This window comes from Sceloporus undulatus, chromosome 5 (genome assembly GCF_019175285.1).
Source record: "Sceloporus undulatus isolate JIND9_A2432 ecotype Alabama chromosome 5, SceUnd_v1.1, whole genome shotgun sequence".
In the NCBI taxonomy this organism is placed as follows: Eukaryota; Metazoa; Chordata; class Lepidosauria; order Squamata; family Phrynosomatidae; genus Sceloporus; species Sceloporus undulatus.
The window spans coordinates 69,208,833-69,353,011 of record NC_056526.1 but is presented as its reverse complement, the minus strand read 5'-3'; the positions used below and the strand labels follow the sequence as shown (position 1 = coordinate 69,353,011).

Here is a 144,179-nt window from a genome sequence, read left to right as displayed (position 1 = left end):
TTCTGCTGTTTTGGTAAGAGGTAGTTAAAACTGCTTTCACACCCAGCCACCCACTCCTGGTGTATTGTATCTACCGGCAAAACATAACACACATCAGTTACATTTCTAAGAGGCTAGTTGGCTTGTTATCTCATCAAGAGTCCTGATAAGAAAACTGCAAAGAGATGTTTCCACCTAACAAATACTGTAGGCTGAAGAAATCGCTCCCTCTGGGCACAGTTGTCTCAACAAAAATGTACGTGTTGAAGCGATCACTTCTCTGCAACCCTCCCAGGGCTTTCTTTGCCAGCGTTGTGGTGAGATATGGGTTGTGCTGCTATTGCTGCTGTTCAGGCTGACTCAGGTTGTGGGGTGGCCAAACTTCTTTGCAAAGCAAGCCCTGTTGCACAGCTTCCAGCTACTCCAATTCTTCCTCCTGAGCCCCCTCCACTCAGTCCTGTGAGAGGGAGTCACTCCTGAATCATCCAGGAGCTCATTTCAATCATCTCTTACAAAGGGGATTTGCACTGCTTTATAATTGCCTCCTTCCCATGAGATCAGCAGCATTTCTCCCTCTGGAAAGTGTAGATGTGCATCGATCCGAATGACTCCCCTTGTTGAGTCCAAACCAATAAGGAATCAAAGCAGCACCATCAAACCTTACATTAAGATTGCAGACATTAAGATCGCAAACCTGGAGCAGCACAGCAGACCCTACATTAAGATTGCAAACCTCAAACAAAAGCCTATGATTTTTTTCCCTTGCTTTGGAAGAAACAGGTGGTAGATCCCAAAACTGCGTGGGAGCTTTGTTTCCAGATGCGTTTGGACCAGGATTACAGGTAATAAGTAAACTGCACTCTTTATACTCTCAGAGGCACTCTCCTTTACTACTAAGCCACGTTTTAGGTAAAGTACAATAACATCCAAAATTCACAAAACAGGATCCCCCCTCTTGTATTATTCTATACTATACCTTTGTCTGAGAAGAAACCAATGGCGTTTCAAAGGATTGAGACATATATATTTTATACCTTTTGCTTGACCCCATAAAGGTTATATTGTGTTGTGGATTTTGGGTGTTGTTGTACTTTACTACATGGCCAACACAGCTACCCCTGGACTTTAGGTAAAAGTCTAAGCCAGCATGCCATAGTGTTGGACCATGACTCTTGAAACCTGGGTTTGATTCCCAGTTCAGCCATGTCAACCCACTTGTCAAATCCACACTCTCTCAGCCTCAGGGGAAGTCAATGGCAAACCTCCTCTGAGCAAATCTTGCCAAGAAAGCCCCATGAGAGGTCGACGTAAGTTGGAAACGACTCTAAGGCACACCACCACAACAACTAAACACCTTGATACAGCCTTTCCCAAACCTGACAAAAACTCCTCTTCTCACGGAGAGCAAATAGTTTCGAAACTTTGTAGTGTGTATGTGTGTGTTTCACTTTTTTCTTCCTAGAAAAGGAAGTTGCAGCAGGAGTCTCTCGTGGTTAATTTTTGACCAGAAGCTATCCTGTGGCTTGCAAACCTCACCTGTGAATCCCACAGAGCTGGGGTGCCCTGGGTGGGCAGGGAAGCACTCTGCACATGCTCAGAAATCCCTTCCCTTTTGGGATCGCCCTTCCCATGCCCAGGAATGGGTTCCCTGGTATGCAAAGCAGGTTCCACAAGGCTGGGTGGACCCTGCTGAGTCCAGGCAGATCTCCAAATATTGGTGGCGGCGGCAGCTGCCAAATTCCTGGCAGTCATTTCCTCTACGCTTTACTCCTACTAAAAGATCAACAACAATCATGGTCAGTTCAGTTCCCAGCTTGGCTATGAAACCCTTGGGCGAGTCACACTCTCTCAGCCTCAGTGAAGGCAAGGGCAAACCTCGGAACACACCTTGCCAAGAAAACCTCCTAATAGGGATGCCTCAGGGGTCTCCATGAATCAGAAATGACTTGAAGGCACACAACAACATCTCCACCCTAAAAGTAAAATCTACACACACACACACATATACACAACCCCAAATGGTAGCAATGCCTCACTGCTTAATTACTAAGGCATCACGCTCTATAATCACGTACCTGGATGTTCGCCTGATTACATTCACCTCTGATTGAAACACGTTCAGAAAGGAGAATGAGGAGCCTCCATCCGCCTTCAGCAAATAGAAGAATGAAGCCCTCTCTGTCTCATCATTCCTTGCTGCAAGGGAAGGGAATCAGCACATGCTCAGAGGCTACCATTACATCACACACACAACCCTAAAGTCTGAAGGAAGAGGGGCTGAGACTTAAACCCTGCCCAGTGTGTTTGGAATTAACTCTTGGTTAAGAAGAAGGAAGCCCACTGGATGGCCTTGGGAGAGCCACACTCTCTCAGCCTCAAGGGAAAGCAATGGCAAACCAAACTCTGAATGAATCTTGCCAGGAAAACCCCCAGGATATAGGTTCTCCACATGTGCGAAACGACCACAACACACACACACACACACACACACACAACCACAACAACCACCAAACACTAGAAACCCACTGAGAGGTGGTTTTTGGGCAAGAAGTCACACTCTCTCAGCCTCAAGGGAAAGCAATAGCAAACCTCCCTTGGACAAACATTGCCAAAGAAACCCCTTGGGAGAGTCGCACTCTCTCAGCCTCAGAAGGCAATGGCATGCCTCCTCCTCTGAACTTACCAAGAAAACCCTATCAAGGCACACAGAATCAGACACAAGGGAGGGTCACACTCTCTCAGCCTCAAACGAGAAGCTGGCAAAACCAAGCCACAAGAAGAAAAAGAAAAACCCTCAATGGGAAAGAAAGAAAGAAAGAAAGAAAGAAAGAAGGAAGGAAGGAAGGAAGGAAGGAAGGCTGAGCCCAACCGCGCCCTGCCTGCCTTGTGCCTTCCTATCCTATCCTTAACCCCGGACTACTGGGCACAAAGCTTCCCTGGAAGCAGTGGCTGGTGGTGCAGCATTGCAGCGAAGGTTATGTCTCTCTTTTCCCTCTAGTCGCCTTTGCAAGACAAGGCAGTAGCAGTAGTAGCAATAGTAGTACCTCTGTTGCTGGAGGCGAGGAGGAGGCAGCCCAGCCGCCCGCCGCATCGGGGTGCCTTCGCTTCGCCTTCCGCGCCGCCTTGGAAGGAGCCACCTGGAGGAGGAGGAGGGAAGGAAGGAAGGCAGCCCAGGCAGGGAGGAGAAGGCGCTGCTGCTGCTGCTGCTGCTGCTGGTGGCGGCGTCTCCCAGCGGCAAAGTCCGCCCTTCCCTTGCCTTCCTTCCCGCCCTGACCTGCTGCTGCTGCTGCTGCTGCTGCTGCCTGTGACTCAACACCACCATCAGCCACCAATGGAGGAGGGAAAGCTAACCCCAGCTTTTACTATTAAGAGCCCCCTTGCGGGCTCTTCCCAGCAGGGCCACAGGCACCCGACGCCATTTTGTCACCTCCATATAGGATCTTGGAAGAGACCCCCAAGGGACATCCAGTCCAACCCCCTGCCATGCAGGAACTCTCAATCAAAACACCCCCCCCCCAACACCCAGCCTCAGTTTCAAGGCTTGCCCAAGAAAGAGAGTCCATTGCATTCTGTTGAGGGAGTGTCTGTCTTCCACTGTCTAACAGCCCTCACTGTCAGCTCCCTAAGCCTCTCCTAGTCATAAGGCATGGTTTCTAGATCCTTCACCATTTTGGTTGCCCTCCTTTGGACACACACTCGTTTCTCAACATCCTTTTTGAATTGTGGTATTCCAGGAGGGGCCTGACTAAGGCAGAATAGAGTGGCACTGTTACATCCCTTGATCTAGACACTGTACTTCTGTTGATGTAGCCTAGAATCGCATTGGCCTTTTTAGCTGCAGCATCGCACTCTGGACGCAGGTGGAAGTGGGACCCACCATGACCAAATAAAAGCTCAGAACACTCATAGACATGTTAAATCCAGGCTCCGCTGTCATGCTCCAAGTGGAGGGCATTTTTTGAAACCCCTCGTAGAAGTGCTTCTAATAGGATCATCGAGTTGAAAGAGACCGTATCCTCCTGGACCGGAGGTGGAAATAGATAACGTGTCCTGGAAAAGGAGGGCGTCTGGTTGCCCTGCAGCTGCATACCAAGCCCCAAGCCTACCATTGTATTTTGGCTGCACAGGGTGACCAAATATCCTGGCTGTAAAGGAGGACAAGGCAAGGCATCGCAAGCAAAATGGAAGACATGACCAAATAAAAGCTCAAAACACTCATAGAAATAGAAATTTCAAGTTTTTTAGTCATGTTCCAAATGGGTGATATTTTGGAATTCCTCCTGGACAGGAGGTGGAAATGTAGGATGTGTCCAGGAAAAGGAGGACACCTGGTCACTCTGTCCACAAGCGGAGCGGCTCTGGGGAAAGCTGGCCTGGAAGGGCACCAGAGACAAGAGGAAAGGCTGCCCTCAGCCATTGTTGGCTCTGCCTTTTCCTTTTCCTCAGAGAGGCAGGTGGCAGTGTTGTTGTCATTAAGCAGGATGAGAATGCCACTCATTAGTGACTAAATAAAGACACCAGTCTTTCCTTGTGAGGAGGAAACAAACTACTGGGAGTTGCCAGTGACTGTTGGGCCGAGGAGAAACCCGTGAGAAAGAGACATCATCCACAGTGGAGCAATACCTCCATTGTTGGTTGTTTTTCCAGCTTATGGCACATGGTGATTTCTTGGCAAGTTTCTTCACAGGGAATTTGCAATTGCCATCCTCTGAGGCTGAGAGAGTGTGACTTGCCCAAGGCCTTACAGTGGGCTTCCGTGGCCGCGCCAGGATTCGAACCCTGGTCTCCAAAGTCATAGTCCAACGCTCAAACCATGTTGGTTTTCAGTACCTTCATTGGGTCCCAATATTTCAGAGGAAAGAACTGCCTGGCAAAAAAACACCTCTGAGTATTCCTTGCCTAAGAAAACCCTATTAAATTCATGGAGTCGCCACGAGTTGACAGGCAACTTGAAAGCACATACACACACAAAATGTTGCGACAGAGTCAGAACTGCCCAACTGGGCTTTTAGTTCTTTCTTCTGGCCCAAAATAGTTCTCTCTTTTTCCCTCCTTCAAACTGGGGTGGCAGTGGAGAGATAGGACTGGCAATACCCTTTAAGCTGCCTGCCATTGTTTTTTCCTAGCAGAGTTTCTACAGTTTAAAATGCTGAAGGACAGACAAGAATAGAACAGCTGCAGGTTTCCCCAGCATATAAAATACTGCGATGGGGGAAAGCTGCACCTGTTCAAGGAAGGTGTTTTTTCCCTGTTGCAAAAGAAGAACAAAGAGTGTGGTGATATCTTAAAGGCTGATAGGTTTATGGCGGCACGAACTTTCATGGTCTAAACTTCAGTCACTAAAACCATAATGGAAGGCTTTCAGAACGTTTTGGCCTAAATTTTATTATTTGTCCCAACTGCAGTAGATCTTTTGATTCTGTTAGATTTACCTACATGTTATATAGCGTTCAGCAATTGATTGAATGGATCTTCCCCAGCTGGGATTTATCAATAAGACTGTAGTCTACATGCCATGATAAATTTGTTAGTCTTCCAACGTTAGTGGTTTGAGCACTGGACTACAACTCTGGAGACCAGGGTTTGCATCCCCACTTGGCCATTGAAACCCACTAGGTGACCTTGGGCAAGTCACACTTTCTCAGCCTCAGAGGATGGCAATGGCAACCCCCCTCTGAAGAAACTTGCCAAGAAAACCCTGTGGTAGGGTCGTCATAAGTCAGTAAAGACTTGAAGGCACATTACAACAAAAGGTGTTGCAAGGTAACACCTTGGTATGTGACTGCAGGTCATATTTCGAAAAACAGCCTGCCATTTACACAGTCAGAAATACACAGCTATGGAGCTACCATTATTTCCAGGCTGTAGACTGAAAGTATGGGAGCTTCTGCATTTTGAGCAGGTTCTGTGCAATGGGAACATTGAATACAATGCAATGGAGCTACCCCCTATGCCATGGGTTTATTCATATACACCTCCAGAACTATCATGAACAAAGTGCCATTTTTAGGTTGAAGGAAGCCAGGGCTAAGGAAAGCCTCAGCCGGTAGACAACATATGTTATGGGGGGTGCAGGGACAATTGATGTTCACAGTTTCTAATAAACATAGCTATATTTAATAGCTATTATTGTTTCTCTTCAGGAATGTGCAAACAACATTGCACATCAATGAGTGTGTGTATATGTGCCTTCAAGTTGCCTGTTGACCTTGGTGACTATGAATTTCATTGAGTTTTCTTAGGGAAAGAATATTCAGAGGTGGTTTTGCCAGTTCCTCCTTCTGAATTGGCGGTCTCCCACCCAAGTACTAGCCAAAGCTGTCTGTGCTTAGCTTCCTAGGCCCTACATCAGCTGCAAACAAAAGCATGTAGCTGATTGCCAGAGCCATCTATGAACTCAAGAGCTGAATTTAATTTGCTTGTATGCTGCAGTATTTTTGTTGCAGCCTTTAAGATACTTAGACCTTAAGCAGTAGCCCTGCTGTTTTCAGAGAGATCTTTTTCCTAACCGCATTTCCCTAAGATATTTTTTCTTTCTCAGCTGCTGTCATTATACAAAACAAACATAGGGTCAAAACGTGTCAACTTTGGTGGCAGACAATGTAAACAGTTTTTGGGTCCAGATTTTCAGTGAATTGTATATGCTGGTATCCTTTGCTAGTTCTTCATGCATCTACAGTATATAGAACAATAAACATTAAAGAGTCAAAATGCAAAATTAAGCAACCTCATTAATTCTTTTGTTGCAAGCAGCTTATTTGAGAATTTGTAAAAACAAACAAAACCACTGTTGATAATATGAATTTTCTGGTTCAAATGTTAACATACATGTAAAGCCATGATCTTTCATTTAAATTTTTGTGTGTAACCTTTGCCTTCCTCCTCCATACCATCTCACTGAGATAATACAATAGATGTAAGAAAATTTAATCTGTATCCTCTCTGCTGAGACTGTCAAAGGTGAACACCAATCCCTAGAGACTCAGACTTAAATCACATCATAAACATCATCAAATGGCCATCTATTTGTGGGTATATGACTCCCAAGAGGAAAGAGTACTTAGGTATTAAACACGCAAAGTGTTCTCCTTGCAACACTCTGTAAGTTATGTATTGTCCTGAGATACTGCCTATCAAATTGAGCACTCCAATGGAAGTGGGGGGAGAAACCCATAGGATTTGCAATTACAGCAATTTGAAGATTGCATCCTTGCCAAAACATGAGTGAGCTAATAGGCTGACAAAATATTTTGTGGGCTAGTTTTATTGCTTACACTTGTCTAGTATGCTACACTTCCATTGAGAGAAGTATGAGGGTGCACAGAATGTCACAAACTAGAATCCATCCAAGCTTATTCCAAACCTGCCATCATCCCCAGATATTTTCAGCTTTCTAATCTTCAGGAGTGCTTTTTTTTTTACAGAGAGAATAAAAATGGGCTAATCATATTATGTGTCAGTGTTCAAACTGTTGACAGAAACATGAGTAAGAAAAGCATATCTAATTATATTTAATAATCTACAAAGAGGTTTAACCCTATTGCTTCCTCAACAGTATGATGTTGCAGAGGTTGAACACTTACTTGGGTTGGGCTTTCTTTATAGGGAGAAGATTGTTTAAGGCTGAAGGCATTTTGTAATACTTGGATTTATAAATATTATGCAAGTAGGGCATAGGTGGGGGAAAGTAGCCTATATCCTTGAGCCAGGCAACAGATCTGCTGTCCTGTATCAGATCTCCAGAGGGAAGTACCCTGAAGTTTCAAGATACTTTGAGGCTTCTGCTCACAAATCTTTTCCTTCTCTGTATCTAAACTTGTTTGTTTCCACACATACAACCTACTTGTCCTCCCTGCTTCTTAGCTGAAGGGGGAAGGAGGTGTACCATCTTGCCCAACGTCTAAAAACTTTCCCACTCAAAGCATTCCAGAGTCCTCTTTAATAAGAAACCATATTAGAACAATTAGCTCTGCCAAGGAAACACCCCTCTCAGCCATCAAGAAGTCTTAACATTCCTTTCTCTGACTTTGTGAGCAGATTTTGGTTTAAGGCAAGGGTATTTTTGGGACCCAAGGATTGCATGTGATACTTTGTGTGTGAGCACTTAACAGTAGCAATCCCCTTTTCTTTTCAGGAAGTAATGGAAGGCCATTTCCACAATATTGTATGTGTATGTAGTATGTCTTCAAGTCATTACTGACTTACACCCTAAGGTGAACCTATCATGGGGTTTTCTTGGAAAGATTTGTTCAGAGGATGTTTGCCATTGCCTTTTCCTGAGGCTGAGAGCATGAGACTTGTCCGAGGTCACCCAGTGGGTTTCATGCCTAGCAGGAATTGAACTCTGGTCTCCAGATTCATAGTCCTCATAGTCCAGAGCTGTCACATAGTCCAGAGCTGTCACAAAGACAGTGAAAAGAACTGATAGGAAGATAATACACTTTATGGAGGACATTTCTATGGGAACTATGGGCTACCAAAAGTCTGAGAACAAATCAAGCCTGAACTCTCATTGTGCTGTGTGCCTTCAAGTCATGTCCAACTTATGGTGACCCTAAGGTGAACCTATCACAGGATTTTCTTGACAGGATTTGTTCAGAGGGGGTTTGTCTTTGCCTTCCTCTGAAGCCAAGAGAGTGTAACTTGCCCAAGGTCACCCAGTGGTTTCCAAGGCTGAGCAAGGTTTTGAACCCTGGTCTGCATAGTCATGGTCTAACTTAGTCTCTAGAAGCCATGAATGATAAAACTGAGGCTATTGTACTTTGAACATATAGTAAGACAACATGACTTATTTAAAAAAGCAGTAATTATTGGTAAGATGAAAAACAGTAGGAAGAGGGGGAAAGTACATTACTGGTGGATATATTGAAACAAAAATGCCACAGCCATGAGTTTGCAAGACCTTAGCAAGGCTGTTAATAACAGGGTGTCTTGGAGGTCTCTCTTTCATAGGGTCACCATAAATCAAAGCTGACTTGCCAGTGATTAACAACAACAAGGACAAAGGAGCAGCACTATAAAGTGATCTCTAAGAAGCTGAGCATGGAGAATCTACACAAATTCAACCTAGACAATGAGGAAATAGAAATAGTAAAAGAATTCTCATACTGGGGATCAAACATTGACAGGAAAAGGGACTGCAGCCAGGAAACCAGAAAAAGATTAAGAATGGGAAGGGCGGCTATGAAAGAACTCAAAAAGATCCCAAAATGCCAAGATATACAATGGAACACAAAAATTAGAATCGTACAAGCCATTGTATTCCCTCTTGCCATGTACGGATGTGAGAGCTGGACAGTTAAGAAAGAAGATAACAAGAAAATCAATTAATTTGAGATGGGGTGCTGGAGAAGAGACTGAGGATCCCGTGAACAGCCAAAAAGACAAATAAATGTATACTAAAGCAATTCCAGCCAGAATCTCCCTGGAAGCCAAGATGATAAAATTGAGGCTGTCGTATTGGACATATCATGAGAAGCAAAGACTCATTAGAAAAGACAATAATGCTAGGAAAGTTGGAGGGAAGTAGAAAGAGAGAAAGACCACATGCTACATCTATTAAGGAGTTCATGGGTATGTATGTGCAGGACCTAAGCAGAGTAGTGAAGAACTGGGGGGCTTGGAGAGGTGTCATCCATGGGGTTACCGTGTTGAGATGGATTCAAGGGCAGTTAACAGCAAAGAAGCTGGGGTGGGGGGCACTCATGGCACTTAAAGTCTTAGGCTGCAGTCATGCATTCCTCCTTTAAGCAAAAACAGGGATAGCCCCTGTTTATGTTTTCTCCCATCAATTCCAATATCCAGGCTGATTTTACAAATAAAACCTTCATAGTATTTGAGCAACAGCAGAGAAAGTACAGTTCCCAGATGACATTGGACTGCAATTCCCATTGCATCCAGCCACCATAACAACTAGTGAAGAATGCTAGTAGGTGCCATACAACGAAGGAAGACACCATTTTCCTTACACTCACTTTAAGGTTTTTAGAAATGCTGAAGAAGGTAATTTAAGAATGCCGTTTGTTGTTAACCACCATTGAGTTGATCTTGACTCATGGCGACCCTGTGGATGAGACATCTCTAAGACTTCCTGCCCTCCACTATTCTCTATGTTCTTGCAGATTCATACCTATGACCTCCTTAATTGAATCCACCATAAAGCATGTGGTCTTCCTTTGTTTCTACTTCTGTCCACCTTTGCAATGTGGTCCCTGGTTCCTGTTCCTCTCCTGAACCCTGCTTCAACCTCTGGGATATCTCTCTCCATGTATGGTTGGAGTCTATGCTGAAGAATTTTGAGCATGATTTTGCTTGCATGGGAGATTAGTGCTATGGTCCTATAGTTGCTGCAGTCTTTTGTGTCTCCTTGCTTGTGGATAGGGATGTAAATTGATAGTTTCCAATCTGTTGGCCACCATTTTGTTTTCCATATCTGTTGACATATGTTGGTTAGTGAGAGAAATGAATTTGAATTAAACACATAGAATTTAGCAAAATAGTTAGAAACACATGACTGGAGTAGAAAGGATTATATAATCATATGCTATAATTAGATTACATATATAGATCGTATAGAACCACATATATACATATATACTACTATAATCAATATATCTAATGGGATTAAATAAAGGTCTGCTAAGGCCCTTTTACTGAAAGGGAATTTTATAAAAATATAAGTTAGTAACAGAAATAGTTTTTAGATAAGCTTTTTATATTATGCTCACCGGTAAGAAGACTCCAGACTAGGTCCACTGTTCAGATGATTTTTAAATGTGTGCACTAACACAGAGGAACAAAAGCAGGGAATAGTCCTAGCATTCCAGCAAACAGGAGATAAACACTGAGTTTGGCACTCCAACAACCATACTTTCCCTATCAGTCTGTTATTAAGGCTCCTTTGTTTTTTCGAGGAGTTGAGACCTTGACTCCCGTCTGCATTCCATCATCTAAAAGGCCTCCTTCTACCAAACATTAATGCCAAAGCTTGCTTACTATTGTTATTGTTATTGTATGAACTGTGCCTTACTGTTTAGACAGTACATTTCCTTGACCCTCACATTATATTAAGACTGTTAAAATGTCTAGTATACTGTTTATTATCATTAATTGACAAGGATATTTTTTATAATAGGGTGACTTAAAGGTCACAAAAATTTCTAACTGAGCATGCGTAATGGGGGGGGTGATGAATATTAGAACACACCTATGAATCTATAATGACTAATTTAAATGGTCATGAGATGTATGATATGGGTGGTGATGTTACATACATATAAAGGAGGTCTTAAGATTAATCACGTATTTTGATCTGGCCAATGAAAAATATGATGATACAAAATGAGGAGATAAAGAACTGTATAAATAAGACGTGAAATCTTTGTAAACTCGTGCTCTCTCTCACTTTGCTTATTTTTGCTGATTGATTGATTGCACCCTATTCTGCAGAATTGATGATTTTATTCAAATAAATGTGGCTTATTGTGCTTTCACCTGGTTATTTGTTTGATTGTTTTTTTAGTCCTTCTTGTCTTAGGCTCAATAAATTTGAAACTAGATTTCCATATCTCACAGTTAGGACCAGAGTTGATTCTGTCAGTGTGGATTGTAGTAGTTTGATTGGAATGTCATCTGTTCCTGGAGATTTGTTTTCTCCCATTTCTCTTATTGCAACTTCTACTTCACTTTTTAGAATTTGGGTTTCCTGAAGCGTTATAATACCAACATAGGAATCAGAACCTAATGAAACTTCCCTGTTCCCAGCACATCTGTCAATGCTTGCTGTAAAAGGGTGATGGGGGTATTTTTTTGGTGTATGGAATGCAAATTTCAGGAACTACAAGTACAGAAGCAGTGTGTGGTAATAGTTACTCTATATTAAAAATTAACCTGACCCTTACAAATTTTGTCAGTGTATCAAGAATTCCTTGTTGCATGAATGTTATTGCACTAGTTTAGTTGCACATCGATAGTCCTGCAATTGTTCTCTGCTCATAGTTCCTTCATCAGAAGGAAAGAGGAAGATTCAATACCTCCTATATGAAAAATTTGTTCAGGAAAGGAGAAAGAATAGGGTGTGTTCAGAGATCTTTTCCCTTCTATGCAAGATCTTGAACGAGGCTGCTTACTTATGAAAATATTTAAGAATGCCATAATCAACAGTTATAATGCCAACATAATTACAACATAGGACTCATATAAAAATGCTGTTCTTTCTAGGCTGTGCCATGGCTTTCCTCACAACACTTTGGTAATTCTATTGCTCCTTTTTGAAAACTGAGGCCAAGAGAGTGTGATCTGCTGAAACCTGGACCAGGACTCTGGTCTCCCGAGCCATCATCCACTGCTAAAAAATGGTACCTATAGAAAGTTTATTCTCTTTACTTACAGTAAAACATTTCAGCTCATATAATGAATTCTCACTGTATAGTGTTAATTCCATCTACAAATGGGGAACTTAAGGTTAGCAAACATGACCTGACCATGGTCAGGTAGTGATTCTATGAAAGAAAATACTTCAGGACATCTGGACAATCAAAAAGTATGAAAAGGCATAATAAAATGTTAAAGCAGAAGAGTCAATAGAAATAACTGAAATATTCACACATAGCTAGAGCTTGCAGATAACTAGTTACAAGGAGCAAATAATTAGTTAATTAGCAGCCAGCTATTTACTAACCATTAGTTGGGTGACAATTAATTATTTTTCAGTAACAAAGGACTAACTACATTCCATGTGTAATTTAATGAAAGATAATGCCACTTTTTTGTGTGGTGTAAATTGCAACTTTTGAACTTACCTTTAGAGTAGTTTGGGTGCCACTTCACTGAATGGTGGAGGTGGAATATCATTTGTGCTTCCTCAGGCAGTGCTTTGTGCTATAGCTTAAACTAAGTGGATTTTAAAAGTAACTTTCCAAGCTATGGGAAACATGTTATAAATTTGAGACTGCGGTAGAAACCCTTGGTGGAAAGCTGGTTTTAACAAGAAATGCGGAGAGGACAGAGAAGATATTTAGAAGCAGAAGTTCTCCAGATGAGCACAACTCTGTTAATATTTTGAAGTTTCTTGGGTGCACACTAAACCTTGGGAGTATATGTACCAGGGGTTCCTACAAAGAATGATGGAGTTGATAGACTTCAGTATGTGCAGAATAGTTATTCCATACCTTTTATGGCTCAGTGTATGGATTTTCTTGCAGTATTTATGAACAAAACTCTGCCACTTTAGGTTTTATTTTTAAAAACCAACACCCTAAAAGCTCCAGAAGGAAGATGCCAATGCATGGGGAAATATGAAAAGCTTTGCACCAAGAAGTAAGAAATAAAAATTCAGTCAAATGTGACAGAAGCATTGGTGCAGAAACTTTAAAGCTGCCAGCTTTTCCTCTTGACCAATGGTTTTTGATAGGCAAATCTAGATTTAGATTTAGATGACAGAGTAAAATAAAGAGATATTTGCCTGAATTTATTTTGTTTAATTTTAAAACACATATCTTCCAAAATCTACTTTATCATTTAACTTGTAGAAATATGCAGCTTAGTAAGGACCAGAAAGAGTTCATGGATTTTGAAAAAATGAATGTCCTACACCTGAGTGTAGTTTTAATTTTGACTGTTAGGACATCTGCCACCTAGTTACTGAAGGTGGTACTGTAGGCTCTGGACAGATTTTAATTAACAAAACTTAATCAATTGCTAGAGCCAAAATAACCCTCACATGCATAACTAGAGTTTGGTCTTAATATTCAGGCCAAGTTTCAAGTGTCTAGCTGTCATGGTCTTGGAGCTATGGAGGATGAGAACACACACACACAGCTATCATTAAAGATCAAAATGTATCTACTTCATTGCATGAGAATGCAAGCCCCTGCTGAGCTCAAACTATATATGTGTGCCTGTGCGTACGTGCATGAAAATTTCCAATTTAAGAAATTTTCCACTTTATAAAGCACAAATTTTCACTTTCTAAAGTACAAAGAGAGTATGAAGCAGGGAAATGTTCACATGACACTCCAACCCCCATACACACATAGAGTCTGAAATGGTTTAACCCAGCAACAGGCACATGATGAAGTATCATTGTTTTTACAAACTCACTAAGCCTGCAATTCAAAGTACATTTAGGCTGCAGTCCTATGTTCAGGTGCTACTGAACTCAATGGAGCATATTTCAGAATATACTTGCATTGTCAAATAGGGGCAGCCCTTCAGCTCCCAACTCCCCTTTTCCAGCCACTGGGGCAGGTAATATAATTTAACTTGTAGAAATATACGCAAATCTATATATAAGTTTTTGTATGGCTTCAAATGCCAAGTAAAAGCTTTTTGGTTTGTTCAAGCATTTGTTAAATTCCTGTGTTTGGTTAGGGCAGGAGTACTGCTTTTCACTGTTCTCAGGCTTTCTTTAAACAGTTGTATAAATGTTATTTTTCTATTCTATTCAAATATTGGAATGTTGTTAAACATTTGCAAAACAATTGTTTAGCTGGAATATATAGGTGTACAGTCAGCCCTCTATATCCATGGAATCTGCATCCACAGATTCAACCATCCACAACACACACACACACACACACACACTTCCAAAAAACCAAAGTTTAATTTTCCAATTTTATATAAGGGACACCATTTTACTATGCCATTTTATATAACAGGACTTAAGCATCTATGCATTTTAGCATCCATAGGGTCTTGAACTAAACCTCAACAGATACCAAGGGCTCGTTGTACTTAGATCTATCAAGTGAGAAGTCTACTTACTAGTAGACCAGATGTTGTTAGTTTCACTGTTGATGACTCCTAGGATTTGTCCATGATAAACTCACCCTCTGTACCATCAGGCCCACTGTGTATCAGCCACCAAGCTACAATATTTATATTTATCCAGAGGCTGAGAATGTTACTGTTTGTATGGCAACTCCCAGAATTCGCCAGTCATGTTTTGCTGGGGATTCTATGACCTGTAGTCCCCAAAGCAACTTTTGCAAGCTCTACATTCACTTACTAGTATGTAACCCCTTAAGTTCAAATGAGAGGTAAATATGAATTTACCTGTATAGCATTGCACTATTGCTAGGAGTATGCTTCACTGGAAGTATGTATTCTTGGTATTACCCTCCATATAAAATATCTAAGTATTTTGTTAAAGCAACTTACACTGGTGCCAGAGAAGAAAGAATTTATCCCACACACTCCATCAGATGGAATACAAAGTAATAAATGTGATGGAAAAGTGAATTTCTTACAGGCCATGTCTTTTGTTGTACACATGCAGAGATTTGAACTAGAAAACTTGTTCAAAATGAATCCCCAGCAAAACTATCCCTGCTGGACATTATAAGTGCCTTTGCAATATGTTTATCTTTCCTTGGTTCCTGCCACTCTAGAGACATCTAACCTTCTTGGAAGATACGATACTAATGTAATCATATGAATAACTAAATCAGCATTTATGTTCAACATATTTGTTTAGTTTGGAGCGTCTGTGAAGAAATACTCACAATCTACTAGTTCTTCCAACAATAATTGAAGAACCGAAAAGCAAAAACAAAGAAAATTGTGGTACAGTTAATATATTGAAAAGTGCTGTTGTGACATAAACTTGGATTTGCAACATGGAATTTCATAAGGATATAGATAATGAAAGGATATTGTTAAAGAAAATATATTTCTTATGTTTTAAAATGTTTCTTTTTTTATACATTTGTTTTGCAAATGTATAATAACATTCCAATATTTGAATAAAATAGAAAAATAACATTTATACAAATGTTTAAAGAAAATCTGAGAACAGTGAGAAGCAGTAACCCTACCCTAACCAAGTACAGGAATAGAACAAATGCTTGAAGAAACCAAATAGCGTTGACTTGCCATTTGAAGCCATGCAAATAAGTATATATAGGCTGAGCATTCCTAATCCAAAAATCTGAAATGCTCCAAAATCTGAAATCTTTTGAGCGCTCACTTGATGCCACAAATGGAAAATTCCTCACCTGACCTCATGTGATGGGTTATGGATGCTGAGATCTTTATCTATAAAATGGCAAAGGGCAGCAGCAGAGATTGTGATAAACCCTGGCTGCCAGATGCACATTTTTCAGGCTTTCTTTCCTCTGAGAAGCCTGCCAGCCAATGGTGTCCCTACATCAGGTGTCACTTGATGTGTGGGGGGTAAGGCTTCTGGGGCTGGGGTTTCCAGGGCTCCCTCCCCCTGGGCCACAACATCCTTTTCCTGATGAGAAAAAGGATGGGAGGGTGTGTGAATTGGGAGCGCGTGCGCGGGGGAGCATGGGGATGGTGTGGGGTGGGAGCGCATGTGGGGGGAGTGCAGAGGGAGGGCCCAATCAGGTGTCACCTCCCATCTGGGGAGTGAACCAGTGTGGGCTGCATCACCATGCTCCCCTAGTGACGCCACTGCTGCCAGCCACCTGTGATTCTGCCTTCAATGTGCTGGCTACAGTGCTGGCTAATTCATTTGCAAGGCAGAAACAAGCAGCTGGTGGGTTTGCTAGATATGCAAATATTCAAAAATATATTAAAATAGTCCAAAATCTGGAAGAATCTGAAATACTTCTTGTCCCAAGCGTTTCAGATAAGGGATTCTCAACCTATTTTGCCTTGAGAGTCTCTTCTCCCAATACATTTTCTTTGAGAGCCTTCTTAGATGTGGTGCTGCAACCTTGGAAGAATATCCTCATAAAGATGCAACTGATATTAACAACTCTTCCACTTTTCCAGTGTCATCTCAAAATATTTATATATGCCAAAGCATCTTAACCGATAGTTTCGTTCTGTTGTACTGATTTTGCTGCTTCTGTGTATCAATGGCACATTTTTCTTTGGTTATATTTTGTTGTTTTAACTATATTTTTTATGCAGGTGTGGTATCCATAACAGAAATTCAAAAATTAACAAATACATTAACCCAGCTCCCAATTTGTCAAATAATCCATGGCTCCCAAATTGTGGAGCTCCTCATCTCTGTTGTCCTCTTACAGATACCCCCCCACACACACACACACATTTTCTTTTTTAAAAGTTAAGTGAGATTTTGGCCCTTGACTGGATGATATGAAAGGGGCTTTCAGACAGTGGATTATGTTTTCTGAAATGTGTTTTTTAGATTGATTTTAAATCAGTTGTGTTTTAATATAGCTTTTTATAGCATTAAATATTTACATTATATTAAGGTACTATATTATAAGACACACAGTGATTCAGTGTTTAAGATGCTGACTCTAATGATTGCAAGGTCTGGGTGCTGCGTGATGGAGTGAGCTCCAGTCACTAGTCCCAGCTTCTGCCAACCTATCAGTTCAAAAGCATGTAAAAGTGCAAGTAGATAAATAGGTGCCACTTTGGTGGGAAGATAACAGCATTCTAAGTCACCTCAAGTCTTAGTTTTGGGGAAAAAATAAGATAAAAATTAAATTAATCAGATACACAAATATCCTAATTCATTTCTATTTATAGTAAAATGTTCACCTTCTTCATTAAAGTGAATGGGGCAGTCCTTGAAATATGGGAGGGCTAATCATATGTGAGATTTAGTGGTCTAAGAAAACAAAACACCAGGGACATATAGCTAACTATGAGATTCCTTTGCACCTATGGCTCAATTAATTTCTTCCCATAGTATAAATATATCCATATGGAGAATACATGTACTTTTTTGTTTATTTTATGGGAGCACCTTGATGAAGATTCAACAGTGGCCTACCATTCCTTTAATAAATCCTTACCACCACATTGGTGGTACCACATTGGGATGGGAGTGCTAAAAGGTTCAAATAATATTTACATTGCTGTTCTATACATACTGTATATAATCAACTATAAGTTGACTTCATGTATAAGTTGAGGGCAGGTTTTGGGACCAAAGTTATAGATTTTGATATGACCCATGGATAAGTTGGGGTAAAGGTTAGGGGCATCTAACAGAGGATGTAAAGGATGAAGCAAAGGAAAACAATGCCAAAGAACTGTTTGTGTTCATATTAAAGATTGGATGGATGAGAGAGTAGAGGGGGTTCAGTGATTCCAGAGCAATTGACACACTTGCCTTTCACCAGGGGATGGTTCCTTTTTTTTAAATGAGAGTTAAAGTACAGTACCTACGTTGAGCCATGTATAAGTCTATTTAGTTTTTTTGGATCATTTTTGACCTACATTTCTAGACTTATACATGAGTATATACAGTATATACTCTGAAGTAAGTCCCAATTAGATCAGTGGAACTTACTTTAAGGTAAGTGGTATAGGAATGCAGCCTTGATCAGTCACAGTATCAACCCTTACATTGGTCTTCCTTTCACCACCTGCTTTAAATAAAGCACTTATATTATAATAGAGAAAATTAACATTATAAAATTGTAAAAATATACAGGGTGATTAATCATATTAGTAAGACAGCAACAAGGGGACAAGTGCAGCAAGAGTAGCAGGGACGTAGCCAAGGGGGGGAATCTTGGAGTCCGGACCCCCCCTTCCATTAGAAAAATGAATGGTGTGTGCCGCTGCACCGAAGCCCCATTATAATGGTGGCACTTAGTCTGGACACCCCCCCCCCTTCCTAAAATCCTGGCTACGTCCCTGAGAGTAGTAATTAAGGCTCAGATAGGGAAAAAATTATCTAGGATTATGCCAGAGCAGCTATTACAGCTATTAAATTAACCACCAGTTTTTAAATAAGTTAATGTAAGGTTGATTTATTCATATGTTCTTGTTACTCATTTTTAGAACCATCTTTGTTTTGTCCTTCCCAAGCAATTAATTTTTTGAGTTAAGTCCATGCAGAGTGAAAGCACTGGAAACCTGTATAATGGATTCAAAATCATGAGAAATTATACACATCCATAGACAATGTAGACAGTACTTGTGTGGAAATAGCATCAACCAACCAACCTTCCTATCACTGAAAACAACAAACAAAGTCCCCAATGGCTGGTCTTTGCTTAACAAGTGTCCACATCTATTCCTTAGTTCACAGGTTGTTTGCCACTGTGGTTTCACCACTCCAAGAGATGTGTGGGGATGGAGATGTGTCTCAGAGGTAGCATAGTGATTACGTACATGTTTTCTCCCTAGTTCCATTTGGCATAATATTCTGGTTGCTTTAGTTTTTCTCACCTCTGTAACTGCTACGAATACCATGAAAAGGATTTATTTGATTTGAGCTGCAGGCACCATAGAAGGCACACCTGCGTCTGTCACTCTGTTTGTTCTTCCTGAGTTAAAAAAAGGAAAGAGCATAAGGTTATCTCATCAGACCTTTAGACTTTCAGAATTCCACAAGTTTACTTCTCTCCACCTCCACGGTTGCCCTATGGGGATATATATTAGCTAAGGCTGAATTTCTACTTATACTTGAAAATTAACATCAACTAAAGCTTGGGATTGCTTACAATTCGTATCTTTAAGAAAATGAGGGTACTGTATCCATTTCGGGTTGAGAGCTGTATTCAGCTAGACATTGAAGAGTGCCCAAGCATCATGTATCAAATATCTGAAATGGTAGGACCAGTGATCAAAAATTGAGTAGAAGAGGTAAAAATGTTTAATCACTAATAAGCTAAAAAAATTCAATCATCTGTGCTAGAAACGGGGAAAATGTAACCACCATGTTTATGTATAGCAAGTCGTTCCCTATGCTGTAAACTAAAATACTTACCAGAACAAGGCTGAAAAAAGTCTTGAGTTTGGGAGAGAAGGAAATGCTGTTGTTGTTGTGTGCCTTCAAGTTGTTTCCAACTTATGGTGACCCTAAGGTGGTTCTTCTGAGAGAGTCTTCATCTGTCCCAGGAAATAGAATTTTGAAGGTCTTATCCTGGGGGTCTATCACAGGGATTTCTTGGCAAATTTCTTCAGAGGGGGTTTGCAGTTGCCATCCTTTGCGGTTGAGAGAGTGTGACTTGCCCAGGGTCACCCAGGGATTTTATGGTCGTGTGGGGATTCAAACCCTGTTCTCCAGAGTCATAATCCAATGCTCAAACAATTAAACTACACACTGGCTCTCAGAGAAGGAAATAGCTGTACAGTATTAAATTTTGAGAACGCCATTTCTCATTCCCCCCCCCCCACCAAAAACTCTTTTCTTGCCTTCCCTCTCTCCTTCTTTTATAATCTCATCTTCATAACCTCCCTGTTTCTGTCATTTTCTGAACCACAGGTCTGTCCCAGCAAAGGTCTCAGATGGCCTTCAAAATTCAATTTCCTGGGATGAAGACTCTCTCAGAAGAACCACTGGGATGCAAACCTGACCATCCCCCTCAAAGCTGCCTTTGCTACTTCCTTGCTTAAAATCTTTTAATTTTGGAACTAACTAAATAAGCATACCCTAATAATGAACAAAAATAAGTTTCCTATAGCTATTTGCATTGATAAAGAACCAGTGGGGAAATGCATTTTTTCTGGCTCTCATAGTCTCTAATTTAATTAATGACTTAATTAGTAACTTAATTATGAGAGTAAGTTAATGCTGAAAACCCAATTTAAGTAAATCAGTTAATTAAAAAATAAATTAATTGAAGTTACCCCTTTTTGTTAGAAAATGTCTGACAATTTATAATTTAATTGATCTTCGTTTCTACGACTGGCTAAGACCTGCCCATTGTGATATCCAAACCTATGTACATGTACACTGAAGGAACCACCATTTTGTTAATTTCCTCTGCTGAGTCTTTTGAATACAAGGAAATCCCTTCTGAGTCTTAATTAGTGGGTCTTTGAGGACCATTAGAGCAACTGGAACAGAAATGTTTACATGGCATTTCTGCTTTGATGTATTGGTCAGACAGCAATATTTTTGTTTGCTTTGCTGTTTACACAGTTTGGCAGCACAAAAAAAAATATTGATCAGCCTAAAAATAGCCAGCAGTTCTCTCCCAAACTTTGGTACAATATCCCCTGTGAGTCAATTAGTTTTGTGAAGTTTCATGCATTGGATAGGGAGCACCAACACATTTAAAGAATCACTGGAGGGTATGAAACAGACAGGCCAAAATAAAGCTGCTTCGGGTCACTTTGGAGCTATGCGTTACACATCTAAGAGGCCAGAAGCTGCGCCAAAGCTGCGCTTTAGTCCATAGGAGTGGAGTGTGGCATTGGCGCAGCTCCGGCCTCTTAGGATGCATGCAGCATTTAAACAGCATACTTCAAAGTGACCCAAAGTAGCTTTATTTTGGCCTTTCTGTTCAGGCCCAGAGCTAATAAGGGTATATGGTAGGCCCAGGCAATAATATGGCTTTAAAGTAGGTTAGGGCAGGGTAGAGCAGTTGAGATTTTGAATTTGGCCTCAGAGTTAGAAATCTGATAGCTTTTATTTTCTTTTTTATTAGTATTGGCTTAATCTGAAGCTTCCTTGGAACATTTTTTGTTTTATTTTAAATACATCTATCCCGAGTCAGTGTTGTATAGAGGTCTGAGTGTTGGATTAATTCTGGGAGACCAAGGTTCAAATCCCACTCAGCCATGGGAGTTAACTAGTGCACTGGATAGTCCCACTCTCTCAGCTTTAGAGGAAGGCAATAGCAAACTTTCTCTGAATCAATCTTGCCAAGAAAAGATAGGGTTACCAGTAACTCGGGATGTTTTCACATGGGAGGAATGTCTCCCAATTTCAAAAGAAAAGAAAGTAGGCCAATTCAAAATGAACGCTATTATGCAAATGGTTATCAAATGCTCAGAAAAACAGTGTGTATCCCAAGCCGAAGTAGTGTGAATGCAAAAGAAATTCTCATATGAGTACATATCCTTCATAATCTAGAATTCAAATTAGCATCCCTGCACATGTGCAGTGAGGGCAGAATCGGATCGTGACCTTTTTACACTTCCAGCAGGGCTTGGCTCTGTTCCTTCGTGGTTTTGCCTTGTTTCATGTTATTTGTTCATTCATTACCCTTTATTTCACGTTATGTAGGCAATTCACTTTATTTGTGCATTCATTACCCCTTATTTACACTCATTTAGGCAATTCACCAATTCAAAATCAGTCCGAAGCAATTTGTACTTGGTTGAGCATTGGATTACGACTCAGAAGGCAGGGATCGAATCCCACTGGTGACCTGGTGAAAGTCACATTCTCCCAGCCTACTCAGAAAATGGCTATGGAAAACCCATCTGAATAAACCTGCCAAGAAAACCCAAAAAGCGGGGTGGGGGTCTCCAGATGGTTTGTGTGGTGTCTGTGTCTGTGCCTTTAAGTATCCAGCTATGGGGGGGGGGGGAGAAAAGGAGCCACTTCAAATTGGGAGAGCTTTGCTGCATCCAGATTGTGGGGGGCGGGGGCGGGGCCTCTCTGGTTCTAACATGGTCCATTGGGAGTCCCATTGAAGGCAATGGGCTGCCTCCTCACCATGAATCAGAGGAGGGGGAAAGGGGAGGGGAAGCTGTGCCAGAACCAGAGTTGGCGACTAAGAGGGTGTTCCCACTAGGGGAAACCCCGTTTCTGAATCGAATCCTTTAGGTAGCGTTCCCATTAGATCCGGTTTAAATCTAGAACGGTTCTAGAGCACCCGGAATCGTTCCCACTAGAAATCGAATCCTGAAACGGGATAAAAATTAAATCCGTGTTTTCCTCATTTAACACGTGTTAAAAAACACTAGGGTCGACCTACGTTTTTTCCATGATTCGAGTTAGGAACCGGAGTATTTAGATGAACGATATCATTTGAATCGGGCTAGAAGGATGGGAGGAGCTGACTGCGATGGGGGCTGTCATTGGGGGAGTTGCCCTTTCTGTCCCCTTCCGTCGTGGCTGTCGCCATTTTTGCTTCCCTCACCCCTTTGTTCGCTGTGGTCTTTCAATAAGAGATAAGGATTATTTTTATTTTTTATTTTAATGGTTTACAGGCGCTTAATCTCTTCAGCTCTTTAAGCGCCTGAAGTCTCGCTGCTCAAGCGCCTGCATCTGCAAAGGACTACAAGGCTTTTCCCGGTGGATTGCAACCTCCCCTCTGTGTGGGGAGAGCCCATTTCTAATGGAGAGAGGCAGGAAGAAGCTCCTCCAAAGAGGCATTCCCTGCCCACTTGGGCTCTGATCTCACCCAGGCAGGGAAGGGAAGGCTCCTCGCGAGGAGGCATCTGATCTCGCCCAGACAGGGAAGGGCTCTGATCAATGGGGGGGGGGATAGAGCCTTCTCCCTCCCTTTCTCAAACGGAATCTGCCTTCTCCTCCAACCCTGGAAAGAGAATCTTTGGGAAGAGTGCTCCCTCCCTGCTTTGCCAGAAGCTTCCCCCATTCATCTGTGGGCTCTGTCAAGGGATTCTCCCTGGCTGTCTTGGGAGACACGAAGAAAACCTATCCCATAGTTCCTCTGGCAAGAGCTTGGGTTTCTACTAATAATTCGCTTTGCCAGAAGCTCCCCCATTCATCTGTGGGCTCTGTCAAGGGATTCTCCGGCTGTCTTGGGAAACATGAAGAAAACCTATCCCATAGTTCCTCTGGAAAGAGCTTGGGGTTCCTACTAAATTCGGAGGGAAAATGTATATAAGCTGACAACGCTTATGACGTTTGATCGTTTAAGCGCCTTGATTGGTTCATTTAAAAAAAAACCCGCCAAAAATACATCATCTCACAAACGGTCAATGAAAGGAAACGATGTCGATAGATAAATCGCTTCCAAATATCCGGGTTAACGTTACGTCATTCTGACGTACTATTGATTGACAACTCCAAATAAGGTATGGAGGAGAAGAGTCGCTTTTATTTAACACCGATTTCATGCCAAGTGAGAACGCTTAATGAACGCTTGCAAGTAAAAAATTCGATTTAAATAAGCAGATGGAACGATGAATAAAGCGATTCTGAAGCGGGATAACAACAGTGTTATTTTAATTCGATTTTATTAAAAACGTTTTATTTTAATTCGTATCAAATCCTAAGTGGGAACACCCCCTAAAGCTACATCTACACTGGAGAATAACCCAATTTGGCACCACTCTGTTTGTGGCTCAAGGCTATGGAATTCTGGGAGTTGAGGTTTGTTGTGAACCCAGAGCGATGACACTGAGGGGACTACCCCACTCCATCCTCTCCCAAAGGAGAAGGAATGAGGGAAGAAGAACTCTTTGGGGCTAATCAAATGGGGGGGGGGGAGTCCCCTGGCCCTGGAGGAAGGAAGGATGGCAAAAAGGTCCCTTAGGGGGCACAAGGGGCCAGGACAGGGCAAGCCCCAAGTCCCACTGTTTCGGGCAGAGAGAGCATTTGCAGGATGCCTAATGGAGAGCCTCCCTCCCCCACCGCTCTTTTCTGTCAAAAACACTGCTTTTCCTCCTGGCTGCCAGGGAAGACCTAAGAGCCCTGAAGCCAAAATAAAACGGAGGATCATGGGAATGATGTGGGGGGAATACCAAGGCCAAAACAGACATGCATATCACACCAACAGCATCAAATTGAATGTGAAGTAGCCTGGGATAGGATTTGTGAATTCGTAGTTCACCGAATTTACTTAATTTTGATTGCTGTAGAATTGGTTCGAGTGCATTCAGAATGCCAGTGAATGTGTGTGATAACTTATCACGCAATAACATGAATATCCATGATTGCGCTTGGGATGACAATGGATTATACTTCCAATTTCAATCGTGTGATAACGACCTCAGAGTCTGCTTGCAGACTCTCTAAAGCTGTCACAAATCAAGGGAGATTTGAAGACTCATCAATGGCATCACTAGGGTTAGTGTCAGCATGCTAACTCATACGTCACCCCAGGCTTGGCCTCCAAGCCAATGGTCCCTCAGGAATACACAGGCTGTTATGGAAGAGAAAGGCTCTGGTCACTTGTTGACTGAAAGTTGGTGGACCAGAGCACCCGAAGGGGCTGTCAGTGTCCCAGGTTGTTCTGGTCTACCTACTTTGTTTGCAAGTCCTGAAGAAGTCCAGGTGTCATTTGACAATGGGAGAGACCTCCAGAAGCTCACTGTGGTGTGCCAACAGCATCCTGGCTGGCCTCCTTGCTCCTTCTAGATGAGTGGGCTAGGTCCCTTCCAGGACTTTCAGTCTGCAGGAGTCCTGGTCTACCAGCAGAGGAGATGTGGCAGTACACTCCACACTGGAAAGCAGACATCTTCCTCTGAGGTCTCACCCAGTGTATCCACACCCTGCTAGTGACACCCAAGGCTCATAACAGCACAGTCCTGATGACAAGTTCTGGAGAATTTAAAAGTTGCACACAATCTTGGTTTGTCCTAATAAGCTAATTCACAACTGTGGATTTTGGCTCCCACCCTTGTAGGGCCAGCAAGGCTTCCTTTTGTGTTTTTATTTGCTGCTGCTGCTGCTGCTGCTACTGCTACTGTTTTAATGTACTTCAGGCACACTTGCACTTTTGTGGAATCTGATGATGTACTAGCAGTTTCGTTGCCTGCTTTAGCTTGCTTTCACAGCCTCTGTTTGTGTATCTCCGAATAAAGAGATATTACAAAACATGGCCAGAGAGGTTCCAAGGTAAGCAAAGCTAACCCACTTGGTGGCTTTGAATTACTGGTTAAGTCTATAAACAGAACTGCATTGTTCTCTGTGACTTTGCTTTCTGTTTTAACAGATATAGTTACTGAAGAGGGTGAATAACTTCTAAATATCATTCTAGGTGTGAGGATCTTAATAATAATAATAATAATAATAATAATAATAAATAATAATAATTTGTTTTATTTATATACCGCTATTCCAAAGATCATAGTGTGAACAGCAAGTAAGCTAATTTTGCCCCCAACAGTCTGGGTATTCATTTTAGTGACCTCGGAAGGATGCAAGCCTGAGTCCAGCTTGGGCCCTTTTGCTGGTCTTGAACTCACAACCTTGTGGTTTTGAGTGAATGGCTGCAGTATAGGCATTTAACCACTGCGCCACCAGGGCTCCTGGTGGGCTCTTCAAGGGAATCCCTACATTGTCCCCAGGAAAAATGACAAGGTCACCTTTGGTGTTTGTAGAATTGCAGTGGAGCTTGAAATATTATTTTTAAGATGAATTAATACAGAGATATGCTGAAAGATCCATAACTGACCAATTGGATCAGCACTGGTAGAGGATACTGAACAATGCCAGCATTGCTGATAATCTGTCTGTTTCTCTTAAATATTTCTGACTGAAAATAACAGGATTATTCTTATTGTTTGCTTTAAAGAAGCTTATCGATTATGTACGTAAGATTCTGATTTTTATAGTGGGGCACTGGTGATGGGGCCTAAATATTCCAAAGGCACCTGTCTGATGTTGGAAGCTAAGTAGGGTCAGCCCTGATTAGTACTTGGATGGGAGACCAGCAATGAAAACCAGGTGCTGTAGGCTATATTTCAGAAGAAAGAACTGGCAAAAACACCTCTGAGTATTCTTTGCTGTTGATAAAGGTTGGGTGGGTCTAGCTTTTACTTCATATTTATAGGTAAAGTTTTTTTTTGTTTCCTGTATCCTTGCTGTGTGTATTTCTTTCTAACCTCACCCATTCCCTTTCTGTGGCTGAGTGAGAGGGGTTGAGGGGTCAGGACTGATGAGACATCAGGTTTTCCAAAATTCGTGCAGCTATTTCCTTCTCTTCCAAGCTCAAAACAGGGACTGGGGAAGGGGATTTAAATTTCCGATTGACTCTTTTGCTTTCACAGTGGCAAACTTTTAGTACAGTAATGTAACATCAATTCAAATGACAGGCCAAAGGAAATAACTTACTCTAGTTTTTATTATGTTTGTCCAAATAACACTAGTATTCTTGTCTCATCCTTAATTTCTCTCTGATTACAAGGCTGTGGTTTTTCTTCTTGCAAAGGAATTTCTGCATATTTCTACTCCATTTTTAAAATTACACATTTGTCTAAAAATGTGGTTCATTGTAGTCGTTACTGCTGATTGCTATGACTGCAAACTTCTATCTGAAAGACAATGCATCCGTTATTGTCAAAAATGATAATAGCAGGAAGAAGACTTAGATTTGGAGGAGGAAGATAGAAAATGATAAAAGACATTTCATTTATTTCAGTAGGTCCCTCTTGTAGGGATTAAATTGAATTTAACACTATGTCTCTAAAGCCCCTAAGGGAATAGCCACACTACAGAAATAAAGTGGTTTGACACCACTTTAACTACCATTAGCTAATGCTATGTAATTCTGAAATCTGTAGCTTTGTGAGATATTTAGCTTTTCCTATTGAGAGGTCTGGTGCCCGGCCAAGCTACAAATCCCAGAATTCCATAGCACTGAGCCATGGAAGTTAAAGTGGTGTCAAATTGCTTTATTTCTGCAGTGAGGCAGCAGCCTATGTTGAGAGTAGGAATCATGCTGCTCTCCAGAGGTTGTTGGACTGCAGCTCCCAGAATTCCTCACCATTGTCTGTGTTGGCTAGAGCTGCTGGGAGATGCAATCCAATAAGATCCAGAAGGCTAAGCAATTCCTACTCCTGGTCTAAGCATAATACAGCTACTGAAAAAGAACTGCCTTGCAAACCATGCTGTCAGTGTCTGTTTATTTTCCCAGGATATTTAAATTCCCATCTGGATAGTCGCTTGTGCCAAAGCTCTTAGGAATCCAAGCCCTTCTCAGTGTAACTGACAGAAGTTCACATCCCTACTTTATAAACTGCACAAGAGTGACTTTGGGCATCTGGAGGGAAGGAAGACAAGAAATAAAAGGAAGAATCTTCCTGAAATGCAACACTGGAAAATGACTACCTGTCCATCTGAATGGTCTGCATTAATCATGAATGTGGAGTGTGGGCAAAAAGGGATGGAAAATATTGTTGTGTTCAAGATTCTTGAAGAAGTATGTTCATTTTTTATCCAATCCAAGGAGAAGAATTTCAGTCAGTCAGTCTGGGCAGGCAACCAGAACAGCATGCTTCAGAGGAATTGAGTGCTGGTCAGAGTCTGGAAAAGTTGCTTTCTGTCTGCAGGATTCTGGGCATTATCAATCAATAGTCAATTTTCCAATTTTCCAAGCTTTGGTTTTAGCACAGGTAGAGTAGCCTGGTGATGTTTTGTAGTTGTTGTATGCCTTCATGCCATTTTTGACCTATGGCATCCCAAAGGTGACCTTATTATGGGGTTTGTATGGCTTGCCCAAGGTCACCCCAGTGGCTTTCCATGGCCAAGCAGGGAATTTAACCTAGTAGCCCTGGTGGCACAGTGGTTAAATGCTGGTACTGAACACACAGCGTTGTAAGTTCAGTCCTAGAGGGGGACTCCAAAGTCCACTCACCCTTCCATCCTTTTGTAGGTCAGTAAATTGAGTACCCAACTCATTGGGGGCAATTGGCTTACACACTGTAAGCCACTTAGGGAGTGTTAGTTCACTGATAAGCGGTATAGAAATGCACTTGTTATTGCTATCGCTATTGCTATCTCCAGAGTTGTAGTCCAACACTGACTCAAACCATTACCCAATGTCCATACTGGCAAGAGTGTTTAGAACACAAAAATGTGGCAGCACCTTTAAGACTAACTCCTTTTTATTTTTGCATGAGTTTTCATGGATATATATCCACTTCTTCAAATGTAGTTCTCGGTACTTTTTATGGGTGTAGGTGTGCTTTACAGTTGGCCATCAACATCTGCAGGGAATCTGTTTTGGTTCCCCCTGCAGATACCAAAATCTGTGGATGCTCAAGTCCCACTGTGGTCAATGGTGGTGTGCTGTGCCACCTTTAGGGACAATGGGACTTTGCCATCCCAGCCGCCCGACCTCCCTCCTCTACTGGCACCCCCATGTGGGTTTGCCATCTGCAAATGCTGGGATCCGCAGATGGCAAGTCCGCAGATACTGAGAGTGGACTGTATTTTAACATGTGTATACTTTTGAATTATTTTATACTGTGTATAACCTATTGTTTTAATGTGATGATTCTTAACTGTGTTTAAAAGTTTATTGTTTACGATTTAACTTATTATTTTTGTGTGCTGCCTTGGGTCCCAATCTGAGAGAAAGGTAGCATATGAATGAAATTATAAATGAAACATACAGACAAACAAACAAAGTGGGTTACCTGAAGGGTTCCCCTCCTGTCTTGACCAGACCTTGGAAATAACTGGTTAAATCTAAGTGGTTATGTGTAAATTAATTATCCCCAAAGAGCCACAATAATGTAATTAACAGGCACCATCAGCCCTTTTGCACTATGCACAGTAGCGTCACTGTGTGTGTGTGTCCTGCACTGGATGAGACCCTAGAGGGGGGTGACACCCAGTCGCCCCTCCTCTCCTCCTTGCAATGGCCCAGTTTTCCTCACAGGAGAGTGGGCCGTGGCAAGGAGCTAGGCTGGGTGCATGCATACCCCCCACACGTCCTTGCCATGGCCTGGTTCTCCTATAGTTCTGCTGTGGACCAGTTCTCCATGGCCTGATTCTCCTCTGGCAAGGACGGGCAGGGGGTGCATGTGCGCGCTTGACCTGATTCCTTGCCATGGCCTGATTCTCCGAGGAGGAGGACTGAGCTGCAGCAAGGAGGGATGGGGGGCACACATGCTTGGCAAGGCTGAGCGTGGCCCCCTCACCTCTTTGTGGAAGCCCACCCCTTCCACTTTGGAAGCCCTGCATCAGGTGACACCAGAAAAAGGGATGCCACTCACTATGCAGATATAGCACTGTGATTCCACTTTAACTGCCATGGCTCATACTATGGAATCCTGGTATTAGCAATGTAGGGGAGGGTCTTTAGCATTTTTAGCCAGAGAGCTGTAGTGCTTCATGAAACTACAAGCATCAGGAATCCACAGTCGTTGCCAGAAGTGTTAATATGGGTTGATAATGCTATAATTCTGCAGTGAGAAAGGGCTCCAGGAGACTTTGGAAATCACTAGTTAAATCCTCTAGCAAGGCTTAACAAATACATTTCCTGTTTAACAGCACACAGTACTCCTGTAGTGCAGTGAATCAAAGATTTTGCCTTCTCATTCACTGCTGGGGATAGTCTCAAGAGGAGGAGGGGGATGGCAAGCAGAGAAATTGTTAGAAACAGGAGATGGCAGAGATTGAACTTGAAACCCTAGTCCCTATACACAAACATGTGCTGTAGCATTGATTTTTGTAGACCAACCTCTTGATTCTGAGCGAGCAGGGAGGTAGAAGATGCACTTATTCTAATGTGAAGGAAAAGGCTCTGCATTTGTTCAGTGACACTAAAAATATTTCTGAATAAGAATTGCTGATCCTCAATTCATCAACTGATTGTTGTAGCCACTTATTGCTGCACTTCAGTTTTGCAATGGATAAGTGTCCTCTCTAGCTGAAATTGAACACATTTGAAGAGGCCAGCGGATGAGTAAACAATATAGATTTTGATCGGGAAAGAAAGAAGAGATTTAGATCATAGAATAATTGGAAGAAACCTCAAGGGTCATCAAGTCCAACCCCATGCCATGGAGGAACACAGAATCAAAGTACCCCCGACAGATGGCCATCCAGCCTCTGTTTAAAAACCTCCAAAGGAGACTCCACCATACTCCAGGTGGTGTGTTCCACTGTCAAACAGTTCTTACTGTCAGGAAGTTCTTCCTAATGTTAAGGTGGAACCTCTTTCCTATAGTTTGAATCCATTGCTCCTGGTCCTATTCTCTGGAGCAGCAGAAAACAAACTTGCTCCATTTTCAGTATGACATCCATTCAAATATTTAAACAGGGCTATCATATCACCTCTTAAGCTTCTCTTCTCCAGGCTAAACATACCCAGCTCCCTATGTTGATCCTCATTGGGCATAGTTTCCAGACCTTTCAGACCTTCTACACCAGGGGTAGGCAACCTGCGGCCCGCGGGCCGAATGCGGCCCGGCGAGGCCTTGGGACCAGCCCCAGCCTGGTCCTGCCGCCGATTGCCGCCGGGGCCTTTGGCGTCTCGCGCGAGGGGCATGGTGGGGCAATTGTCTATAGAAGCCTCAGAAGCATGCATTTATCTTAACTTTTTTTAAAAAAATCAGCAATTTTTTTCGCGTGTCCTCCATTTTTTATTTAAAAAGTTCCCTCTATTTGAAAATTTTGTCCTACATTTGTCCCGGTTTATTTATTTATTTAATTTTATAAAAATTATTTAATTATTTATTTTTTGGCTTCGGCCCCCCAGTTGTCTGAGGGTCAGCAACCCGGCCCCCGGCTCAAAAGGGTTGCCTGCCCCTGTTCTACACCCTTCATCAGATATGAAACTGAATTTAACATGTGAGATCCCACACTTCAGGACAGCTTTCTCCAGCCTGGCAGTTTCCAGATGCACTGTGCTACAAAACTCATCATCCTTTGCCAATTGCTGATGCCTCACAAATCTACAGATCCCATGATTCTGTAGGGTGGAGCCATAACCGTTAAAGTGGTGTCAAAATGCATTATTTCTACAGTGTAGATGCACCCTCAGAAAGCCATGTCCAGTTTTGTTTTTTTGTTTTAAATCTTTGGAAGAGCCCTAGTACAGATCTAAGAAAAATAATTATGAATGGCTACCAGAACTAACAGAATGAGTAGATTACAGAGGCAACAACCATTAGCAAAACTGAGCAAAACCCAAGGAACTATATCCCAGGAGCTTAAAATTCATTAGGCCAATCTGGAAGATTCCTATGTACTATTAGGAGTAAGAACAGCAAACATTGTTCATCTGTCAGCGCTGAGTTTTCTAGGCTTTGGCATCCTCTCCCCTGTGCAGAGGATGAGTGAGGAAATAATCTGTCATGAAAACATCCTGAAGTTCCATCATTGTAACACTCATTATGATAAGGTAAGAAAACAGTGTCAGAAAAGCTATGTTTTTTGAGAGTATGCTTTCTGGGAGAGGCTTCCTCTTATCACAAAGCTATATTTCAGGTCTCATGCAGAGTTATGATTATGGTGACGATTAGATAAACACAGGGCCCTTTACAGCATGTCCTAAGCAAAATGGACAGGCTTCTTATCTCTATTTATTTATAATAGCTGTAATCCCTCAAACAGCCTGGGTACTTACCTTTGTGTGCAAGACTGCAGCTAACACATGGCAACAGAAAGGGAGAGGCAATGTAATGGGCATTTTTTATTTTCTGTCAATGACAAGCTAACTACTTTTATGAAAGAGAGGGATCATTATCAACAACATTATCCTCATTACTGTCACTGCCATCAAAATCATGATGGGTTTTGAGAGAAATGGTTGAAATTTGGATTCAACACACAAATAAATATATAATCGTATATAGATGTATATATGTATGTATGAATGAGTGTATGTATATATGTGTATGTATGCATATGTGTCTGTGTGTCTGTGTGTATGAAGCTAGTAGAAATAGAATCAAGAGTTTAGCCTTTAAAATATGGTTTTTAACACATACATACAGACACACACTTTCTGTAAAAGAGTTTTCAGACTCCAGGCCGCAGATGATGGACACAGTTATCTTTTTTCCAAAGTAGTTAGAAATTTTTGATGCCAAGATTTTTTTTTTTTAAAATTTAGGACAAAGGAATAGTTATTGAACTGCCTATAACAATTTTGTTGGGCTGTAAGCAGGGAGGAGATAGAAAAGAAGCTAAAAGATAGATAATACCAACACAAAAGGGAGGATGAAGAGTTAATAAAGAGACTTTGAGTTAATTGCATAGGTTTCACTGTTATTGAAAATCATGCCAAAGATATACCCTAAAAAAGGAAGTTTGTAAATATGGTGAAGGGATTTTGAATTTGAGTAGATGGGAGATGTAAACAGGGGCAGCGCCGGAGGTAATGCATTTATTTTAGGCATTCGTAATTTGTTGTATATTTTGATGACTTCAGCCAATAATGTCACAGGGGTGGGAAAATGCTGTCAGGGAAAGGGGTTAAAAACTTGCTGTGTCAAGTTTGGGGTGTGCCTACTTGCCTGAGACACTCCTTCTTGCAAGATTGTAATTAATAAATTGGATATTTCCGCTTCACTTGTTTTGTCCTGATTAATTTGATTTGGTACTTTGGTACTTAGAAAACTATGGGTTTAACTTGCAGGTCACAGGTTTCTTCAAATAACCAGGTCAACCTTTGTAAAGTGGCTTATATGCATTTTCTGTACTCCTTTATCAACTATTTGATAAAGCTACTTCAGAATTTTAATCTCTATACACAGATCACACAAACAATGAGTGGGTGGGGGGATGCCTCCCCACAAACCGCAAGTAAACCCTTGGCAACATACCATGGAAAGCAATGTTTAATCTGAGGTTTATACTGGGGGGAAAATCTTAGCAAATTGTGTTTCCTTTCATCTTCAGATTGTACAGAAATAACATATCGCAGCTCACAGAGACAAATGCTCTTTCACTACCACCACCACTAATTTTAAAAGTGGAATTTTTTGTTTCTTGCCTCTTGCAAAATGTTTGCATCAAATATTTTAACATCCCTGCTTCCAACAAACCTGAAATCATTCAAACTGACTGAGCACTGAAACTGAATACAAAGCAGATTTTCCAGATTTCATTGTTTATTTTCATATTTCTGTCTGTTGTGTCACTATAGGAAAGAAAGTTCTTCCAATGGTTCCTAGTTTTATACAGGATGTCCCATATTCGGGGGCTGAAAGCCATGTCCCATATAGGGGCATTACAAGATGCCCCAAATCTCTTATTCCTTGATTTGAGTGTAGAAAATGGCTGTCAGCCATGCTGACAACAGACTGGCTCCCAACCATTTGCTATGTAGCCAACTGGCTTGTTACCAAATGCTGGGGGTCTATCTGCTGAGATTGGGACTGGTATGGTGCTCTCTTTTCCTTCTTTCTGGAAAGGCTGACAAGTAAGGTAAACTTCTCTTCTAGCAATAGCTACTGATGAGCCATTGTAGGATTTGCTCTCATTATGGGGTTCTTCAGTGGAGCCCAGAAATCTTATAAAAGGCCTTACTCTTGCAAGACTTGAAATGGGCCTTATACAGCCCAGCCTCATGTATTCTCAGCCCATCTTGAGCAGGCAACTGGCTGTCCTATACTGCCATCTTAAAAACTTGATTGCCTCCAGACAATTTTTTTATTGTGAAATTGCCTTGCCTGAGATATTAAATTCTACAGGGACCTGGAGGGACAACATGTCCCACTTATAACAATCCCATGTGTACTCAATGTTCCTTCTATCTATTAAGGAGGGAAAAAACCCAGAAATTTTGTTAACATTGATATTCTGCCTTTCAAATAGTGAACTCAAGGAAGCATACATAACTGTCTTCCTGTCCACATTACCCTCACAATCCTGTAAAGTGGGCCAGGATGAGAAATGTGCCTGTTCCAAGGAAACCAAGACCCCATTCTCACTTAGAATTAAAACAGTTTGTGATTCGCCTTTACTGTGTGTTGGTGAATCGATTCCAAAAGGTCTGTTGTTCCCACTATGAAATCAGATCCTTTTAATTATCCCCTTGTCATTGCTTCTTTTTTGGCACAATTGTCCTCCCCACTAGTTTGCACCATTTCAAAATGCACGTCATCGGTGACATAAACGCCAGCCCGGATTGGGAACTATATTTTTAAAAAATTGATAGAAGATTCAATTCATTGGTTTTGCAACTACTTTCCTCACTGAGCTGCTGATTGCCCAGCTTGCCACCTAAGTAATTGCAAGTAGTTGCAAAATCAATGAATCAAATAATCTATCAATTAAAAAAATACACCCATAAATCACACCACAAGCACAAAGGCAGCACTGGGGGGGAGGAATGGTGGATCTACCAAAAACTGAGAAGGGATGATAAACATCCCTCTGCCATTAGTCCCTCCCCTACAGAATGATGTGATTCAGATCCGTCATTCCCACTTGTTGAACACACTTTGGAATCTATTTTTTTCTTCAAATGAACCACCAAAGAACTAGTATCAAGAAAGAGGGTTTTTTGTTTTTTTTTTGTATTTGCCTCGCTTCATCATGATTGAAACTGATCACAGTAGGATCAGAACAGGTTTCAAATGGGAAGGATGGTCATATAACCTGATCATCAATTCGCTTTAAATGATAGTGGGAACACAGCCCTAGTGAGTTTTACGGCTTGGTGTAGACTCATCCTCTCTCTCTTAAATCTTGTACTGTACCAGCAGTCTAACAACTATACAGTACAACACTGGCTCTCAGAAGAGGTGCACAGTGCCTTTTGACAGACAGAACTAGATAGAAGCAGTCCAGGGGGAAGTAATCAAAATCAAAATGGCTACTCCAGAAGATATTTCACAATCCTGGAATTCAACAAGTTCTGGAGTGTCAGTGGTTTCCCAGCAATGACATATGGAAGATCTGACATGCCATGTTTTTATCAGATCCTCTGAGTGCATATCCTTCTATAGCTCCTGTTTAATGAATATAAAGGGGAAAGTGAAGGAGTGCCTTTCTGAAAGACCCCTTAGCATCTTCTGAAATTGGCCCCAAGACAACAAGAAAAAACAGTAATATACTAACAAGGAACTATATTGCTGTGTTTTAAAAAGAAAACATACAAGGTAACTAGGGAGCTACATAAAGGTACAGGAATCCTGAAAACTTCCTCAGGCATTCAACAAAACTAATCCCTGTGGAAAGGATAATGCAATAACATTTTTCTTGGCAAGATAACAAGTTTACTGTGTTTCAAATTAGGCATGCAATCGTACTGTGAGTGCTGCCACCTGGTGGGTAGCGAAGATAAAGTTATCAATGATAAAGTTATCAAGTTGGAAACAACTTGAAGGTGCACAACAACAACAAAGTGCAAAAATTCCTTCCAAAAACTGAGTCCCTTCTGTTATGCAAGCGTTTAGAGTCCCTGGTTTTCCCATTCATAATCCGGTGTGACACCACTAATTGCTTTGGCTCAGTGCTATGGAATTCTGGGAATTGTAGCTTTGTGAGACATTTAGCTGTCTCTGTCAGAGAACTTTGATGCCACAACAAACTACAGCTCCCGGAATTCCATAGCACAGATCTAAAGCAGTTAAAGTGGTGTCAAACTGGATTATTTCTGCAGTATGGATGCAGCCTAAATCCAGGTCAAGCCTATTGGGCATTAACAGAAGGTCTTAGGTAAGCCAAAACACAACCTTTCAGTTCCATTTAGAAATTCAAACAACTTTGCAAAGAAATCTTACCAGTTAGAATACTAACTGGTGAGGCAGGAACTCCATCAAATTGAAAGTATCTAGCTTCTGTTCGATTATTCTAATTTAAACTCAGCCTTATTTTCTGACTTCCTCCATATTAAGCTGCCATAAACAATTGCAAAACTTGAAAGCGTTGTTATCACCTCATTTAGTTGTCCAATAAAGTTTGAGATTTCTATTATCCTGATTTTCCTCTCTTCCCCACCTCTTTTCCCATTTCTGTTGTGTCTTTTTAGATTATAAAACTGTAAACAGTAATTATCTTATACAGATTGTATGAAAGCTGCTCTGGGGGCCTTTTTGGCTGAGGAACAGGATAAGAATACTTCAAATAAAAAGGTTAAAAAAAACTTTGGCATCAGATTACATAAGCACTCCTGCTTTGAAAAGCCTCCCAAATTTGCACTCTCCTGCACAGGAGCAAGTAATCTCAACACACAGACAAACGGACAAAAAGACAGACAGACAGATGTACATCGCCCTAAATATTGGCTATTGCTTTTCCCACATGCAAGATGTAATAATAAATTTGCTTTTAACTAAACTAAATTAAAACTAAGGTTAACACCAATATAAAAATGTGGGTTTCACACAGAGAGATTTGTGCCACATGTAAGCCAGAAATAAAATCCTATATTTAAGCAAACCAACCCCCCCCCCCAAAAAAAACCCTATATGATTTCAAGCGCAGATATAATCTAACCACTGAGAATTCATCCATTTTTTTAAAGCCTGTGTAGGTCAGAAATGTCTAAATAAATAATGGCAAGATATATGTCATTATAACATCAAATGGGATAATAGACTGTGGTGTTCCCATCATTGGCATGAGTTCCATTGTAATTTATATTAAGGCTAGACAATGATTCATGCTGTTCCGCTTGGCCCAGCATGCTACAAAATGCTCCTTCAGATAATTAACAATTAAAATTAAAGTACTTAAATTTCACACCATCATCAAACACTGCATTGCCTGTAATCCCATCTGCGGCCGTGATTTATTTGCCTATATGATTTGCTCCACTCATCCATTGCAACAGCAAGTCATATTTGTATTTTAGTAGCTTTTGGAATGGCTCATTCTTTGAACTTCTTTCTGCAGTGAATCTAAACGGTAACTTATTCTTTTGTTTGGGGTTTATACATTACTCATGTTCACGTGTGTGAGTGTGCAATTGCATGTGTGTTTAAAGTAGCATTGTAATGGCTCTCAGACTGCCTTGTGTCAATCAGTCTCAAAAATTATTCAGGCCGTGGTTTTGGGCATTGAACCCTTATTTACTTTACTTCAGAAGTCAACAGCTTGACATTAGCTGAACCGTGTGAGACAGACTGAGTCTGATCTTTACTTCTCTCAGTGCAAAGGGGGCTCATTTCAATGACTGGTGTTGCCTACGTTGTGTGTCTTCACATCTGGAATATTGCTGTATTTATTTAAAGCAAAAGAAAGGAAAGCATGTTGCAAGTGGCCTTCAAAGATTTATTTGCAGCTTCTGGGTTCCTCCTGTACCCTCCTTCACAAAAAGGACCCCGATCCCCCACCACCACCACCATGTGGACAAAGAGTCTTCACCTACCTCAAAGAAACAGGCAGAGCTCTTTCATCTCCTGGTTTCAGTTTTTATTTTCATCTACATTTTCTGCCCCAGTTCAGACAACAGTAGATTTTGGAGGCCAGCTTTGACCACTGGAACGGTTGAAATTGCCCATCCTTGAATTAAACAATTTGTTGTTGCAGTTATGTTCCTTCATGTTGAGTCTGACGTACGATGACTTATGATTTATTCAGAAGAGGCTTGCCATTGTCTCCCTCTGATGTGGAAAGAGTGTAACTTGCCTAAAGCTGACCATTCGATTTCTGCTGATCTATCATGAGGTTTTCTTGGCAAGATTTGTTCAGAAGGGCTTTGCCTTTGCCTTCCTCTGAGGCTGAGAGAGTGTGACTTGTCCAAGATCACTCAGTGGGTTTCCATGGTTGAGTAGAGATGCTCAATTGGGCTAACAATTGGCTAACGGTGTAGGTAGTAAGCCCATCTCTGCCCTTGCGTTTACAATCTAATTGGTCATAGAGTTATAGAGTCATGGAATCCATAGAATCACAGAGCTGGAAGGGGCCTCCTGGACCATATAGTCCAAGCCTCTGTTCAATGCAGGATCTCCAGCTAAAGCACCCCAACAGGTAACTGTCTAGCATCTTTCTGAAGACTTCCAGAGAAGGAGACCCCACCACCTCTGTAGGCAATTGGTTCCATTGCTGAACCAGTCCTCTTGTCAAGATGTTCTTTCTAATGTTCAGTCAAAATCTACTGTAAAGTAACTTTAAATCATTAGACCTGCCGGGATACAGTCGCTTACGGGATTGCAATCACACTAAAAATGCCGCTGATGCGCTGGGCGACTGCATCCTGGCTTCCAGCCGTGCTCAACCAGCCAATTTGCAAACGCGGGAAGCGTGGCTGGGAACTGGGATGCAGTTGCCTGGAGGCATTGGCGACATTTTTAGTGCGATAACTCCCAACTGACTCTATTCCGACAGGGATGAATAGATTTATTTTTGCATGTGATAATCTCCCTGGTTTTACACTTCGGGGCAACAGAAAACAGACTTAGCTCCTTCTCTCTGTGACTGCCCTTGTAGTTTTTAAAGTGTGCAACCCTCTCAGTCTTCTCTTTACAAAGCTGAATGTGCCCAGCTACTTCAACCTTTCGTCAAATGTTTTGTTTTCCATACCTTTTAGCATCCTCATTGCCCTTCTTTGAACCTCCTCCAACTTGGCTCTATCCTTCATAAAACCAGGTCCCCAGAGCTGGATGTAGTAACGAAGCCTGATCAGTGCAAAATATAGTGGGACTATTAGTTCTCTCAACTTGGAAATTATGCATCTATTAATGCAAGCTAAATTGGCATTCGCCTTCTTTGCTGCAGTATCACACTGCAGCTGTGATTTATTTGCCCATGATCAATGTATGATCAACAATAATCCCAAGGTACTTTTTGCATGTAGTACTGCTGAGCCATGTGTTCCCCCATCCTATGCTTGTGCATTTGTTGTTTGTGGTTTCATGTAGCATTTTTGTTGACTGTATTTCATTTGTTAATTTCTGTCAAATTTTCTAGTTTATTTATGTTCTTTTGATGCCTGTTCCTATTTTTCTACATGTTAGCCACCCCATTCACTAGTTTTGTATCATCTGCGAACTTGATAAAAATTATCCCTACCCCATCATCTAAGTTACTGGAGGGAAAAAGAAGAACAGTGTCCCATGCTGCATGATGGGGTGAGCGCCTGTCACTAGTCCCAGCTTCTGCCAACCCAGCAGTTTGAAAGCATGCAAATGCAAATAGATAGATAAGTACCACTTCTCAATGGGAAGGTGACAATGTTTAGTGCAGTCATGCTGGCCACATGACCACCAGAGCAGTCCTCAGACAATGCTGGCTCTTTGGCTTAGAAATGGAGAGGAACACCGCCCTCTACAGTAAGTTATGGCCTATAGTTATGACTAGACATTCATGTCAATGGACTACCTTTACCTTTACCTTTTAATGGGCCTAGGACAAAACCCTGAGGTGCCCTGCTGGAGACCTCTTTCCACTTTGAAGTGGAGCCACTGATGATAACAGTTTGATCAAGGTATCCCAACCAGTTAGGAATCCATTTGGCAGTGTTCCCATCTATTCCACATTTAATCAATTTGCTGATCCAAATGTTATGGGGACCTTATCAAACACTCTGCTGAAATCCAGATAAATGACATTTACAGCATTCCTACCATTTATTAAACTAATTACCTGACTGAAAAAAGATATAAGAGTAGTTTGGCATAATTTGTTTTTGAGGTCAGGCTGGCTAGTTTGTTGTTTCCTGGATGATGATGATGATGATGACGACAACGACGACTACATGGTCTTTACTGCTGTTTTGAATTCAGGTAGCATATCCAGCAACGTCATTCCACAATCTGGCAATGACCAAAAGAAAATAGAGCTGGCTTCTGATGCATTATGGGTGGCAGCCTCCTTCTTTGGACGTGATGGATGTGCACATGCAATGGGAAGCCAAGATTGCCCATAATCATAGTGCTAAAACTGTGTAGTAGTATGAAAGGGCCTTTTCTTGCCATCACTGCCATCAGTTTCTTGCCCCTTTCTTGCCATCACTGTTTTTCTACTTGTACAAGAAGGTACTGCATGCCTCTCTGTATCCGTTATGCAAGTGTTTGATACCATACAGTGATGGCAAACGTTTTAGAGACCGAGTGCTCAAACTGCAACCCAAAACCCACTTATTTATCACAAAAGTGCGACATCCCTCTGGCTTTCTGTTAACAAACTCTGGCAAACTCTGTGCTGGGGCAACAGCATGTGTGCCCACAGAAAAGGCTCTGAGTGCCACCTCTGGCACTTGTGCCATAGGTTCGCCACCACTGCTGGTAGGATCTTAGCTCCTAATGGCAACTTTTCCAAATTCTGTTGAAAGTTAAGGAAAAGATATTCAAGGTCAAGCTACACACTGGAACAATGTTTTTTTCCTTTCTTTTAAAAACTTCATGCGTGGGAACAGTTGAATTTTAAAATAAAATTCATATTTATTTATATATTTTATTTTATTTTATTTTTCTATTAGTATGCCACCTTTCTCCCAGAAAGGGAGGTCCCAGAGAGAGTCGATTAAAAACTTTCATGATAAAAATTTTAAAACAATTAAATCATCACATAAAACAGTCTAAAGTCATACATATGCCAAAAGTGTTTAAACCTGTCTTAATCCAGGCATGGTGAATCCCACTGAATTCCAGGGGATGTATTTGTGAGTAAATATGAAAAGTATTATGTTGCCATTAAATATTTACTGTATTTGTAGGAAAGAGAGAGATGGGCGGCAGTGGGGGGGACGAGAGAAAAACCCTCTTAAAAACGTTTTCCCCACATTCTCACATTCCATGCAGTCTTTCTGTACACACACACAAACACCAAGTTTCACAGTAACTAAGCTTGCAGTTCAGTTGTTAAATTATAGGTTCCCTTTTTTATCCTCTCTATCTCTGACTGGCTTTATAGAATAGATTATTGAAACAGCACAGCTGGCTATCCCTAGGAACTTCACATCTATAACACAAACCCACAAACACATAGCCTTTCCTAGCTGATGAACAGGCAAGAAACCCCCTCCCAATAGGGTTTTTTTTTGGCAGAACAATAGAATGAGATGTATTCCTTGGTGGGGGGTGACAGTCCAAAAGGCTGAAGCACAAGTAATTTGGTGGAGAGTCAGTGGCAAGCCTTGTGTTTTGCAGCTTAGGTTTTAAAGCTCAAGATTAACAGTTTCCCCCACAGTGTTATTTTCCAGGTTTTGAGTTTCAAGGGATGGTGGAAGGGAGGGAAGGAGGGCTTCTTGTCATTGCGATGATCTTTAGATTACAAAGCAAGACAAATGGATATGCTGCAAGGGAGACAAAAATGGCTTGCGCTCGGAGGCAAACATTATAAGTCTATTCGGGGATAAATGATTTCCAGATGAGGTCCTAATTATACCTGTCCTCTCCAGTCTCCTAACTGGAGTCTTGCTAGTTGCAATGAATCTTCCTCACTCTTTTTTCTACAGACAGGTGTGGCACAGGCTGGAGAAGCAAGGGCACCTCTAAAAGGCTCTGCCAGCATACTTCATCCATGACATGAAGGCAGCATTTGTTAAGGCCATAGCTTCTGTTCGGTTCCCATGCCCACACAGCCCATGGTCACTCAGCAGATATCCTCTACAAAAGCTCCATTGTGGTGGCATGATTTGGCTCCATAGTTACCACACACACACACAAAAAGGGTGAGTGATGTTCCCAGGGAGGGACCCTCCAAATTTCTTGCCAATTATATCTCTAGGGGTTTCAAACGTGCTGGTTTCTAATTTTGTTGAAGCCATGTGTTCTAATTGGGGGCAGTGAGCATCAAATTTATTCCCCGTGATGACCCAAAGTTTTCCATTCAACAACAAAGGAACCTAGGATGGTTCAGCCACACTTCCTTGTTGATTGTGCAAAGGTCATGATGTTTGGGATTGTGAGTTCCACTCCCTAGCGCTAACCTTATTTTATGCAGTCATTTATTCGAGGGTAAAAGATTTTCAGATTCTCAAACCTCAGTCCATGCCAGCTTCTATTGTCACCCTTGCTATGTTAACAGTTCCAAGGCTAAAGTGAATTCAAGAGTTGAATATGGCAGAGAATTTGTTGGTACAGAGAAAGCTAAGATAGAAACAGGTCCTGTCATTAGGCAAAGTGAAGTCACAGCCCTTCTCCCCCATCACCCCTATCTTCTGGAGGACAGAGTTATATATGCCACAGAGCTTGTCATGCACTCTGTAAATGAAACATATTCAGGTTGCTGTGTTGACCATATAGCAGAGTACAATAACATCCACAATCCACAAAACAGTGATTCCTTTACTTGGTCAACCAAAAATGCACAAAACACTTGATGCAAGCTTTTGAAGCCCCACTGGCTTCTTCATCAGGTAAAGATGTTAAAAATCATACTGGATTTTTTGAAAAAAATGACAATGTTAGTCACAGGCCTGTATTTTGTCAAGTTGTTGTTGAAGTATTGTTCTGTGTTGAGACATGGATATATAGCTATGCAGGCAGGCGTCTCCTCCTTCTGGCCATGTGGCACTAAGAACAAAGCATTCCAAAGTCCATTTGAATTCCATTAGCAATACAAAACATTGTAAGTAAGATTCAACTCATAGTTCACTTACCTCGTGTATGTGGTATGGTATGGAGGAAGATGCCATCTTGGGTCCCTTCACACTACACAGTTATAGCACTTATGATTCCACTTTAACTGTCAGGTCTGCATCCTATGAAGTGCTGGGATATGTAGTTTCATGAGATACTGAAGCTTTCTGGCTAAGAATTCTAAAGCCCTCCTCAACTACAAATCCCAAAATGGAAACATAGCAGTTAAACTGGAGTCATAGTGCTATAACTGTGAAGTGTGAAAGGTTCCCTTATCTTATGCTTTGCCTTAAGCAGCAAAATGTTTTGGGTGTAAGAAAGGGAAGTGACCAGTGACATGAACTACAGAGCTCATGGAGAAACATCAGTGATACGTGGAGTATTTATGATGGGTGTAAGGCTGCATCTACACTGCAGAATTAATGCAGCTTGATACCAATTTAAATACCATGGTTTAATGTTGTGGAATTCAGGGATTTGTAGTTCTGTGAGATATTTAGCCTTCTCTGTTAGAGAGCTCTGGTGCCACAACAAACTACAAATCCCAGGATTCCATAGAATGGAGCCGTGACAGTTAAAGTGGTGTGTCAAACTGCATTAATTTTGCAGTGTGGCAGCAGCCTGTGTGACAACTAGTGTTGTGATGAATGCACAGAGATACATAGCGATGACTGATTGTGAGAGACTCTGCCTTCAAACCAGTGCTGAACCAGATTGCCTCTAGGTTCACTCCTAGTAGTATGATTTATTATACAATAAGTACTGTATTGAGTGAATCAACTGCTAGCAGCTGATCTCTGTGAGGTTATTTGAGAGAGAGTAAATAAGTACTTCCAACTCTAGGCAGAACTGCTGGATTTCTAGACTGACTTTATCTATTCTTCCAGTATTTGACTTTCTAAGAGAATTACACACACACACACACACACACACACACACACACACACACACACGAATTCACAATTATGCAAGCCTTGCCTTTTTCCTCAAGCATCTACATGTCTCTGAATCATTAAACTAATAAATTGGGATAGTGTCTATGATAAACAGACTTAAGGACTAGTAAACATGAATTGCAATGTATGTTAGAATGTCAGGTCTGTACAAGTTGGTAGAGTTTTGTGAAAACTTTAGATTCTAAAGGAATAGAAGCAATGGAAGATATTTTTATGTTAGGGTAAAGTTCTGTTGCCAAGAAATTCTAATAATAATAAAACTAGTTGTTCCCTTCTTCCATGTGGAAAAGGACAAAGGAATAGGAAATTATGTATAATGTAGTATTATTAGAGTTTAGACTAAATATTTATTGGATATTTTTTGTTAAAATGAAGAGAGCAAGAAAAAAATCTGCTTTGAACTGTAGATCATCTCTCCTTGGAAGCAATAAGGTCTTCTGGAGAACTCTTTGTAATCTGCAATCCTGTGGTCTCAGGGGCAATAGGATATTTAGGCTCCCCTCTTCCTGATTTGGAACCACAGAATGAATCCATATCCTTCCCATTCTCATAACACATCCCCATAATTGTACTCCACCCTTGAAGCTCACAGCCACAATTCTTTCTCACTTTAACAACCACTGCAACATCCTATGGAGTCCTGGGATTTGCAGTCCAAAACAATATAATGGAAAATGGATTACATCCAAAAATATCATTCTTGTGGACACCTCATATTATTCTCACCTTTCTATTGCCAGTTTCATCATGCCTTGACTTAGTCTTTCCCCCATATTGTTATTTTCCAGATTAGTTGGAATGCATCTCTCATTTTCTATATCCAGTGCAGGGATGATGGAAATTGTTGTCCCAGAGACCTGTAGGACTCCTGGAGGGAAAAAAGGCTTCCCCACATGGCTTCCTGTTCTGGATTTCTTCATTTCTGTGGGAACTTTGTACATCCAGATAATAGGGACTCTACATTCACATGCAGCAAGAACAGTTATAAGCCAATGGAAGTAAATAGCCTTTCCTTTCCCTCCTTTGATTCCTGGAATGAGACAAGACATGAACAAAGCCTACACTAAGAACCTTGCCTAGTGATAGTTTTGAATGAAAGGAAAAATAATATTTTTGAAACCAAAGCCCATAATTATTATTTATTCCATGAGCAATTTGCTTTATTATGGTGCACAGCATTTGCTACCATGGGAACGGGGTCCTGAGAAGGCCCTGTTCAAATGAAAGTAAGTCAGGCAAGACCTAAAGTCAATATCAATAAGAGAAATTAAAACTAAAAGGCTAGTGAGCCAGCAGTCTAGCCTAACTTTATCTTTCTTTAATCACAGGCAGATGCTAACAGAGGGCAGCCAGGCAATGCGGGCCAAGGAAAGAAACCAAAGAAGCAAGGACAATAAGGGTAAACAAAGGCCTCTCTTGTCTGCCACTGGCTTTCTAGGATTGGGTTAAGCAGTTGTGGAGAAGAGGGTTTGGAGAGGTAGGTTTTAAAATCTTAATGTCAATGGCCATATACAACCAATTCAAGCATTTCCTGGAAGCCTGTATGCTCTGGGAATTAAGAAATGGTGCAAACTAGCAAGGCTGGGGCAGCAAATGCTTATATGGTCCGTGTGTCTGCACCATTCACATTTACATATACTCTAACTTTCCCGATTTGGGACAGTCCGACTTCTTCAGCCGTTTTTAAAATGCTCCAGTATCTCTTCCTCCTCCTTTGTCCTCATGTTAATTCAGTTGTTGCAAACTGAGGGGCTCTACAGACTGCCCCTTTTCGCACCGGCTTGAGGCCGTGGCAACTTCACACCATGGCCCCAATATAGTCTTTCAAGGGTGCAAAAAGCAGCTGCACCCTCGAAAGGGCACCATAGCCGCAGTGGCATGGCTGTGTCATCTGGACGCAGCGCTGGAGGTGTGCCATGATGCCACATGCCATCTGGAGCAGCGAGTGGTGTCAGGGTGCCCGGGGGGGGGCAGAGTCAGACATGCGTCATCAGGATGCTGCACCCCAACTCTGCCCCCAGGCTGGCCTTTCAGGTCAGTCTGTAAAGGGCCCCAGTTCACAAAAAAGACATAGTCTACACTCAGTTAATACAGCAGGAGGAGAGAAGAGAAATCTTACCCTTCCCTGTAGAATCAGGCAAAAGCAAATTGCTGCAGCCTCTTCTAGCTTGTGTGATTTTCCTCATTACTAACTTTTGCCATCCTGACCACACACCAATGTTGCTTGGCCACACATATCATCCACGGTCTCCAATGGCTTTCTTTCCTGAGAGAGGGATCAAACTCTGACTTCCAGAGTCATAGACCAACGTTCAAACCACTATACCATCATGGCATTATTAACATATAAAATTCCCCTACTCATGGTTACCAAATAAAAGGTCTTCCACATTCATACTTAATGAATTATTATGATATTTATATCTCGATATAAGCAAGCCTTAAATGTACTTAAATTGATTACAATAGTGACTAAGGTATGGATTATTGTGTTGATCAATGGGATATTCAATGTCATCTTGAATTACATTCATTTTCCCATTGACAATAGTGCAATTAGAAGTTTGTGCCAAATTTTTATGGTAAGCTGTAAATGTTGGTGTGTGTGTGTTTTACATACTGGGAAGCATTGGGTACATCAGGGAGGATTCACAATAGGTCTTGGGGCAGCAGGCAACCTATGGTCTGCTCTTTGCATATTTATTTATGTCATGATAGTTAGGGCAGATTTTAAGGACACAGTCCTCAAAAGGTAGATTATATATATATAATAATGTAACATCATTTTTTAAAAAGAGAACATCAAAGCAATCTTAAAAACAGCAGCACAAAAACAAGACAGTGCGTCCTTCCTTGGTATCTGTTGGGATTTGAGTTCAGGTGGATACCAAAATCTGTGGATGCTCAAGTCCCATTAAATACAATGGCATAGTAAAATAGTGTCTCTATATGAAATAGCTCAATTAAGGTTTGCTTTTTGGAATGTATATATATATTTTTAATATTTTCAAACCGTGGATACTTGAATCTGTGGGTAAAGCATCCATAGATACGGAGGGCCAACTGTACTTAAAAAGAGTAGCATAAAACCAATACACAAGCCAGAAAACATTAGTAGTATGTCCTATAAACAATTTCAACCTAACAGCCCCCAATCATGTATGCCATCAGTAAGTTTGTAAGAGTGAAAACTGGAAGGCTCCTTTATCTTTAATAGTTGTGAATTGGAGGAATTTTCAGTAGGTTTTGCTTTTTACCTAGTTGCATGACAACCTACACCTGCTGAAATTCTTTCATGCAACCATTAAAAGTACAGGAGCCCACTCCAGTTTTCAGCCTGACAACTCTAAATCAGGGACCAATAATTTTGCTTACCATCTGCTGCTTTTAGCACTTTGCTCCTAGCCTGATTCCATGGCAGGAGAAGCTATTCATGTCATGGAAACTGATGTCATGTTCTCCAAACCTGGCAGTTATGTTAACTTCAACCATTCAAACAAACCTCAGTTAAACAATGCTCCACTGACTGGGAAATTTTTCAACGTAAAGATGGTGCCCTGTGCCTTGGCCTTCTTTCTAAAGTGATCAGCAGCTGCTCAAACTGTCAGGCAGCAAAGAGTGGAAGAATGGAAGAATTTATTAGGATGCTGCTATTTGTGCCTTAGGTAATGTCCATCCTCTTGCAAACTGGCTTAGAAAGTCCAGGACTGAAACAATAAATCTCACATTGATGAGTAATTATTCTTCACTGATTCAGTGGCCTCTGGAAAAGGCTCATGTCCTGAATTTGTTCTGTATAAATAAATGGCCACTTTGAGAAAGAAAAGAAACTAAGTACAACCTGTTAGTTCTGATCATTATTGCTTTGATGAAAAAAAAATTGTTAGTTGAACTCATAGTTTGATATCAGCATGGAGGGACGTATTTCCATGAAGCTGATTAAAAAGTATTGCTAATTTGTTTTAACTGTCCCCGTGTATTGTGAGGGGTGCTAATGCAGTTACTTGATAATACGTTTTTGGGACTTTTTGTTCCTAAGTGTAGATGCAATCTTAAAAAGGCCATTTGAATTCATGTGTGCATACTAAAATTAAATAATGCAATCCTATATTTGTCTACTTGAAAACAAACCCCATTCTGCTCAGTATTGTTACTTACTCATATGTGTGTTTAAGATTGCAAGCAAAATAAAATTGAGCTTATTCAGTCCTATCCATCATGCATATCTTTAAAGAAAATACAGAGGTCCCTCCACATTCGCTGGGGATAGGGGTGAAGGATCCCTGTGAATGTGGAAAAACCACAAATAATAAAAAACAAACATTATTATTTTTTTATCTAAGAGAACACTTCTTTGGAAATCTCCAGGCTCTCCAGTGCAACTCTATGGTCCACATCTGCTAGAAATTGATCATAGAATCATGCTAGAGGACCTAAAATGCCTAGGGAAGTGTTTCCTCTAGGAACTAGTAGGTTCTCCAGCATTACACTATGGTCAACTTCTGGCAATATTGCACTGGAGGACCTAGAGATTCCTAGAGAGAACATCTTAATCAAAACTGCTAATAATCAAATCTACAAAAATCAAAGTTGCCAATTTGGAGAGCCAATAGTACTGTACTCTGATTTGGTCAGTTGAACCAGTTTGGTACTGAATCAGGCTGGTAATGAAATAATGGTTGATATTGGGGAAAATATTACCAATTGGTTATCACCCGTTTAATCACTGCTTATTTTTGATTAGAGCAGTGTTTTAACTTTAGTCTTGCAGTGGTTGTTGTTGTATGTGCATTCAAATAATAATTCAAATAATAATTTTTGACTTACATTGACCTGAAGTCAAACCTATTATGGGTTTTTCTTGGCAAGATTTCTTCAGAATCCTCTTCAGATTTGCCATTGCCTTCTTCTGAGGATGAGGGTGGCTTGCCCAATGGGTTTCCATGCATGGCTGAGTAGGGATTTGAATCCTGGTCTCCATAGTCCAAGTCCGACACTCAAACTACTACACCATACTGGCTCTCATTTGCAGTGGAATTATTTATTTACTTTATTTAACATGTTTATACCCTGACTTATATCAAAGATCTTAGGGCAACTTAAAAAAAGAGCATTAAAACAAGTTACACAATTTAAAACAATAAAATAATTAAATAAATTAGGCTTAAATAGAGTGACTTGGCCAAGAGACAACTCAGGGAACTTAGCAATTTAATTTTTTATGTCCAAAGCCACCCTCCTGGCTCATCCTGTAATGTCAGTAGTCCATAGGATTCCCAGATCTCAGGATCTGGCCCTATGTCTCAAGCCCTGAACCTTCAGCGGCAGTCCTCGGGGTCAGAGGGAAGAATATCAAATTGAGAGGAAGGAATCTCAGGGTGAGAGGGCTGCCTTGTAAAATAGGTGTGATATATTTTGTTTGAATAGTATGCCCTGTGTAAATGTGATCAGCACTTATTTTTGTGTGTGTTTAATGACATCACTAGAGGCTGCCATTTGTAACATAATCCAGCAGGTCCCTCCCTTGGCATCAGTACAAGAGGTCATCCCTAGGTCTCAGGTTTTGGTGCTGAAATCCCAAGGGCTGGGATACTCCTGACCTAGTTATTCAAATCACAGTGGTCGAATATATATGAATATACTCCATAATGTTAGTGCTGAAAGGAATCACAAGGTTTAATTAGTCCAACCTCTTGCCATGGTAGAATTCACAACTAAAGCACTCCTGAAATATGCCCATCCATTTACTTCATGGTAGATGTGCATACTATGTAACATAGTGCTGTATGTACCAACGTGATGTAGTGGTTTGAGTGTTGGACTACGACTCTGGTCAACAGATTTCAAATCCTCACTCAGCCATGGAAACCCAGTGGGTGACCTTTGGCAAATCATATTCTCTCAGCCTCTTAGAGGCAAACTCCATCCAGACAAATGTTGCCAAAAATACCCCTGTGAACAGGTTCACCTTAGAGTCATTAAAAGTGAGAAATGAGTTGAAGGCACACAACAGGAGTTCATAGTAAATGTTAGTGGATTGGATTATACTGTTCAGAGCCTAAAGATGGGAAAATCTGTACATTTTGTAACACATTCAAGATTTGAAGCATCAAGTTCTTTTCATCTTGAATATGAAATTTGTATAGCTTTCAAAAACAATCTGAAACAAAATTTCCCACCATGTTGTCCTGCCAAATTCAGTAAGTATAACTTTCAGGATGGAGTGGGCCATTTTGCACTGACCAGCTGTATACTACAGATGCTAAAGATGAGGAGCCTCTGAGAGAGAAAAAAGACATCTTAATACAATCCTAACATGGATCAATACCCAGGGAGTTCAACCCACACTTTTAACAGACAAATAGTCAAAGTTTGGGCCTGAATGGGTGGATCGGTCCATTCTAGCTACTCTCACATTTAGATTTTTTTAAAAAATACAACTTCTGTCCATCCCAAATACATGGACAGAAGGGAACAGAAAAGTCAAATGTTAACATGTAAAGGACAAAAAGAGATACATTCATAATTATACAAACCTGGAAGTGTTTATCTTGCATAGCAGGATGGGAATCATGTGACTTTCCAAATGTTGTTGTATTACATGTCCCATCAGCCATAGCTAGCACACCCAATGATGAAGAAAGCTGGGAGCTACAGTTCAGCAACAGCTGTAGGCCTGCATTGTTCCTCTTCCTACTATACATGATAACAATACGGGAGTCACATTATTTTTTGTTACTGTTTTATGCTCTCTAGTCATTTCTGGCTTATGGCAACCCTAAGGCAAACCTCCAGTGAGGTTGTCTTGTCCAGATTTGTACAGCACCAGCCTAGACTGAGACCAGCACACATGGGCTGAAACAGATTTAAAAATCCACCCTTGACCCCCCCATCCCCTCTCTGATATTCATTTTTTTTAAAAGGAGAGACCCTCCATTGGTGTCACTGAATGTGCAAATCCATACATACTTACCTAGTCCTACTGAATTCAAGGGCTTTTTTTTTTTTTTTGAGCAGGCATGCATATGGTAGGTTCCACACCCACTGGAGGATGTTAAGAGATCTTATTACAGTGCAAATTGAGAGAAGAAAACTGGGTTAGTATTTTTAAAAAATCTGCATCACCAAAAAGTGTGATCATCATCAAGGGATTTCAACACAGTTTGCAATGAGAATCTAAGAGGCAAGGCAGAGTGACCTTGAACAAGATGCCCTTTTTGTCACAGGTTTAGCTGAGCTACCATTTCTTTAGCAGTCAAGATCTACCCCCCTCTGACATTTGTGTACACCTATTCCCTTCTTTGCCTTTCTTAACATCATGTTCGTCTTTGACTTCTCTGGCTCACCTATTGTTTCCTTCTGCTCTGGATGAGCAAGTCCATTGTGATGCCCACACAATGATGCCCACACAAACATTAGAACCAATAGCTTTTTGTGGGTTTTTTCGGGCTATGTAGCCATGTTCTAGAAGACTTTATTCCTGACGTTTCACCAGCATCTGTGGCTGGCATTTTCTTACAAACAGCAGGGTACAAATAAGTATAATATCTAATCCTCTCCCTCTTCCTCCACCTGTCTCTGTCCCCAGCCCCACAGACAGACAGACAAACTGACAGACCATTTTATATAACACCGTGTTTGTGATTTATGCAAGTTTACACAGACCTAAATGTCTGTTTTACCAACTCACGATTTGCTTACAGAAAGTCAAAACACATCTTGTCTTTGAAAGGGGGAAAATGTGTAAGGAAGAGCATGGCTGTTCCACCTTGCTGGCTCAGATTGTATAAACAGCTGACCCTTGGGGTTGTTGAAAGAAAGCACACCACAGCAAAGCTATCAAGACCAAATAAACATTTCACACAATGTAAGAATGCTTGTCATCAAATGGGTGTTGGAATTTTCTCACTCTTTTATTTAACTTCCATCCTCATGAGGAATACCTCCGTATTGCTCCACTCCAGTGCTGTTTCTGAATAATTATTAGAAAAAGAGTACTAAGTCAACCTGAGCATTGCATTTTTGGTGATAAGGCAGGCAGATTCCAAATTATCTGGTTATGTTTACTTTTGTATTCATCCAGAGCTTGAAAAAGTTACTTTTTCAACACAGCTTTTAAAATCCCCTATCCAACATGTCCATGTGCAATTCTGGGAACTGTAATCTCCTCAGGAACATTTCCAAGCTCCAGTTTTGTCAGTGATCATATGTGCCCTAACAACAAGAGGATAAGATGATATGATGGCATGTTCATTACATCAACATTTGTTACATTACAACGTTTCTTCTCTTTCTTTTTTTTAAATGTTTGTCAAGAGATTAATTCCCCTTTCTGCCATTTTCCCATGTTTTGATTTATTTAATTAATAGTTTCCATCTAAGCTTTTTTTTAAAAGCCCCAACAACAAAAAGAAGAAAACATGGAGAGAAGAGAACTTGACAAATTTTGGGCAAATTTTGACAGAAAAAGCAAGAATGAAGAATTATGGCAACCTCATGGATTTTGGTGGGCTTTCTTCAGCAAGGCATACTCAGAAGTAGTTTGTCAGTTCTTTCCTTTGAAATATAGCCTACAGCCCCTAATATTCCTTGGTGACTCCTGTCTAATATTAACCAGAGCTGACCCTGCTTAGCTTCCAAGATCAGATAGGATCTGGTGCTTCAAGGTATTTAGCCATATAGGAGACCTAAGTCCACAAAATATGGTGGGTAACCAACCCAAGATCAGGGGAATATACCCGTTACTGTCTCCCATAAAGCCCAGCTCTAAGAGTGGTGTTCATGTAACTCATACTTCCAAATCCATGTATGGAGTGTTAAATTATCAAGCCTGAATCCTATGAAATCGTAGAATTTGTAATTTAATGAGATAGTCACTGTGAGCAAAGAAGCAGCCAGGTGGGGAGAGGCACAAATCCTAGGAATGCATAGAATTTGTAGAAACCATAAATCCTAGAGACCCATAGCAGTTAAAGTGGAATCAAAGCCCTACAACTGAGTAGTCTGAAAGGGTTCAGATAGCAGATATCAGCTGAAGAATCCAGAAGTGTTTGAAATGCAGTGTGGTGTGTATGTATATGGAAGAGATTCTGAAGATTCTTCTTTCACTTGCATATGCTGTACACAGAGCCCAGGACATGTAGCTGGCATGCATGTTGAGGGACAGGAGAAAGCATTGCCCACGTTATTCTCCCACTGCTGTGGTTGTCACTTTGTAGTTATGGCAAACCTAAGGCAACTTTGTCATGGGGTTTTCCTGGCAAGATTTATTCAGAAAGTATTTGTTATTGCCATCTTCTACAGGTGAGAGAGTGTGATGTGACTGAAGTAACCTAGTAGGTGTCCATGGCTGAGCAGGAATTTGAGGTGAAGCCTGGGAGGTTAGCACCTCATCTGCTTACTTTTCCCGATCAGTCTTTGCTGAAGTCACTGTGGGCAACAAAGCAGTTAGGTGGGGAGAGGCAGCAAGCTTTTGAGCCTTGCAATTTGAGCAGTCACATCCCATATATTCCATATAGCTATTATAGAAAAGAAGAGAAAGAACTACAGTGATGGAGACAGTTGTCCATAGTTGTCTGTTGTAATTTATGTGCAATGTTTGTCTTCTTACTAGAAAACCTCACTATCTACACCTGCAGCAAGTGCAAATTGTTAGCTCTTTTGGAAGAGAAGGTCAGTGCACTACAGCTGCATGTTGAATCTTTCAGTGCCTCAGAGAACATGAGGACTTCCTGGATAGAACACATGAAGAATGGATCCTACAGATCCAACACAAAGAAGCTGCCAGGGAAAATTAAGAGGCCTATAACAGTGAGGAAACATGCTGAAGGAAAGCAGACCTCTCTAAGTAATCATTTCCTATGTCTTCACAGGGATAGCAGCAATGAAGACACTCAAACAGCAAACCAACAAGGGATACTGCATGCCAAGGATGCACTCAATGTAACTACCAACATGGTGTCCACATTGCCTGCCACTGCCACTGTTGCTGTTACCACCACTAGAGCTGCTGTGCTCTTTCTCCTCTGACTCATTCACCCTTGTTGTCATTTGTCCTACTCCACATGTCCTCCTGCCATGGCAAAAAAGGTGACTGAGCCTGGCCATCCATGCTTAACTGATCTTGCCATGGCAAGGGGGCATGAGCAATGGTGGTGGTGCTTCTGCTCTGCCTGCTAGATGCACCTGCATTGCTGTGACAGAGAGGAGGAGGAAGACCAGCAAGCCTACAGCAGAGCTGACAGAGATGTGAGCGTGTGGACAAGGAAAAATGGTCACAGGATCAGTGTCTCCCACCTTCACCCTGGATGGCCCCCTTGGAGTATACTTCCTTGCCAGCAGGTGTGGAAGGAACATAGCTGGTGAGCCTTTGCTCTGAGGAGGAGGAGGTGGCAGCACCATGGGAGCTTGCCCCTCTGCTCCTTTCCACCCCAGCTGTGTACAAGCTTCCATGGTGCAGTGTCATTCATATGGTGGTGGTGGTCATGGTGTCACCCCATTTTGCGTAACCACTGGTGCAGTCTGCATCCCCTTAATGATGCCACTGCCTGGCAGCAATGTTTCACACCTGGGGATTGGCGTGATTGGGATGTCATTGGTAGGATTCCCCCATCAATGAAAAGGGATATCCTAACTGCTCTTTGGTGACACAGCAGCTATGGGGCTTGAGATGTCATTATGCAATAAATATCGCCAAAGCTGCTTATTTCTGGCTTTAATTGTGATTTAAAAGCCATGCATGGTAATCTACCTAGTTAAATGCTGAAACCACTATGCCATTCTGCCCCCCCATTAGTGCATGAACAGTATTCATTGGAAGTCTCATAATATTTATAGCAAAACCATCAAAAAATATACTGTTACCCAGTCTTTGATTCCTATAAAACATTAATACAGGTAGCCTTTTAAAGAAATTTTCCAACCTCAGCCTTTCCGTTCCTTTGTACTCTTTTAAACTGATCTAAATTAGAAACACTTCTTGGTTCAATTAAACTAATGATCCCCTGCAGGTAGGCTCACCTGCATGTTTAAAGATATTCAACAAGAAAATTTGGAAACAATTCATAATTGCGTTGAATACTCGGGAGCGTATTATGTGGCAATTCTTGGAAATCAGAGGGAAATGAGCATGGCTCGCATAACAATATGCCCAGCTTTAAAAGAATTTACCTCAAAGAAATTCTCCTTTGAGCAAAAGAAAACGCTGATGAAATACTTATGAGTTCACATGCTGGCAAGATAAGCATGAAGCCAAACACTCAGGTAGCCCATTCTCTGAAGGAAAAGGCGAGGGGGGGGGGATCTTCCTGGAAGAGACTTTTCTCATCATCTCAGCAAAGGAGATGAGGTACAAAGAGCTCACGGGTATTTAATGCATACATTTTTTTGAACAGCCTTTATAAGATTGGGGGATTTTTTTTATTTGTCCCACCCTTTTGGATAACATCTCTTTCATTTTATTTTCTTTCACTTTGATTTGATTCCTGGCGCACTGTGGCATTGATGTGATACAGCAACAGGCTCGGCTAAGCAGAAAATTTCAGTTTCCATTGTATTTCTTATTAGCTTGCTTCATCTGAGCACCTCCTTTAGATGCCATATCATTTTCTCTGCTTTTTAAATGGCCTTTTAGATTAATTGGATTGTCAAATCCTGAATTCTCAGATATGGAATATAGAAGTTGCAACTTTATGAAATTAATTGTTAATATACCAAAGTGACAAAGAATCTTAACAGTAGCTCAAACTGTTAATCCCTGGTTATCAGTGGCCTCCACACTGGTGAGGTGAATCCACTCTGGGTATTAGTCCAAACTTGAAAGGTGCTAGCCACTGTGTTAAACCATACCCCAATATAGCTGCAGCATATTGGACAGCTCCATTAAAATTCCAGCCATTACCATCTGACTGACATGGAAGCTGCCAGCCACAACTACAGACATAACTTAATTTTTATTCTTTCTATCAGAGAGAGTTTTGGACTAGGATTCCAGGAGCTCAGGGTCAAAATCCTTGTGGTTCTGGACACCATGGTTCCCAGATATCAGCAAGGTGTTGAAGGATAGAAGGTTGATCAAGGTGATCAAAGTTCTGGAAACCAAGCCTTATGAGAAATTACTTAGGGAGCTGGGTAAATATAGTTTGTCATCTTCCGGCATGAGAGGGAGTGATCAAGCAGACCCAGCTCCACCAGGGACAGCCTGAAGGAAGAGGCTCCTCCCTCCTTAACTGTCATCTTCCGGCCTGAGAGGGAGTGATCAGGCAGGCCCAGCTCCACCAGGGATAGCCTGAAGGAAGAGGCTCCTCCCACCTTAACTGTCATCTTCTGGCCTCCTATTCCCCTCCAGCTATGCTCTGACTGTGTGGGGGAGAGGCTTGTGTACCCTAATGATGTTGTGAGCTATGCTGGCGGTGGTATAATAGCCACCAGTAGGGTCTCCCATGCCAGACAGATCACAACCGAAGGGTCTGACCAAGAGCGCCAAAGGGCAGGATGGGCTCTCTAGCCTTATGGCAACCATCCTAGGAGAAGGAAAACTCTAATCCCAAACCCAGGCAGATGGTGCTCGTCTAACCCTGTAAAGTCAACCATCTAAGAGAAAGAAACTTTAATCAAACCTACGACCCAAGGACCTCGCTGTCACAGTCCATGCTTGTCAAGGCCTCAGCAGTCAAACCTCTGGTTTAAAGGGTGAGGCCAGTTCTGTGCATGCTGCGCTCCACCAGAAAAATCCATTGCACAGGCTCGAAGGATACATCCAACGTCATCAACGCACTTCTAGAAAACACGGATGAGTCCTTCCTGAATCTTCATTTGCGAAGTAAAGCCAAGAAGATAAGAGAAGACTGAGAGGTGTCATGATAGCTATCTTTCAGTATTTGGATGCCATATAGAGGACACAGCAAGCTTGTTATCTGTTGCTCCAGAGACCAGAACACAAACCATTGGATTCAAATTATAAAATAGGGATCCCACCTAAACATTAGGAGGAACGTTCTTACTATAAGAGCTGTTTGACAGTGAAAGAGATTGCCTTGGTGGGTGGTAGACTCTCCATCTTTGGAGATCTTTAAACAGAGATGGGTATCTTTCAGCACAGCTTTAGTTGTGTATTCCTGCATGGCACGGGTTTGGACAAAATGACCCTTGTTGTCTCTTTCAACCCTATGATTCTTTTATCTCTGTTCAGCCATGGAAATTCACTGGGTGACTTTGCGCACATCATATCTTGGGCAATGGCAGAGGAATTGCAAACCCCTTTTGAACAAATCCTGCCACAAAACCCCACAGTAGCTTTGCTTTAGGGTCACCACAAGGCAGAAACAACTTGAAGGTACACAAAAACAAATCAAATCAGAGATGGGCAAAAGGTGGCCTGTGAGATAGGCCCTTTTTGTACCTTTTGTGTATTCCCATCTCCCTCTAATTTTGGGATAAAAATTGGCTAGTCATGCCCCCAGAAGCTAGTAGGAGGTGTATTTTCCCAGGTGATGCTGTTTCTACCCCTGGACAGTTTTAGCCAAGGAGGGTTTTTCCCCCAAACTGGAATTGAACAGGAAGAAATCCTTCTTTGGGGGTCTTGGTCTTGTGGGGAGAGATCTTGGGTGAAGGTATAGAGGGTTGAGACAACTGAAGGCTGTCTTTCCTGGTCTACAAACATTCATTCCTGCCCAAACTCAGTGGTGATTCTTCAACCTCAATCCATTTGGAATCAACACAACCACCTACAGACAAGGCAGTTGCTTTTACATACTAGGACAGGACTATTCAGATATGCAGAAAAATATCTGGGATGGATAGGAATGCTTATCAAGTTTGAAGATGGCACAAAACTGGGGGAGTGATGCATTGGAAGACAGAGACAGAATTCAAAAATACCCAGATAAACTAGAAAATTGGGCAGAAATTAATAAAATAAAATTTAGTAGCGACAAATGCGAAACTCTCCATTCAGGAATGGAATCAATTGCATTGTCCATTATCATATGAGAGAAACGTACCCCCATCCCGAAGGAAAGGGAAAGTAGACCCAAATCGAAAGTAAGCCAATTCACGTGATTAATGATCACACGTGAAGAGCGAAATTGTGGTCATTCCAAAGGCAAAGCGGAGTGGATGCAAAATAAATGATCAGAACAGTGATATATGTATATGCCCACCCATGTTGGGGGAGGGGATATGTGTGCATGCATGAATATGTATGTGTACATCCAAGCTGTCACCCGAGAGCCGCGGCCTATGCTTCCCTGAGGGAACTCTGGGATGCATAGGCCACAGCTCCCTTCTATTCGTTTGTCTTCCCTTCAGGAAGAAACCAAAGGGAAGACAAGTGAAGGGAAGGTTGTCTGTCACCCATTTGGGAGAGTGAGGCCGATAGGGCCCCTTCCAACTCTATGATTTTATGTTTCAAAGATTTCCCTTGTTGGAATTTAACTGAATAAAAATAAACTTTTCCTTAGCTCTGTTTCAACACATTTGCAACCACTTCTTTTAAGAACACAGGGAAGTTACAATCCAACCAATGTCTTCCAAGCCCTGCTCTGAACAGAAAAAAGAGACTTTTTGCAGCTTTGTTTTTCTTTCAAACACATGGCTAAGAGTTCTTAAAGAAAAAGTTTTCCAATGAAACTTTTACGTATATAGAGAAACAACTTTTCCTAAACTCTGCTTTTAATGGGTTCTTCTCATTAACTAATGTCTCTTATCAGCCACATTTCTGTTTCTATTTTAATGGTCAGGTTGTGGAATCCTCCCTCATTGCACCAATTACAATCCCCACAATCATAATCCTACTAATAATCATGAATATTTTTGCAGAGGGGGAGATAATGATGACAAGAATAATTTTAATGATGATGATAATGAACAGCAGGGCAATAGAGACAGAGCAATTCTATGTAATTTTAAATGTTTAGAAAAGGCATTCAGAAGCAACCCAGCTTAACTGCCAAATCCTCATTCGAATAGAAAGTTTTTTGCTTACTGGTGGATTTCCAAAGTGTATACACTGAATATACCAAATGTGTAAGCCCACATTCAGTTAGCCACAGTAACAGTAAAGCTATTACTTTAATAGAAACTTGGCAAGTTTCCCTTATGTAAATTATATTGATGCAGAACTTGCAATTGGAATTAGGCTGTATACCTGGGACTGGAAACTGGTGTGGTCTCTCCAGATGTCATTGGACTATAGTTCCCAGCATTCTTCTCCCATTGGCAATGCTTACTTGGGGCTGCTGGGTCTTGTAATCAAACTACACCTGGAGGCTGCATGGTTCTCAGTCTTGCTAGATGTTTGTATTACATACTCAATTTCTAAAAATGTCTTTGCAAGTCGGACATGGGTCTTAAAGATAGCTGGGTATATTTTAAATTGTCTTTCTCAGAATAATATGGCAAAAAATAAAGAGGATAAAAAGCTTGAAATAGTTCAGAACGTCTCTGCTCTTGTTATCCTTATTTTTCACTGTTTATTTTTAAAACTGTTAGCTTGCACCACTGGCAAATTCACGTAGGGTCACCACAATGTACTCATATTTACCATTATAAGCAATGCACTCAATAACCTAGACTGTAGTTTTATTTATTGGGATGGGGCCGTCATATCCTCCAACATTTCAGAAATGAAAAACTGGGATATATGTGGCATCCGTCAACATCAGAGTGTGGTCAAGTTATTAATGAGGAAGAACAACATAATTCTGGGAGGCTGCAGCAGTTTCCATTTGCCTGAGCCTACTGGGAAGGGTAAGATTCTGCTGCCTCCTCTACTTTGCCCCTGCTAAGCTAACCGGTTGCAGTTTGCTTCTGCACTTTGAAATCAGTTTGCACCAAATCAAGTAAGCTGAGAACAAAGGGAGAAAGTGGGAGGAGAAAAAAGAAACGGGCATTTTTAAAGCAGCTGAACAGAGGGATTACAGTGGATTAATTAGGATTGTCCTGCCAAATCAAAAATGGAGGTTGAATGATAGGCTTCTTCTTGCCACTTGAATGGATAGGGTACTTCCTCTTCCTTCTCTTTTAGGATGGACAAACCAACTGGCAGCTACTTACCCAAAGGATCATTAACATCACATTCTGTCCATCCTTCCAGAACATCCTGAAAACTTGCAAGGAAAGAAAGGAAGGATTCTGGAGCTGGGAAACTAACCATTGGGTACAAGCAATTAATTCCCCATAAGTTAAGTCTAAAGCTTAAATCAAAGTTATGTTTTCTGACCTGGGCATTGTGCTTCTTCACCTTGGATATATAGAGGGAAGCCATAGCAACACATTTTATAGAAATTTGTGGCCAATGCCTCGTATTTCCGTTAATACACTAAGACAATAATGCCTTCCCTAGCATTGTGGCCACTGAATTTTTCCCATAGGCAAAACTGTCCATGCGCTATATTAGCCAATATGTCTCAAATCCAATAACACTGATTTCCCTGAGCAATAAATGACCAGGCTAGTACATTAACAGTGGATTTATGTTGAAAGCTAAGATATTCCTCTCCCTCTGACATAGGTTTTAGCTTAATTATCTCATTACTTTTTGTAGTCCACCACAGAAGCTATTGACCTTAGCACTAAATCCAGTTCAATAAGCAAGGCTTTAAATCCGTGAGGCAGAAATACGGTGCTACCTTGCCCACATTTGGATGGTGGCACTTTATGGTTGGGTGTGCATGTTAAAACAAAGCTTGAAATTCCAGGCAAAGGGAACCAAGATGAATTCAGAATCCTAATTTATTTGTATATTTATTATTTTTATGTTTCAATATTATTAGTTGCATGTTTAAATTCTGATTTCAATATTGTTAGCTGCCTTGAGTGTTGTTCTTGTTAAAAATGAATCCAGCAAGTCGGTGAATGATGAAATGATTATGATGTTTCAAAGTGTAGTGAAATGCAATGCAATGCTTGGTCAAGACCAGGGCTTGGAAAAGATACATGTTTGGATCACAGCTCTCAGAACCCCCCAACCGACTTAATGGGGGAGTTTGGGATTTGTAGTCCTAAAGGTAACTTCCCCATGCTTTGTTCTAGACATAGGCTATTGTGCTTCCCATATGTTGCCTGATCATTTTTTTTAAAGGAGAGCACTGTGTAAGAGAAAAATAGGATGGAGAAGGAATTTGGGGGATAATTAAGCTTTTTTCCCCTACCTTCCACATCTTCTTCCACTTCTTTCCTACCGACTTGTCTCACTCATTCACATATACCAAGCAGTACTTTCCTCTCCATGGGCTTTCAAAGTCATGTCCTCCCAAACTATTGTTGATTTAAGCAACTACTACCTCAGCTATGGCCCAAACTAGATATGACATTAAATGTTTGTATTTAAATATATGTGTTTTAAAGCAGCCTTAGGGCAGCAATGGGATGGTTAGTTGTGCAGATCACAGCAGGCATAGTGGGTGGGAATAGTCCTCCTTCCATGGTGAGGTCCTGATAGAAAACACTCCCCTGAAGCAGCTGTTTACCTAGAACAGGGAAGAGAAGGGTTAAATGACCCCACATGCTGGTTTTTTATAATTATCTGCCCTCCTCTCCTTTGATGCTTGAATTATTTGTTTATCTGCAGATCAAATCCCAAAGATACATATATGTATTTTTTGTCCCTATGTAACAATTGTTACAAGAATTCAAAGCAGTGCACATTCACATTGCAAATTCAGGCCTGTGGGTTCCTTTATTGAGTTTATCCATCTGTGGTACAATCTTCCTTTATTCTACCTTACCAAGTCATGTCTTCTCATATGTCTAAAGTATGACAGTCTTCAGTTATTGATTTATGCACTGATGGCTTAAGACAATTTGCTGGGTGAAGCAAAGGACAAAATGGTTACCCATTCAATTCCAAAAAAGAAGCAGACTAGCCTGGCAGTTCATTCTTATTCAATACTAGAAACATTTTAGAATCTTCTAATCATGCCCAAAGGCACTTGGTTAATTTAGAGGCTGCAGGGCAGGTTTTATACTACACAGGGTCCTGATCTCCAAGAGATGCAAATGGTCAGAGTTCAGGAGGAAAGGCAGGGTGAGGGCTGTATCTGTCCCCACTCACCATTAGGCCTCACTCTGACTATGGAAGAAAAAGACCTAGTTGTTTGATAATTGTTATTAATTGCCATCATGTTGTCTTTGACATATAGCAGTACTTTGAATGAGAGACCTCTGAGTCTCCCTGTTATCAACAGCCCTGCTCAGGTCTTGCAAATTCAGGCCTGTGGGTTCCTTTATTGAGTTTATCTATCTGTGATATGATCTTCCTTTATTCTACCTTACCAAGTCATGTCTTCTCATATGTCTAAAATATGACAGTCTTCAGTTGTTATCTTTGATAATACAAGCATCTAACCATCTACCCATTAGTTCTCACTCTGCCTAACAGTAAAAACATACACTTCATAGATGAAAATAATTTGTCCAAGTGTGGTCAAGATGGGGAAAGTTATTAATAAGGAAGAATACGTAATCGGGGAGAGTCTGTAGCAGTTGGCTTTTGTCTGAATCTACAAGGAGCAGCAAGACTCTCCTCCTACTTAGTTAAAAGTGTGCAAACTATTTTTGCATTTTGAACTCAGATTGCAGCAATTCAAATAAACAAAGGATGAAAGGAGAAAATGGGAGCAGGAAAGAGAAACTAGCAGAGGAAACAGTGGGACTACAGAGTCTTAACTGGGACTTTAATTTGCAAAACGGTGACAGTTGGAGGGTCCAGTGGAACAAGCCCTGGTTGTTCGACAATAAAAAGGTAAAGGTAAAGATATTCCCCTTTGACAAGGTTGTCAAGTTGTATCCAATTGTAGGGTGGTGGTGCTCATCTGTTACTAAGCAGAAGAGCAAGTGTTGTCAAAGACTACTCCGTGGGTCATGTGGCCAGCATGACTGCACAGAACACTGTTTTCCTTCCCACCAAAATAGTTATCTATTTATCTACTGACATTTGCATACTTTCAAACTGCTAGGTTGACAGAAGCTGGGACTGGTGATGGGAGCTCACCCCGTCACACAGCGCTTGGGCTTTGAACTGCCAACCTGCTGATCTTGCCATTGATAGTGTCAGTGTTTGACAATATGACCATCTAAGCCAGAGGTGGGAATTGTGGACTCCAAGGCTCAGTATCCTCACCACTGGTAACTCTGACAAGGGCTGATGGGTGTTACAGTTTGACAGCATATGGAAAGCTGCACTGTTTCCACCACTTCAGATAAACAGATATGAAAGAATCCATATTGTATGGTTCCTTGCTTTCTCCTTTTATAGATCTCAAGCACTCTGTTCTCTCTACTGATTCTAATGAAGTTAAATGGAGACAAAACTGGGAAAGCACAACAGTGAACAAAACCCCTCAAGTGTTACAGCTTTATCATGCAGGCTGAGAATCCCAAAGGGTGATTTATCCATTGCAGACATTTTATTTTATTTTATTAAACTTGGCCTGCTGCCCAGCCCTGTGGCATTTAAAATGTAAACTGAGGCTGGAATATATGGCCTTATGTTGAACATTTGTAACCTTCTATTGATCGACTCAAGTGGGAGTACAGAATTAAAGGTCTTTATTATTGATGTGCAAAAGATGACATCCCTACTGTTTTCAGTATGAGGATATCCATTACTTATCTTATTGCACCTACTTGTAATTTTTCTCTTCCTGGGGCTAGAGAGTATACACTTATCAATAGTATTTTTGTATCACTTAATTAGACTCCAGATACAGTAAATCCTTTTAAAATTTCACATAATTGAACATAACAGTTTTGCTCTAGTGGTGGCATGATGGAAAGCTTATAATCATTTTGGAAGCATTTGGTCAGAGCAATGCTTAGAAAGAATGAGTTACAAGGATTGGGTTACTTGGGATTACAGTTGGCCCTCCTTATTCACAGATTTTTTTTATCCACGGATTCAAGCATAGACGGCTTGAAAATATTCAAAAAAAGTATAAATTCCAAATAGCAAGCCTTGATTTTCTATTTTATATAAGGGACATCATTTGGCCTGCCATTATATTTAATGGAACTTGAGCATCCACGGATTTTGTTATCCATGGGGGATCCTCGAACCAAACCCCAGCAGATAACAAGGCCTCACTGTAGTTTATTTTTGCAGTCATTAAGGTATACCTACTGGGATACAATGGCTTAGTGGTTAAGACGCCAATTCTGATGATTGGAAGATTGGAAGGTTGGCAGTTTGACACACAGAGATTCAGTGTTTAAGATGCTGACTCTAATGATTGCAAGGTCTGAGTGCTGCATGATGGGTTGAGCTCCTGTCACTAGTCCCAGCTTCTGCCAACCTAGCAGTTCAAAAGCATGTAAATGCAAGTAGATAGATAGGTACCACTTAAGTGGGAAGGTAACAGCATTCAGTGCAGTCATGCTGGCCACATGACCACCAGAGCAGTCCCTGGACAATGCTGGCTCTTTGGCTTAGAAACGGAGATGAGCACTGCCCCCTACAATCAGTTATGACTAGACATTCATGTCAAGGGACTATCTTTATGTTTTTATGGAAACTCTTTAACTATTTCAATTTTTTCATTTTCTAGAATGAGTTTTATAGATCTTTCTTGGCCATTATTTTTGTTTTTTTGATGTTCAACATTAAGCCAATCTTCATGCCAAGGCACTACCTTTACCTTTACTTTTTTAAAGGTATAACTAGGTTTATTATAACAGTAACCTGAGATGGATAACCATACCTTTAAGGGTGGCATAATTATTTTACTTACTTATTAAAGTGGTGTGTGTGTGTATTCCTTGCATATGTTTTAAACCCTAATCCAGTAGCCTTTAGTGAAGTTGCCAGCCTGTGTCACCTAGTGCAGGGGGGCATGGCTGCCAGGGGTCATGTCCAAAAGGCTATGCTCACTCCTTCTTTGCTGATTTGGTGATGGCCTCTTCACAAGGTGACTGCCACTGCCATGGGGAAACTGGACCAGGAGCCCTTGGCCTTGCCCTTTACCATGGTGGCAGCACCTCGCAAGGAACTACCGCTGCTGCGGGGAAGCAGGGCCAGGAGTGCCTGCCCCCCCCCCCCAATGTTGGAGGCCTGTCCGACTGGGGCACGCCCCTTTTCTAGGGTGTCACCTGGTACAGGCCGTACCATTGCACGCCTTAGCAATGGCATTGCTTTAACTTTCAGTTTGCTTCTGTTCCTTTCTGACCTGGAAATACCCCAATGCCCCCGTTACCTGAGGCCCTCCATTGCGATGCAGAACAGCTCTTCACAAACTTGTCCTGCTCAGTGGTCTCATGCAGCCACTGCCACTGCAAACAGTTCACTCTAAGATTTGAATAAGGTGTCCAGTATCAACCACATTTTGGAGGCCTTGTTCTAACCTCACAGCAAGTGACTTCCATAGTGGCAGCCATGACAAATAGCACAGTGGGATGCGCATGCAAACAATTGTTCGAAGCAAACAGTGAATCTTTAAAATATATTTTAAGGGTGTTGTACCCCAGGTTCGGTGCTGAACTGATCAGACGTTGAAGGAAATTTTCAAATGATTCAGAGGGGATAGCAGCAGCAGAGCAGTATTTCAGTTATCAGACATTAGGATTTTTTTTTTCCTGGAAGGGTTAAAGAAACTTGAGAAAAGATTTGCCAAGTGCATCAAACATTGAGGTAAATATGTGGAATAGCATGTAGGTTTCATGGCTCTAGGTCATTCCCTTCTTGGTCAGGCTGAGAACTTTTCAGCACCTATTGTAAAACTACTAAATAAAGAATATTTAAAAACCCATCAGAAATAAGAAAACTGAGCTGCATGTGGCAGAATTCCCATTTACATTTTTTCAACTGAGGTGGGGAACTTCCAGATGCTGTCAGACAACTCCCATCCTTTCCCACCTTTGCCTATGCCATTGGTTCTCAACCTCCAGATATCTTGTCCTGGACTTCAGCTCCCAGAATTCCTGAGAACTGGCAATATTGGCTGTGACTTCTAAGAAATGAAGTCCACAACATATGGAGGACCAAAGGTTGAGAATCACTGGTTTATGCTGCCAGAGCTGGAGTCCAACAACACCAGGAATTCTCCAGCTTCTCCAGCTCTGACATAAGATAATGTTGTAGAAAACACATAGGGCTGCTCTAAATAAGTACAGAACCAAGAGGATGTCTGAGTGCATGTTTTTGTTGTAAAACTGATCTTGATTCATGGCAACCCTGTGGATGAGAAATCTCCAAGACTCCCTATCCTCCACTGCTCTGCAAACTCATATCCATGACCTCCTTAATAGAGTCCATCTATCTAGCATGAGGCCTTCCTCTCTTTCTACATCCCTCTCCCTTCCATAGCGTCATTGTCTTTTCCAGTGAGTTGCTCCTTCTCATGATGTGGTCAAAGTACAACTTCAATTTATCATCTTGGCTTCCAGGGAGATTTCAGGCCCCTGTTCTGTTCTAGGCCCCCTTTGCTGGGCCACGTAAAATGGTCTCACCTAGCCTGAACAGCAAGCTATACAAATGCGACAACTGGGGCCATTTCTTCAGGGCTTTAATTCAGAGAAAAAAGTGGGGATTTATCAGATTTTCAGTGCAATATCTAAATATTCATGTGTGCATGTCTCAGTGTGAGGCTGGAGGGAGGAGTTCAGAAATACATATGCTCACACACATAGGGAGAGGAGGGAGAGGAACCCCCCCCCCCCAAAGCAGCCATGGCAACACATACTATGGTTTATTGGACTGGGGAGAGTTCCAAAGGGAGAACTGTGTGGATTGTCCGTTGTCACTATAAACTGGGATAACTAAGAGGTAAGCTGGATTTCAGTGTAAATGTCGTCTCAACGTAACTTACATTTCATTTATTGTGTTTTGCTAAGATGGCTTACTCTGCAATGCAAGTTTTGATTTTAATTTGATGGCGTTTTGTCATTAGTAAACACTGTAATTGTTTGGGAAAAACATAGCAGTTTTAAAATCATTCCAAAAGGCCTGACCCTATGTGATCAGCAGAATGGAATACGTACAGTAAGTGCATGCATGCTACAGCTTTCATGTATATACAAAGGTTTAATAATATACTTCAAACACTCCTTTAATCATCCTCAAACCTTAAACCTCACAACAAAAATCTCTGGTTTCCCGAGTTCTTCTTATTCTCTTTCAGATAGTTTCAAGTTTTGTCATGGTGTCCCACAATGCAGAGACGATAAAAGATTACAACAGTCTAACAGAAAAAAAATTCATATTTGGACAAATGGAAATATCCCTCCTAATACAGAAAGCATTTGATCTGGAAAATCCATCCAGTATTTATCACCACTTCCTGGCTCTTCCTCCTGTGCAGAGCAGAGGTCAATGCACAGGTGCTCTTCCAATGGCCTTGATGTGAAATCAACAGAGTAAAACTGTGCTTCCAGGGTTATACGGCTATTCTAAAGAACAGCTGGAGGAGAAGAGCTGGATTTAGACACACTTATTTCAAGATCTCCAGATTTCACATTAATGGTTTGCTTGTGATATCCAAAACCCAGGCTCCTTGTGCCTGATTGAGCAAAATAAGCAACAATTTTCAAACATGGGCTATACTTTGCATTTCCTCCCCCCAAATTGTAATCCCACCAGTCTTTGTAGCTTTTAGCAAAACAGTTTATGATGCTGAATGACATTTCCAGGATTTTCCAGAGTCTGTCTAGCTCTGTCACGTTTTATATCTCAACAACAGCCATGAAAGCTCTCATTTATTATGTCAGTAGAATTCAAAGAGATAACCGTGCTAGTCTGGATCTGGCTGCAAAGGGATATTGTATCACATTTGAGACTAAATAAGAGAAAGACGTTTGTAGCACGAGCTTTCGTAGACAGGCAACAAATATCCGCATGGTTTGCATCTAATGAAGTAGACTCCGTCTGCAAAAGTTTATGCTACAAACTTCTTTCTCTGTTAGTTTCAAAGGTGCTACAATATCCTATTGCATTATGTCAGTGTTTTCAGTATTTTTTGCTGATTTCTCTTGTGTCATCAAACTCCAGGCAGTTGGGCCACATTGCACTCCAAACAAGAGTTGGTTTACTTATATAGTTTTCAGATCTTTTGTAAAATTGGAATTCAAAGGTAATTAGAAGCTGAAGTTGGTCATAGATTAATGGGTGCCTCTTGATTGTTTGTTCCTTCTGCTCATTTCTGCAGACAGCCAGTAGATGGCATTATCTGCATTGATATTATAAAGAGTTTCACAAGGAGATGTAACCTGGTTCAATACAAACAAAATCCAGAATCCACAAAAGAGCGATACCTTTATTGGCCAACCAAAACGCAAAAAATATAACATGCAAGCTTTTGAAGCTTCACAGCTCACTTTGAATATGCAATCTGATTTGTGAAAGGTTATTTCACAGATTTAGGTTAGTAGCTGGGCAGGTGTCCAAAGCTGGACAAATGAGGGACATTGGAAAAGTATTGTGAAGTTCCTAGTATTTCTTGGAATCCATCACTAAATTTCACGAAGAGGAAGAAGAAGAGACCCATCTAGGAGGCCTTCATTGTGCCTGTTTCCAGTTCCACCTCCAGATACAAGCTGGTTCTGCCATGGCCACCAGAGGGAGAAGGCACAGCAGCCTTTCCATTGTGGTTAAATCTAGACCCTGGAGACATTACTTTTGGGTCTAGAAAGCCCACAACCCCACAGGCAGTCATAGTTATGGGATATTTGTGGTTGTAGTAGTTCCCCAAAGTAACTTCACCAAGTTCTGCTTAAATCCAGCTCTGTGTCCAGTGGTGCCATTCAAAATACAGTTGGGTCATGTTGATTAGCATGTAAGCCTTTAAGTAGTGATACTTACAACTCATTTATTGTTGTTAACTGCCTTTGGGTTGAACTAGACCCATGGTGACACTATAGATGAGACATCTCCAGCCCCATCCTCTACTGCTCTGCTCAGCTCCTGCAAACTCATATTCATGGTCTCTTTATTAAAGTCCATCCATCTAGCGTGTAACCTTCCTTTCTTTCTACTTCCCTCCACCTTTCCTAACATTATTGTGTTTTCCAATGATTCATTCCTTCTCATTATGTATCCAAAACATGACAGTCTAAGTCTTGTCATCTTGGCTTCTAGGAAGATTTCTGGCTTGCTCTACTCTAGGGCCCTTTTGTTTGTCCTTTTGGCTGTCCATGGAATCCTCAGCACCTTTCTCCAGCACCACATCTTAAATGAGTTGATTTTCCTCCTATCTTTGCCAGCCAGTATGGCCAATGGGACATTGTAGTCCCTCCACCTCTCATTCTCTTTCTCTCTCTACCTCTTAAGTTTGAACAGGCTTTCCACACCACCCTTCCCTGCTACTGAAGCGCTTTAGTATTTAATAAAATATTTTGCAGATGAGTCAGTATGAGGATTCTGCCTTTGAAAAGAAATAAGCTGACACGTCTTTAAACGTACAAATCTATCCCTCCCTGCCCTTTCTCCCCAAATTGCATATGCAGCCTTCTGGGCAGCACATGGCACTTTTGGATACTGCCCAGAACTGCTGCCATGTTCCTCAGGGCCTATGTGCAGTGCCAGGTGATTGAATCTACCTCCATTTTACATTTTCCCCAATGCTCCTGATCTTACTCCAAGCCACTGTGAGGAATCAAAAGGTTGGTTAATTCTAGATCAGCTTTACCAGAGCTGCCAACTAGAGATGATGAAAATTTTGCTTCTTGATAGGAATTGACAATGTTTGAAATTTTTTCATCTTTGGGATGAAAACAAGTAAAAAGTGTTTTTTTTTTTTAATATGAGAAAAACTATAACAGATCACCCCAGGCCTGAGGTGCTTAACATTTTGATGTATTTAGTTAGTACTGATGAATTAGAGTTGCCACCTCTGGTTTTGGAAAGGCTTCTCTCCTTTTAACATATATACAGCAAGTAGGTATATGTTCCTGGAAAAAGCTATTCCAGTTTGGTTTAAGCCAGGGGTCGGCAACCCCTGCGGCCCGCGGAGGCCTTTGAGCCGGCCCCTGACTCCTCCTGCTGCTGCCGCCGCCGCCGGTTGCGGCTTTTCCCTGCTCTGGGCACCGCTATTTTTTCCCCAAAATGGTGGCGCCCAGGGCTCTGACGGCGGCAGCGGGCCTCTGGGAGGCCCATTGCTGTCGCTGGGGCCCTCTAGGAGGGCTCCGACGGCGGCAGCGGGCTGCTGGGAGGCCCGTTGCCGTCGCTGGGGCCCTCCAGGAGGGCTCCTGCGGCAGCAGCAGGTCCCTGGGAGGCCAGTTGCTGTCGCTGGGGCCCTCTAGGAGGGCTCCTGCGGCGGCAGTGGGCCCCTGGGAGGCCAGTTGCCGTTGCTGGGGCCCTCCAGGAGGGTTCTGGCGGCGGCAGCGGGCCTCTGGCGTCAGAGGCTGGCAAAGACGGGGAGGCCTCCAGTGCTGGCGGTCCCCGCCGGCTCTTTCCCGGCCTCTGACAGGGCCTGGGGCCCCGTCAGGGGCTGGCAAAGAGGAGGTGGCCTGGCCCCTGGGGGTGGAAGCTCCGCCTCCAGGGGTGGGAGCTCCACCCCTGGGGTGGAAGCTCCGCCCCCAAATGGTGGAGGCTCCACCCCCAAATGGTGGAGGCTCCGTCCCCGGCACACGGCCCCGCCCCCGGGGGTGGAAGCTCCACCCCCGGCTTCGGCCCCCCAGTTGTCTGAGGGACAGCAACCCGGCCTCCGGCTCAAAAAGGTTGCCTACCCCTGGTTTAAGCAATTTGGTTTAAGCAAATTGGGGGATTTTCTCTGCTTTTGAAGAAATTACCAAAGTCTGCAAATCTCTTCATATTCATGGTGGGAAAGACTTGCTAAAACAATTTAATGCAAAAGAAAGGTTTCCAGTGTAGGAAGCCTCTAACTCACCCAACTCTTTCTCTAGACCTAATTATTATCAATGTACCACATGTCAGCAGAAAGAAGATTTCTGTTCTGTGTATTTGAAGTAAGGGCCAAATATCCTAAATGCACCATATCCTTTCTGATCTTGGAAGCTATATTGGGTCAGCTCTGGTTAGTACTTGGATGGGAGACCACCAACAAATACCAAGTGTCATAGGATACATTTCAGAGGAAGGAATTGGCAAAAACACCTCTGAATATTCCTTGCCTAAGAAAACCCTATGGAATTCATGAGGTTGCCATACACACACATTTGAAGTAGTAATCTGCAACAGCGGAAAGCTTAACTAATTAGGAAGGAGCCCTGGCGGCACAGTGGTCAACTGCCAGTACTGCAGCAGCAACAACATCATGAGTTCAATCCCAGGCAGGGCTCCAGCATTGACTCAGCCATCCATCCTTTTGTAGGTCAGTAAAATGACTACCCAGCTTGTTGGGGGATATTTGCTTATAGATTGTAAACTGCTGAGAATGCTGAGTTCACTATGAAGCAGTATAGAAATGTAAATACAATTGCTAATTGTCATTCTTTCCAGTAAAGAAGGGGCCATTTGTAGAAGCAGACTATTGGATAATATACTGGAAATTTCTTAAGGATCCCACAAAAGTATAAAATTTGAGTGGAAAGCTCACTACATAGCTCCAAAATTGACAGAACTGTCTTGGGTAGTCTTGAATTTGGGATGGAATTAGGTCAAGAACAGGGAATGTGTGGTCCTCAAGACTTTTTTGGTGTGCAACCCCCCCCCCCCATGAGTCCTAGTCAGTGCTGCCTATGGTGAGGGCCAGTTGAAGGTTCCACATTCCACATTGCTGACTGGCAGGATATTCTAGCAGTCCAGAATATCCTGGCCCCACAGCTGCCCAACCTCCCATTGTGGGAGAAAGGCAGGATATAAATCCTGGAAACAAACAAACCTGCCCTTGTTCCTTCAACCATTCTCACACTGCAGTGGCTATCTGGATGAGTGTCCCACTGTGCCACCTGGCACATCCACTGCCTCTGTGGATCACCCGCTTATGAGATCAAAATGAAGCAATCAGAAATGGTGATATGGCTAAGCATGATCCACAGCAGTGGCTAATGCACTGCGTGACCCAGCAGGATGCCCGTGCAGAAAAATCCAGAGCAACAAGTATGTTATCTTGCTCTGCTTTAAGGCTGGCATAGGTTGGTTCTAGTGTGGAATGTGCCGGACATTGTCTGGACTACTTGCACCAGAACCAGGGTTTGGGACACGCATTGTCCAATCAGGATGATGCCAGAACATCGGTGTGTGTGTGTGTATACAATATTTGTCAGAAACAAAGAGGCATCAACACTTCTACAAAGTGATGAGTGGGAGATGGGACAATGCAAATCTAGTTAATGCCTAAAGTTTTCTCCGCTCCGCCTCTGCCTTTTTATTTAGTCTATGTATTCAAACCTTTTGCTTCTTTCTTACCTGTTGCAGCCACTTCCTGATCTTCATGAATTCAATTATTCACTTTGTTCCTTTTGTTTGGAAAGAGAGCAGCTCTGGGGCTCCAAACTACTAATGGGTTTTCGCTCCCGCTCACAAACCTTAAGCCTTTGGGGTATGGTTACTTGTAACCAAGTTTTGTCAACTTCTTTTGTCTATCGCCTTTCCCTAGACCAGGATGGAGAAGAGATAATTTCAGCTGGTGTTACCGAGTTGTGTGACAAGCAACACCTGCTCAAATTTCCTCTTCTACAGAACCATTAAAAGAACAGTAAAACTCTCCAGTTTTTATTCTTGCAACTCTGCCCTAGATGGGTTTCCTGAGACAGTAAATGTAATAAATGTAAATTCTTTTTACCTTAAAGGAGTATCTTGAGTAATCGCCCCTTTTCCTACCACATGCTCACATTACATTAGCTCTGTTGCACTCTACATCCTGCGAGTGTCAAATATTCCTATAGTATTAAACAACCAACATGGTATAGTAGTTTGAGTGTTGGACTAGGACTCTGGAGAGCAGGATTTGAATCACCATTCAGTCATGAAAGCCCACTGGATGATCTTGGGCAAGTCACACTCTCTCAGCCTCAGAGGAAAGCAAAGGTAAAACCTTGTGAACAAATCTTACCATGAAAACTCTTTCGTAGGGTTGTCTTAGGGTCATAAGTCAGAAACAACTTAAAGGCACACATCATCATCAACAACAAATTAAACAGCTGCCAGTCAAAGGGCAAGACTGACATGGCAAGATGGAGGCTTCAATGGACTGGACTGCCCTTCCCTTATAATAGATCATTTATTACACTCGTTCAATTAGATCTTTTAAGAAAAATGAAGTATTCATGTAGGGATTTCTATTAAAACAGCTTTTATTGTGCAGATTGTAGCTTTGGTTGTTGAACATGCAGAATAAAAAAAGTGTTTAACATCATGTAAGCATACAATAGCTTTGTAAATATCCTGGATCAGCAATTTATTTGCATTTGGGAACTCTTTCTGGATATACAGTTTTATGCAATCGATTTCAAAAGTGATTTTCCTTAGGTTAAAGATATAATCTATCTTGTTTACATTCTCACCAAAGATGTGTTGCAGTACTCAAAATATATATCTAATAGTACACTCTCACTTATGTACATAGTAAAAAGGTAAAACTATATAGCCAGACCAGTGTTTGTTTTTAAAATGCAAAAACAGAGAGAGAGAGAGAGAAAGAGAGATTGAGATTGAGAAATAGTGACTAATTTGTAATTTATGTGCCAAAAATAAAGGAAAAACCTCAAAAATTAGACCACTGAACTTTGTAGGTCATTTACTACAGAGCACATGTGTCAAAATGCCTGGAAATTAATTTGTTATTGTCTTCAGTAGTGACTTGCACTCTTAGTAATACCAATCATGTAGGCATCATCTTACTGTATTTTCTCTGACAGCTTGATGTATTTTCTGTGGAAACCAAACATATTCTTGACAATATAAAAGGTGTGCAACTACATGGAAACAGCTTGTTACAGAGCATGTGCTTTTATAAAACTTTCTAGCAGCAATGGTCAAGCTGGCTTGGCTACAGTATTGCATCACATCTTCCAGGTCTTTCCACCATGGTGAAATGAACCTGTTTTATTTAGTCACCCTTCCCAATTCACGGGGGATCTGTTCCAAACCCCCACAAATCAGGAAAAACTGCAAATATCCAAGCTCCATTGAATATAATGGCCATGCGCTCCAGTGGGCGTGCATGCCATTTTGTCCCTCCTGGCTTCCCGTCCACAGAAATTCTAGACCGCAAATGGGAAGTCTGCAAACTAGGAGGGATGACTGTATTTCCATTTTTGAAGAAGAAATTGAGATTCTGCACCAGTGTTGATCTGGCTTGCACTACATAAAGTTGAAGGATGGAGGATAATTGCTTTGCTGGGGGTGGGGTACAAGATTAGGAACACAGAGCTACCTTATACTGAGTGAGACTACTGGTCCATCTAGCTCACTATGTTTGACACTGACTGGTATTGGCTGTTCAGTGTCGCACAGGCTGCCTAAAGATACTGGGGATTAAACCTGGGGCATTTAGTATGAAAGACATGTGTTCTGCCAATGAGAATAGAATAACAAATGTGGCAATGGCAGAGTTCATGGCTTGAGATGTGTGTGTGTGTGCCCTGCTCCAAAATACGGGGAGTTGTATGTACATACTCCACCCACGCCACAAGCTGTTGATGGATAAAATGTAAATGAAATGATATGATGCTGCTACTGGTGGAAATAGTGTGAATGCAGTGCTAGTATTTGAAAGATATAAGAGTTAACGAGCATTCCCTTGATCAAGTAAAAATGGGCAAGATTTCTTGGTAGTAAGAAAAAGATCCTTAAAAAAATAGCTTTTTAAAAAAGATGTAAAATTGTGTGTGGCATGGAATAGGGATTATGCATTTCTTGCCAGTGTTGAAACTGGCACATTCCTTATTGTATGCCAAATACGGCAATAAATGTTCTGGTTGGGGGAAGAATTGCATCTTTCAAGAAGTAAAACATTACTATTTTCTTGTCACAAAAATGTGAATAGATGTCTTGGTCATGATCACAGACCAATAAGGGGGAAATATGAGGGAAACATATTTAGATATGCCGCAGTGCAATTCTCATGCTATTTATTAAATGGACACAAAGGCGGCCCTTTTAAAAATAAAACAGTGGGTTGATGTGTGATAGGGATGCCCTGTGGACAGCACCTGAGATCAGGGTAATTGCCTGTTGTCCTAACCAGTTTAACCACAATTGCCATGGAAATTTATGGAAACATCTTGTGGGAAATGGTGGCAATGAATTTAACATAGGAAAACAGATAGAGACTTTAACAATATAGGATGGTTCCAAGTCACAAGCTGGGCAGTACTGGTGAACTAAAAGCTATAATCCCATGCATTCTTACGGAGTATGTCCCCTTCAGGGCTGGCCCTGTCAGGCAGCAGGGAAATGTGGTCTGCTTCACAGCGTTGGGGGGGGGGGGGAGTTAGAAACACATATGAAAGCAGGAAGTGAGATTTTCAGGAATACAAACCTTGCCTGGCACTGGCAAGGCTGGTAAGGGAGAAGGGACTGTTTGGATTCCACTTCAGGCAGTAAAGTAACTTGGGTCAGCCCTAATCATCCTGAATTCACTAGACTTCTTTTCAAGAAGCAACCAGAAAAATATCCATTAAAACAAGCATTTCCTGCATGGGTTAATGCCATTTTCACTTTGTTGCTGAAATCTGCTGGTATGGTTTGTTACCACATTTTCACAGTGGAACAGCATGGGAAGCCATGGTATAGCCAGGTGGGGGAAACCAGCCCCCAGACCCACTGCTTCTGGGTAATATTGCTTACTGCACTGTTAGTATACTATGAATGTAAAGATAAAAGAAAGGAGCTAAAGCAATTACACAGTGTAACAAACTATGCTGAGTATTATCCTTAACACCTACTGCTCTATCTGGAAGCCACTGCAAGCTTTGTGCTAAGAATCTAAACAAACCCTCACTGAGATTGTCTCTCAACCAGAATAAGCTTGAGCCTTAAAATTCCTCAGTTTGAGTTCAGAAAGAAGTGCATCCCAGCAAATTGTAGCCTCACTGCTATTTTTTAAAAAAGTAACAAACAGGTTCATGCGAAACCAACAGAGATGTTTTCTCACCATGGTTAGATTGTGGTAATGGCAAAACCACCAAGCAGGTCACAGTATGAAGAAAAATAATTTGGAAATGCTTTGTTTCTGTATTTTTCCAGTTAGCTTCACCCAGGGGCAGTAGACGGGCACCTAGAAGCCGCCCCTGTAAGCTCCGTGTCTGTGCTGCAGCATCCTCATGCTGCAGCCCAGACACACCATCCAAAAGGAGCTGCTCTAGGCGGCTCCTTTTTTGCGCCGTCATAAAGGCTGCAACTCAGCCCTATAACACCTCTTCTGCCCAGAAGCATTTGGGTGCTCGGGACCCTTACGTCACGAGGCTGCACCCCATGTGGACGAGGCTGCAGCCTTATGTGATGGTGCCGATGTTAGGGCTCGGCACATATGAGTGCTGCGCTGTATCAGCGCAAATGGCCCGTCTGTACTGGGCCTCAGATTACCTTCATGAAATTGTCTTGATTCATGGGTACAGCTCAGTTTAGGAGGGGAGAAAGGTGGAAGTGAATCACAACGTAGTATTGTTGAAATCGCTTTTGTGGCGAAGTAAGTGGTGGTGAAATAGTGTGAAGTAAGCAAAGCATGGATGTGCTAGCAGCATGCTGATCTGGGTGGACAAGGGAGTGCAAAGCTGGCCCTTGGCACAAAACAACCATACCACTGTTACAAAGTTCATAGTTGGCATGACTATGCATTAGTTGAATAAACATTGAGAATCATTTTGCAAAGAATATTAGTCCCTCCACAGGGACTAACATTTGCTTATCCACTCTGAAACATCTGTGAACACATGACAAGTTGATTAGCCTTCGACTTCACATTAAACAAGTTGATTGTCTCTTCAATATTACCTTAGGGACAGACCACTGCACAGTAAGGGATGCGTCATTGCGGGCATTGTTGATAGAAGTGCTGTTGTAGAAAATACATTCTGACCTTAATTCTGATCTTGAATATCAAAATCTGTAGGATCCAGAGTTCAGCAAAGAAGCTAGTGTGACATCTCCGATTCTGGTGGAGGACACTCAGCATACAGATACTAGATCAACCAATCAGAAGTTCATGATACTGGATTAGATGAATGATTCAGGTTTTTTTTAACGCAGTAAGGTGGTTCCTTTTAGTGATATACAAAAAAACTTACAAATAATCTTTTAGGAGGGACAATAAAACAGGACAGAGAAAACAAACGGCAGTAGATTTCTGTGGACAGGCAGGTGTCTGAAGGTGCTGTCTTCCCAAAGGCATTTGATTTTCTCTCTTTTTCTCTCTCCACTGAGCATATATATTAGTTATTTACTTAGATCTCTTTCTCCCTCTCTCCTCATAGCTGTTAGATATAGCTCACTACAGTACAGAGCGACAGTTGACTGACAATACATCTGAAAAAAGAACATTCTTTTAAAATCTGCCAGCTTGTCATGTTCATTATGCTGTTAACAGCTTTAGACCCTTTTTGCTCACAGTAAAATGAAGAGCAGTGTTACAGTAGTGCTGGAAAGCATTTTTTTGCAGTTCTTTATTATATTGTTGTGAATTTAAATTGCAACAAATGAACAGAAGGGGTAAGCAGAACAATGAGTCAGTTTGTTAAAGGGTCAGCAAATCATTGGGCAGATAGGAATGGAAAAGCAGCCATTTAAATTTGGGGTTTTCTTCTTTAAAAATACAGATTGCTCTCACTCCTGAAAACATTGAATAATATAAAATTCAGGAGGGATTAAGGAAATTTGTGATTTCTTTGGCTGAATTCAGGTTGATTGCTTCAATAACTGATGCTGCTGGATACAGATAACCATTGACAGCCTTGAGAGTCTTCAGGTTCCTTGAAACATCATTTACACTTCCTTCCGTACTGTAGCTCTGATAGAGCTGAACATTTTGCCAATAGCCTCGTAGAGTGGATCACAGAAGGTGTGGATGCAGATAGAATAAACTCGGCCAATGCACTGGATCTCAATCAGGTAGCTCCTGATGCAGGGCACTACTGCCCAGATGTGGAGGAATGACAAGATGGCAAAGTAAATGCCCCAGATGAGAGCCATGGGAATGCCAAAGATTGCCGACAATAAGCGATAAAACCAGTATTTTGTCACAGTGAAGGTGGTGAAGCTAGCTTTCCAGACTCCATCAAAACTGTGGGTTCCCTCGGGTTCAGCAATCACATCTTCAAAGTCAATCTGCAGTCAAAAGGCAATACAAAAGTCAGAATTAGATCCAACACTGATAATCCTGCCTACCCATTTTCATGGCACCAATCAGAAAACAGCAATAATTGCAACTCTAACCACCCACTCTATTGTCATGCTACTTCATCGCTCTGACCAAGACAAAGTTCAAGCCTGAAAACAAATACTGGAAGGGAAGTTCTGGTGGCAGGACAATGGAAAAAACCTGAAGGAGCAAAGCAGTGGCATAGCTCCTAATGCTAGGACCAGTTGTGTTCACAGCCAGTCTATGGCATGTCACGTCACGTCCCTGGACTGCAACTTCCACAAGATTTGAGCACATGCTACCCTGCTTAGGTCTGATGGGAATGGCAGTCCAACAGGATCTGGAGGGTCACAATCAGATACTGTTAATGGAGGTGTTTGAAATTATACATCCATTTAAGGACTCTTCTATTTTACTGTGGGGTACTAGTGTGTGCTCTCATAAACTACCAAGCCTTTCCATCTTTCCATTTCAAACTGAAGGACAGTACTTTGCTTGTAAGTTTGCAGTGTTCGACCATTAAGAAGAAATCCCATTTCTTTATATTCCAGGGGTTGAGGCTTTATTTCTAGCCAACGAATGACAAAAATTTATCCAAGGAAGTACGTCTTTCATAACTTGATTGTCAAAAGCCAAGATATCCAGGAGGCAGTCATAACATTTCCACAAGAAAATGAACAGAAACATGTTGAGACAAAATAGCTCAGCCACACATCACATGGACATGTCTTTGATATAATCCACAGCACAGGATATTCACTGGAGCCAAAATAACCAAACATAGGAGGTATGTCAGGTCCACAGTGAAAAGAAAATACAAGAAGCTTGGCTCCCAAGGGCTGTGCATTCGTTCAGAGCTCACACTGAGGGTGTTCTGCCCATTTCCTAATGCCCCTTGAAAAGTTGCCCGAGAGCTGGGGAACTCTCTAGAATAGAGAGGGTCAACGTGTGGCTCTTGGTCCACATGCACCCCTTAAGGTTGTTTCTTCAGGCTTCAGTCTTTCCAGACTCCTTGGACTGACCTTTATCTGGCCCCAAAAGAGAAGAAGTGTGAACTGCCTCACCTTCCAGGCCCTGCCAGTGAAAATTCACCTTTTAAATAGGAGGAAGGACACATTTTTCAAAACCAGTAGTGGGCTTCTGCCACTTCTGATATTTTTTGTTTCTTTCTTCTTCATCTTTTTGGGGGGTTGGTTCCATGTTGCCCTCGGGAGGTCCCGGGGGCTATAAAAGTGTCCCCCAGACCTGCCACAGTTTCGAACCCCTTGCCCTTGAAGGTATGCAATGGATCACAGAGGCTTGAAGTTGGTTTACTAAATTTTGCCATCTTTAGTGGGATAGCAAAATGGCACCTGCTCCCATCTACCATGGTTAAGATCAAAAGTGCCCAATAAGAGCCATGCACTCCATCCCATGTCTAACAGAAGAAATACAATAATAACAAATTTAGTTGGCAGGAGACAAGACTCTCAGGTTGGAAGGCACTCAACCAGCTACTGGGGACTCAAGCAGGGCAGCTGATGACCAGCAATCCTGGAGGTCTCTCATCATAAGTCAAAATCAACTTGACAGCAAATAACAATAATCACAAATTTGAAAAACAACATTTCATTATTAGCACAATAGTAATTATTTCTTCAGAATATTACATAATGCAAAAGGTTTAATAAATATGAAAAACAATTAACCTTCCCACATGCCCACTTTGAAAACAGATGAGATAATATGGACTAAAAATGTATTCTTTTATAAAACCTATTATTATGACCTTAACTATTATCCAAAAAGAGTCAAGATGTCCACATTTGTGTATGTATGCCTTTCACTGTTATATGTTTTTACCTGATTTTAATTTTTTTCTGATTGTTAATTGTATTTTAACTTTTGTATCTTGCGTATTTTTAACAATAAAAAAATCATTGTAAGCTGCTTTGTGTCTCAGTCTGGGAAAAAGGTGAGATAGAAATATAATAATAATACGTCAATGTTTTTCTATTTCATACAAATGAATTTGTGTAGACCAAATGGTTATGGTGGATGAGAAACATCTCAATAGCTAGCAGTATCTCCCTGACTTGAGTAGGTCAACCATTTGCTGCCACGGGGAAAGACTACAGCTCAGACATAGGTGCTTTTCATGCTGGTTTCTGATTCAATTCTTGGTTTCTGAAGATAGGACTGGGAAATATGCCAGTTTGAAATCCCGCAGAACCATCCACTTAGGATGAATCTGAACTGCAGAAATGTTGCAGTTTTTCATTGCTTTAAATACCATGGCTTACTTGTATGGAATTCTGGGGTTTGTAGATTTGTGAGATATTTTGGAAATTTCAGCAGGTGGAAAACGCCGCAGCAAGAATGCTGACTGGGGTCAGTTATAGGGAGCATATAACTCCTCTGCTGAAACAGCTTCACTGGTTTGTTTCTGAGCACAATTAAAAGTGCTGATCATGACCTATAAAGCCTACACAGTTTAGGCCCAGACTATTTGAGAGACCATATCTCCCCAAACGAACCTTCTAGAGGCCTAAGATCCTTGGGAGAAGGCTTTCTCTCGGTCCCACCACCATTACAGGCTACTCTGGTGAGGACACGAGTGAGAGCCTTCTCAGTGGCTGCTCCTGCCTGCTGGAATGCCATTATTAAACTGCTTTATTTCTGTAGTGCAGATTCATCCTTAGACAACATACAACTTGGCACAAGGCAGCTTCCTATGGCCTATGTCTACTCACATACTAGTGGGACTTTACTGGGGGTAAATGGAACTGGAATTGCAGGCTTATCACAGAAACCTGTGCATATTGAAACATGTAGAGAAAAGCAGGGATTTGGGTCACCTCATAGCTTTACACCTGCAAGGGTTTACTACCGTCCAAGTTCAATATGAACAAGAAATATGTAAATTAAAGTTTTGGAAGTTTTTAAACCTCAGTGTAGAGAACATATTACTCAGCTGGCAGGAATAACTGTTTTTCTGTGATGAACATCAAAAGAAAAATATACTCCAGTGACTTATTTCCACTGACAGGTTACAAATGCTACGGAACAGTTTATATTTTCAGATTCTGTATAAATGATGAATATTTTCATGTAGCATGCTGCCTCATAAAACACCTTGATTACTTTAAAAGGTACATGTTAAACCAAAAGGTAAATGGCTCATTTTCCAAGCAAAAGCAGTCCTTTCTTGATGAATTTGACAATACTTGGCTTCAGGCGGATTGTCAGGCCATTGAATCGAGTCAAAAAACTGTTTAGGACTGTATCACAAAATGGACACTATCCACAACAAGAAAATCAAACAGATAGAAGTTTTCACAAGCAAATTTAAGAACTTCAAGAGTTCTTTTGCAAGGAGATTTAGGCCCGGGACAGATGGATGGAAAATGCCGTCCTTGGGCCCAAATTAGGGTTCAGGAGTAAGCAGCGAGCGCTCACTCCTGAACCCTAGTTCATAATGGCATGGTGGCCTCCCATCCACATGGGGGCCGCCATGATGATGCAAATGTCGCACAGCATCCAGACGTCGCTGGTGGCACCCTTTCCCATTTGCAGCGCCGCAAAAAAGAAGCCGCTCTAGGCAGCTTCTTTTTGGCAGCGTGTCAGTGCTGCAGCACTGACTTGGAGCAAAGACGGGCGGCATGGAGCTGCCTGTCTGTCGAGCCCCTTAATATTATTTGAGGAAGAGATGGGCAACCCTGCTGGAATGAGGGATAATTTTCATCCTTGAACTCTGGAGAGCAGGGTTTGAATCCCTGCTTGAGCATTAAAAACCCATGGGGTCCTCCACTACTGAAAATGATCTTTTATTTTCAAATGATTCCGATCCCAATAAAGAAAAAAATATTCAAGAATTGGCATAAAGAAATTTCATCTTTTATCTGGCAAGGGAAAAAACCCAGATCCCGACTAAAAATATTACAAGATGCAAAACAAAGAGGCGGTTTGGCTATACCAAATTTTGAATTATATTATGACTCCTGCTGTCTAATGTGGTTACGAGACTGGATCACTTTGGAAGATACCAAACTGTTAGCTATTGAAGGTGCAGGCCTCCGATTTGGGTGGCACGCCTATCTAATTTATGATAAAGCGAAAGTTAACCCTGATGTAAATAATCACTGTATCAGAAGGTCCTTATTAGATGTCTGGAAAAAGTACAAAAAACGCTGGGTAAATAAATTGCCAGGATGGGTGTCCCCCACAGAGGCTATCCAGAGAAGAGATACCATTCAGTATGAAAAATGGCTCACATATAATACATTGTTAAAATTCAAGGGGAGTGAAATAAAACTACAATCTAGAGAAGAATTAGAAAAGGAAGGAGTCATGATTGATTGGTTCCCTTACAGGCAAATTCACAAGAGATTTTATTTAGATAAAAAACATTGGGGATTTAATGGAAAGAATAAAAACCCTGAAATCTTTAAAATTATTTTGACGGATAAGAAAGGTATGATTGGGAGGACATATGATTTACTATTGAGAGAAGACCTAGAATCCGAAACAATAAAGGAAGTGATGGTCAAATGGGCAAGGAATATTGGTCATGATATAAAATTGGCAGAATGGGAAAAATCATGGCGGAACATTAGAAAATATACCGTTTCACAACGAATCAGAGAAAACTGTTATAAACTCTTTTTTCGCTGGTATTTGACTCCCGACACCATCTCTAAAATATATAAAAACAGCAGCAATCTCTGCTGGAAATGTAAAAAAGAGCCTGGCACTTTCTTCCATTGTTGGTGGTCTTGTGTAAAAGTGGGAAAATATTGGGACATGATTAATTCAACATTATCAGAAATGTTAAAAATCTCGTTACAGAAAAAAATCGGAACTGTATTTACTTAATATGATTGATGTAACCCTGGAAAAAGATTTTGGTATAATTCTGTTTTACTCGCTTACCACAGCAAGAATCCTGTTAGCTCAAAAATGGAAGAATGGAGAGATCCCAGATAAAAAGGAATGGTTATCCAACCTCTATGAAGTAATAGAGATGGACAAGCTAATGCACATTTTAAGAGGAAAATCAGCAGAGATGATAGATGAATATTGGAAACCTGTAACGGAGTACTTACAAAAGATCTGGACAGCTTAAAGAGTGGTAGATGTGACGAGGGGCTGTAACTAGGTACTACTCAGAATGTAAAAGAACTGCTACTTAAACATAGCAGGCAAAGGACTGTTATGATATGATGGAATAATTTGAAACAGATATGACTGCTGAGATTGGAAATTGAACTGATTACTCTATATTAGCGGACTAAGTCAAGATAATCTCAACAATTCCCTTTACTTATGTTTTTTAGTCTTATATAAATGGGTGAAGTTACAAATGATATATTGGAGAATAGAAAGTCACTAATGGTTATACATGTTATAAACAGTGGGAAAAGGAAAGGAAGTTGTATGAATGTTAGAGTGAATGTAGAAGAGTGAAAGGAGGAAGGTAAGAAGAAGAAAAGATCTAAGTTTGGGGGAAGTTTTTTTTTAAAGAAAGCTTAGAGTTTGTAGTGCATGCTATAATGGTTATGTTTGTAATGTAGTAAGGTTGTTTTTTGTAGCTAAGGTATAGATGTTTGATATGTTTTATATGTGATAATGTATGTGTACTTGTATTTGTATATTAGTATTTGTATACATATTTTTTATTAATAAAATTATTTTAAAAAACCCATGGGGTGACCTTGGGCAAGCCACAATCTCTCAGCCTCAGAGGATGGCAATGGCAAACACCCTCTGAAGAAACTTGCCAAGAAAACCCTATGGTAAGTTCAACCTTAGGGTTTCATAAGTCAAAAATGATATAGAGGCACACAACCACCACCGCTTCCCCCTACTCAGTTTTATTTATCTCTATTTTCACCCCTTTTGACTGCACTGAAACTTTATTTTCAGCTGATTTTCAGTAGGTGGGAGGAATGTGATGGCAAATAAAGCACATCTGTCACAAAGTAGCATGTGTTTCTGCAGCAGTTGAGGGTTAAAAATACAGTAGCCCCCCCTCCAAAAAAAGGGTCTCTACTACCAAATAATCATTAAATGCCTGTTTAAATAAAAAGGATTTCGCCTCCCAATGTACATATGAGTAGACTGGAGAGTCAGTGTTATATAGTGGTTTGAGCACTGAACTACAAATCTGGGGACCAGGTTTCGAGTCCTCACTCAGCCATGGAAACTCATTGGTTGAGCTTGGACAAGTCACACTCTCTCAAGCCTCAGAGGAAGGCAAAGGCAAACCTTCTCTGAAGAAATGTTAACAGGAAAACCCTGTAATAGGTTCACCTTAGGGTTGTAATAAGTCAGAAATGATTTGGAGGCACACAACAACGAGATATACACTGACTGTGGGTGGGTCTACACTGGCCAGAATACTTTGGGCTGCTCATGAAGTATTCTGGCCCTGGAGCTCTTTTTTGTGCCTTGGAAAGGGTGGCATAGCTGCGTTGCTGCAGCTTGGTGGTGCTCCTTTGGCGCTGCATCGTATGGATACAGTGCCAGAGGAGTGCTATAACACTGCACACCGAGTGGAGTGGCATGCGGCATCATGACGCCCTGGGGGCAGAGGTGGGGCATGTGTCATCTGGATGCAGTGCTCTGACTCCACTCTCAAGCCAGCCTTAATGGCTGGTCTGAAAAGGGCCTAAGCTTCCAAACTAAGGCTGCATCCACACTGCAGAAATAATCCAGTTTGATATCACTGTAACAGGCATGACTCAGTGCTATGGAATTCTGTAAATGGTAGTTTTGTGAGACATTCAGCCTTCTTGGCCAGACAGCTTTGGTGCCACAACAAATTAAAATTCACAGAATTCCATAACACTGAGTTATAGCAGTTAAAGTGGTATCAAATTGGATGATTTCTGCAGTTTGGATTCAGCCCAAGGGGACCTTTTGTATATTGGGAAAGAGACTGTAGTAGAAAATGATACTTGAGTAGATTGTATTAGAAAATGATACTTGTATTGTAGGTAAAGGAATGACAGTATGACTAACATAAGCTCTTCTATGTGTGGAGATTCTCCACATGATGTGGAACGCAGAATTTCAAAGTTCTAGGTCATGTGAACTGGAGCTAATACAACAGACTTTAGTTTTGTCCAATCCCTCAGATATGATTATTAAACTCTGCTTCATAGGCAGCAGTGCAGGTGAAAACTACTTTTTACTTATTTTTATTTGATTTATTTCATTTATATGCCATCTTTCTCCCAGAGTGGGAAACTATATAAAGGATTCCTGCTTACAGTCTGAGATCATTAATAAATTAATTTTTACTGTTTGTAAGTCAATACCCTCTGCTATAAGTTTACATCCATCACCTTTAAATGACTGTTTTGTATGTATATGTTTTAAATATTTCATTGCTGAAAAGGACAGCAAGTGCACAGTGGTGGCTGTTTTTGTAAATCACAAAAACCTGTCATGTTCAAGAGCACATAATGGGCGTCCTTGCATGCTTAATGACCCAAATTGTACAGATAAGATTATCACAATAGAGAAAAGATTTTATCACACTCCTGTTCCCATAGAGCTCAGTTTCCTTTTGAAACAATTCACTTGGAGCAAATATGCGTTGTCCATAACATGACCGCAGCTATGAGTCATAGCTATGAGTCTTGTTCAGGGGAAGCCGAGTGGTAGGGAGGAAGGTGACAGTCAAACTTGGAATACAAAGCAACTGGTTTACTGTGGCAGCTGCATTAATTTTCGGAAAAGGGAATGGTGACAGTGGCATTTATCCTTAGGTTCTATATCATAATTATAGGGCAATTAACAAATATTTTGAGATACTTGTAAATTGGCTTTAAATAGGAAAACCACCCTGACTGAATTGGCAAACGCTATGAAGGCATTTCAGAGAAAGTACTGGAACTATCAAACTTTTTTTTTAACAGTGCTTTCCCACTTCCTTTGGAAATATACATGTAACCAACAGATTTCCGGATATTCTCTCCAACTTATCAAAGAAGCACTGTTCTTGGAGGGGAAAATCATAATACGTCAGTACACACATTGTTGCAAGAGATAAAGTGTAGGATGGGAATGATTTGGGGCAGAAATATCTACCATGGCAACATGGCCAGAGCTCTAGCAGAGGTCTAACAGATCCATGTATCCCCACAATTGTGTGCTCCACTAATTTAGAAATGGAATTTACATGTCACACTGTAAATCACCATATAAAATTCTTACACACAGCCTTTTCCATTTCATTTTTAAATATTTTTGAGGCTTTAGAAGAAGTCTAGATGCTCAGGCTGGCCCTGAAGAATGGAGCCATCACCACAGGTTTCACTTCTGAATAAACAAGACAGGGAAGCTGTTTGAATCAAAATCTGCACATGTACATGTAACTTTTCTGGGGCACTTTCCCCAGAATCCCCCAGACAAAATAGTCCAAAAAGTAACATTGGTCCAAGGATGTCCACAAAAGGAACATCACCAAAATCTAATCTGAAAAATGACAGCAACAATAACAAGAACTATTACTACAACTTTGAACTGGGTATGTAATGGTCAAGACTGAGTCAGAAGCAGCTGTCAGGAGGGAATCCAGAAAGTGAGAGCTGATGGCAAAGTCAGAGCTGAGCAACAAACACTAGGAAAACCTTACCATTCAAGCAAGAAAGCCTTCTGCAAGTCTTTTCTCTAGAGGAAGGCATAGTAGCCAGCCTGGTATGTGAGTCTAATACATGTTCTGAGAATACTTTGCTAACTGGAAGATACTCCCAGTTGTCATTCTAGTAGCTCAGTACATTGAGCAGGCACACACATAGTCACATACTTCTGAGCCTGGAAAACTTACTGTATATACTCATGTATAAGGCTAGAAACTTATACTCATGTATAAGTCTAGGAACTTACCATATATACTCATGTATAAGTCTAGAAATTATAGCCTGGAAAATTTATTGCATATACTCATGTATAAATCTATAAATTTAAAAAAACTGACCCAAAAAACCTGGGTTGACTTATTCACAGGTCAATGTAAGTACTGTACTTTAATTCTTATCAAAAAGGAACCATGCCCTGGTGAAAGGTGAGAGCTTAATCTCTTCTTGGAGCACCTAAAATAAGCATCAACCCCCTCTACTATCTCATCAATCCAGCCTTTAGGACAAGCACAAATAGTTGTGCCTGTCAAAACTTTTAAAGATCTTTAGCATCGTTGACCTTTACTTCAGCCTTTATATCCTTTGTTACATGCTGCTAAGTTTTACCCTCGACTTATCCATCGGTCATATCAAAATCCATAATTTTGGTGCCAAAAATCTGCCCTTGACGTATACATTAAGATGACTTATAGTTAAGTATATACAGTATTTCTTTGGACTTTAACTCCTAGAATCTCTCAGCAAGCTTGGCTAATATTTATACTTGCTGAAGAATCCTGTTAGTAGTAGTCCACACAAGAATGTTGCTAAGCAATTGTGCTAAGCCTGCTGACTCCTGATAGCAGGTTTGTTTTTCTTATCCAATTAAAAAAATACCCTGAATGGGAGTGGGATAATTTTGGGTTGCTTTGTGTCCATGATTCAGTTCCTCTCTCCAGATATAACCCCCCCCCCCGATAATGTTAATGCTTTTGTCAAATTAAGATTCTATATTAAATCTGACCTGTGCAACCTGTGCTGCCTCTTCCAGATGTTACTAGAGAGCAACTCCCATTATCCTTTATAACTGGGCTAATGGGAGATGTGGTCCAACCATACTTGGAGGGACACATGTTTCTCCATGCTCAAAAATCACAGGACACAAAAGCTCGGTACTCAGCCATGTACTGCAGGTACGTATTTTTCAAAAATATGCCACAGGCAAAACTTTTCTGGTGACTATCATTGATCGAGGGCTCATTCACATAACACAGTTACAGTACTATTATTCCATGGTTCCATCTTATGAAATACTGGGGTTTGGCACTTGTTGAGCCACTAGCTTTCTGGCTCAGAATTCTAAATATCCCTTCCTAATCTGCCAGTCCCAGGATTTCACAGGACAGAACCATGACAATTTAAAGTGGAATAACAGTGCTATAATTGTGTAGTCTCAATGGGCCCACAAGTCCTACCTTGTTAACCCCATTGCTAAAATCTGTCATTGCAGATGAGACAGAACAATTTTTCTACTTTCTCGCTGGGAAGCAGTGAGTCAGGAACTCACATGGATGCCATCAAAACCTTTCCTTATTCACAGCACGGGGAGGTTACTTTTGGGGGATAACTTTGGGCTGGGGGATTTTGAGAGATGTAGATCTAATCTGTACTGCAGAAATGTAGTTTGGTACATGATACTCAATGCTATGAAATTCTGGGATTTGTAGTTTTGTGAAACATTTAGCCTTCTCTATCAGAGAGAGCTGGTGCCACAACAAATGACAAATCCCAGAATTCCATAGGATGGAACTATAGGAGATAAACTGTTGTCAAACTGCATTATTTCTGTAGTGCAGATCAGTCTGTAGTCCCCCAAAAGTAATGCTTCCAAGCTCCACTACTGCCCTCTAATAACGGCACCAGAGGAAGAGGTTCCCTGTTGTGCACTAAACAGTTAATCCTGCATGCTACAGCCACTTATGCTTGATTCAGAGAGATAGTTGTCAAAGAGCTCTTTCACTTTGATTTCCTTTTGCTAATAAAGATCTTCTTTCAATCATAGAAGTACGTGCATCATCTGACTTAAAGCAGTCTGCTGCCACCAATTTGCACTTTTATCATAAGACAGTATATGTTTGAATCTTCAGCTCCATTAACTGTCCTTTAAAAATCCTTGCTTACATATTCCCTGGAGAGCCAGACCGATTAAAGAATGCAGCACTTTCACCTTTAGCTGCGATGGAATCTTTTCCTTTTCCTATTTGAGGAACTGAACTTATCAGTCACCACTTGGCTGAAAACTAAGCAAATGTGCCAGATATAAACAAAACTGTGGACTGTACTCATCCTTCATGTAATTCTTCCCAAACCAATGAACTCTACATCCAGGATGAATTTGGCCTTCTCTCAAGCAAAGTTCAGAGTTGAATGCTGTTAACAGAAATATATTATTAGATATAGAAGGCCAATTTGCATTGTTTTTGGCATAAATGCCCTGAAACTTTCAACTTGGGATCCTTATCATTGCTTCTGTGACATCAGACAAACCATGTGGCAATCAACTATGAAACTATCATCTTTGGTTTCAACTATGCATTGGCAAAGTCTGAGCACAAAATTATGTTGGATCTGAGAGGCACTTCGTTCAGTTCATTGTTTCAGTCAGAATGTGGGAAAGTGACTTTTTTATGTCACAACTTACAGAACCAGGATTTGGGGGGGCGAGGTACCCAATCCATTTTCTTTTTTTAAAAAAACCTCCAAACTAATTTTTTTGTTTGTATTATTATTATTGTTGTTGTTGATATTATTTTGCATTAATGTACAGGACTACACCAATATAGGGTTAGGTCAGAAAATTGAGCAGTGAATGCAGTTCAGATGTTATGGCCACTAGCTTAAATAATAATTGTTCTATTAAAAAGATGCTCTTTTAAAGCAAGTTGTTTTGGCTGAACTTATGTTAAAGATTTGTTAACGGAATTACTTGCACTATGAAATAAAGTGGTTAAAAAGGAGCAACTGACACTGGACACTGGTCTAACAATGAACAACTGCGAATAGACTGTTAAAGTTAAAATGTTTACTGTAAATTTGAACAGTCACTGTTGATCCTGTGAGAAGGCTGGAATAGCAATAATAGCTAGACTTCTTTTTAAAGAATGAATCATTAATTTAAAAATCCAGAAGTATGAAACAAGTCATTTGGTTTACATCAGTGTTTAAACCATAGTTGAAACCAACCTGGTTCAAGCCACCAAATTCTGTCCAGAACCTTTCAGCCAGCTCTGATTTTCTATACCCTTCTATGGAATACCTGTTTAGTCATAAAACATCCATGAACTGGAATGAAGGTCAACTACACAGAATGCAGATGGAACTCATGGAGAGAGCCATGCATGTCAGGGAACACACCCACTATCCTTGTCCTATGCATATTCAAATATGATGATTAGCATATACACTGTATGTGCAGATGGATGAAAACTGTATGCATTAACTTTTTGTGATTCCCAGATTGTGCATATGCACCCTACATGTACAGCTGGAAAAGTTACTCTTTTGGGTCACCACTTTAAAGCTTAAGAGTTATAGTCCAAAAAGTATTTTGTCCAAGCTCTTCTTACACGCATATAATATTTGCATTGTTTTTCTTCACAAGATCCTCTTTTCATGCTCCTTTCCACTCACTGAAAGAATAGATGAAAGGAGAGCTGGATTTTGCCTACTGACTTGCTCCTAACCTATTTGTGTACATCCATCCATGCCATCAGAAACTCTGACTTTGTGGGATTCTTGAGTATATTTGAAAGCTGACACACAGAGAACTGATAGCATATTAAAAATGTTTTCTCCTTTTTTAAAAATAAATAAATAAATAAATAGTTTTCTCCTTCCACTGTACTCGTGGTGGGTTCAAGAGACATGAGGTATTGGTAGACAGGGCAAGGAGCACAATCTCTCTCCACATTTTTGCTATGTATGTGGCAGGGAATATGAAAACAAGGCTATGTTCCATCAAACACACTCTAAAGAGCAGGAGCAGCATATGCTCACTGCCAGCCCACCTGGTAACAGTATAAGCCATGTTGCACAAAAATAATAAGACAAGATACCTTTTCTCTGGGCTGCCTGCATATGTACTGAAAAATCTATTCGGCACAAATTAGCATTTTTCACACAAATATCCTACACATGAATATTTACAGCTACTCCAGGCCCAGCACTCCTGCTTATTCTTCCTCATTTTATAGCTGCCTCCACAACCAGTTTACAAGTTTGGTCCATCTTCTTTCAAATCATCAGAATATAAAAAGGGTTGGCAACCACCCCCTGAAGTTCCTTCTAAGCCATCCTGACCTTTTTTCTCTCTTGAAAGACACACCCAACTCTGTCCTCCACCCCCTGATGTGGCATGCTGCCCTGAAATGTAGTGAAGGAACTTATCATACAGCCAATGTAAAAAGAAGGTTCAGCTACCAGTCCAATCATAATGTATTAGAATAGCCCTAACTAAACACAGGAAGGTGATATTACTTTCACCAGACGTGGCTACAGGTGTTTTGACACTGAGTTAACAAATCATCGCAGACTTGTTTTCCAGGCTTTGTTGCAGAGGCTGGAAATGCATATCATGATGAAATGAAATAACAGATGTGTTAGTGAATTGTACACTCACTTTCAGTGCTTCTGGTATAATATATTAAAGAAAGAACTGGCACATATTGCCTTTGGGCAGAGGTCATGTGTAGCATATGATGGGTGGTGCATGCCAACAAAAACACTTGCAGGGACTGCCTAGATGAGCCATTGGCCCTGCCCAATGAACTGTTATTTTGACTCATATGCACACGATTTGTACATAGTTAGCTTGTCACTACAGCAAGCAAACATTTTCCAGTGAAGCTATGACTCATGGGCACTGGCACTGAAGTGGAATCCAGGGCATAAGGATTCCATTATGCTGGGGGGGAAACCAACAACAAAAGAAAGCATAAACAGAACAAGTCTTTAATCAGAACAAACAGAGTTTCTGGTATAATTCTTGGAGGAATAATTCTCAAAGCCCAAGCTAGGAGAAAATCTGGACTTTTGTATCAGTGTGTAATAATAGAGTAAAACTGGCACAATGAAGAAATGATAATCTCAGCCTCTGTTTCCTTAACAGCTTAGCCAACTTTGTGGACTCACGTTTGTGGAGATCAAAAATGTTCCATGGCACAGCTCAAGACAGTCTGAAAGCTGATGTTCCAAAGCTACATCCAGATTCTACTAAATTGCTTGAGATATTTATGTGGGAGTATTCTGAAACACACAACCTATCCCCCAAAGCACTTTTCAGATGGGAACCATGTGTGCCATGAAGTGGGAACACAATGGCAAGACATGCCCTAGATCTATGACACAGTTTGGAAAAGTTCCATTTGGGGACTATAGCTCCCATGCCATCAGAGGATCTGTAGTCCAAATTGTAACCTTTCCAAGCTTTGGAAGTTAAGCGCATTCATTGATGGGAGATGGGAATGAAGAAATGGTGAGCGATGCAAAAGAGTTTTTTTTAAACTCTTTCCTTGCCAGGCATTTTTCTACTCCAACACACTATTACTGTATGTGTTTCCCTTCCTCAATAGGATTTCAAACATATATATTGCTTAACCTCACAAACAAACATTTGGATCTCCCTGGGTGGAAAAACAATCTGAGCTATGTTTGTATTTTTATATTATTATTTCATAGATTTGTATCCCATGTTATTATACCAGGTTTCAAGGCACCTGATTAACAGAGTTATCCTATGCATGTCTACTCAAAGTAAACTCACTAGGTTTGCTGGCATGTGTACAGGATTCCAGGTATAGCAGAGAAAATGGACAACACAGAAGGAATTAAGTATCCAGTCTTTCTGTTGCCACTTGCTTCAGCTTTTATTAATTATTATTTTACAATTTCATTATTATACGTATCTTCATGCTATATCTATTTTGGCTCAAAACTATACACAAGGCATGTATGAGAGCCTGATCCATTGCTCATCCTTGTCCAACCCTTAGTCCCCAGACACTCCCTGCTCTATAGCCACAATGGCCAATGATGAAAAGGATGATTGGAGCTAGTACCAGTTTAGAGCTGCTGCGTCAGAGGCAAGCCACCAGAATACAACAGTCCAGACAACAATCTCTTCACTCACAGCCATCAGTCAAGAATTAATATCTTTTCAAGAACATAACAGTAACAAAGCATTTTGCAAACTAATAGATTGTTCACAGCTTGCTTTTCAAACCTTCAGGCCCTGGAGAGAAGTGACAAGTCATGCCAGACTAATATTATCTTTTTTAAAATAAGAGTTACAAGCTTGGTAGATGAAGGGAATACTGTGGGTGTAGCATATCTTTATTTTAGTAGGCTCTTGACAAGGTCCTCTATGATATTCTTGCAAACCAGTTAATAACATAATGGGCTAGACAATGCTAGTGGATTTGTAACTGGTTGACTGACTGAACCCAAAGGACTCACCAATGGCTCCTCTTTATCCTGGAGAGAGTGACTAGTGGGGTGGGTTCTGTCCTGGGCCCAATGCTATTCAACATGACTTAGGAGTTTATCATATGGATGAAAATTGGAAATTTAAATGGGGTTTTATCCCATGAAAATCGTGCAATTACTATTAAATCATGATTAAGATTTTCACACACAGAGGTCATTATCCCAGGAATAATCAGAGAATAACCAGACAATAAACAACAATAAATCATTCACTGGATTTTCCCTTGAATGATTTGTTACTGTTTATTGTCTGTTTATTCCTGGGTTAATGGTGCTTTAATTGCTCTTGATCATGACGTTGTGTAAAAATCTTTATTGCAATTGTGTTTTTCACGGGATATTCCTGGGATAATGGATATTCCCGGGATAATGGTACTTTATTCACGATGTCGTGTGAAAATCTTAATCGTAAATGTGCGATTTTCATGGGATAAACCCTGTTTTCACTTCCAATTGTCACTGTGTGATAAACTCCTTAGATGAAGGAAAAAGGGCATGTTTATGAAATTTGCAAATGACACCAACTTAGCTAATATCCCAGTAGCTAATACCCCAGTAGTTAACACCCTGCTAGTCATTTCTCTCCAGGATGAAGAGGAGCCATTGGTGAGCACCCTTTGGGTTAGGCTGGTCAGCCAATTACAAATCCACCTAACAGTACCATTTTTAAGGCCGTCTTTTACAAGCTTGTCTACAAGAATATCTTGGGGGACCTTGCCAAAGGCCTTACTGAAAACATCCACAGTATTCCCTTCATCTACCAAGCTGGTAATTTTATCAAAAAAAGAAAAGAGAGATAAAATCAGTTTTACCCAGGGAACCATCTTACCGTTCATCTCAGGGTCAGTCCTCTTTCAACCACAAATAAGTGAAAACCACACTCCATAGCAATAAAGAACACTAAAAGGGTTGGGGCACACCAAACAGTACAAAAGTACCCCCTCTACACAGTTCACTCTCTTCAACCCAGATAATCGTTTATATGAGCTCACACAGCCTTAAAGTGCTAGTTGAAACAGCTAATTATTATTATTATTATGCACATACAAAATGTACATTCAGTTTGAGCCTCCAGTCCAAGTTTGGTCATCTTCACCTTCTTACAAAATACATAAAGTGAAATTCCAGATCAGCAGGGATGTGTAAATAATACCATTCTCACAGATGTCAATGTATCTAGTGATAAACAGGAGTTTTGTTAATCTCCAGTCCAAGAATCTGGAATATGCTTAATCCTGATGAAAGTTAAATTCCACACTGCTGAAAGAGCTGCTTAACTGGATGCTTACAATAATTACACTGCACATGTGGAATGACTTGATGTTTTTGACCATGAAAATAGATTTGTAAAGACTTTATAGTCTGAGTCTAAACTAGCTGTGCTTATTGCAAAGTCAACAACACTGATTTAAATGAAGTAAATAGTCATAGGATTGCAGCTCTAGTTTTCAACAAAACAAGGCAAAACTAAAACACAGGAAAAGGTTATGCAGTAAATTATGCCCCACTGTGAGTAGGAGTTGCTGGAGAGAACACATACAAGGGTTCCTTTTTCTCTGCCCGACCCGTTTAACAGGCAGGCATAATGCAGCTGTGGATACCGAAAAGCAATGGTCAGTAGGCTGCATCCATACCAGTATTCACTGATTCAGAGAAAGGCCACGAGTGGGTGGGGGGAGAGACCGTGCCTCTGGAGGAAGCAAGAACACATTGGAAAAAGAGACTTTATATGTATGGCACAAATTGTAATGTATACACTAGTGTGGATAAATTGCACCAGCTTTAGCAGACCTATATATATATATACACACATGGATGTGCAGCTTCGGATTCTACAGTCTGAGTAGCAAGGCTTTTCCAGTGCTGCTTCTCATCTTTCTCCGGCTCATACACACCCCTTCTGTGCTGTGTTCAGTGATTTTATGTTGCAATAATTTCTGAAAGTGCTCTTTCCCCAAGTGTCACATTAGATCATGTCTGTTTTAGGTTTCTGCTTTTGAAATGCAATGTTCAAGACTTCATGCTGACATGAGGGATTATGAGCTTTAACTACAAGGTAAAAAGGAAAATAAACAAGTATTTATTTCCTCCATTTCTACAGCCACTTGTGTGGCTTCTGGGAACTATATATCATGGCTTTATAAGGTAAACGAAAAGCAAAGGAAGCTGTGTGGGTCCCTAAGAAGAACTTCAAAATAAACAGATGGACAAAACATCTGCTGGGATCTGCCAAAATGTCACAAAATAGTGAGCAAATTAGATATGAGTAAGCTTTGTGGACAACTCTGGAGAACTCCAAAGCTTAGTGATATTATAGTTGCACCCCATAAAATTACTGCCCTGATGTGAATCAGGTGTGGCCTAGTCCACACCAATAGCTCATCAGATGACAATGAGTCAGAATTTGCTGTAATTATGCTAAAAACATTAACATGAATGAGCTTTAATAATTTTGTGCTAAAAAATAAATGTCATACCCTCACTGAGCAAAGCTTTGAGTTTAACTTAATGTATTGATCATAACATATTAATTCCAAATTCTGGTTTACAATAAGCATGAGGTGCTAGGAATGATACCCTGCTCTGAGTCTCCCTTATCCATCAAAACAAAACTTTGAGGAAAATTAGACAGAATGATAGTTTGCCGCCTACAAAGAGGCTGGGATTATTATTGGGACACCCATTTTATCCTGTCTTGTGCAGGGATGGCATGGAAATGCACATTAAATCTGATGGCACCAAACAATTTAATTCTCCCATGTGTTAATTCCTTTGCAGCAGCTGCACCCACTGTCATTTTCTTCCTACTGCTGTCATCACCAACACTGTAGTGGTGGAAGCATTGTCCACCAAGAAGATATTGGCCAGATAATTCAAAATAAGTGCATTTCCATATGTGATATGTTTTGCTCACTCTATAAGGCTCTCTCTTGGTCAGCACTTCTGGACATCCCACACTGGGAATGAGACTTTCTATGATGCATTGTCTCCTCCATCATCTCCTTTCAGTGCCTTACTGTGGATTGATCACTATGTGGTAAACACGTTTCCGCAGAAGGAAAGGTCAGAGGGGCTCCAGAAGAACAGCCGAGGGACCACTGTTTTTGCTGCCTGAGGTGGTTGTTTCATTCTGACTGATGGGGCAGCAACATTAACAAGGAATGATAACTGTTTCAAGACCTGTTACCTGCTTTGTCTCTGCTTGCTTCTCCTTGAAACATACTCATATGGGAGGTCTTTGGACACACAAAGACTGACAAATTCTACAGAGCACATCTTATTGTATATACAGGAGCACATCCCCTGATTTTTATAAGTTGCAAGGCACTTTCTTTTAGAACAAATATTGAAGCCTTTTGAAGAACTGCTTACTGAGCAGATTCCTCATCTCTTGCCTAATCATTTGTCTTCCACAGCTGGCTTTGCTTTTTTGCTACTGTGTAGGTGTCAGCATGGAATGGAGTGACAAGAACTGCAGAAATCCAGAACAAATACCGGTAGCTACAATGTTCCGAACTGGGGGGAGGGGGGTTGCTAAGAAAAACTGGGGATATACCCCATGAAAAAACTAAATTTTTAAAAAGAATTAATAACGTGGACTGCACTTTTGGATATGTGTAACTCAGGTGCTAGAGCTGCAAGTTCATCTATGCAGCATACATTGCAAGAGGGAAACGTATATCTCTTTAACCAATTGATTGTATGATGCTGATTCCACACAGCACCTGGCATCCTTTGGCAGCTGCTCAAGTTCCATGGGGTTCACTAAGGCTCACTGTTAATGTTGGTCATGGGCTCCCTCCCTGTGGCAGGGTAATTGCACATGGGAGCAACCTGCCATTTTAAATTTTTCAGTCCTCTAGAGAAGCTGGTGTAACATCACTCTGAGGGCCTGTGGGAAAGGGAAAAATGGTGGCTAGGTACTAGGGAATGGTAAGGGCTTCTTCAAACTAGCAGGCAATACACTGCCTAATATAATTAATCCACATCTAGGATCTTGAACACAGACCAGGGTGGGCAACCATGCTATGCCAAGGCTACATTCATTTATGGGTAATGTGCAGTGAGCCATATGCTGTGGGAGGCAGGATTGAAGCTAGTAGGTCAGATCAGCAGATCAGGCAAAAGCAGGCAACCCTAAATCTGCTCTCTCTTTCAATCTCTCTCTCTGTGTCACCTTTTCTCCATCATCTTCTTCCATTCCAGCTAGCAGGCACCTGGGAAAAGCAGAGATGGTTCTTTTAAAGGCCTCAAAAACACTCTTAGGGGGTGTCTGCATGAGTGAAAAGAAGTAATTTCACCCCGTTTTGATCCCTACTTGTTCAAATGATGCATGTGGCCAAAAAGGGAGGAAACAGGAATGAAGCTGCCCTCCAGAAATAAACGCCAGAGCACAATAACCACCAGGTTGCTCTGGATCAAGCTGGAAAGTGTGAATTACCCCACTAGTGTACCACACTGCATACTGGTGTGGCAATGGGAGAAGTGATCCATCACACACCACGAGAAGCAAAATGATGACAAACACAGCATGTCATCAACAATGCAATGGATTTAATGAGAACAATAACAAATTGGCCAGTCAAACCAAGAGCTCTATGACTGTGCTGTGCCAATGTGTGCACTGATGTGCTATGTGGGCAGCCAATTGCTTGTGCAATTGAGTAAGCAATTGCACTGGGTATTGAATGGGCTTGCAGCTGGGCAGGATGAGGAAGTGATTGGTGGCCACTGGCGGCATGTTTGTGTGTATGTGTATGTGCGTGTTTGAGGCAGAACAGAAAAAAAAATACCTTGTATCCATGAATGCTCCATTTCAGACAACCCAACCTTGCAGAAGAAGGGGGTGCTGTGTGGACTACCTTCTGTGTTCAGCCTGTTGTGGGAGCTGGCGGTGCAATCAGCAGATTCCCTTCATGAATCAGGAAACCCCAGAGGTAAGCCAGCTTTTCCCCTCCATCTGCTCACTGCCTCAGGTTATTGTCACAGTGAAGAATTAATGCAGTTTGACACCACTTTAATTGTCATGGCTCCATTCTATGGAATACTGGAATTTATAGTTTGTGACACTGAAGCTCTCTGACAGAGAAGACTAAATATCTCATAAAACTACAGATCCCAGAATCCCATAGTATTGAGCCATAGCAGTGAAAGAGGAGTCAAATTGCTTTTGTTATACAGTGTAGATGTAGCCCTAGACACACTACTTCAGACTGTGAATGGAGGTATATATTACTGATTGTTCCAATGTGTTTTTAAAAATTAAACACTAAATCTATCCTTATCCCTGAGGTGCCTGCTTTCTATGTTCAATGTATGTGTGAGATAGAGAGGAAGAGGAAGAAACAGACCAATCTATGTGCTTTCTACATGGCTACAATGTAAAAGTAACACTTCCTGCATGAAATATTGATTGTGTAGACAATCAGTCTGGATTCAAAATTTTGCTGGAGTATTTGGGCTGTCTGCTAAATTCAGCAATATAGAATAAATTAGGTGATATATCACACAGCTTGGGAAAGTTACTATTTGAGTCAACAGTTCTCAGACACCTCTAGCTAATATGGCCTTTGCTAGCTGATAAACTTTAGGAGCTATCATTGAAATAAGTAATGTTTCCCAAACTCTGGGAAACTTAATTTATTTACATTGCCATAGTTCTATCATTTCCTCCATTTGCTTTCTGTAGTTTGGTTCTGATTCTGAAATATCAGTGCAGGTGATAAAACCATGGTTTGTTATAGAAACAGAAAGGAAATACAGTTGGCCCTCCATATACAGTTGTGCATATTCAAGCCCATAGACTTGAATGGGGTGCATGCTCTTGCGTACGTGCCCCATTAAAAATAGTGGAGGTCACCCCTCCACAGATTTTCAAGGTCACAGATCTGAGATCCACAAGTTAGGAAGGGTGACTGTAGTTGCTTCTCTTACATTAAGGACAACCATTTTGAACATGTACTGTGTACAAAATAGAATGCTGTGCTGTAATGAGAGACAATTTGGAAAGCACAGATCAATACGATTTTCTTGGTTGAAGTTACCAAACCATGTCTGGACTGAGAGAGTCCACTATTTTAAACTCTTCCTAATGTTCTCATTTGCCTTTGGGACACTGGATACAGCAGACATCTTCATTCTCTCCCTAGAGGGATGTTTGGAAACATTTCTTCCAAGGTATGTGGGGTGATTTTTCTCCTCCCCTCACTGATGATTGGCCTCCTATTCCCAGTAGGATCCATCTTTCTCTGCTTAGTAATGTTGTTTGGAGCTATCCAGATCCCATCCAGCCCTGAACATATCACTAACCCTCAAAAGTTTTTGTTGCTTTGGGAACCTCAGCAGTGGGCTAGAAAATATGTTCTTCTGCTACATTCCCACATCTATCTTGTCATCCAAGCTAAAAAAATAAAATAAAATATGCATGCTGCTTTCTTATGCCTTGATTTTTATGATACTTTCATAGCCTACTAAAAGGCACTGCAGCCTTTTAGTAGAGAGGCCCGACATAGGACTTCATCACACAAGGAAAATTAGGGGTTTAAACATCAATTATTCCGTGAAAGTGTGATATCGCGATTAGCATTTTTGCACGATGTTGCGATTAAAGTACCATTATCCGGGAATAAACAGCAACAAATCATTCACGGGAAAATCCTGTGAATGATTGGTTGCTGTTTATTGCCTGTTTATTCCCGGCTCTTTAATCGCAATGTGTGTGAAAATGTTAATTGTAATTGAACAATGTTCACAGGATAATTGGTGTTTAAACGTGCAATTTCCCCTGTGTGATAAACTCCATAGTAATAGTACAAATTTATAGCTAAAAATCCTATTGTTACTAATGACTAAAGAAAACCCATTGAACCAATGGGATTTGCCATTGGTTTACCATTCAACAATTGATGGGATGGATTGGAATTAAACAACAAAATTCCAGCCTATGTACGTTTATTCATAAGCAAGTCCCTCTCTGTTCAATGGGTCTTAGTCCTAATTAAGGATACAGAGGATTACAGCAGGGGTAAACAAAGTACAGCCCTCCAGATGTTGCTGGTCTGCAACTCCCATCAGCTCTAAGCAATATAGCCAGAGGTGAGGGACAATGGGTGTTACACGCCAATAATTTCTGGGGAGTAACAAGTTGCCTGTCCCTGATTACCCTGCAAGGCTAGGTTTAAGTCACACTTCAGCCACAAATTATTACCCTCAGCTCTCGAACTGTAAAATGGGAATTCTGATTCTGTCAAACGGATTCTGTTAGCATTCCTAAAGGAAAGTTCTGCCTATTGGATGGCAACTTGAGTAGGATTACCTTTGCCCATATTCCACAATAACAAGGTAAACAAGGGACGAAAGTGCGTGTTTCTTGGCATGATCTTTAAAACTGTGAGCCAACTGAAATATTTCGGGGAGAGGGAAAGTATTATGAAGCTCTCTTAGGATGGTACCACTTTAGAATGTAGATGTTCAGTGGATTGAGCCCAACCTCAGATTGAAAAGAAATGCTTAGCAACTTCAGAAGATCAGGTCCACTAAGCATAAATTCTGTTGCTCCTACTGGAAAATTAGAACTTCATATGCATATGCTTCCTTCACACAACTAGCTTTATCACACTGTTTAAGTAGAGTGGGTTCACAACATGGAAAAGTTACTTTTTGAGCAACACCTCTCAAACCCCTCCTCCAACAGCTGCAAGTTCTGAGAGCTGTAGTTTAAAAAAATGAACTTTTCCAAACTCTGATGGGGTTGCAGAAAGTCCATCAAATCTTGGATCCTTTTTTTTAAAATATAAAGCTTTATTGGTTTAAAAACACAAATCCTGAAGTGAAACAAGGATGACATCACCCTTGGCCATCACACGTGCAGCATGACGTGGCTCTGCTGAGGATGGATAATGTCCATTATGTGCCTGACCCAGATAGGCCCTGACAGTAGTTTCCACTGACCCACATTTGTTGAGATTGTTGGAAGTTTGATATTTACAAGACTGAAAAGAGACCCAGAAGGGCCTTAGTGACTTGATTTCTCCTCCTCCTCTTCTTCTGACATTTGAGCAGAAGGGGGGGAGGTCCTCTCTCTCTCTCACTCTCTCTCTCTCTCTGCCTTCATTTAGCCTGTGCACTCTGCATGTGCTGCCAAATTTTGGTTCCAATTCCATTCTTTTCACAATAGAAATCTAATTCTATATAAGACAATTAGTACAGATTAAGAGGGATCTACAAACAAATTATTGCAGGGTAGGGCATTCCTATCCAGGTGTCCAGGAGCATAGCCACCCACTGTTCCAGGATGTTCCACTATATTTCCCTCTCCTCTGGTTCTCCATCCCCCATTACTTGGCATTTATGACCACCAAAATGCTCAGTCTTAATTTGGGTATTTGAAGGGTTCCACCTCTTAAATTGCCCCCTAAACTTTCTGAGTTTTGGCATTTGAGCCTTCATGAGTGGTGCAATTTTGGCAACATATGCTGAATTCTTTAAAAGATCTTAAACAGTTAAGATGCAGAACTATGTCTTAATCATTTCTAGATTAGGCTACTCTATGGCACTCTACATGGGTCTGCCCTTGAAAGGTATAGTCAGTGCAACATGTGGAAACCAGATTGTTGGCCAGTCCACACCTCACAGACCAGCTGTTACAAGCCTCAAATTAAACTGAAATCCAGTGGAGTTCCAAAGTGTTCTAGTCAGGATATCTGAAAGACCCCACATATGAGCATACAGTACTTGGAATTTGCAGTCTTTAGCATAGGCTCTGTTGTGTGTTGTACCATGCTGAGAAGCTAGATTGGTGATCAAATGAGACAAAGCTTTCTTTAAAGCAACAACATTATCGTAAAACTCTAGTGGCAGCTGGAGGCCCTTAAGGGGGTTGGAGATAGCAGCAGTGAACCCATTCCAGATTTTAGTATGCTGTAAAGGATGCTGAACCTGATATGGTGATAACTCCTTGGATAACTCCTTTAATTTTCAGACTAAAATGCAGCCACACCATACTGAGATGAAAGCAACCTGCTGCTACTGTTTCCTCCCAAGAGAAGGTAGGCTGGCTTCATTCATGCTCAGCTTCTTACAGATGATCCAGACTGTCCATAGACATCAAAAGAGTTTTAAAAACAAGTTTTAGCCTTTTTCAAATTGATATGTTTTATCTCTTGTTGTTTTTGTATAACACTTTGGGAGCCCTTTTGTTGCTGTTGTTAACTGCTCTTGAGTCAATTCTGACTCATGCTGACCCTGTGGATGAGACATCTCCAAGACTCCCTGTCCTCCGTTGCTCTGCTTTGTTTCTGCAAACTCATATCCATGACATCCCTAATACAGTCTATCCATCTAGCATGTGGCCTTCCTCTCTTTCTGCTTCCCTCCGCCTTTCCTAGCATTATTGTTTTTTCCAGTGAGCTTTGCCTTCTCATTATGTATCCAAAGTACAACAGCCTCAGTTTTGTCATCTTGGCTTCTGACTGATGAATAATTAATAACAAATCATTACAAGTAATTGTATGAGGTTTTTTTCTCCATACAGCACAATCTATCCAAGTTTGATCTACAATAAGATACAGGGAATTTATTAGACCTTGTTGCACACATAAAAATGCAAGGGACTAATTCACTAAGAGTACATGCCATATTTACCCTAAAGAAGCACTCACTCTGTTCAGTGAGATCTGGGCTGCATCTCCACTGCAGAAATAATCCAGTTTGACACCACTTTAACTGCCATGGCCCAGTAGTATGGAATTTTAAGAATTGTAGTTTTGTGAGATATTTAGCCTTCCCTGTCAAAGAGCTCTAGTGCCACAACAAACCATAATTCGCAGAATTCCATAGTACTGACCCATGGAAATTAAAGTAGTGTCAAACTGGATTATTTCTGACAGTTCAGATGCAGGCTTATTCCCATGGAAATTATTGAAGTAGGGTCTAAACCCCCTAAAGGCATCTGATCACCAGATCTGATCATGGAAGCTAAGCAGAATACCAGGTGCTGTAGGCTATATTTTAAAGGAAGGCAATGGCAAGCTATCTCTGATTATTCCTTGTCTAAGAAAGCCCTGCAAAATCCATGGTGTTGCCATAAGTTAACAGGTGACTTGAATACACCACCACAGGTTGGTGACAGGAGCCCGATCCAGACTGGCCAAATGCACTGTGCTGGTGGCGTACTAGGGTTAAGGGACTGCGTGGTAAGCACACGGTCCCTAACCTTAGTACAGCACGGCGCCTTAATGTTGTTGGCGCCCCATGTATATGAGTGCCACCATTGTGATGTGATGGACATATAGTGTCCGACTCGTGACGCACCAGTTACGTCCCGAGTGCGCCATTGGTGCACTCGGACGTAATTGGCGCAGCACAAAAAGAACCTGCTTTTTGCGGGTTCTTTTTTCTCCGTAGGGAAGCCACACGGTTTGGTGGCTGTGGCTTCCCTGCGGGGGGAAAAAGCGCCGGCAGGCCTCCCTTTTAGGGAGGTCTGTACTGGGCCTTGAATACACCACAGACTTATACACCAGCACAGGTTAATTTCCATTAAATGAGAACAATTAAATCAACTGTAGAATAATGAGTCAACATGTAAGTAAATGCAATTAATTAAATGGGTAACAAAAGTATTAGGAGCATCATTAACAATAGCGTTTAGGCTTAAATTATCCATAGACTCCCTAAATACCCCAAAGCAGGGGTTCCCAAGCTTTTTGACTTGTGGAGCCCTTATTTCTATGTTGGAGCCTCTAAAAGGACTACCCTATGTCTTACAGGTTAATGGTGTTTAGGAATATATATAAAAATATATTCTTATTCTTTAATTTTATTCAATTTTTATTTCTTTTGTTTTCCTGGAGCGGTCGCAGAGCACCTGAGAAGTGCACACAGATCCCTGGAGCACAGGTTGGGAACCCCTGCCCTTAAGGAACCAGATCAAGCTGATCTTGGAACTGAAGCAGGGTCACCCCTGACTAGTACTTGGATGGACGATTGTAATGAAAACTGGGTGCTGTGGGCTATATCTCAGAAGGAGGAACTAGCAAACCCACCTCTGGGGATTCCTTGCTTAAGAAAACAGTATGAAATTCATAGGGCCCACATTAGCTAGCAGGTGACTTGATGGCACATGAACATAGAGATAAAGAAAAATAGCTTCTTTACTTTAGCTCTGTGTTCCTCTGTGTGTTGTTGCACTGAAATTCCTATCAGCCCTGTTCTGCACAGCCAGTGATGAGGGAGATTGAGAAATACCATTCAACAACATCTAGAGGGCCACAGTTGCATATCCCTGTTTTAGATCAGTGATTCCCAAACTTTGGTCCTCCAGGTATTTTAGGCCCGGTACATACTGCCAAGACGTGGTGTCTAGGCGGCAATTGTAGGGTTAGGGACCGCACACCAACCGCACAGTCCCTAACCCTACGTCACAGTGCCAGCGTAATAGTGGCCTCCCGTCCATACGGGGCCTCCATTGTGATGTAAGTGACACACAGCATATAGATGTTTCTGCGCATTATTTATGTCACGAGTGCACCAATGGCTTGGCTGCTGCGGTGTCCCTCTGCAGGAAAACCAGCTGCCTCCAGTCCGCCCTTTCGGGGAGGTATGTACTGGGCCTTAGACTTCAACTCCCAGAAGACCCAGCCACTTTAGTCAACAGTCAGGAATTCTGGAAGTTGAAGCCAAAAACATCTGAAGGGCCAAAGTTTGGGAATAACTGTTTTAGACATTATCCTTATGTATTGCATCAAACACCACCTAAAAATGACTATTCTCATCACTGAGACTGCATCCCCTTTCCAGAAAATATCCAGTTTGACACCTCTTTAACTGCCATGGTTCAATATGGAACTCTGGGATTTTTAGTTTGTGAGACAGTTAGCCTTCTCTGTCAGTGAGCTCTGGTGCCATAACAAACAACAGTTCCCAGAATTCCATAGTATTACGCCATGGCAGTTAAAGTGGTGTCAAATTGGATTATTTCTGCAGTGGGCATGCAGCATGAGAGAAAAAGGAACAGAATAGTTTCTAAAGTGGTCTTATCCACCTGTGCTTTTTGTAAGTATTTGTGAGAGTGTGTGGAGTTCTTAAAGCAAAAATCATTTTCTTCTTCCCAATGTATTTATTTATTAATTAAGGTCCAATACATACCAGCACTTTGTGCTGACCCTGTGGGCAGAGCCATGGCGCAGCATCTGCATGCTGGATGCTGTGACTCTGCCCCCATCGTGCCATGATGCCACATACCCTTCTAGATGGGGTGCAGCATCATGGTGCAACTCTAATGCAGCGCCCAAACAGCACAGCACAGAAAAGGTATCATCCTGCTGCACCATTGCGGCTTTTCATGGCTTCTTTTTGCTTCCTGGAGAGGCCATGGTGTGCGGTTGCCGCAGCCCCAATCTGGGACGAAAAGGGGCAGTGTCCTGCCGCCTGTCTGTACAGCCCCTTACTTAATTATTTATATCCCTCTCTATATCAAAAGATCTCAGAGCAAGTTAGAGGTAGCAATAAAATAAAAAATAAAATAAAATTCACAAAAAAGAGCTTAAAAATTAAAACAGTTTAACAATTTAAAACAGTTTGATATTGGGTATATCTCATTAGTTCTCCACAAATTAATCTGGCCATGATCCCACAAAATTTGGTGAAAAGGCAAGTTTTACCATGTTTAGTTTCTACCCAGACATACAATCCTCAAATGGGAAACAATACAGTTCAGACAGATGTGCAACTGGAAAATGACTGCTGCAGCCACACCCAAAAGGGGCATTTGTACTTCTTTCTCCATAGGTCTTGAGCTACATCCATGTCTGTCCCACCCATCCTCTGCTGCCTGAGCAGGTTGCTTCGTTCTGACTAGCAGCAGGACTGTCCCTGCCCACCAGGACTAAAACTGTGGCACCTGAGGGCTTCTGATTTTTATCTGTCATGAGAAGGGATGGGTAGACTTCTTTCTTTGAATGTATCAAAATTAAATAGCTGAGACAAAGCCAATAAAACAATAGTTTTTTGCATCAAAGATAGGAATGGCTTTCCTCAATACACTCTGGATTTAGCAGTGCACCACACATGTGTACTTTTATGGTCGCAGAGGCTGGCAAAGAAACAAGCATTGCCTCAGGTTTCCAAAATGGGTGGAGGGGAGAGAAAAGGGGTAATAAATATATCTTAAATACAATTGGGATTTTTCTTTTAAAAAAACACAGTTTGAAACAATATAAGCAGTGCGCACTATATCAGATCGCCCCACAATCTAGTTGTGATCCCCTACGCTCCAAATGTGGTCAAAAGTCACTTTTTATCTAGGTGCCAAAATGAGGCCAGCATTGGCACCAAAGAGACTTTTAAAAGCAGGTTATTTCATAGCTGAGGTATCAGAACAGACAATTAGTGGGCTTCTAAAAAGTAAAAATAAAATTTAAAAATGCTTAAACAGTGCATCCCTATTCTTTCCCCCTTTCTTCCTTGTGAAATGCTAAATTGCAACACAGCTACCACACAACATTTTACTGCCCGTAGCAGACAAGATAGTATCCCTCAACCTTTGCCCCCACTTGTGTACAGAAGATGACCAAACCTGCAGTATAGTTTTACAGACAATTCAACTTCACTGTGCCCAAGAGCAGCCTAGTTGCTTAGAAGATGCAGGATAGGATACTTGGCAACTGACCTCTGTTATTCAACACTTTCTTGCTTCTTCGTATCCCCCAGAAAATGATGCCTGAGGTGCATCCTTCACTTTGACAAATGTTAGCACCAGGCCTGAATTGAAGCCTTGATATGCTTTCCATATATACATATCATACATATGTGACTTTTATATTCTGATGCCACACTTTTTTGTGGGCAGGTAAATACTTAATGAGAAAATGTACACTTTTTCATATTAAATCAAAACCTGCACAAGTTTCATTTTGAGACAGCAAAATTGCCAGGTAATACCCTAGCTGGGCATGCATCCAGAATACAATTCCTTCATAATGGCTTGATACAGTTACGATTAATTTTAGTATGCCTTTTTTATCCTTCAGAGACTGTGCAGCAGTGCAACCCTGAATATGTTTGCTTTGCAAGTGTCTTAACACGTCTAATAGTCCAGTAAATATGCCTTGGATTTCATTCTAACAGTAAAATAACACACAGATTTGGGACATCTTAAAGACTAATACATTTTTTATGGCTTAGGTTTTCATGGCTTGGAATCCTATAGGCTTGAAATTCTATAGGTAAATCCAAGACATTTCCCTTTTATGGGCTTGAAGAAGCAGCTTTATACAAAAGCTACTGCTGATTTTCACTTAAAAGTCTGTCTGACATTTCCAGAAATGCTCCCATTCATGTTGCTGTGGGGCTGGATAAGTCTTATTTCCATTTTACAGATGAGCAACTGAGTTTGAGGAATAGCGTTCCTCCCCAACACATGATGATTCCATGGCAAACCTGGGGTTTGCACCCTATTCTTCTGTATCATCATTTAAACAGGTGCACCACACTGCTGAAAAGCCAGTAAACAGCCACATACAAAAGCAGGAATGGAAAGTAAATAGGAAGAAGCTCCATCGCTGCAACAGGATATACTTCCTTCATGGGACATAACATGCTGTTGATTTATTAGAAGCTTGCCAAGTTTCCCCCAGCCAAAATAAATGTGCAAAATTCTGCACATTATATTCTGGGAAGCTACATCAAGCTCATGCATCAGCACTACCCACCCATCTTGTAAAAAATGTTCAGTCCCGAATGGAATTATCCGACGTTCTGGTAGAGAATGAAAACAAACAGTTGAGAAACAACCCCCAATGTGGTCAGCTTCCTTGAAGAGTCCCTGCCTGGAGCATTTTCTCTGTTGATTTTCCAAACCAAACCACACCACACATGCACACACTGTCCTACACAGTCAGCCCTTCATATCCACGGATCCCACGCACTGGGGAAATAATCAGGTTTGGTACCTCTTTCCCTGCCCTGACTCTAGGCTCTGGAATTCTGAGGATAGTAGTTTGTTGTGGTATCCACAGATTGAAACTATTTTACAAATATATAAATCCCAAGCCTGCACTATAATTTTATGGACAATTCAACACTATACTTTGATATGCTCAAGAGCAGCCCAGTTGTTTAGGAGATGAAGGATAGAATACATGGCAACTGACCTCTGTAAACTATGATTTTGCCATAAGGGACACCATTTTACTATGCTGTTGTATTCAATGGGACTTGAGCATCAATGGATTTTGGTATCCATGGGGGTCCTGAGACCAAACCCTTGCAGATACCAAGGGCTCCCTGTATTATCCTAGCAGTAGTTGGTGCAAAGGCCTATGAAGCTGAGAATAAAACATCTTTAGTACAAATATAACATCCTAGTGATGACAGTAATCTCAGGCTCATTCTTTCCAACTCTTATCTCTTCTGACCGCTCTGAGAGCCTTTAGGGCTGAAGAGCGGGGTATAAATACCGTAAATAAATAAATACAAAATTTTGGACATGAATTTGATTAATTCTCTGGTGGGAGAAAATAAAAAAAATATGTGCATGTGGGAAGAGGAGAATAAAAAATGTTCTGGAAAAATTGTTGAGGCTTCTTACCTTGACCACATCGTCGTTGAGATGCTTGGGGTCCCGGTTGACCAAGTCGATCTCCTTGGTGTGGACGTCGTGGTACTCCTTCTCGTTGATTTCATCGGCCATGGCCTTGTTGTTGGGCTTGTAGATGTTGCCTTGCTCCCTGAGGGGCACCGTGTAGCTGTAATCCTAGAGAGGGAAGGGGTGAGAGGGAGGTAAATATGGGGATCAATCCACAGCAAGGAGGCACTCCAGAAGGGAGATGCTGGAGGAGGAGATGCCTCACAGAAAGAGGCTGTGGGATGATGTCCAGACAGAGACAGCAGTAGACGCTTCAAGCAGGGAATGCCCCAAGGCAAGCTGTCCGTTGGGTTACCAAAAAATGAAATCAGTACTTAACAACACCACACCCCTTGGGACCAGGCACAGCAGCCACTCCTCTCCAGCCGCCAGGGGGCGCTCCTTAGAAGCTGAATGGGAACGCTTGGAGATCTTGGTTGCATCCGCACTGGGGAAATAATCCGGTTTGGTACCTTTTTCCCTGCCCTGGTTGCAGGCTCTGGAATTCTGGGGATGGTAGTTGGTTGTGTATATTTCCTGAGTTGCTTCCAGAAAAACAAAGCTCCTTCCATATATATATCCCCTTCCATATATATCTTCCCCTCCCAGTCTCTCTCTCTCTCTCTCTCTATATATATATGTGTGTGTGCATATATATATATATATATATATATTCCCCTTCCCCCCCTCTCTATATATACATTTAGAGAGAGAGAGAGAGAGAGGGTGAGGAAGGGAGCTGCCTTGAGGAATATATATATATATATATATATATATATATATATATATATATATCCCCTCACGGTTCCTAGGTGGATATGGAGGACATTTTGCAATCCTTCCTGGGCAGAAGGTGGAAATGGAGGATGTGTCCTGGAAAAGGAGGACGCCTGGTGGTCACTTAACATAGGAGGGAAGGCGCCCATTTTCCTTTCCTCTCACTCCCTGGAGCTGCTAAAAGTTGGGAGAGGGATGTTTTTATTTACTCTAATGTCTCTTTGGTTTACTATCATCCATTCAAAGAGCCCCTTAGTTGCCACTTCTTTCTATGTCTCTCTTTCAAGAAGTTCCCTCAAATTGTAGTAAAAGCATTCAAAAGTCACAAAACCTGGTCCTCAACCCCAGACAGAGAAGGGCTTTGGGTTTTTTGGAAGCAACTCCTTCAATAAAATAATGATGATGAAGATGTTAGGAACCGAAACCTCTCTCAGGCTGCATCCGCACTGCAGAAACCACCCAGTTTGACACCGCTTTAACTGCCAGAAGCTTATCTGCGTGCATTTGTCTATATATTTTCTTGTAACCCGCCTTGATCCTTGTGGAAAGGCGGGATACAAATAATAATAATAATAATAATAATAATAATAATAATAATAATAATAACAACAATAATAATAATAACAATAATATATCATTATTATATTTACTTATATAATAATAAATTTTATATCTATCTATCTATCTATCTATCTATCTATCTATCTATCTGTGAGCCGCCTTGGGTCCCTCCGGGGGAGAAAGGCGAGCTATAAATACAATAAATAAAAATAAATAATAAAAGCTATGGAATCCTGGGATCTGTACTTTCTTTGTGAGACGTTTCTCCATCTCTAGCTCTGGTGCCTCCACAAACCACAGTCCTCAGACTCCTCTATTTCACGGCAGTGAAAGCGGTATCAACCCGGATTAGTCCCGCCATGCGGACGCCAGCCTCGGTTTGGCTGGAGATGCCCACGAATTCGGTTGGGGAGATGCTCCATCAAAACAGAAAAAGAGAAAATACAATGCAATACAGTACAATACATTAATTAAAACAAAACAAAACCCAATCCCTTCTGCTGCCAAGCCAAAAGGTGGAGGGGCTCCTCTGCCCAAGTTGCAAAGCCTGGCAAGCCTCTGATGAAGTTTTCTATCTTTATGGAGAAAGCAAGAGCTCCCAGCCCCTTCTCCTCCCTCCTTTTCCCTCCAGCACTTACTGCAGAGGAGTCCCTGAGAAGTTCTCTCTCTCTCTCTTCTCTCTTCTCTTAGAAATTAAAGCCTCCACTCCAGCTTTGCAGGGAAGGAAAGGAACCACCAGCCGGAGAGGTTGTGGGTAAGTGGGGAGGAGGAGGAGGAGGAGGCGATGATCAGAGGGGGAAAGTAAAAGAGGGGAAGCCAGTGCCCAGCCTGCAGATCGGATGACCCACAACAAGGCAGAGGAATAACCTTTTAAACACACACACTCACACAACCCTTCTTGGGTCTTGTTCCAGCCTTGGAGGTGGGGAGAGAAAGAGGGAGTGAGAGGCTAGAGATAAGGGAAAGAAGAGCCAAGAGCAGCCCTCAGTGATGGCTCCAGCTCCAGCAGGTACTTGGAGAAAGTCAACAACAGAGAGAGCCACTTGATAAGGCAAAAACAGAAACATTGCCTACCTCTGGATCCAGGTCTTTGCTGCCAGACATGCTGCTGCCTTGGGCTGGAGGGAGGGAGGCTCTGTCTGCAAGGCAAAGGAAAGGATCTTCCCCAGCAGCAGCAGCAGCAGCAGGAGGAAGATCCTGGATGGTTTTTTGAAAAAGAACACCCTTCTTTCCTTCTCTCACCCCACCTCACCCTGCAGGGCTTGCCAAGTGGGAGGGTGCTCCCAGTTTACATGCCTGGCCCACACCTCCCCTCCCAGGGGTGCATCTGCACTGCAGGTTTAATCCCGGTTTGTCCCAACACAGTGGAGCCCCTAGAGTAGGGGTCAGCTAGTTTGGTAACTCATGGTGTCACCCCCCCCACCCCCACCTCCCTTGACCTCTTCCAAATTTCACACCAAGGGATAAGCACAATACTAACTTTGACCCGTGGATAAGTCAACTCAGTTTTTTGGGGTCAATTTTTAAACCTAAATTTCTAGACTTATACATGAGTATATACAGTAGGTGTTTGAAAAGCAGTGATGTCACCTGGTGCGACTCACCCGCGCCCCCCAAGTGACACCACTGTCACTTCAGCAGTGTGCATGCAGCCACAGATTTCCTCCCCCTTCCTTCCCTTTTTTCCCTTTTGGGACACTTGAGGCAATGCTTCTTTTTGCCAGCAAAGTACATATGTCTGGATTACACCAGGAGCAACTTCAGGTCTGGAGGGGGAAAAAAAACTAGGCGAGGATTTCCTCAGCTTCCAGTTTTCTGCATGAATTCAAAGATATGGAATCAGGATTTAGAGAGCTCTTGTAGCCCTTTTGAGACTCAGTCACATTAGGGCTAATTTCGGCATTAAAGAGAGATTAAGCGCATGTAAAGTATCCCACAAATAAAGTAAAAATGGCGAGTAATTGCAGGAATGATCATCACACACAATTGGGGAAATAAAGCAATATCAGAAATGCAGTGCCACTGAAAACCCAAAAGTAAAAATATGCACGTTGATGCTTCTTTATGATCACTTTAATGGTGGGTTTTGTGCGACGCTGTGTGAAATCGTTTTGCGTAATTATGAGATTTTTCCAGAATATTCACGGGATAAACTCCCAATCTACTTCATGTGATAAACTCCTCACTGAAAGAAAGAAGTTGGCAGCAGGAGCTTTTGCAGACTTCAGTTTGCTTCCTCAGATGCATATAAGTCGACTGAAGTTTAGGGAAGCTCCTGCTGCCAACTTCTTTCTTTCAGGAAACTGGGGTTTTCTGGGTCCAACCATCACCCAGGACAAAAAAGAAGAAGCACAATAAAAACACTGGTAGACCAGGCAAAAAGGATCTGTGAACCCCACTTCCCAGAAGATGAATTGAAGCACCTAGACTGGGCTCTACAGGCTAATGGTTATTCCAGCTCAGACATCAGAAGGGCTGCCAGACCCAGAAAAGCCCACAGCAGTGGAGACAAACACCCAAAGGGAAGATATTTTTACCATATATCAAAGGAATCAGACAGAATAGGGAAACCGGTGAGGAAATTCAGCAAATGCTGCACTCAGCAAAGGACAGGAGAGACCCTCTCACAGCCACATTGTTACAGAAAGACTCCTGGTTCATCACTTTAGATTTAAAGGACGCTTATTTTCATATATCCATCGGAGAAAGCCATCACCAGTTCCTCGCCTTTGCCATCGGGACTGACGTCTTCCAGTACAAGGTCTTGCTGTTCGGTCTTTCCACGGCACCGAGGGTCTTCACGAATTTCAATCCATGAAATAGTAGCCAAAGCTGAGAAGTTCCTTGAGCTGCTTTGCGTGGCGGAATGAAGGAACTGAGGGACAGCAGGCCACTAGGGGCTTTATATAGGAGTGGGCGGGGTTACCGCCAAAAAGTTGCAGAAAGTTACTTTGCATTCTGCCCAGAGATTCCAGAAGTTTCCGAGCATTGCTGCGCAGGCGCAGAATAACCCATTTGTGTGATTTGCAGAAACCACGAAGAAGAAACACATATTTACATGTAGGAATGAAAATAATTGTATGGTTGGGGGTCGCCACAACATGGGGAACTGTATTAAAGGGTCACGGCATTAGGAAGGTTGAGAACCACTGGTCTATACCCTCCTCTCTGCATTTTCCCAGCTGCACATTTGTAGTTTGCTGTTGTGTTCCTTCAAGTCTTTTCCGACTTTCCTGGCAAGATTTCATCGGAGGCTTGCCGTTGCCTTCCTCTGAGGCTGAGAGGATGTGACTTGCCCAGGGTCACCCAGTGGGTTTGATGGCTGAGCTGGGAATCAAACCCTGATCTCCAGAGTCATACTCAAACCACTATGCCATGCTGGCACATTTTCCCCCAACTGCAGATGTTCTCTCTGCTTATCTAGTGTAAGGTTGGGAACTGTGCACCCCTCCAGATGTTGTTGAGTTGCATGCAGTTCATGGCAGTCCTAGCCAACATAGCCAATGAAGAGGAATTCAGAGAATTTTATTCCAATGACATCTGGAGGGCCACATGATTGCAATCCAGCAAGTATACAAATACAAAGCCAGGGGCAGACATCTACTGTCTGTGTTGAAGTAAATTTCAATTTCAACTTTGCTTCTCTGTGTGAAAGTGGGGAAGGGAAACAGTGACTATGCTATCCTTTGACTCAGATGGCAAAATGTCTTGGAATGGTCCCTATGATGATGTGTAATCACAAGGATCTCTGGTGCTTCCAACCCAGAAACATGTCAAGTGTTATGCACTATAGCACTTACATTTCACATAACTGAATGCAGAAACTTTAACTGAAATGGACCCTTTGCTTTCTTTTTTCATGTGGTAGCTTCTGCTGCTCCTCAAGCAGTAGAGGAACTATGGACTCAAACTAGAGGGAGACTTTGTTCCCTGCTGATTCATTTCAAAACTATGGAGATTTTCTACACTTCTGAATCCTCGTCCAAATCCTTACCATCATATGGATCCCAATATGATTACATGTGCCAACATTCTTTATAACCTGTTTGCCTTTTGTGTTGTTCTTTAAGCAAGGTGAAAGGATGCAACTGGTGTAAACATGTCAAAATGTCTCCCTAAAAAGTTGTACTACCTGACAATGGGAATGCATTTAATAGCAAGATCTGTTACTTAATGTTCATTTAAAGGGCTTGTTGGTAGAGATGAACTCAGGCGTGGAAAGACAAAGCTGCAAACTGTTTTCGCTCATAGCGGAAGCATGGAATTCAGGGTGTGGTTCCTGCCCAAAGGAAGAAAAGTGAGTGGAAAAGAAGTAGCCTGAAGAATTGAGCTTTATTATTATTATTTTATTTCCAACATGCTTGAGTGTTCTCCAAGAATGTGAGTTTCAACTTTTATAGAGACTGCTCCCCATCCTGTATCTTATTTTGATATTTCACATTCACTGATGACTGTTTGATATCAAGATCAAACATAGTGGCTGGATTCAGATGACCATTACCAGTGTGGTAACTTGTGGACCTAAGAAAAATTACTTTTTGGCCTACACCTCCCAGAACCATACTGCCTCCACCAAACTAAAAATTGGAGGTGGGGGGAATGCATTAAAGTCAAACATGTCCTTAAACGTAGCAAAATTATTTCTCATTTGCTATAGGCTTTTCTATTCTTGCCCTTCAAAAACTTTCCCATGAGCAGCCTTTTATAGCACAAAGATCTAAATATGGAATATGCGTACAGTCTGGCTTTTTTTGTTGTGCATATCCTTCCCATTAAAATGCATGCACAATCAAACAACTGGAAAACAACAAAATATGTTAGGAGGCAAGTGTAAAAAACAGCAATCCCGCGGCAGAGAGAAAAACAAAAGCATGTGGAAGGATGAAAAGATCTTCCCTTGGCATCTAAAAGTAGGTGTTGGACAAACTTCTCTGGAGAAAGCATTCCATAATTGGAGTACAGTACTATCTCCCAAAACCCTGTTTTCCTGGCTAGCTATCTGTTATGTACCACAAATGCAAAGGCTTGAAAGATGGCTGTTTTGGACTATAATTTCCAGAATCTCTGTCTCCTCACCATTAGACAGAGCGAGGCAACCATCTCAGGTGGCAGATGCAAGGAAAGCAATGGCCACTTCCATTCATTTCTCCTTAGTCCCATGATCTCTTTCTCCGTGTTTGTGGATAGGGCTGTTTGTGTCCCATGACCAGTCCTACACTCTTTAAACTAGTCTTTTATCCTCAGGGTAGTGAAGGACACTATTCCATTAGCAAAGTTGTAAAAAAATTAAATTTCTAGTCCAGCTGGTATGTGCAAAGGGGAGCACTATCTTGACCTAGGTAACAAAAGATCTTGGACCAGTTTCTATTCCTCTATTACTAGTACATTCTGTTCTGTGCACAGTGTGTGTGTGTGTGTGTGTGTGTGTGTGTGTGTGTATTGTAAGCACATGTGGGATTGCAAAAAGGAATCCAGTGCTGGCAGAGTTTACATATTCAGAGTGATAAATTCCAGAACAGGCCATGAAGGATGGTGGTGTCTGGTGAGGGAGACAGAAGGAACTGCTTAGGTTCAAATGTAAGGTATGAATAAACCATGCGGAGGAAGTTACACACCTTTGAAACCACTGTGTGCAAACTACACTGGTGCCTCGGGATACGAAATGATCGGGTTACGAAATTTCCGGGATACGAAAAAGTTGGATTGGCAAAAACTGTTTCGGGTTACGAAATATTTTTCGGGTTACGAAATTCATTTCGGTGTGAAATTCAAATGCTGCAAAGTGCAGCTATAGGCTTTCCAGTGCTATGGAAAAAGTGTTTCGGGTTACGAAATTTTCGGGTTACGAAAGGAATGGCGGAACGAATTAATTTCGTAACCCGAGGCACCAGTGTACATTTATCACCAGTGCTGAGAAATCAGTCCTCTACTCATTTTCAGTAAAGCAGCCATCATTGTACAGTATTGGCATAAAGGTTTGAGAAATCAACTGATGCCTACATATGGTGAGCAGTACAGGACTGGAGGAGCAAACCTACAATGAGACTTAGGGCCTCAACAGATCATGATAAGCACCAGCCTGGGAGCGGAGTGGGGGTGTGGCATCCACATGATGCATGCCCCGATGCCACCGTCATGACGTGCACCCAACCAGAAGGCAGGCGGCATCATGGCGCCCCTCTGCTGCTGTAACCAGATGACAGCGCCAAAGGAGTGCCAAAAAGCCACAGTGTCGGTGGCTATGGTGCCCTTTCCACTTTTTGTGGTGGCTCCTTTTTGTGCTGCAGAAAGGCCAGATTGAGGGTGCAGCGTGTAGTTGTTGTGGTCCCGATCTGGCGAAGAAAAGAGGCAGCTGCAGGGCGGTCTGTTCAGCTTCTACATTTCCTTTTTTGCAGACCTTGCAATTTTTCTTGTTATGAAAGAGTTGATCTTTAGTGAACCTACCCATCCAGTGTTATAGTACTGACTAGAAAATAATGTTCACTGGAGGATACTGCCGTTGTATGTCCAAACAAAGTGGCTGGGATATTTTGGGACTGTGTGCAGTGTGTGTATTCCTTCAAATTGCCTGTCTTCTTATGACAATCCCATGAATTTCATAGGGCAAGGAATATTCAACAATAGCTTGCCAGTTCCTTCCTCTGAAATTTAGCCTACAGCACCTGGTATTCATTGACAGTCTCCCATTCAAGTACTAACCAGAGCTGATCCAGCTTAGCTTCCAAGATCAGATGGGGTCTGCTGCCTTTTAGGATATTTAGGCCATCTGTCTTGGAGCCATCTGTCTGTAAAGTTTGCTCTTTTAAAATGTTTCCCCCTCTTTTTAGTGGTTTATTTACTGAAGGAGAAGCATTAGATATCTGTTGTGCCCTTGAAAAAAGACTGAGTTTAGATATTGCTAAGAGTATGCCCTTTTTGTTTGCTTTAGTTTCTAGTTACTGGTTTTGTTTGGTTGTTTTGGACCCATTGAACCCTAAGATTCCAAGATCTTCTGGAAACTGACAGAGTGCACATATTTATATATATATTCATGCACATAGGTACTTATCAGCTGTTAATTAATCATAAAATACTGTCTACTTTTCAATGACAGTATCTCTGTGGATACACATGATGGTATCATATTAACAAGATAAAGCACTGGGATATCACCAGGTTCCCTAAATATTGTGTTTCTTTCCTCAAAGGTAGCCCAGCTGTAGTTGCCTGCACCCAGGAGCCTTGTATAGTCTGTCTTGTTCCAATTCCAGTTGCAAGCCAAATGTATTCATTTTCAAAGGCAATTTTTAAAATGCTATTTGGTTTATGGTAGAATGCCTGTGCAAAGCCGTGTACCACATTGCATTGCTTTTATAGCAACACCCACACCATCAGCGTTGTTTTAGAATCATTATATCTTGTCTTGGTAGCCCTGATGAGTTGGAAAACCATAGAGAAATGACTCAAATGTTAATATTTTTGTTGGTGTTTGTCAGCAGGTTAATTCACCCATAAAGCAGATACTTTCTGTAAGAGACAGAAATCATATCATTCTAGTGTTGTCCTGGCACAAAGTTGTCACTTCTTCATGGAGAGCATTAGATTACTATGTATTTTTTATCCTGTTTAAAATAGACAGTGAGATGCATTTCAGCTGGCATGATTTAACACTCCAAACATGGCTTGGAACATTGTCTGAACTCAGCAGACCAGCTTAATTCCCAGTCAAGTGTGTAACATTTAACTCTTAAGGATTTTGCAACTGACTGCAAAAGAATTTCAATGTTAGAAAATGGTGTTCTGTTATGAAAAACAGGGAAAAAAGGTTTCTGAACTTTGAGCCTACTTTTAACACACAGGTGTTTATTAATGTATTCTGTTTTACTCACTAATGTGAGGTGCATACACAGTTAAATTCTAAGGTATCCCAGTCCTTGCATGTTTACTCAGAAAGAAGATCTCCTGAACTCAAATGAAATTTATTCCCAGGCAGGTGCATAATTGATTGCAAATTTGGCCACCTAAAGCCACTCCAAATTACAGTATTTAAATTTACAAGCAAAAAACAACCACATTTCCCAAAGATAGCAGCCCTCTTCATTAGAAAAAATCACCAAGAGTTTTATTTCACTGTTTTATACTCTGATAGGTTGTTCACTTAATACCCTTCAATTCTAGAGCAAGGTTTTTGACAGTTTTGATTTGCAGGAGTCAATCAAAATGTCTAATTCATATCTAAAAAGCTGCACAGAGTTGTGGGAATTATTTTTTGTTTTCATGTATGAAAAAAAGCAACTTAAAATATTCAATTAAATAACACTTTGGAGAAAGTGTTTTGGTTTGCACCACAATGAAATTCTTGGGGGGGGGGGAGTACACCGTTACATGAACAGTACAGCTGAGTTTCAAATGAATGCAGGTTGCACGTTGCATGGCATGCACACTGCACTCTTATAGCTATATTAAATGTATGCACAATGACCTTTGGCATTAGGCTTCAATAATAACATAGTTGCAAGACTGGAGACCAGATTAATGCTTCTGTTTCTTTTTGTAAGAGAACGTCCCACCAGCTGAAGTGTCAGCAAAAGGTTTATTTTTGTGATCATTAAACAGTGACATTGCTAAACTGCAAAGGCATAAAATCTTGAATGTTATATAGATAAATTTAATAAAAATATTTTTAAAAATACATATTTGGTATCTTTTGCATAGCTGTATTACAAGATTTAAGTATTAAAATGGAATTGTACAAAGTCTTTGGTCTGATCTGAACTACATATGAGTCTTTTAGTTGATGGCTTGGATACTCTAGAAGAGTGCTACTCAGAATGGTGGCCTTGTAATGATGCAGGTCCCTCAGCCAGTGGCTGCCAGTCCCTGACAAAAGAATGAACTCAATGGCACATATGGGGGAAATGGTTGCCCCCTCATACCCAGGAAGCAATGATCTGGACAACAAACTCCGGTCGTTTAGAAATTCATTGGCCTTACTCTATACAGATAGTCAAGTGCTACATGCTGGCATTTCTGCATTTCTGCACATGGAAACTGCACATATCAGGAACACAGATCAGCAGACATTCACATCCCCCTGTGCAAGAAAATATCCACAGATTGTTGAGTTTAGAGATTGGTAGCATCTACTTCAAAATGGGATACTCTGGCCTCTGAGGCACAACAGGATCCTGCATTGACTTCTTGGTTCAGAAGATAATTCAAGATCCTATTTTTTTCCTGTGCAGAAACCTTTGCAGATTGTGTGCATGGTATAGCCTTTCCATGCCCAACAGCAGATCACCTGAGCATCCCACATGGCAAGAATATCAGGACTGTAAAAATAAACCTACAAGGTAACCTATCCAACACCATTTACACAGAAACAAAGTACTGTATATACAACCAAGTCAAAAGGTTCATTAAATAAAGAATTAGGATTTACTGCCTACTCCAAACTAACACCTTATCTTGAAGAGTGATTTTTGGAGCAATGCTTCGTCTTTGTTTTGATCCTTAGGAATCTGAATAGCAGAAGTATTTAATTATGTCCCTTTCTTCACACAATTTTGTGTAAAATTTTCAAGTGTGCTTCTTTGAATTCCGAACTCAATTCACATCTCCTGAAGAAATGGATAACATTCTAAGACAGAGAGTGAAAATCATAAAGATGCTTTTAAGAAATACATCCTTCAGGATAAAGCAATGATAAGTCAGGGTTCTCTCAATTGCCTGAAGGATGGTGATTTGTCATCCTATGTTCTCTCAAAACCATGTAGAATTATTGAAAATGTTTGTCTGTTCACTTGAATGAAAGGGAGTGGCTACAAGCATTCTTCTTTTAGCAGGGGCTCTCCATGTGTGCCTAATGCTTGTATAGCTGAGTTCCATTTTGTCAGAAATTCCAGTGCCTGAAATAGGAGTCTATGAGCTGGAACCTAGTCTGATGTACTACCCAGGAATGTCTGTACATAGGTTCTACAGCAGGAGTAGGCTATTGATCCCACTTTTATGATCCCTGAACCCCCAAATCCCCCAAAAGAAAGTATGATTTCCAGGCATTTTTTTCTCCCAAACCATACAGAAAGCCTCCCAAAGGCATAAAAACATGTGAAAATATCCCACCACACAATCACCCTAGAACCTGTACTATCTTCCATCTCTGTTCTCCTCTGAAGCCCCTCTCAAAATGGTGACAGGAAGTGATTAAATGTCATTTGAGAGGGACTGCAGAAGAAGGTGGAGGTATTTGGACTTACTGTCCATACAGAAACTATGGGGAATTGGCCGCTGGCCCCTCACATAGTCGATCACCATTATTCTATAGCCTTTTTCCAGAATGGAAGAAGGGAAATGCAACATTAGCCTCTGTGACTGACAATCAATATGTGGCTTTTGGATTAGTTTGGCGTACTCTAAACATTGGTCCATGGCTGATCAATAGGACAAATGCATTCTAGGCTCCAGCTCAAATGCAATCTATGGCTCAAATTCCCTGCTCCCAGTACTAAGTTACAGCTGCCCATGGACTCAGCTCAGTACTCTGAGGAAGCTTCGCAACTGGATTATGCAAGAAACTGATAGATTCTACAAGGAATCAGCTGCTGAGGAAAGTGGAAGTGTGACCACTGGAATTTAGATAATAGATGAAAACCGATATAACTTTCAAGAAAACTGTGCACTCCAAAAGATATGGATACAGCCGACAGAGCACATAGTGAGATCCCCCATTCACACTTCAGAGTAGCTGAGTACTATGATGACGTGGCCATGTATATCCTCAAGGACACATCTTTAAGAACCAGATGAATTTACAGTACCATTAAATAAAGCATTGCCAAAGCTTGTTATTTTTCAATTAAAAACATGGCAAGTTTTAAATAATTCTTTCCCCTTCCCCAGAGCAAGCTTTCTTTCTAGAAAACAGTGCAATGCAACTGAAGAACAAAAAGCAGCCAGCCATTTAAACAGTAGTACTTTTGGAATGAATGGTTAAGTGTCTCCATGCTATGTCAGCAAGTATGTTTAACTTGATGGAAGAGCGGAGAAGTGTCCAATCCCAGATGTTCACTCTTGGTCCAGACGTATGTCAACTGCAGCAAAGCACCTTCCTACACTGCGACACATGGGTGCAACAAAAAGGTCTGTTATGCTCTTCCACATAGCCTGCACAGAGGGCAATACCAACAGGCAAGACCTTATGAAGGGCACCACAATCCTATAAAAGAGAAGATGAAAGGAAGGTTTAAATAATTCGAGTTAGATTTTGAGCTACCAGCACATTAAATCCAGCCATTCCCACTGTTTATTAAATCAATCTACTATTGTTATGTTATTTATACTCATACTGTTATACACCATCTTTATTTGTCATGTTTGTCACTTTAATGTACCACCTCTTTTGGATGTGGTTTGACAAATCCTGAGGCCTTTTCATATTAAAAAAATGTAGTGTTATGATTCTACTTTAACTGTCATGGCATCCTATCCAATCCTGGTGTCTGTAGTTTGGTTAGCGGTAACAGAGGAGCTCTCTGGCTGAGAAGTCTAAATAACCATCTCTAAATGGCAAATGTTGGACTGCAACTCTGGAGACCAGGGTTTGATTCTCTGCTTGGCTATGAAATCTACTGGGTGACCTTGGGCAAGTCACATGCTCTCAGCCTCAGGGGAAGGCAATGGCAAATGTCCTCTAAACAAATTGTGCCAAGAAAACTCCATGATAGGTTCACCATAAATTGGAAATCACTTGACAGCACACAACAACAATAACATATGGCAAATCTCAGGATTCCACAGGATGTTGCCAAGTTAAGCATGATCATAGCACTATAACTCTATAATGTGAAAGGGCTCCAGGACTTGATATAGCTCTCGTACATCAATAGCAAGATAAAACTGGACTTCTAAGTCCATAGAAAGGCAAGTGCCTACAAAGGCTAATTGCTGGTCTGTAAAGGCATGCACTATAGCCTCTTGGTAAAGAGGCTTACTCAGGAGTAAATTTCCCTTAAATCATATGTCAAAGTAGGATTGGGCAACTGGCCCTCCAACTATTGTTGGACTGTAATTCCCATCCCATTCCATCGGCTATGTTTGTTAAGCTTGATGGAGGGTCACATTCCACTGTTGAAGAGTGGAGTTTTATGAGGTATTGGGAAGCTAAACGCCTGATGATGATGATGATGATGATGATGATGATGATGATGATGATGATGATGATAAACAAGTACAAGTATACTCTCACCCCGCACCCCCGGATATATTTGAGATTAAACTTTCACAACCAGACTCAGAAGATATTAGATTTTAAGAAAATTTTAAAATCAGTTTTAAGATAAGCTGTGAAAATTTAAGCCACTACCCTAGTTATCCATATGTATTAGGTCTTACTTTCAAATAAACAATTGCACTGTTATTTTGCAGATGTTACTGTTTTTCTTGTGTGTGAGAGGCAACATGGTGTAGTGGTCTGAGCATTAGACTACAACTCTGGAGAGCAGAGTCTGATTTATCACCATACAGCTTTTCATATATCATCTCAGCAGCCATCTCTAGCTAGACCATACTTGAAAGGAAAGGTTAGGTAGATTACAGTTGAAGGGAAAAATCCTGGAGGATTGTTGCCAGTTTAAGTAGTAAATAGTGTAGTAGTCTGACATGATACTCAGCATCTTCATATGCTCACACCCATCATTTAGAAAGTCACAATCAGCACAATAATAATTATAACAACAACAACACAGTCCTGTTACCAAGAAAGCTGAAAAGAACTTTGAAGAAGTTGATACAAGATTGCAGTTTTGGGAATTAATCAACATCCATAGTCAGTTCATACAGTACATGTAGTGAACACCTCAGATCCATGCGTGAACGGTCACCTAAGAGTATATTTATACTACACAGATACATCTGCTAGATATCACTTCAATTGTCATGACTCGCTTTCTGGAATCATGGGATTTGTAGTTTTTTCATGTGTTTAGAATTCTTTCCTAGAATGTTCTGGTCCAGTTCTGAACTCCAGCTCTTTGTTCTCTAGCAGAGAATTCTAAGTATTCAATCAAACTACAAACTCCTGGATTCCATAGCATGGAGTCCTGAGAGTTAAAGTGGTATCAAAGAGCTATAACTGTATAGTGTCACAAGATGGTCTCTCCAATTTGATTAGATTGCTAAAGTAGCAAAAGTATATTGGGAAAGATCTAAGATCAGTGCATTAGCTAGCTATATATTCAATTAGTCTTCAAAAATGCTTTGCATTGTTAAATGACACAAGATTAAATACCTAATGACTGGCAGCAAACACTTGGCACTGACATCAACAGTTTTGTATATACACATCCCTACTAGGAGATGACTGAAAACAATTGCCATAAATTTAATCTAGCCTTACAATCAGCGTGTGAAAAATCGCTGTTCTAAAAACAGGGCAGGGCAATGCACTGAGCGATCTTCACCATACAACACACATGAAAAGGATTACCACATGTGATTCTGGGTGGAACAGCAGGGATATTATAAATGCCAGGCTTTCTCCAATCTGAAAGGCAGAGCGTGTACTTTAATTTTCCTTGCATGCTTTTTAAATCTATTATACAGTTTAAATCTGAGTACAAATTAAGAACAATTTGGGGGAAGAGAAACTCAAGACTAGGAATAAAATTCTACTGGGCTCTGAGGTTTGAGGCAAGTCCTTTAATGAAGCTAATAGAAATGTTACCAAAATAATTTGCCCACACAGGGAAGGAACTCTGTCAATATATTTTCGAATATCTTTTTATTCCCTTCTATCAGTGTTTCTGTGTATTTAGAGGCATATTCTTTTAAATAATATCTATCTTTCCTGTCAGGTCCCTCCACTGTTGGCAGTATTTTTGCATCAAATGTTCTGTACATGTAAAGCATAATCAAGTATGTAGCACATATTTCCCTGCCCCAAAAAATTAATTCTGATGAATAATTCAAACATGGAAATCTATACTATTTGTAAAAGTGGCCTCTGTAGTGAGAGGTTAGCATGAAAAATGCAATTACTGTACTTTCGTAACTTTTCTTGTAGCCTACCTGTTTGTAGATAGACATCAATCATTTGTGGCCTAATTAAAAAGTAACACAACATAGCTTTCATGCTTTTAGTTTTGCCTCAAAACAATTCTTGTTACAAGCAAGTAACTGTATGCCTGAAACAATATATGTAAAAGGTGCCCTGGTTAAGCCAAAGGACCTATGGCGTTTTTTATGGCACTATTTTTTAAAACACACACACACACACACACACCAAAACAAACTAATAATTTTTTCCACTGAGCTGCATGTTGATATTAACAATTTAAAAAAATCTTGTTTATATCCAAGAAGCTCAGGCCAGTCTGATCCCTATAATTACTGTTAAAATTTGGCAGATGTTGATTTTGTGTTAGTATGTCACATCCATACAAATTTTTGCTGCAAGGCTCTGTTGTAAAACATATGTAAATATGTAATGTAGTTGTTATTTTTTGTCGTTTCATCTTCAACTTAAGTATGTAGCCAAAGGAAAGGAGATAGATCCATGCAAGCGACATAAGAATGTAGAATGGCAACCTTTCCTTAACAAGCCTGCAAACAGTTCAGCGAACAACTGGTTGGTACTGGCATGGGTTCAGATTGTTCATACCTAACAGATAGTGTAACTATGGCCACCAGCGTAACTAAGCCAGCAAGAGGAAAAGATCCAAAGTAAGCTAAAAGTAACAAAAGCTTTCAACAGAGAGAGAGAGAGAGAGAGAGAGAGAGAGTTTACCCCCCTCCCCCGCTAAAAAATAGAATTTCTTTCCTACTCAGATTTTTGTACATGTGCAAAGTTCAGGCAGTGGAGAGGTAAAACTGTGCCCTTCAACACGGGTACGCAACTGCTCCTCTCCTCACTGAGAGTTCTGGGTGCAGAAGGAATGCGAGGTCAAGTTCTTATGTGAATACTTGGCATGCTAACACTGTAACAACTCCTCTCTGTTGGCACTTCAGCAATGCTTCCTAACTGAGGGTTTCCAAAATGCGTCTCTACACATAAGATGGAATGTAGTCTCTCAACACACAGGGCTCTTAGGCTGGTTAATAACAGGGTCTCCATTTTTTAAGCTGAAGAAACCAAATATTGTGGCTGGAAATACACCCTCTTTAGGAACTGGTGGAGGCAGTGCAGGGGCAGAGCAGTGGTGGAGGGGGGAATCCAGCAATCCCCACACCACTGGAGTTGCTTTGGCCCTTTCCCAAAGGACACTGGGAGTGCTTGAATGGAATTCACTCCCTGCCCTCAAAATAAGCAACAGTTGCACACTCCCAAACCAAAGGGATTCCACAGGAAAACAGAACAATAGCCCCATGAGTCCACCTCCACAATTTTGAATAAAGACTGCTCCCTTGAGGCAGAAAGGGGGGGGGGTTTGAAGGTAGGAATCAGGATAGTACAAAAATTACATGATCTTAGTTATTCTCCTTTTTGGGAAGGGAATGCTGATTTATGGAGTCTTTTTATTTTTTTCAAATCTTTGAACATTAAACCAAAGGCATCAAGGGATGCATCTATACTATAGAAATAATGCAGTTTGACATCATTTTAAAAGAGCTTTTAAAGTGTATTTTAAGTGCTGTAGCTCAATCCTATGGAATCCTGGGATTTGTAGTTTTACAAGGTCTTTAGCTTTCTTTGCAGGTGCCTCATAAAATTGCACATCCTGGGATTCTATAGGATGGAGCCATGGCAGTTATAGTGGTGTCAAACTGCATGATTTCTACCGCACAGATGCACCCAAGGAGTCCTGCATCTGTGTATACTGATCTTTATTTGCAGGACATAACTTGCGGCTCTCCTCTCCTGTGTATCTGTGTTCAGATACAAGGTGTGTGGTGATTAAAAGTCAACTGGAGCCTTCCTAGTGGTGGTATCCCATTTGTGGAATTCCTTCTGCAGGAATGCCTAGCTTACATTCCTAGGAAAGATCTTTCAAGTTTATCAGGTCTTTCAGTGAATTTTAATGCATTTGGCATTTTCTTTGTTCATGTAGTTCATTCTTGTATATTTTAAGTGAAGGGCAAAACTACAGTTGACAGGCAACCTGCACAAATATATGAGCATCCACCCATATTAGTAATCACTGCACCATGGCAGTTGCGTTTCATTATTTACTACACAGATACAAACTCTTTTCAGATGAGAGACCTCCGCTTGGAGTAGGACCATGCCTCTTGGCCTTGCCTCCAGTGCTGTGCATTGACCCCATTTTGCTTGCTGACATCCATTCTAAACCAACCTTTGGTTTGACAGAGTTTTGGGACCTGAACTCCCCAAACCCTTCACTATTGACCATGGTGGCAAGGACTTCTGGGAGTTTAAGTCTAAAGCATCTGCAGGATTGTAGGTTGAAAACAACTCAACCACAGCTGGAGAAGGGGGAACCAGCTGTACTCATGTATACAGTCCACTACATGATCAGAAGGCCAGAATGATCAGGGCTTACTAGGACATGAGAAGCATCTAAAACAGCAATCTCTTGCTTGAGAACTTGACCAACAATACAGGGTTTGGGGAGATGAGGTAAGCAGTAGTGACCAGTGGCTTCCATGTCAGTGGGGTTGATAATCCACTCCAGGTCTTAGTCTTAACTGTAGATGAGACATTCAAGGTGCTGAACCCTTTCTCAAAATAACTTCAATACTTGAAAAACTGATTCAGACTGGCCTAAGCCCAGAGGGGATTCACCACCCCAGGGGCATCTGCACCATCAACCACTGGTATTTTCAGGAGTGGAGCCAGCAGAGGTGGCCTACTCCCTTACTCTCATCCTCACCTGCTGCAAACCAGGGTTCAAAGCATTTGAAAAGAAAAAAGACTCTCTCCAAGGGAAGGAATAATGCTGGGGCAGTAGGCATGTGCGTCCCTGGAGGAGGATGCCTTCTTCTTCCCTTTGTGGCCAAGTCCTTCAGGCTTGGTAGTTTTCAGCTGTCTAGCAGAGAGACTATTTCTTTTGATGCTGAATGTTTTCCCTCTGATGCTGTTCTTATGCTGTTCCCTCTTATGTTCCTCTTATCTGCTTTGATAAACCCTCATTAAAGGTTTGCCTCTTGTGAAAGGCTTCACAAACAGGCCTTTCTGTTAAGGATCTGAATCTATGACCATTTTAGCTCTTCTAGCTCAGTGTCTTTCTTGATTCCAAGCCTCTAAAGGAATCCAAGATGACAAAACGTAGGCTGTTGCACTTTGGACATCATGAGAAGGGAGGACTCACTGGAAAAAACAATAATCTTGGGAAAGGTGGAGGGAATTAGAAAGAGAGGAAGGTCGAATGCTAGATGGATGCATTCTGTTAAGGAGGTCACAGGTATGAGTTTGCAGGAACTAAGCAGAGCAGTGGAGGACAAGGAGTCTTAAAGATATCTCATCTACAGGACTACCATGGGTCGAGATCAACTTGAGGGTGGTTATTAACAACAAAAAATGTTCAGTATGATAAAAGAAAGGGTTGTGCAGAACATATGTTCAGAAAATGCTATTTTCTGTTTCTTTTTGTTTAATGATTTTTTTTCCTTCTGTCTTAGGAATTCAGGTATTTTTGCCTAGCCCTTCCCAACCCTACTCTTCAGTAATGGAAAGGATAGAATAAACAAAAACCACACAAGTAAATAATATGAAAATGTTTTGTATAATATGAGCTTTATTTTGGCTTGTTAAGATTCATAGAAAACCCTCTTTCCAAAGTATACACAAAGAGGTTGGACTGTGTTAGCACCTTGAAGTTGATATTGATGTGAAATCTATTTAGTCTACCTTTGTCCATTTTGTCTTTTAAAAACCAGAGTGATTTTGAGCATGTTAGTTAGGTTAAATATGCCAGTTTCATCAAGTCTATACTCAAAGGGTGCATCTACACTGTAGAAATAATGCAGTTTGACATCACTTTAAGTGCTGTAGCTCCATCCTAAGGAATTATTTTATTTCAAGTTTTACAAGGTCTTTAGCCTTCTCTACTATAGTACTCACAAAACTACAAATCCTAAGATTCTGTAGAATGGAGCCATGACAGTTAAAGTGGTGTCAAACTGCATTATTTCTTCAGTGTTGATGCGTTCTTAGAGTGATCCAAGGGACTGACATACTTTATTGGAGAAGTATGCCAGGCTGCAGAATGAATGCAGCTTTAACTGCCATGGGTCAATGCTATGGAATTCTGGGATCTGTGATTATGAGAGGTATTTGATCTTCTATGTCAGAGCTCAGTGGTGCCACAACAATCTAGAAATCCCAAGATTCCATAGGATAGAGCCATGACAGTTAAAATAGTGTCAAACTGTATTCATTCTGCAGTATGGCAGCAGCCCAAAACCCAGTTATTTCCAAAATTTGGTCCTACAAATGTTTTGATCTTCAGTTCCCAGAATTCCTGACTGTTCACCAAGCTGGCTGGGGCCTTTGGGAATTGAAGTCTAAAACACTTGGATGCCCAACATTTGGGAATTCCTTCCTTACAGGATTCTGTGAATATAGCTTTGGTGAAACCATAATAAAATATGTCATATGCCACTTGGCAACCCCCCCCCCCCAGTCTCAAACAACGCACTACAAAGAACAAGCAATTAAATTTGGAACCAGCTAATGTGAGATAGAGCCCAACTCAGCCATGAATGCACAGAATGTGCCTGTTCTCAGCTACAGCAGCTGTAATGCTTTGGAGGGCAACAGGGATGGTGCCTCAACACACCTGATATTCTGCAAACCATGCTAACTAAAATCGATGGGTAGGATCAATACCAAGAGTATAACGGTGCACAAAATTAGAGATGGTAACTCTACTTCCCAGGATGGCCAACAGTTTTCCTTATGAGGTTCTTCCAAGGTCACTTTCCTATCTACTTTGATTCCTAAGAGTGACATCTTGAAATGCCATTATGACAGGATCATACACATGACAACACAAGACAAAGGGGCTCATGTCTAACATACTGTAAACCACTTACAGAGTGCTTAGCACTATAAAGTGGTATAGAAATGTAAGTGCTGCCCTCATACATAGAGATACATGTTCAAGAGGGTAATTAAAATATGTTTAAAGAACACACCTACTAATACATGCAACGAAAATGGCTTTTCAACAGTGTGACATTAACAAGTATGTTACTACAGATAACAATCTCCTTCACTTCCCTGCTCCCTCTTGAACCCATGCACATGTTTATTATACATGATTTGGACATGTATACAAAAAGCAAAGCTGGGGTCCTCCTCAGATTATGTGAATTGAATCACCATTGAAAGGATAGCAGATTGTTAGTTATTATGATTGTATGTTTTACTATCAGGAAGGCAGAGAAGCTTTGGTAAAATTTTGTGCCTCAGGTGCCAAAACAACTCAGTTCTCCTCAGATGCCATGTGCCTTGACTCAGATGTTGCTCTGACTCAGGCAGCTAAATGCCTTGGGTGGCCCAGACAGTTTTTGGACAAGTGTTCTCTTTGCCTCAGAAACTGATTTGTAACGTGAAAAGAACCAGGACTTTTAAGATTATTGAGAGACAAAAAAGCTATGCTTGCAGAGTCCCACTGAATTCAATGGGACACCAGGCTGGATTACACATGCACATTTATCCCTTGATAACTGGAATCAAAATGATAATTGAAATGGAAAGGTATTCTACAGATGACACAGACAGAAGCTATCACACAAAACAAATGCTTTTAAAAGGATCTAATCTGTACATTCAGTGGCCAGTTATTATGTGGAGAGGTCAAGCAATGTACAGGCATGTGTGAACATGCCTTTACTTCTGAATGTGTCAACCAAAACTTCAGTACAGTATGAGAACATGCCAAAGGAAGGAATGACTTCAAATCACTTTGTACATTTGGGTTGTAATCCTTTGTATACTTGTATGAAAGCAAATCCCACTGAACTCAATCAAAAATCCTCCAAACAGTGATACCTTTATTGGCCAACCAAAATGCACAATATACATGTATACATTATTTTGTATTTTGGTTGGGCAATAAAGGTATCACTGTTTGGTGAATTTTTTTATTGAATTTGGTAAATGGCCAATACGGCTACCCATGGATGCCCACTGAACTCAATAGGTCTTATTTTCAATGAAACATGAACAGGGCCAGGCCCCAACTCTCTTTCTCTCTCTATATATATATGTGTGTGTGTGTATCACGTGCACCATGAAAGCCAGCATCGTGTAGTGGTTTGAGCATCAGACTATGACTCAGGAAGTTAGGGTTCAAATACCAGCTCGAGCATAAAAATTTACTGGTGACCTTGGGCAAGTCACACTCTCTCAGCCTCAGGGGAAGGCAATTACAAACCACCTCTGAACAAATCCCACATGTAGGGAGGGAGCTGTGCTGCATTGCAACTCCCAGCAACCCTGGCCAGTATAGCCAATAGTGAGAAATCCAGGGACTTGCAGTTCAGAAACATGTAGAAACCCAAATAATTCCCATCCTTAATATAAATAAGATGGTAGAAGGATATCAGCCTAAACTAAACAGCTGAAAAGGTGATGATATACCTGGCTCTTTCACACTAAACAATTATAGCACTGTGATTCCACTTTAACTGCCATGGCTGTATCCCACAGAATCATATTTGTAGTCTGATGCAGCACTACAGCTCTCTGGCAGAGAAACCTAAATACCTCTCCCTGAATTAGATACCAGGATTCCATGTGGATGTGACCATGGCAGTTAGAGTTTAAGGACTCCGGAAGTCGTAGCTCAGAGTGTATCCAAATGTTGTTGTTGTTGTTGTGGGCCTTCAAGTCATTTCCAACTTATAGCAACTTTAAGGTGACCCTATGACAGGCTTTTCTGTGGCTGAGAGTGTCTAACTTGCCCAAGGTCACCCAGTGGATTTCCATGGCCAGCAGGGAATCGAACCCAGGTCTCCACAGTTGTAACACAATGCTCAAATCACTACACCATGCTGACTGTCAATTATTTCTATACTGGCCTAAGTCTTATTGTGAGTCTTGACTAGAGTAGACCCACTGAATCAATGAGATTGACCTATGGAATGGGTCTATTCTATTTGGCACTAAATGACAGGATGCCAGCCACTGTGCATGGACAACAGTCACAATGCAGCAGACCCAAGATGGCAGAGGTCTTACCAGATGTGGAGGCAGCTGAGCACGGCAAAGAGGAGTCCTGCGATCAGGGCCAGGGGAATAGCAAGGAAAAGGGTCAGGAGCTTGTAGATCAAGTATTTGCTCAGCTCAAAGAGTGCATGGCTGCAGATCCAAATGCGATCAAAGGAATGAGTGGAGGCCGGCTCAGCAATCACATCCTCAAATCCTAGCTGGAATGAAAACACAGCGGGTGTCATTAGCAACGCACACACACAGACTCTGCTCTGAAATACAAATACTGGCCAGTTATACAAAGAGAAAAGGGTTTAGACAGCTGGAGGGTCAGAGAGCTAAACTGTATTTTTTGGCTGCATCTGCACTGCTGAAATAACGTAGTTTGACACCACATTAACTGCCATGACTTGATGCTCTGGAATCCTGGGATTGGTAGTTTCATGAGCTATTTAGCCTTCTCTGTCAGAGAGCTCTGGTGTTGCAATGAACTACAATCCCAGGATTCCATAGGATGGAGCCATGATAGTCAAAGCAGTGTTAAACTGTGTTAATTTGGCGGTGCAGATGCAACCTCTGTCTCCTCAACTGAAAGAAAACATCTCCACGGATCAAACAGGCACCACTTTGGTGCTCAAAAATGTCTCCCTCTGAGAGATAAACAGAAGCATGAATGAACCTGGAAATGCAATTCTGGCTTGCTGGTAAGCAACAAACAGTTGTGATCCTATCAAGACAATTTGCCTGCCTCCCAAAACACTGAAACAAGTAGGAAAAGAAAGGAGTGGCAAGGAGTGCCTCTCAGAGGGAGACATTATGTGTGTGTGTGTGTGTGTAAATTAGGATATGCTATACATCAATGTACAATAACACCCCAAATCCACAAAACAGCGATACCTTTACAATAAATAATTTAAATCAGTTTTAAAGCATTTTAATGTGTGTGTGTGTGTTGTTTTTTTTTTTTTTTTAAAACCCTGGTTTTCAAACTTTTTGTAAAGGTTTTTTAATTTGTTGTCATGGAAGCCATCTTGGGTCCTGGCCTAGGAGAAAGGTGGCATATAAGTAAAGTAAAGAAATAATAAAATGTATTGGGTCAACAAAAATGCACAAAATACATGTTGTAAGCTTTCAAAGCTCCATTGGCTTCTTTACCAGGCAAAGAGATTAAAAATCAATAGTAATAATAATAATAATAATGATAATAAAATAAAATATATTGGCCCAACCACAATGCACAAAATACATGTTGCAAACTTTTGAGGCTCCACTGGCTTTTCACCAGGCAAAGAGGTTAAAAATCAATAATAATAATAATAATAATGTATTGTGCTCACCAACATACACAAAATACATATTGCAACCTTTTGAGGCTCCACTAGCTTCTTCACCAGCCAAAGAGGTTAAAAATAAACAACAACAACAAATATATTAGGCCAACCCAAATGCACAAAACACATGTTGCAAGCTTTCGAAGCTCCACCAGCTTCTTCATCAGGGAAAGAGGTTAAAATATGATGATGATGATGATGATGATAGTATTAATCAATTTTTTGTTGTTGTATGCCTCCAAGCCATTTCTGAATGGCGGGGGGGGGGGTTGTGTTGGCAAGTCCATTGGGAAGGAGTTTGCCCTTGCCATCCTCTGATGCTTAGAGAGTGTGCCTTGCCCAAGGTCACCCAGAGTGGGTTGGATTATTATTTTTAATATATATATATATATATATGTGTGTGTGTGTGTGTGTGTGTGTGTGTATGTGTATGCTTTGATATATATATATGTGTGTGTGTGTGTATATGCTTTGATATATATATATATATATATAATAAAATATGAATATATATATATATATAAACAATAATATATAAATTTTTATTTATATATCTATATGTAAATTTTATATATATATATATATTAGTATATATATATATATGTTTTGAGATTATATATATATATATATATATATATATCACATTAATTATATATGTATACTAAAATAATATATAAATGTTTTGATTAATTTATATATAAAAATAATAATAGATATAATGTATACACACACACCACACACAACACACACACAGATAGATGCCAATGGCAGCTAACTTCCAGGCTGGGAGGGAGAGAGGCTGCAATGGCTTGGGGAGCTGGCTGGAGGCCAGGGCTGTGGGGCAGCAGGTGGGAGGGGATGCTGCTGCTGCTGCTGTGGAGCCCCTTCCTGAGTCCTGGGCTGACCCACCTTGAGGTGTGCGTTGATTCCGTGGGGGTCCCTGTCGGGGCTCTTCTCCAGGCTCTTCTCCTCCTTCTCAGACAGAGCTGGGCTGCCGCTGCGCTGGAACCCGTCCTCATCCATGAAGATCTGGGTGTCCATTTTCTCCTTCTCCAACCCCATGGCTGGCTGGGGGGCTCCCTTTCTTCCCCAGGTCCTTCCTCCCTCCCTTTCCCCCTTCGGAGGAGGCAAGCAAGGAGCCCTGGCTTTCTCCCCAGAGGGACCCACCACCAGCTCCACCAGGCTGGGCAGAGAAGGCTCCAGCAGCAGCAGCACCAGCAGCAGCAGAGGCTGTGCCTGAGTGGCTGAGGCGCATGCTCCGCCTGGAGATGGAGAAGCCCAGCAGGAGACAGACTTTGGGGAGAGAGAGACCTCTCTCCTTTGGGCTAGATTTTTCCCACGCCTGGCCTTCTTCCCTTGGCAGAAGCATTTGACTTTGATTTTGAGTATTTTATTATTTTATTAAAGACTACAGCTAGGATCACACTGAAACTGTATTTTTTTAAAAGAGTTTTAAACTATAAATTTTAATAATGTAATGTTTTTCATGGATTGTTCGAATAGTTTTTTCTTTTCAATTTGTATTTTGCACATTTGCAGCGTTTTAACTTGGACTGTTTTTAGGTTTGCAAGCCACCTTGAAGTCCCTGTACTGGGAGGAAGGTGGGATATAAATAAACAGGAGAATTTTATTTATTTATTTATTTATTTTTGATCCCACCTTTCTCCCAAAGTGGGACCCAAGGCGGCTAACAGTAATAATACTAATACTGATAAAGTTTTATTTATATGCCGCCATTCCCGTAGGATCAAGGTGGCTCACAACATCAGATATATAACACAACGTACGGTTGAAATACATCCCGCTAATTCCCGACAACGAAGGGCCAACACATCTGATAGTCCTGATCAGGAATCTGAGGCTACTACTGTCAAAACAATATGGAGAAACAGAATGATTCCCATTTAGCAAAGGGGTCAGATAAGGCTGTATCCTGTTACCCTACCTATTCATCTTATATGCAGAACATATTGTAAGGAAAGCAGTCTTGGACATGGAAGAGGGAGGAGTGAAAATAGGAGGAAAGAATATCAAAAATCTGAGATATGCTGTTGAACATAAAGAAAACAAAAATAATGACCACAGAGAACTTGCACACATTCAAACTAGACAATGAGGAAATAGAAATAGTAAAAGAGTTCTCATATATGGAATCAAACATTGATCAGAATGGGGACTGCAGCCAGGAAATCAGAAGAAGATTAAGAATGGGGAGAGCAGCTATGAAAGAACTAGAAAAGATCCTAAAATGGAAAGGCAGACAACTGAGCACAAAAGTCAGAATCATGCAAGCCATTGTATTCCCTCTTATGTATGGATGTAAGAGTTGGACAGTCAAGAAAGATGACAGGATGAAAATCAATTCATTTGAGATGTGGTGCTGAGAAGAGTGCTGAGGATCCCATGGAGAGCCAAAAGGACAAACAAATGGGCCCTAGAACAGATCAAGCCAGAAAGGAAGCCAAGATGATGAGACTTAGACTGTCATACTTTGGACATATCATGAAAAGGTATGAATCATTGGAAAAGGCAATAATGTAAGGAAAGGTGGAGGGGAGTAGAAAGAGAGAAAGGTCACATGCAAAATGAATGGATGGACTTTACTAAAGAGACCATGAATATGAGTTTGCAGGAGCTGGGCAGAGCAGTAGATGACAGGGGGCCTGGAGATGTCTCATCCATAGGGTTGCCATGAGTCGAGATCGACGCAAAGGCAGTTAACAATAACAAAAACAACAAACAGCTAGTGCAGTGCAGAAATAGTGCAGTGTTTGGCCCTGCACTCGAACTTCCAGGGCTCCATGGTATGGAGTCTTGGGAGTTGGAGTTTGGTGAATTATTTAGGCCAAGAGCAGGGTACAGTTGTGCAGCCATGTTCTAGAAGAGTTTGTTCCTGATGTTTCACCAGCAGCTGTGGCTGGCATCTTCTCTGAAGATGTCAGCCACAGCTGCTGGAGACACATCAGGAACAAACTCTTTTAGAACACGGCCTCATAGCCCGAACAACCCACAAAAAACTATGGATGCTGCCATGAAAGCCTTTGACTTCACAAAGTATAGTTGACCCTCCACATTGGCGGCTTTGACTATTTGTGATTTTGGTTAATAGGTTCTCTCTAGGAATCTCTGGGTCCTGCCAGATGTTGACCATAAAGTTGTGCTGGAGAACCTAGAGGTTCCTGGAGAAAACACTTCTCTAGATATTTGTAGGGCCTCCAAGATGATTCTATCATCAACCTTTGGCAGATGTTGACCACAGAGCTGCACTCAAGAGCCTAGACATTCCCAGAAAGGTTTTCTCTCAGGTAAAAAGAATAGTAGGGCCTGAACAGACAGGCCAAAATAAAGCTGCTTCGGGCCACTTTGGAGGTATGTTGTTTGAATGATATGTGCCTCTTAAGAGGCCAGAAGTTGCACCAAAGCTGAGCTCCAGTCCTTAGGACTGGAGCATGGCTTGGGCATGGATTCTGGCCTCTTAGGGTGCATACATCATTTAAACAGCATACAGTGGTACCCCGGGATACGAATGCGCCGCCTTACGAAATTTCCGGGTTACGAAAAAAATCAATTGAAAAAAACTGTTCCGGGTTACGAAGGTTATTTCGGGTTACGAAAGAAATTTTGGTGCTTTTCGGCGCTTTTTCGCACCAAATCGCGGCTTTTCCCCATTAGCGCCTATGGGTTTTCGGCTTGCGAAAGCCTTTCGGGTTACGAAAGCGGCGGCGGAACGAATTAAATTCGTAACCCGGGGTACCCCTGTACCTCCAAAGTGACCCGAAGCAGCTTTATTTTGGCCTGTCTGTTTAGGCTCGTAGTTTTTTATTTTTATTTTTTATTTTATTTTATTTTCTACATTCAAAGAGTTCCTTCACCCCTAACCTCAGCGAATGTGAAGGGACCACTGTATTGGTTATTAAAGCCCCACATGGTTTAAGTCCAGGAAATGTTTGCTCCAACTAGCAAGGTCTTTCTTGTAAAAGTTTTTCTTGTCCTGCCCCCAGATTGTGGAATGACCCAACAGCTGAAAACGCTGACTGCTTTTAAAATAACATGAAATTGATATCTCTTCTAGCAGATCGACCCAGTCAATTTTAAATCATGACTCTTTAATTTATATATTGTAATGAATGTACTTGTATGAGTGCATTTTAATGGTTTTAAAGTATTGTATTGCAACTGTTGGTTTTGTGTGTTTTCTTTTTTTTTATAAGTGTGGTTTGTATTTTAACATGTTGTACCCCACCTCAAGACTTGAGGAGAGGCAGGAAATAAATAAATAAATAAATAAATAAATAATTATTTAGCTTTCTCTGACTTAGGTGGGCAAGTAGATACAAAGCCCCTGTGACTTGTGGGGTGCCACAGGATTCTGGCCTAGGCCCAGTGCTATTCAACAACTGTATCAGTGACTTGGATGATAGAACAGAGGGCATGCTTAGCAAATTTGCATATGACACCAAATTAAGAGGGCTAGCTAATACCCCAGAAGAACGGGATCAAAATTCAAAATGACCTAACAGATTAGAAAGCTGGGCCAAAACTAACCAAATGAATTTCAACCCGGAGAAATGTAAGGTACTACATAAGGCAGAAAAAATGTATAGGAAAGGCTCAGATGTAGGATGAGTGACACCTGGCTTGACAACAGTATGTATGAAAGGGATCTAGGAGTTTTAGTAGACCACAAACTAAACATGAGTCAACAGTGTGATGGCAGCAGCTAAAAAAGCCAATATGATACTAGACTACATAAATGGAATTGTAGTGTCTACACTGAGGGAAGTAATAGTGCCACTCTATTCTGCTTTAGTCAGGCTCAGGCCTCACCTGGAATACTGTGTCCAGTTCTGGGCATGACAATTCATAAAGGATGTTGACAAGCTGGAATGTGTCCAGAGGAGGTAAACCAAAATGGTGAAGGGTCTGGAAAGCATGCCCTACAAGGAGAGACTTGAGGACCTGGGTAGGTTTAGCCTGGAGAAGAAAAAGTTAAGAAGTGATAGGACAGTTCTGCTTAAATATTTGAAGGGGTGTCATATTGAGGATTGGAGCACAGAGGTATTCTGCTGCTTCAGAGACTAGGAAATGGAGCAATGGATTAAAACTACAGGAAAAGAGATTCCACCTTTACATTAGGAAGAACTTCCCAATGACAAGAGTTGTTCAACAGTGAAATATACTGCCTCTGCATGTGGTGGAGTCTCCCTCTTTGGAGTTTTTAAGCAGATGATGGATGGCCATCTGTTGGGAGTGCTTTAGGTCTTCCAACTCGGAGTCTCTGTGATTTTGCTATTTTCCCTTGTGCAGTAAAATGATCTTTGCTTTTTGAGTGCAAATGCAGAGTGGGTCCTCCACATTCACTGGGGTGAGAGGTGCAGGACCTTTGTGAAAGTGGGAAAACTGTAAATAAAAAACCCACTGTATTTTTAAACCTGAGAGAACACCTCTGTAGGGATTTCTAGGTCCTCCAGAATGTGGTCAACATCTGCTGGAGGTTGAGCATAGAATTGGGCTGGAGGACCTACAAATGCCTAGACAACTGTTCTCTTTCACAATTTCTAGGTCCTATAGCAAAACCTCTGGCAGAGGTTGATCACAGTTGTGTTGGAGGTCCTAGAGATTCGTAGAGAGAACATATTAATCAAATACATGAATAATCAAATCTGCAAAAGTCAAAGCCACAAATGTGGAGGGTCAACTGTACTGTCTTCCTTTCCTGATGGCATCAGTTCATATACCTTCTTTCTTTTTCTTGAAGTGCTTAATGGCAATTAAAAAGAAGAAAAGCATGGGAAATGGAAGTTGAGGTAATAGGGGTGAACTAAGGCAGCCACACAAACCTTACTTTGGATATACAAAGATTAAGTCCTGATTTATTTCTAGACCTTCTCTTTCAAAACCTTCCTAGAGACTCTCTCTTTTTAAGTTATATCTTTCCCTTGCCATATGTTGGAAATGTCACCTAAACTGATCCTCACTTACATTGATCAGACTCACTTCTTCTTCATTATGACTACTTTGATACCAAGAGTTTATTTTCTTATTGGTCTCCTTAATCATATATTTCTCATGTAGTGATTGGTGTGTTGGACTAGACTCTGAGATATAGAATCATGTGTATGCGTGTATCTGTGTGTCTTCAAGTCACCTGTCTTCAGGTCACCTATGAATTTCATAGGGTTTTCTTAGGCAAGTAATAGTACTTGGATAGGAGACCACCAATGAGTACCAGGTGCTATAGGCTATATCCCAGAAGAAGGAACTGGTAAAATCACCACCTCTGAGTAGTCATTGCCCTCTGAGATACCAGGGTTCCATCCTTGCTCTACTGTTAACCAGTTAAAATATTTTTATGCATCAGGTTTTTAGAAACTGACTATGATGATCTTTTAATGCTCTGCACTGCTGTTTTTATACATACTGAGAGCCAGAATGATGTGGTTTGAGCATGGGACTATGACTTTGGAAATCAAGGTTCAATTCCCCACTTGGCCTTGGAAACACACTGGGTGACCTTGGGCAAATCACACACTCTCAGCCCCAGAAAACACTGTCATAGGTTTGCCTTAGGGTTGCCATATGTTAGAAATTACTTGAAGTTTTAATGTTTTAAACTTTATTAACTGTTTTAAAATAACTTTTCTATTTATGTTTTTATTGAAGTTTTTGTATTGTTACTAAACTGTATTGTTTTAAAACATATCAGCCGCCTTGAGTCTCATTATTGGGGAAAATGGGATATAAAGGAATGAAATAAATAAGAACAGTAACATTGGTAATAGACAGGAATGCTGGAAGTTGCAGTCCAACCATATCTCGGAGGGCCACAAAATCCCCACTTCTGATATATGCAAAGCTAGAGATGCAATTTTAGGTGGTAGACTTCAGTGGTTTTTTTAAAAAAAGTAAATGGAAGCAAATTGTGTGTATTAGCTACCTTGGAAGGGACAGAACCATAACTGCAGTTCTTACATTGGATATTTCTTTTTTCCTAGAGTATAAGGAACAACCACATCCAAAAACAGAATACTGAGAGGGATGGATTTCCTTCCCAATAAAATTTACTCAGCAAATAGTTGTAAATATAGTCACTTGGGCAAGGGCCCATTAAAACTAGTGGAATCATTCTGAAGTTAGTAGGTTGAGGATTCTGGTACTTCTTTCCAAATTCTCAAGTTTACAAGTGAGGAAGGTAAAGGAATTTAAAAAAAGAACAGGTAAGACTTAATGACCTTAACTGACCCATGGATTATATTTTTGCATTCCTTACTGGTGAAAAATAGGCAACTCAAAGCCAGTCAAATGCAAACAAGGAACAGTCATACTGAAAATGATAAAGTTCATTCATTTATCCTTTGATCCATAAGCAGAGGATGTTCCTGTTTAATGTGCAAATCCCTGATTGTTGTTGTATTTTATACACAAAAAGCAGCTATCTTTCCTGAACATAAGAAGGAGTCTTCATTTATGCTCAGCTGTTGGAAAGGTTTAGGATTACATTTTGTTGTTATAGGAAGGATCTCTCCAGCAAAATATTGGTTGTAAGCCAGTAATACAACAAGACATCTGTTGAGGTAGCAAACCACCAGCCTTTAACAATCCTGCTAACGCCATTCTGCAGTTTGTGTTCTCCAAGTTGCTCTATCTTTCACCACTTCACACCTGATATACCAAAAGTATCAGAACCTTGCAGCCAAGAAACTGCCTGGTTGAAGCTAATCAATTAATATAAAATTCAAATACAAAGCTAATACACAAACATGTCCACACTGAGGTCCCCTGGATGTCCAGAAACCCAATTCCAGAAGGAGGAGAATTGGGGAACAAGGTCAGGGTTAGTGGCAGGTTTCCCTAGGGGTTGGAATTGCAGGTTCAGCCTAGCGGAAGGGATCTGTCACAGTGTTGGATAGGATTCTGGAAGAACCAGGGTTTGAATCTACTCTTGGCCATAGAAACCTTCTGGGTGACCTTGTTCAAGTCACATTCTTGCAGTTTTGGAGATAGGAAACAATAGCAAACCTCCTCTGAACACATCTTGCCAAGAAAACCATATGATAGGTTCACCTTAGAGTCATTATAAATTAGAAATGACTTAAAGATGCAGAGCAGCAAAAACAGCAATGTAGAGGGGCTCTACATATGCACCTCACTGTGCATGTAGAATACATAATAACAAAAAATGAGAGAGTAGCCACCAGATGCATCCTTGCTCCCTGCACATGATTAATGAATTATTGTACTTTTAAATGCCCCCAAATTCCCTGATGAAAGCAGTATGGTAATAGGACAATATAGTGTGATATTATTTAACTCCCCACCTGCTACCACCCATGGTCAAAGGGTGGAACTGGGCATAGTCCCATAGCCTGTAATGCAGAAGCTTCCTGTGGGTGGGATATAACAGATAATATAACATAAATGAATATAAAAGCTGGATTAAGTTGACCAATACACTTGTCAAAGGAGAGAGAAAGCATATATTTACCTCCACAGGGCATTCAATGGGTGTGGTAGAGCAAGACGAGACAGGCTTCTTGCACTCTGATCGTAAGCAATTTCAAAATCTTGATTTCCTTTATAGAGTTCCAGCATTCAGGGTGGTGAGGCTTGGTGTGTGAATAATATCTATGTAGAAGAGGTAGGTGAACTGCTGTTTTGGTTGAAAAGGCTGCCCATATCATATTTGCAGTGTGTCACCAAAACAGTTGCTCTGGTCACATAAAGTCCAGAGGGAACACTATGTTTCCATAGATCACTTCTGTCTGTTTAGCAGTTCAAAATGGAAGGACAGATACCAATTGTTGCTTCAGGTGCAAAAGCTACCTGAGGCTGATCCACATTTTATAGGAGCAAGCATGCTTGCTGCAGTTACACAACACTTCCCTGCAGGGCACATGTAAAGTGTGAAGTGAGATGTGTATCTTGAAATACACAGTAAACACATCACAGAGACTGGCAGCGCAATGGCAGGGAATACTGGTATAAATGTGCTAGCTACTGTGAACCAAAATTTCTCCCTAAACTTGGCAATGCTGGTTGATACTCATCCTTATGAAAATCAAAACATGGGATGCCAGCAATACTCCTTTGTATTTGCTCTGATAGGTTCAGCTAACAAGCAACAACATTACAATGTCCCTAGTTCAAATTTCCCCTTAGCTCTGAATACCCTAGATTTGTCAAGAACAGAGCAATCGTTGCTTAACTGAAAATTGAATGTGTATATGGTAAACACTATTCAGATGTTATTAAATCTGAGAAGGCTAAATATGAGAAGAGGGGAGTGTGCTAGTCCCCTCTCCACATTACATATTTCCATCACTCTGTGGCATGGAGGCTGAAGAAAAGAATTTTCTGGTATGTGGACAAAGATTTCCTTTTCAGAAAATCAGATTTTCTTTTCAGTGGGCAGCAACAGAAATCATATTTAATAATGCCTGGGTATAATTTATCTTATCTTCTAGTCTGTAGCATATCGAATGATAATGCTCACCAACTACCAAGGATTGTTGGAAATTAGGGATACTCCAAGTGTTGTAGTACTACAACACCTAGGATTCATCAGCATTGGCTATGCTGGCTGAAAGTTAAGACCCAACGACATCTGAAGAGATGATTCCTATGTTGCAAACAATGGTGTTAATGTAAGGCAAACACACAGGATGTTTCAGAGCAACACACACATATTTCCCAGGTATAGCAATGATTTAGTAATAAGAGGTAGTAACATGAGAATATGGAAAACTTAGTGCTTGTCACAAATGTGAAACACAGAGAATGTGGGCATGGTTTACATCATGCCCTTTCACACAACATAATTATTATGCTATGATTCCATTTTAACTGTCATGGTTACATCCTGTGGAATCCTTGGAATTGTAGTTTAGGGAAGGGTATTTAACTTCTCAACCAGAAAGCTCTTTTAGTGTCAACCATACCATAAGCTCCAGGATTTCATAGGATTTCATGGCAGTCAAGGTGGAGTCTTGATACTGTAATTGTACAGAGTGAAAGGGTCCCTACAGTGTATTAGATTACTAAACAATACTATTTTGAAGACAATAATTTTATGTGCCTTGGTTTTCCAAGCCAAGACAGAATACACCCTAAAATTCCTAGAGTACTGTTCCAGTAGCCCACTGGGTTTGCAACTTAATTATCTCATTAAACTGGGATTAGGATTGTTTGATCTTAAATGTCAGCAATGGGTCCTCAGGTCCCATCAAACAGATGGAAAACCTGGGTAGAAAGCCAAGGGGTAGGGCTTTGGAATTTTTAGGTTGTTTGTTTTCAAAGTACATTCCTGGAACAAAATCAGATTTCCAGAATGTTCTCATTCTTTAAACAATGATTGTATTTTTCTTTCTATTTTCTGTGTTGGAGCAAGTTTGAGTTGTAATGCTATTTTTTTAAAATATAAAAAACCCCTACACCACTGTGAAATATTGCCCACTCTATCCCAAGATAGAGTGGGCAAACACCTAGTATTTAGAGGAATTAAGGGGGGGGGGGGAAGAACAAGGATAACATGACCAAAATTTTGCAATACTTTATTTGGCCCAGCCAAAATACCATAATTGTGTCATGCTCCCAATACTGATAAATGCATTGGATCCCTCCCTCCTTATGAATCAGTATAATTATATTTCAAAAATGTTCTTCAAAGAATAACACGTCATATGCAACACTAAATGCATGATGCCCATATTATCTCTACTGTCTGTTAATCTCTGAACCTAATACTTTATACTCTGAAGGCTCATTAGCAAACCATGTGATGGGATGGTGAATCTAGGCCCCTCTGGATGCTATTGCTCTGCAACTGTTATCCTCTTTAGTTTGGATGGCTAGTGGTGAATAATAATGGAAAATGTAGTTCATTACCAACTGGAAGGTGAAAATTGTCCACCCCTGCTCAAATATTGTTCCTTGCACGTATCTCTGACACAGAAGAATATCTTGATCCAATAGTTCTGATTAAGCAATTTCCAAGTACAAGCATGATAAAAACATTCAGTCTTAGAATTGATTCTACTGGACCACTGGCCCTGTCAAGAATTAGCTCCTGTATTTTGGTCTTATACAGAACTGCAAAGAACAATTTCTCAGCCATTTCACTCATTTCATAATTGGCAGTTTTGTTTTGGTTATGTTTCATAAAATCTATTGATATGTCACTACTTTTAAAGAGTGATTTCCCCCCCCTCCAGCAGCCATTTTATTCAAGAGTTGTGTTAAATACCTTTTTAAAAAAGCGCCTGCCTTAAGAAGTCGTGTACAGTTATAAACCAGAAGTGCCTTGCACCTATTTTTAAATCTGAACTCCAAGGAAAACATTATGTTTGAACATAAAAATCTTTTTAGCAAGAATATCTTACAACTGCCTTCGAAATGCTCCCTTTGAAAGCAGCCAAACTTAAAAAGCTTCTGTTAGTTTTATTTTTTGCACACACAGGCATCCCTCACCTTTTGATGGCTCAGTTTCCAATAACCCACACATTTCTCATGTTTTCAAATTACAGGCAAATTTCATTAATTTGATGAGGGGTTTGCTCTTTTGTCAGACTCACTTGGGGCTGCTTGCATGTGTGTTGCTTGAAAAGTGAGCTTAGGGGGAGGCACCAAGCTCACTTTGCAAGCACACATGCAAGCAGCCCCAAGTGAGTCCCATATTTTGCCTAGAGAAAGAGCAGACCCCTGGTGTAATAATGGAACTTATTATAGTATATGTGCTGCTAAGTGAGCCAATTAATGGAATTTACG

At 41.1% G+C, this 144,179-nt stretch overlaps 3 protein-coding genes across 5 annotated transcripts in view; all 3 read right to left on the bottom strand.

Moving 5' to 3' along the window:
* The window catches only part of MET (MET proto-oncogene, receptor tyrosine kinase), a 120,565-nt gene extending 117,288 nt beyond the window's left edge, over positions 1-3,277 (bottom strand). The window contains exons 1-2 of one of the 2 annotated variants that reach the window (XM_042468032.1): positions 3,024-3,159; positions 2,055-2,175 (exon numbers count right to left, since the gene is read on the bottom strand). The gene's annotated coding sequence lies outside the window, so the exon portion shown is untranslated. Of the gene's footprint in view, positions 1-2,054; positions 2,176-3,023 lie in introns of both variants that reach the window. The other variant, XM_042468033.1, reaches the window with a different exon arrangement.
* Positions 3,278-72,860: 69,583 nt separating this feature from the next.
* CAV1 (caveolin 1) lies at positions 72,861-111,211 on the bottom strand. Of its 2 annotated transcripts, none has more exons than XM_042469815.1 (3): positions 111,068-111,211; positions 108,620-108,784; positions 72,861-77,850 (listed from the first exon to the last, which is right to left on the bottom strand). In XM_042469815.1, the coding sequence occupies exons 1-3, from the start codon at positions 111,095-111,097 to the stop codon at positions 77,509-77,511; spliced, it is 537 nt and encodes a 178-aa protein (XP_042325749.1). In that variant the 5' UTR covers positions 111,098-111,211; the 3' UTR covers positions 72,861-77,508. The 2 variants fall into 2 exon arrangements, with proteins under 2 accessions (XP_042325749.1, XP_042325750.1); XM_042469816.1 differs by lacking the exon at positions 111,068-111,211 and adding an exon at positions 110,632-110,857.
* Positions 111,212-117,832: 6,621 nt separating this feature from the next.
* CAV2 (caveolin 2) lies at positions 117,833-133,643 on the bottom strand. The gene is made up of 3 exons (XM_042470284.1): positions 133,325-133,643; positions 131,115-131,302; positions 117,833-121,187 (listed from the first exon to the last, which is right to left on the bottom strand). The coding sequence occupies exons 1-3, from the start codon at positions 133,475-133,477 to the stop codon at positions 121,037-121,039; spliced, it is 492 nt and encodes a 163-aa protein (XP_042326218.1). The 5' UTR covers positions 133,478-133,643; the 3' UTR covers positions 117,833-121,036.
* Between the last annotated feature and the right edge of the window lie 10,536 nt (positions 133,644-144,179).

Bases quoted from the DNA above. Each gene is read 5' to 3' on its own strand.
- CAV1 (XM_042469815.1), bottom strand. From the start codon at position 111,097: ATGTCTGGCAGCAAAGACCTGGATCCAGAG. The intron at 108,785-111,067 runs GTAGGCAATGTT...TTCCCTCTCTAG, and splicing joins GCAAAGACCTGGATCCAGAG to GATTACAGCTACACGGTGCC. The intron at 77,851-108,619 runs GTAAGAAGCCTC...TTTTGACTGCAG, and splicing joins TCAACGACGATGTGGTCAAG to ATTGACTTTGAAGATGTGAT.
- CAV2 (XM_042470284.1), bottom strand. From the start codon at position 133,477: ATGGGGTTGGAGAAGGAGAAAATGGACACCCAGATCTTCATGGATGAG. The intron at 131,303-133,324 runs GTGGGTCAGCCC...TTTTCATTCCAG, and splicing joins GAATCAACGCACACCTCAAG to CTAGGATTTGAGGATGTGAT. The intron at 121,188-131,114 runs GTAAGACCTCTG...TCTCTTTTATAG, and splicing joins CTCAGCTGCCTCCACATCTG to GATTGTGGTGCCCTTCATAA.